The sequence below is a fragment of the Phyllobates terribilis genome, unplaced genomic scaffold (assembly GCF_046119375.1).
Source record: "Phyllobates terribilis strain yellow unplaced genomic scaffold, ASM4611937v1 Scaffold_117__1_contigs__length_5270597, whole genome shotgun sequence".
Lineage (NCBI taxonomy): Eukaryota > Metazoa > Chordata > Amphibia > Anura > Dendrobatidae > Phyllobates > Phyllobates terribilis.
The window spans coordinates 3067985-3212163 of record NW_027362877.1 but is presented as its reverse complement, the minus strand read 5'-3'; the positions used below and the strand labels follow the sequence as shown (position 1 = coordinate 3212163).

General features: G+C 48.4%; 1 pseudogene; it reads left to right on the top strand.

Moving 5' to 3' along the window:
• The first annotated feature begins 41729 nt into the window (after positions 1-41729).
• LOC141201509 (uncharacterized) lies at positions 41730-110595 on the top strand (annotated as a pseudogene).
• The last annotated feature ends 33584 nt before the right edge of the window (positions 110596-144179 follow it).

The window sequence follows — 144179 nt, the reverse complement described above, 5'->3', positions numbered from 1 at the left end:
TAGATTTATAGGAAGGACTGTAGCATCAGGTGAGAGGGATTGTGGCAGCTGCTTGTGACTAAATTGGCAGCTGCTCAGCTCACCAGGGAGTGGATAGCTGATCAAAGACACAGACCTAACACACTATGCCTGACACAGTATAACACCTTTCACCATCAGATAAAGTCTACAATGATGGAAGGACAGACAGAGACTAATGAATACAATGCATCAAATAACAGAGCACAGATCCAGCAAGCAGACACATTAAACCATAGAAATGGTTTCAAGATGAGAGTTCAGCAGATAACAAAGATCTAGCAAGCAGAGATGTTATACCATAGAAATGGCTTCAAGATGAGAGTTCAGCAGGTGCCATAGATTCAGCAAACAGAGTAGTTATACCATAGAAATGGTTTCAAGATGAGAGTTCAGCTGATGACATAGATCCAGCAAGCAGAGATGTTATACCATAGAAATGGTTTCAAGATGAGAGTTCAGCTGATGACATAGATCCAGCAAGCAGAGATGTTATACCATAGAAATGGTTTCAAGATGAGAGTTCAGCAGATGACATAGATCCAGCAAGCAGAGATGTTATACCATAGAAATGGATTCAAGATGAGAGTTCAGCAGATGACATAGATCCAGCAAGCAGAGATGTTATACCATAGAAATGGATTCAAGAGGAGAGTTCAGCAGATGACATAGATCCAGCAAGCAGAGATGTTATACCATAGAAATGGTTTCAAGATGAGAGTTCAGCTGATGACATAGATCCAGCAAGCAGAGATGTTATACCATAGAAATGGTTTCAAGATGAGAGTTCAGCAGATGACATAGATTCAGCAAGCAGAGATGTTATACCATAGAAATGGTTTCAAGATGAGAGTTCAGCAGATGACACAGATCCAGCAATCAGAGATGTTATACCATAGAAATGGTTTCAAGATGAGAGTTCAGCAGATGACATAGATCCAGCAAGCAGAGATGTTATACCATAGAAATGGTTTAAAGAGGCGAGTTCAGCAGAAGACATAGATCCAGCAAGCAGAGATGCTGAACCATAGAAATGGTTTCAAGATGAGAGTTCAGCAGATGACATAGATCCAGCAATCAGAGATGTTATACCATAGAAATGGTTTCAAGATGAGAGTTCAGCAGATGACATAGATCCAGCAAGCAGAGATGTTATACCATAGAAATGGTTTCAAGATGAGAGTTCAGCCGATGACATAGATTCAGAAAGCAGAGATGTTATACCATAGAAATGGTTTCACGATGAGAGTTCAGCAGATGACATAGATACAGCAAGCAGAGATGTAATACCATAGAAATGGTTTCAAGATGAGAGCTCAGCAGATGACATAGATCCAGCAAGCAGAGATGTTATACCATAGAAATGGTTTCAAGATGAGAGTTCAGCAGATGCCATAGATCCAGCAAGCAGAGATGTTATACCATAGAAATGGTTTCAAGATGAGAGTTCAGCAGATGACATAGATCCAGCAAGCAGAGATGCTATACCATAGAAATGGTTTCAAGATGAGAGTTCAGCACGAGACATAGATCCAGCAAGCAGAGATAACCATAGAAATGGTTTCAAGATGAGAGTTCAGCAGATGACATAGATCCAGCAAGCAGAGATGTTATACCATAGAAATGGTTTCAAGATGAGAGTTCAGCAGATGACATAGATCCAGCAAGCAGAGGTGTTTTACCATAGAAATGGTTTCAAGATGAGAGTTCAGCACGTGACATAGATCCAGCAAGCAGATATGTTATACCATAGAAATGGTTTCAAGATGAGAGTTCAGCAGATGACACAGATCCAGCAAGCAGAGATGTTATACCATAGAAATGGTTTCAAGATGAGAGTTCAGCAGATGACGCAGATCCAGCAAGCAGAGATGTTATACCATAGAATTGGATTCAAGATGAGAGTTCAGCAGATGACATAGATCCAGCAAGCAGAGATGTTATACCATAGAAATGGTTTCAAGAGGAGAGTTCAGCAGATGACATAGAACCAGCAAGCAGAGATGCTATACCATAGAAATGGTTTCAAGATGAGAGTTCAGCAGATGACATAGATCTAGCAAGCAGAGATGTTATACCATAGAAATGGTTTCAAGAGGAGAGTTCAGCAGATGACATACATCCAGCAAGCAGAGATGCTATACCATAGAAATGGTTTCAAGATGAGAGTTCAGCAGATGACATAGATCCAGCAAGCAGAGATGTTATACCATAGAAATGGTTTGAAGATGAGAGTTCAGCTGATGACATAGATCCAGCAAGCAGAGATGTTATATCATAGAAATGGTTTCAAGAGGAGAGTTCAGCAGATGACATAGATTCAGCAAGCAGAGATGTTATACCATAGAAATGGTTTCAAGATGAGAGTTCAGCAGATGACACGGATCCAGCAATCAGAGATGTTATACCATAGAAATGGTTTCAAGATGAGAGTTCAGCAGATGACATAGATCCAGCAAGCAGAGATGTTATACCATAGAAATGGTTTAAAGAGGAGAGTTCAGCAGATGACATAGATCCAGCAAGCAGAGATGCTGAACCATAGAAATGGTTTCAAGATGAGAGTTCAGCAGATGACATAGATCCAGCAAGCAGAGATGTTAAACCATAGAAATGGTTTCAAGATGAGAGTTCAGCAGATGACATAGATCCAGCAAGCAGAGATGTTATACCATAGAAATGGTTTCAAGATGAGAGTTCAGCAGATGACATAGATCCAGCAAGCAGAGATGTTATACCATAGAAATGGTTTCAAGATGAGAGTTCAGCACGTGACATAGATCCAGCAAGCAGATATGTTATACCATAGAAATGGTTTCAAGATGAGAATTCAGCAGATGACACAGATCCAGCAAGCAGAGATGTTATACCATAGAAATGGTTTCAAGATGAGAGTTCAGCAGATGACGCAGATCCAGCAAGCAGAGATGTTATACCATAGAATTGGTTTCAAGAGGAGAGTTCAGCAGATGACATAGATCCAGCAAGCAGAGATGTTATACCATAGAAATGGTTTCAAAAGGAGAGTTCAGCAGATGACATAGATCCAGCAAGCAGAGATGCTATACCATAGAAATGGTTTCAAGATGAGAGTTCAGCAGATGACATAGATCCAGCAAGCAGAGATGTTATACCATAGAAATGGTTTCAAGATGAGAGTTCAGCTGATGACATAGATCCAGCAAGCAGAGATGTTATACCATAGAAATGGTTACAAGATGAGAGTTCAGCAGATGACACAGATTCAGCAAGCAGAGATGTTATACAATAGAAATGGTTTCAAGATGAGAGTTCAGCAGATGACACACTTCCAAAAATCAGAGATGTTATACCATAGAAATCGTTTCAAGATGAGAGTTCAGCAGATGACATAGATCCAGCAAGCAGAAATGTTATACCATAGAAATGGTTTAAAGAGGAGAGTTCAGCAGATGACATAGATCCAGCAAGCAGAGATGCTGAACCATAGAAATGGTTTCAAGATGAGAGTTCAGCAGATGACATAGATCCAGCAAGCAGAGATGTTATACCATAGAAATGGTTTCAAGATGAGAGTACAGCAGATGACATAGATCCAGCAAGCAGAGATGTTATACCATAGAAATGGTTTCAAGATGAGAGTTCAGCTGATGACATAGATCCAGCAAGCAGAGATGTTATACCATAGAAATGGTTTCACGATGAGAGTTCAGCAGATGACATAGATACAGCAAGCAGAGATGTAATACCATAGAAATGGTTTCAAGATGAGAGCTCAGCAGATGACATAGATCCAGCAAGCAGAGATGTTATACCATAGAAATGGTTTCAAGATGAGAGTTCAGCTGATGACATAGATCCAGCAAGCAGAGATGCTATACCATAGAAATGGATTCAAAATGAGAGTTCAGCACGAGACATAGATCCAGCAAGCAGAGATGTTAAACCATAGAAATGGTTTCAAGATGAGAGTACAGCAGATGACATAGATCCAGCAAGCAGAGATGTTATACCATAGAAATGGTTTCAAGATGAGAGTTCAGCAGATGACACAGATCCAGCAAGCAGAGATGTTATGCCATAGAAATGGTTTCAAGATGAGAGTTAAGCAGATGACGCAGATCCAGCAAGCAGAGATGTTATACCATAGAATTCGTTTCAAGATGAGAGTTCAGCAGATGACATAGATCCAGCAAGCAGAGATGTTATACCATAGAAATGGTTTCAAGAGGAGAGTTCAGCAGATGACATAGATCCAGCAAGCAGAGATGCTATACCATTGAAATGGTTTCAAGATGAGAGTTCAGCAGATGACATACATCCAGCAAGCAGAGATGTTATACCATAGAAATGGTTTCAAGATGAGCGATCAGCTGATGACATAGATCCAGCAAGCAGAGATGTTATACCATAGAAATGGTTTCAAGATGAGATTTCAGCTGATGACATAGATCCAGCAAGCAGAGATTCTATACCATAGAAATGGATTCAAGATGAGATTTCAGCTGATGACATAGATCCAGCAAGCAGAGATGTTATACCATAGAATTGGTTTCAAGATGAGAGTTCAGCAGATGACATACATCCAGCAAGCAGAGATGTTATACCATAGAAATGGTTTCAAAATGAGATTTCAGCAGATGACATAGATCGAGCAAGCAGAGATGTTATACCATAAAAATGGTTTCAAGATGAGAGTTCAGCAGATGACATAGATCCAGCAAGCAGAGATGTTATACCAATGAAATGGTTTCAAGATGAGATTTCAGCTGATGACATAGATCCAGCAAGCAGAGATGTTATACCATAGAACTGGTTTCAAGATGAGCGTTCAGCTGATGACATAGATCCAGCAAGCAGAGATGTTATACCATAGAAATGGTTTCAAGATGAGAGATCAACAGATGACATAGATCCAGCAAGCAGAGATGTTATACCATAGAAATGGTTTCAAGATGAGAGTTCAGCTGATGACATAGATCTAGCAAGCAGAGATGTTATACCATAGAAATGGTTTCAAGATGAGAGATCAGCAGATGACATAGTTCCAGCAAGCAGAGATGTTATACCATAGAAATGGTTTCACGATGAGAGATCAGCAGATGACATAGATCCAGCAAGCAAAGATGTTAAACCATAGAAATGGTTTCAAGAGGAGAGTTCCGCAGATGACATAGATCCAGCAAGTAGAGATGCTATACCATAGAAATGGTTTCAAGATGAGAGTTCAGCTGATGACATAGATCCAGCAAGCAGAGATGTTATACCATAGAAATGGTTTCAAGATGAGAGTACAGCAGATTACAAAGATCCAGCAAGCAGAGATGTTATACCATAGAAATGGTTTCAAGATCAGAGTTCAGCTGATGACATAGATCCTGCAAGCAGAGATGTTATACCATAGAAATGGTTTCAAGATGAGAATTCAGCAGATGACATAGATCCAGCAAGCAGAGATGTTATACCATAGAAATCGTTTCAAGAGGAGAGTTCAGCAGATGACATAGATCCAGCAAGCTGAGATGCTATACCATAGAAATGGATTCAAGATGAGATTTTAGCTGATGACATAGATCCAGCAAGCAGAGATGTTATACCATAGAAATGGTTTCAAGATGAGCATTCAGCTGATGACATAGATACAGCAAGCAGAGATGTTATACCATAGAAATGGTTTCAAGATGAGAGTTCAGCAGATTACAAAGATCCAGCAAGCAGAGATGTTATACCATAGAAATGGTTTCAAGATGAGAGTACAGCAGATGACAAAGATCCAGCAAGCAGAGATGTTATACCATAGAAATGGTATCAAGATGAGAGTTCAGCTGATGACATAGATCCAGCAAGCAGAGATGTTATACCATAGAAATGGTTTCACGATGAGAGTTCAGCAGATGACATAGATACAGCAAGCAGAGATGTAATACCATAGAAATGGTTTCAAGATGAGAGCTCAGCAGATGACATAGATCCAGCAAGCAGAGATGTTATACCATAGAAATGGTTTCAAGATGAGAGTTCAGCTGATGACATAGATCCAGCAAGCAGAGATGTTATACCATAGAAATGGTTTCAAGATGAGAGTTCAGCAGATGACATAGATCCAGCAAGCAGAGATGCTATACCATAGAAATGGATTCAAGATGAGAGTTCAGCACGAGACATAGATCCAGCAAGCAGAGATGTTAAACCATAGAAATGGTTTCAAGATGAGAGTTCAGCAGATGACATAGATCCAGCAATCAGAGATGTTATACCATAGAAATGGTTTCAAGATGAGAGTTCAGCAGATGACACAGATCCAGCAAGCAGAGATGTTATGCCATAGAAATGGTTTCAAGATGAGAGTTCAGCAGATGACGCAGATCCAGCAAGCAGAGATGTTATACCATAGAATTCGTTTCAAGATGAGAGTTCAGCAGATGACATAGATCCAGCAAGCAGAGATGTTATACCATAGAAATGGTTTCAAGAGGAGAGTTCAGCAGATGACATAGATCCAGCAAGCAGAGATGCTATACCATTGAAATGGTTTTAAGATGAGAGTTCAGCAGATGACATAGATCCAGCAAGCAGATATGTTATACCATAGAAATGGTTTCAAGATGAGCATTCAGCTGATGACATAGATCCAGCAAGCAGAGATGTTATACCATAGAAATGGTTTCAAGATGAGATTTCAGCTGATGACATAGATCCAGCAAGCAGAGATGCTATACCATAGAAATGGATTCAAGATGAGATTTCAGCTGATGACATAGATCCAGCAAGCAGAGATGTTATACCATAGAAATGGTTTCAAAATGAGATTTCAGCAGATGACATAGATCCAGCAAGCAGAGATGTTATACCATAGAAATGGTTTCAAGATGAGAGTTCAGCAGATGACATAGATCCAGCAAGCAGAGTTGTTATACCAATGAAATGGTTTCAAGATGAGATTTCAGCTGATGACATAGATCCAGCAAGCAGAGATGTTATACCATAGAACTGGTTTCAAGATGAGCGTTCAGCTGATGACATAGATCCAGCAAGCAGAGATGTTATACCATAGAAATGGTTTCAAGATGAGAGATCAGCAGATGACATAGATCCAGCAAGCAGAGATGTTACACAATAGAAATGGTTTCACGATGAGAGCTCAGCAGATGACATAGATCCAGCAAGCAAAGATGTTAAACCATAGAAATGGTTTCAAGAGGAGAGTTCAGCTGAAGACATAGTTCCAGCAAGCAGATATGTTATACCATAGAAATGGTTTCAAGATTAGATTTCAGCTGATGACATAGATCCAGCAAGCAGAGATGTTATACCATAGAAATCGTTTCAAGAGGAGATTTCAGCAGATGACATAGATCCAGCAAGCTGAGATGCTATACCATAGAAATGGATTCAAGATGAGATTTTAGCTGATGACATAGATCCAGCAAGCAGAGATGTTATACCATAGAAATGGTTTCAAGATGAGCATTCAGCTGATGACATAGATACAGCAAGCAGAGATGTTATACCATAGAATTGGTTTCAAGATGAGAGTTCAGCAGATGACATAGATCCAGCAAGCAGAGATGTTATACCATAGAAATGGTTTCAAGTGGAGAGTTCAGCAGATGACACAGCTCCAGCAAGCAGAGATGCTATACCATAGAAATGGTTTCAAGATGAGAGTTCAGCAGATGACATAGATCCAGCAAGCAGAGATGTTATACCATAGAAATGGTTTCAAGATGAGCGTTCAGCTGATGACATAGATCCAGCAAGCAGAGATGTTATACCATAGAAATGGTTTCAAGAGGAGAGTTCAGCTGATGACATAGATACAGCAAGCAGAGATGTTATACCATAGAAATGGTTTCAAGATGAGCGTTCAGCTGATGACATAGATACAGCAAGCAGAGATGTTATACCATAGAAATGGTTTCAAGATGAGAGTTCAGCAGATTACAAAGATCCAGCAAGCAGAGATGTTATACCATAGAAATGGTTTCAAGAGGAGAGTTCAGCAGATGACATAGATCCAGCAAGCAGATGTTATACCATAGAAATGGTTTCAAGATGAGAGTTCAGCAGATGACATAGATCCAGCAAGCAGAGATGTTATACCATAGAAATGGTTTCAAGATGAGAGTTCAGCAGATGATGCAGATCCAGCAAGCAGAGATGTTATACCATAGAATTGGTTTCAAGATAAGAGTTCAGCAGATGACATAGATGCAGCAAGCAGAGATGTTATACCATAGAAATGGTTTCAAGAGGAGAGTTCAGCAGATGACACAGATCCAGCAAGTAGAGATGCTATACCATAGAAATGGTTTCAAGATGAGAGTTCAGCAGATGACATAGATCCAGCAAGCAGAGATGCTATGCCATAGAAATGGATTCAAGATGAGATTTCAGCTGATGACATAGATCCAGCAAGCAGAGATGTTATACCATACAATTGGTTTCAAGATGAGAGTTCAGCAGATGACATACATCCAGCAAGCAGAGATGTTATACCATAGAAATGGTTTCAAGAGGAGAGTTCAGCAGATGACATAGATCCAGCAAGCAGAGATGTTATACCATAGAAATGGTTTCAAGATGAGAGTTCAGCTGATGACATAGATCCAGCAAGCAGAGATGTTATACCATAGAAATGGTTTCAAGAGGAGAGTTCAGCAGATGACATAGATCCAGCAAGCTGAGATGCTATACCATAGAAATGGATTCAAGATGAGATTTCAGCTGATGACACAGATCCAGCAAGCAGAGATGTTATACCATAGAATTGGTTTGAAGATGAGAGTTCAGCAGATGACATAGATACAGCAAGCAGAGATGTTATACCATAGAAATGGTTTCAATAGGAGAGTTCAGCAGATGACATAGATCCAGCAAGCAGAGATGTTATACCATAGAAATGGTTTCAAGATGAGAGTTCAGCAGATTACAAAGATCCAGCAAGCAGAGATGTTATACCATAGAAATGGTTTCAAGATGAGAGTTCAGCAGATGACATAGATCCAGCAAGCAGAGATGTTATACCATAGAAATGGTTTCTAGATGAGAGTTCAGCAGATGACGTAGATCCAGCAAGCAGAGATGTTATACCATAGAAATGGTTTCAAGATGAGAGTTCAGCAGATGACATAGCTCCAGCAAGTAGAGATATTATACCATAGAAATGGTTTCAAGATGAGAGTTCAGCAGATGACGCAGATCCAGCAAGCAGAGATGTTATACCATAGAATTGGTTTCAAGATGAGAGTTCAGCAGATGACATAGATCCAGCAAGCAGAGATGTTATACCATAGAAATGGTTTCTAGATGAGAGTTCAGCAGATGACGTAGATCCAGCAAGCAGAGATGTTATACCATAGAAATGGTTTAAAGATGAGAGTTCAGCAGATGAAATAGATCCAGCAAGCAGAGATGTTATACCATAGAAATGGTTTCAAGATGAGAGTTCAGCAGATGACGCAGATCCAGCAAGCAGAGATGTTATACCATAGAATTGGTTTCAAGATGAGAGTTCAGCAGATGACATAGATCCAGCAAGCAGAGATGTTATACCATAGAAATGGTTTCAAGTGGAGAGTTCAGCAGATGACACAGCTCCAGCAAGCAGAGATGCTATACCATAGAAATGGTTTCAAGATGAGAGTTCAGCAGATGACATAGATCCAGCATGCAGAGATGTTATACCATAGAAATGGTTTCAAGATGAGCGTTCAGCTGATGACATAGATCCAGCAAGCAGAGATGTTATACCATAGAAATGGTTTCAAGAGGAGAGTTCAGCTGATGACATAGATACAGCAAGCAGAGATGTTATACCATAGAAATGGTTTCAAGATGAGCGTTCAGCTGATGACATAGATACAGCAAGCAGAGATGTTATACCATAGAAATGGTTTCAAGATGAGAGTTCAGCAGATTACAAAGATCCAGCAAGCAGAGATGTTATACCATAGAAATGGTTTCAAGAGGAGAGTTCAGCAGATGACAAAGATCCAGCAAGCAGAGATGTTATACCATAGAAATGGTTTCAAGATGAGAGTTCAGCAGATGACATAGATCCAGCAAGCAGAGATGTTATACCATAGAAATGGTTTCAAGATGAGAGTTCAGCAGATGACGCAGATCCAGCAAGCAGAGATGTTATACCATAGAATTGGTTTCAAGATGAGAGTTCAGCAGATGACATAGATGCAGCAAGCAGAGATGTTATACCATAGAAATGGTTTCAAGAGGAGAGTTCAGCAGATGACACAGATCCAGCAAGTAGAGATGCTATACCATAGAAATGGTTTCAAGATGAGAGTTCAGCAGATGACATAGATCCAGCAAGCAGAGATGCTATGCCATAGAAATGGATTCAAGATGAGATTTCAGCTGATGACATAGATCCAGCAAGCAGAGATGTTATACCATACAATTGGTTTCAAGATGAGAGTTCAGCAGATGACATACATCCAGCAAGCAGAGATGTTATACCATAGAAATGGTTTCAAGAGGAGAGTTCAGCAGATGACATAGATCCAGCAAGCAGAGATGTTATACCATAGAAATGGTTTCAAGATGAGAGTTCAGCTGATGACATAGATCCAGCAAGCAGAGATGTTATACCATAGAAATGGTTTCAAGATGAGATTTCAGCTGATGACATAGATCCAGCAAGCAGAGATGTTATACCATAGAAATGGTTTCAAGAGGAGAGTTCAGCAGATGACATAGATCCAGCAAGCTGAGATGCTATACCATAGAAATGGATTCAAGATGAGATTTCAGCTGATGACACAGATCCAGCAAGCAGAGATGTTATACCATAGAATTGGTTTGAAGATGAGAGTTCAGCAGATGACATAGATACAGCAATCAGAGATGTTATACCATAGAAATGGTTTCAAGAGGAGAGTTCAGCAGATGACATAGATCCAGCAAGCAGAGATGCTATACCATAGAAATGGTTTCAAGATGAGAGTTCAGCAGATGACATAGATCCAGCAGGCAGAGATGTTATACCATAGAAATGGTTTCAAGATGAGAGTTCAGCAGATGACATAGATCCAGCAAGCAGAGATGTTATACCATAGAAATGGTTTAAAGATGCGATTTCAGCTGATGACATAGATCCAGCAAGCAGAGTTGTTATACCATAGAAATGGTTTCAAGATGAGCGTTCAGCTGATGACATAGATACAGCAAGCAGAGATGTTATACCATAGAAATGGTTTCAAGATGAGAGTTCAGCAGATTACAAAGATCCAGCAAGCAGAGATGTTATACCATAGAAATGGTTTCAAGATGAGAGTTCAGCAGATGACATAGATCCAGCAAGCAGAGATGTTATACCATAGAAATGGTTTCTAGATGAGAGTTCAGCAGATGACGTAGATCCAGCAAGCAGAGATGTTATACCATAGAAATGGTTTCAAGATGAGAGTTCAGCAGATGACATAGCTCCAGCAAGTAGAGATATTATACCATAGAAATGGTTTCAAGATGAGAGTTCAGCAGATGACATAGATCCAGCAAGCAGAGATGTTATACCATAGACATGGTTTCAAGATGAGAGTTCAGCAGATGACATAGATCCAGCAAGCAGAGATGGTTAACCATAGAAATGGCTTCAAGATGAGAGTTCAGCCGATGACATAGATCCAGCAAGCAGAGGTGTTAAACCATAGAAATGGTTTCAAGATGAGAGATCAGCAGATGACATAGATCCAGCAAGCAGAGATGTTATACCATAGAAATGGTTTCAAGATGAGAGTTCAGCATATGACATAGATCCAGCAAGCAGAGATGTTATACCATAGAAATGGTTTCAAGATGAGAGTTCAGATGATGACATAGATCCAGCAAGCAGAGATGTTATACCATAGAAATAGTTTCAAAATGAGAGTTCAGCAGATGACATAGATCCAGCAAGCAGAGATGTTATACCAGTGTGAAGATAGAAGAGATGGATGGACATTAGTTGGTTGCCATTGAAATGACTGTCAGACACTTGTCGAACAGGACACTTTGTTGAAGAGGACACATGTGTGCACCCCACACTGTATTAGATTGTAAGCTCCTAGGACAGGGTGTACATTATTCTACATGCCCTCAGGAGCAGTCTGTATATTGTATATTAGATGGTAAGCTCTTAGGACAGGGTGTGCATTATTCTGCATGCCCTCAGGAGCAGTCTGTATATTGTATATTAGGCTGTAAGCTCCTAGGACAGGGTGTGCATTATTCTGCATGCCCTCAGGAGCAGCCTGTATACTGTATATAAGGCTTTAAGCTCCTAGGACAGAGTGTGCATTATTCTGCATGCCCTCAGGAGCAGTCTGTATATTGTATATTAGGCTTTAAGCTCCTAGGACAGGGTGTGCATTATTCTGCATGCCCTCAGGAGCAGTCTGTACACTGTATATTAGATTGTAAGCTCCTTGGACAGGGTGTACATTATTCTGCATGCCCTCAGGAGCAGCCTGTATATTAGATTGTAAACTCCTCTTGAGCAGGGTGTATTTGTCTTTTCCTTTGCCTGAGCTTATAATACATGTAGATATACAGCAATATGCAGCAGGACAGACGTGATCCAGGGAAATATCCGATCGCCACCACTGGGGTCAGGAAGGAATTTTTTTCCCCCCTGAGGCAGAGCTCTCCGGGGGGTTTCTTCGCCTTCCTCTGGATCTCTGGCTTCAATGGCTCTCAGCCAGTCCTCAATGACCACAGCCAGTTCTGTGGTCTTTATGGAGCCTGATCTGAGAGTCATTGTGATCAGAGTTTAATTTCTTAAGGGGCCAGTAATATTTTTATTACAATGTTGCTTATTGCTATACCAATAAAAAAATAAAAAGAAAGAAAATAAAAGTGTCATGTGAGTTTTTTTGTCTTGACTTTTTTTTTTTTACACAGTTACAATGATGGAAGTGGCCATTACTACCCTCAATATTCCTGAAGTAGAACCAGGAATTATGGGGGCGCCATTTACAGACGGCAGACCACGTCAATCTCCACCCATTGTGGTATCATAATGTCAGCTCCTGTCCCAAGTTACATTACAAGTGTTACGGGGGTCAATCTCTGTGATGGGGGCAGGGCACTAAAATAGTATATGTCCTGCACAACAAACTACCTGATCGAAGACTGAAGACCGGACACAGAGCCCCCGAATACAAGAGACACAAGCAGAGTCTGACTGTGGTGCCAAGTGGCCCCCCACTATCCAACTCCAGGGCCCCACGTTTCAGCTTCATGCAAATATGACGTTATTCTCAATTACTAATATATATAACAATGAACGGGGTAGATTGGTAAATGAATAAGATTCTGCCTTTGTCTGTAGATAGTCAATTATATTGTGCCAAGTGCTGCTCATATAAGAGGGTGGTGGACACTCTTGCAGGGCCGGCTCCAGGTTTTTCTGGGCCCCGGGCAAAAGTGTCTCAGTGGCCCCTTTAACACATACTACGATTCATGATGCACAGATACCGCAGAGAAATATATATATATATATATATATATATATATATATATATATATATATAGTACAATGCCAAAGATTTCACTTCTTACATTACATGAGTGATATCTATTGTAAATTCAACAATAGCTCAGAAACCGGCGAAACACTCCACACAGAATACTGGCCCCCATATAAGGCCCCATACAGGATACTGGCCCCATATATAGCTCCATACAGAATACTGACCCCCATATAACGCTCCATGCAGGCTGTTCCCACCACATAATGCCTCATGCAGGCTGTTCCCCCCACATAATGCCCCACACAGGCTGTTCCCCCCTTATAATGCCCCATGCAGGCTGTTCCCCCTTTATAATGCCCCATGCAGGATGTCACCCACCCTTATAATGCCCCATGCAGGATGTCACCCCCCTTGTAATGCCCCATGAAGGATGTTGCCCCCCTTATAATGCCCCATGCAGGATGTCACCCCCCTTATAATGCCCCATGAAGGATGTCGCCCCCTTATAAAGCCCCATGCATTATGTCACCCCCCGCCCCTTATAATGCCCCATGCAGGATGTCACTCCCCCCCCATATAATGCCCCATGCAGGATGTCACACCCCCGCCCCTTATAATGCCCCATGCAGGATGTCACTCCCCCCCCATATAATGCCCCATGCAGGATGTCACACACACCCTCCCTTATAATGCCCCATGCAGGATGTCACTCCCCCCCTTATAATGCCCCATGCAGGATGTCACTCCCCCCCTTTAATGCCCCATGCAGGATGTCACCCCCCCTCCCTTATAATGCCCCATGCAGTATTTAATTTCCTCCCTTTTAATGCCCCTTGCAGTATGTCACACCCCCATCCCTTATAATGCCCCATGCCTCCATACATTAAAAAAAATGAAATACTCACCACACTTCTCACCTGCTGCCGCTGCTCCAGACCCCTCACCCGCGTCGCCAGCCTCTTCCTGCTCTGCGCTGTGACGGCTCAGGATAGAGCGCGGTGGAAAGCGGTCACCACGCCCTCTGACCTGAGACATCACAGTCAGAGGACGCAGAAGAGACAGGAGCTGCTGCAGAGGCCTGGGAAGAGGCAAGTATTGTGCCGCCGGCTGCCGGGGCCCTGAGCGAGCGAGGGGGAGTGGGCACTGACACTCCTCTCCTCCGCTCACGGGTCCCATAGCGCAGCGGGGTGCCCGACAGTGAGTGGCCCCCCCGCCTGCTCAGGGCCCCGGCACTTGTGACGCCGACCGTGCACTCTTGCACAAGGGCCTACCGGAAGATTCTCCTGTTCTCCTGTGGGCCAGTCCAAGCCTGACTGTGCTATACATAATAAGGCTACATTCCTGCATTGAGCATGTCCTATTCTGATCCTCAAAATCAGATCACAACTGGACATTCTCTGACCCTCACAGATCTTATTCTCAGATCCATGATTTTCATGGATTTGTGAATGGACCTATAAAACTCTACGAGTCTGTGGACCATCCAATAAAAAAATCTTTCAGCACATGGACATTTCACACAAATGTGAGAATGCAGCCTAAGGGATTTTACAGATAACATTACCACTCCAAGTCACACAGTGCAGATATAGAATAATATTTACATCCAGGCCCTTACCGCTGTCGTCTCATCTGATCAGAGCCGGTTTCTGCTGTTTCTTCTCCATCTGGTCGGACCTTCATGTCGACATCTCCCAGCCACGACTCATCTTGTCATGATGATCTCCAGTCTAGAAAATAACAAGGTCACATATATTGTATATATACACGTGTTTCCCCCACACTGCGCCCCTGAATACAGATATGTAGACCCCCCCCCCCATTAATATACTATTAGCCACTTAGTAATCAAAATATAAAGTGATAAGCAGCACTGTGTCCCCCATTAACTATAATCTCCACCGGCCAATAGTATAAATTATTCAGTCTCTGTGACTCTCCCCAATTAACTGTAAGGCTATGTGCACACGGAAAATATACCAGGTTTTACAGTACAAGCAAAGTGAAACCCCCATCGCTGCTCTCTCCCAGCACCCTCATCATTGCTCTCCCCCAGCACACCCATCACTGCTCTCTCCCAGTACCCCCGTCATTGCTCTTTCCAGGCACCTCCATCATTGCTCTCTCCCAGCATCCCAATCACTACTCTCCCCAAGTACCCCCGTCATTGCTCTTTCCGAGCACCTCCATCATTGCTCTCTCCCAGCATCCCAATCACTACTCTCCCCAAGTACCCCCGTCATTGCTCTTTCCGAGCACCTCCATCATTGCTCCCTCCCAGCACCCCCATCATTGCTCTCTCCCAGCACCCCCATCACTGCTCTCCCCAAGTACCCCAGTCATTACTCTTTACAAGCACCCCCATCATTGCTCTTTCCGAGCACCCCATCATTGCTTTTTCCCAACACCCCCATCATTGCTCTCTCTCAGCACCCCTGTCATTGCTCTCTCCCAGCACCCCCATCATTGCTCTTTCCCAGCACCCCATCATTGTTCTCTCCCAGCACCCCCATCATTGCTCTCCCGGCACCCCCATCATTGCTCTCTCCCAGTACCCCATCATTGCTCTCTCCCAGCACTGCACCCCCATCATTGCTCTCTCCCAGCAACCCCCATCATTGCTCTCCCCAGCACCATCATTGCTCTCCCAATCCCCACCATTCTCACATCCCCATTATTGCTCTACCCATCCCCACCATCCCCATCATTGCTCTCCCCTTCTCCACCATCCTCATCATTGCTCTCCCATCCCCACCATCCTCATCATTGCTCTCCCCATCCCCACCATCCCCATCATTGCTCTCCCCATCCCCACCATCCTTATCTTTGCTTTCCCCATCATTGCTCTGCTCATCCCCACTGTCCCCATCATAGCTTTGCCCATCATTTCTCTCCCCATCATTGCTTTGCCAATCACTGCTATGCCCATCATTGCTCTCCCATCATTGCTCTCCCATCATTGCTCTCCCATCATTGCTGTCCCCATCATTGTTGTCCCCATCATTGCTGTCCCCATCATTGCTCTCCCATCATTGCTCTCCCATCATTGCTCTCCCATCATTGCTGTCCCCATCATTGCTCTGCCCATCACTGCTCTGCTCATCACTGCTCTTCCCATCACTGATCAGCCCATCATTGCTCTGCCCATCATTGCTCTCCCCCCACCTCCCCTCATTCTCCTGTTCCTCTCCCCAGTGTATCAGTACAAAAAAAAACAAAACAAAAAACACAACTTACCTCTCAGCACGCTCCTGCAGCATCCTCCTTCTTGCCGGTAACTTCCTCCCTTACACAGGCCCGAGCTGCTTGATGACGTCATCAAGCTGTACGAGCCTGTGTCAGGGAGGAAGCGCCGGGCAGGAAGCAGAGAACGGATTCCTCAGCTCCACTGCCATTTTCCTTCTGTCAGCAGCGGAGCTGGAGGGATCGCTCGCTGCTCGCCGCACATGAGAGGGCAATCTGGCCATGGGCCCCCCAGAACCTGGGGCTCCGAGAAGCAGGCCAGATTGCCCTCAATATTAACCGCCCGGTAAGGGCCCCCCTGCACCCTTGCACGGCCAGGCTCCGGTGCAGCTGCACCAGCGGTAGGTCCGCCCCTGTCTCTGAACTAATCTGCTGATATCTCCCACCACGTAATCTCTGGTCCTCCCAAGACCTCCTTCTCTCCTCCACAATCGTACGTTCCTCATCCAATCGCCTGCAAGACTTCTCCCGAGTATTCCCCATCCTGTAGAATTCTGTGGCCCAACACATCCGATTATCCCCTCATTTGGAACTTTCAAGCGGAACTTTAAAACCCATGTCTTCAGAACAGCTTACAGCCTGCAATGACCTCACTGCCACCTTACCAACAGCAGAGCTGTTGCACCCCCCAAGACTACTATCCTTCCCCATTATCCTGTAGAACGTAAGGCCGCAATGGTAGGGTCCTCTCCCCTTTGTACTTGTCCGTCACTATTAGTTTGTTCATTGCAATTTCTATTTGTGTTTGTATGTAACTCCTCCTCATGTACAGCACCATAGAATCAATGGTGCTCTAAAAATAAATAATAACAATAATCCCCCACATGATGTTCCCCCCAGTCTTCACCCCTGCCCTCCATGCCGGTGTGCACACTGCAGGAAGCTGCAGCAGTAGTTGGCACAGTGTTTCATCGTCAGCATCATCAGAGATGGGCTGCAGCGGTCTGCTGACCGTTTACACCACCCATCCCACGTACTCATCCTCCAATAAAACAAGTGGTTGGGCATCAGTGCACTCAATCTCTTCCAATTGTTGGCCAGGGCCAGATGGATGGCCCACGGAACCACAGCCAGCAGTCATCAAAAAGCGGAAGATACCGCTGCATGACTTGGGGCTCAGACTGCTTGCCAGGGGGTGAGGTGGAAGACAGATGCCCATGAGCCGCAGGTGCCAAATCTGCGCTTTCAGCAGGGGATTAGGTGGAAGACAAAGCAATGGGACTGAAGGCACTCTCAGCCAACCAACCTAAAACCACTTCTACTTGTTCTGGCCTCACCATTCATCCAACGATACTCGGGCCTACGAAATTACACAGAGCATCCTGTCGCCTACTTGCAGCAAAGGAAGGTGTTTCATTTGGGCACGTAGCCGACACAGATCGACCACGGCCTTTCTCTCCCCGCATCAGCTACATTCACCACCACCAGCAAAACTGACACATCTATTTGATGCTCTCCGCTTTGTTTTCAACCCAAAAAACTGCAGAGTATTACACTGCCTGTATTCAGAGAGAGAGTGGCTCGCAGATTATTACACTGCCTGTATTCAGAGAGAGAGTGGATCGCAGATTATTACACTGCCTGTTTTCAGAGTACCCCCTAAAAAAAACAAAAAAAAATACAGTTTTGGCTACCTACTCCTCCTCCACTTTTCCCACCTACACCGCCACCTCCACCTCCTCCTCCTCCTCAACCTCCTGCTTCACTTGGACCTCTGCCTCCTGGTTCAAGATTATAATTGTTTCTTTTTTTTTATTATGTTATTTTAAGTCATTTTCCTATCAACATTTGTTTTCAGGGCAATTGTCCTGCACTTACCCCCATTTGGCTTCCTTTTGCAGCCCCTTAGCCCTTACTATGAACATTTTACAGCCCCTTTTTAAGCACTGAAGTTAGGGTCCCTATTGACTTCTATTGGGTTCGGGGTCAAGTTCGGTCCAAAACCAAACTTTTAACTGTAGCTTGGTAGAATCTGCTGAACCTGAACATCCATGGATCCACACATCCCTATCAGTAACACATCATTGTGTGCACATAGACGGTCATTTTTCTTGACATCTCTTGTTTACAGGACGATAAAATTCTGAGAATGATTATTTTTAAGCTTAAAGAGGTGGTCCGCTACGTTCTATAATGCCCCCTTCCATCCAGTATCGCTCCAAAATCAAGCGCGCGCTTTCCCTCTCCCCTCTGCTTTCATCGGCCGCAAGCGCTCTCTGGATTTTGGGATGTTCACGATTATTAGAGCTGCGTCACTTACACGGCAGACAGGACGTGCGAGATTCCAATAAACATTTAAAGCTGCTTAGATTAAAAAGGTTATTCCAAAAATCGTCATTTATTCCCTATGGCAGTGGTCCCCAACCTTTTTTGCACCAGGGACCGGCTTGAAGCAAGATCATTTTTCCATGGCCCAGCAAGGAGGGGGTGGGGTGGGCGGGGCTTTGGTCATATGGGGGCGGGGTAATGGAGGGATTTGGAGTTTAGTGCATACTTATCATATAGTGTAGACCAGGTCCCCGCCAGGAGCTATGCCAGGAGCCCCACATAATGTGCTGTGCCAGGAGCCGCATCACTGAGGCCCCATCACGCCCTGCAGCAGGACAGGGCAGCTGTCCTGACAGCTGCTGTTCAGCTGCATTTACTTCATCCCAGGGGCGGACACAGACTGTAGTGGGCCCCTGTGCAAGAAATTTTTGGGGGCCCCCCCCGCCCTTCATAAGGCAACAAAGTTATGTAAACATAACCCCCCATGTGCATCTCTCACCCCCCCATGTGCAGCTCACCCCCGTGCATCTCTCATCCCCTCCGTGCATCTCTCATCCCCCCCGTGCATCTCTCATCCACCCCCCGTGCATCTCTCATCCACCCCCCGTGCATCTCTCATCCCCCTCCGTGCATCTCTCATCCCCCCCGTGCATCTCTCATCCACCCCCCGTGCATCTCTCATCCCCCCCGTGCATCTCTCATCCCCCCCGTGCATCTCTCACCCCCCCGTGCATCTCTCATCCACCCCCCGTGCATCTCTCATCCCCCCGTGCATCTCTCACCCCCCCGTGCATCTCTCATCTCTCCCCTCCCTCCCATGTGCATCTCTCATCTCTCCCCTCCCCATGTGCATCTCTCATCTCTCCCCTCCCCCCATGTGCATCTCTCATCTCTCCCCTCCCCCCATGTGCATCTCTCATCTCTCCCCTCCCCCCATGTGCATCTCTCATCTCTCCCCTCCCCCCATGTGGATCTCTCACCTCTCCCCTCCCCCATGTGCATCTCTCATCTCTCCCCTCCCCCCCATGTGGATCTCTCATCTCTCCCCTCCCCCATGTGCATCTCTCATCTCTCCCCTCCCCCCCATGTGGATCTCTCATCTCTCCCCTCCCCCATGTGCATCTCTCATCTCTCCCCTCCCCCCATGTGCATCTCCCATTCCCCCCACTCCTAGTTAATTGTATTTAAAAAAAAATAAAACTTGTTATACTTACCCCCATGCGATCCCTGCAGAATCCTGGCGCTCGTCCAAATCGCTGACACCAGGTTCTCCTGACTTCCGGCCATGTGACGGCGCCGTCACATGACCGGAAGTCAGGGGAATCATGAAGGTGCTGCCGCAGCAGCGCAGCGCTAAGATGTCCCGGACCCGGCGCTTAGCATGCGGCCGGGGGCCCCATGAGGAGAGAGACGCACAAGAGGGGGGCTCCGAGGGGGCTCCTACCGGCCGGGCCCCATACTGGAGTCAGGGCAGTCATGCCCTGATGGCGGCCCTGCTGGAGGCTGGAGGGGCCCCCTCTCCCCGCGGACCGGCTGAAAAACCCCAACGGCCCGGTCCTGGTCCGCGGACCGGCGGTTGGGGACCTCTGCCCTATGGGACTGTAGGGAATAGTCGGGGCTGTAATCTGACAGTCTTATAGACAATGAATAAAGTTGTGGTCTAGCATGTACACCTCCACTCCATTCACTACAGGGCTATGCAGAGCCTGGTTCCTGGGATCTAGGGACCCATTGTCTGGATTGCTAAGGGGGCCAGTGGTTGGACCCCAAACGATTAGTAAGTTTTATTATTGATATGGGACAACTTAGAATTTTGGGAAAAACCCTTTAGTTTTGTAAGAGTCAAGGCTGTGTGTATATATATATATATATATATGGATTAGAATGTATATAAGTGGATTACATGAAGTGATAACATTCTATAATATATATATATACAGTATAGACACATATATATATATAATTAAATCCTCTTATATTTAGTGAAATACTTTTCCACAATTAGACGTCAGAAGCAGAAGCCGTTGTATCATTTCAGTTTCTATTGTTCTTCTCTTTATGACTCTTTACATTCTTATCGGCATATATGTATCAGTACATTACAGCTGGAGATGATTTATTGCCATTCATGTGATACAAATTAGGCAATGTCTGGAATCCCACTAATGGTTGGACTAGGACGGCCATTATATTAGTGGTCTGCAGGTTCTGAGCCTATAACTCAGATACAACCAGGGGGGAGTACGGGATTTCCAGGAGGGCCGCAGGCAGAACACTTGTATTTCTTATAATATATGATAAACTGTTCTCCACTGTTTCAGCGCAGTAATAGCCGGGTATTATAGAAAGCCGACTGCTGACTAGTACAGGTCCCAGGGGGGTAGGGGGTGGGGCTTGGGGGCGTGGCCATCAGGACCAGGGGCCCACTGGGGGTTTTCCCGATCCTCCGGTGAGCCAGTCCGCCCCTGCTTCTGTCTCACCTACCACAAAATGATATAGCAGGAAGACATGTCCTCCCAATAGTGAAGCTCTGTGGAAAGCTTCTCTTATACTTACAGAATAAAGCCTTTTTTACCTAGCCTACTAGAACTCCTGTTTTGCAATGAGGGTCAAATACCCTAAGATATGTGTTATTTCATCAAATCATGGAGTGTAAGTATAAAATTATGTCATATTAAGATTCAATTGATTCTTTAATAAGTTATTTCTAGAGTACCTCTGTTTAATATATTCATGAATTTATTTAATTTCTATTTATACTTCTTAATTCTATTAGTTTTATTACAATTTTTGAATGAGATTCCTATGACTGAAATAGTGGCGGAATTTTTTTTTTGTTAAATAATATTATTTATTGATTTTAACATATAACATAAGTATGTAAATGTACATTCCAATGCATTATTCTTAGCTTAAGTATTCATCATTTCAGTTTTGATTATCACCTTACTAATTGTATGGTCTAAGTACAAAGTAAACATTGAAGAAAAAAAAAAACAAAAAAAAACCCTCCCCATTGCCGTCCCTCTTCCCCAACATGCAGGAAACACTTGTATATTTCTTGTGTGCACCTCTCCTTTCTTTTCGTCTTCTTCTTAGTCCCTTAAACATTATTGAATATTTAGTCTGTATCCATATTTTATACTACGTCTTAACCTGTTTCCCTTCCACCTTTTCCATCAACATTCAGATCAACTATTTTCCACTTCCCCAATGTTCCACCCAAGTCTTCCAGTATGGACCAACTGGTCTGTTCAAAGGGTTTCATAATTCCCTGAAGTTCTTTGTTGGTGTAATGTCTAAGTAAGAAGCTTTTCCATTTCATTATGAGCGATTTTATACTCTTTTCCTTGTTACGCTCGGCTTCCAACCATTCTAAGTGAAACAAAGTTTTCATTTGTCCCATTATAACTTTCCGATTTGGAAGGGAATCGCTCAACCAATCCTTTAATAGGCTTCTTTTGGCTATCGTACAAATTAAGTGGAACATTGGAGTTAATGTGTCCTTTCCTTTTTGTTGTGGGGCTTCTTCTCCTTTCCAGTAATGGAAGAGGAACGGTAATGGGTGCAATGATATGTTCCCAATACCTATATTTTCCATCATATGTTTTATATGTGAAGCCCAGCTGTGCTTGGCATCACAGACCCAGAAGGGTGTATTTAAGGATTCCTCCACAAGAGGCCCCCATAACCATTCACACATCTCCACCTTCCACCTCAGACCACCAGAGGGAGCTCCTTAGGGAGATATATAAGGGAAGGTGGGGCCAGGCAGCCGTTAGTCTAGTCTAGACTGGAACTGACAGAGAGCAAACCTGTTGAGAGAGTTCCTGCAGTAAAGAAGCCTGAGAGAGGTCAGTCTGCAGTGGAGCTTATCCAGATCAAGACTCGGTGTAGCTCAGTGAGGTGAGCTGTAGGTGTGCCGGCGCCAAAAGATCGGTGAAACGCGGCACGCTGCCGTTTGTGTGAGTAGCCTATTGAGGGCTCGAGTAGGCCGAAGGCGAAGGAGTAGAGAGTTAGTACATAGGGGGCAGAGGAGCTTAACTAGCTCACCCCAGAAGGAGAATCAGTTACCGGACACCGGGTCCGAAGCTTGCTGGGATCTCCACGACCCAGCAAGAGAAACCGGAATCCCTGGAGAACTACAGGTCCCAGGATCGCTAAAGTGCTGATACGTACCAGAGCCAGGAGACACATAGGCCCCGTAAGTCGGGAGCGTGCAATCCAAGAGAAGGCTCTACCACAAGGTCAGCCAGCGCAGGACAGAGACAAAGTTAGGCCTAGCTCCAGGCAGGTCAGAAACTTACTACGCAGAAGCCAGAACCAGGAGGCCCAAAACCTGCTCATTGGGGAGGATCCAGACATACACCCTTCACCCTACAGTGCTCCGGGGAGTGCCTGAAATTCCACCAGTAAAAGGTACTGAAGTGACTATTGTGTCCGTCCCTGTACTTGCTCTGGCCCGGCGGAGTCTCTTTGTCCTTCATCCCCGTACCTATACTGCCCTGAGGCCCAGCTCTACCTGTGGAGAGCAATACCATCAAGCTGCCCTATCATCAGCCTCAGTGGACTGCGCAGCGCTGGTGATCCTCACCAGAAGCCACAGGTGGCGTCACAAACTATTTCTTTTACTAAATCAACCCCTATTTTAGGAGAGACCCCAGGGTACGGGCCCGGGAGCCGACCACTGCGACATCCCTGAAGGTCAGGCTAAAGGCCCGGGTACCGAGTTATCCCCCATCTTCCTCTGGGTGCTACATATATCTTCCCAGAATTCCTGTACTTTAGGGCATCCCCAGAGTCCATGTAACAGATCAGATTTTCCGAGTTTGCATTTTGGACAATGTACCAGACGATCCCTCATTGTTCTAGATACTGGTATGTTGAAGGCCAGTACAGCTCTGTGCAAAATCCTAAATTGTGTGTCTCTCCAAACCTCACTTAAGATGTTTTTCCGTACTGCCTGCCAACCCGCCAGCATTTTTTTCCCGATTTCCTCACCCTCTATTTGTTTGGCCCAGGATCTGAATGTTTTCTCTATGTCTATTTTTCCAAGGATGCCTTTCAGATTTCTGTATATTGCGTATATATTGTGTGGCACCCCAGGGGTCTGGTTGCCACAGTGATAGAGATATTACGTCTGAGAGCAGGTGGGAGGTCTCTTGGTCAGGGATCCTATGCATGCCAGAAGTAGAGACAGAGAAGAGAAGCAGCTATGGGAAGAAACAACAGGAGCTCTGTGGGAGCAGTGTTACAAGGAGTCAGGGGCTGGCAGCTACAGAGCTCGCCCTGACTGAGAAGATTTCTTACCGGACCCGGAGTCCGAGGCTGTGGGGACTAACTCCTACCCAGCAGCAGAATCCGTCAGGCAGGGGATTTCAGGTCCTCTGGCCAAGAAACCCGAAGGCACGGTCACACGCATGGGACCAGCACCGCCGTCATGGAGCGGAAGCTACTAGAAGGCCCCGAGTCACCGGCCATACGGGTGAGCACCACACGGTACACTCAGGGACGTGGGCTACTTATACCCGCCTCTAGCAAGGTAGCCAGAAGAGTACAGTCAGTTTGGGAGGCCTACAACTCCGCCTGGCCAGGGGAGATCCCATCTGCTCAAGGACTGACCAGGCCCCGATCGCTAGCCAGTACTCCGGGAGGGTCTATCTTTGTCACCAGTAAAGACCCTGAATCACACCGCATCATCTCTGAGTGATTCCTGCTACCCCCATCATCCACGTCGGCTGCCCTGAGGCCATACCCCTCCCGTTGGGGGTTATACCATCTACGCTGCACTATCCTACCACCGGCCTCAGCGGTCTGCCCTGCAGCGGCAGCTCCATAGCTGCATTCAACGGGTGGCGTAGTCGTCCTACATCTACCGCTGATACAGCGCCGCTTAGTCTGACTCCCTGGGCACGGACCGGGTCACCGCCACGAGACTACAACCCTCAACAGATCCGGCTCCGGGTAAGCTCCCGCGTGCGCAACGCAGCGCAACACCGGCCCAGGGGCGCGTCAACTTTTGGCGTAGTCGGCAGGATGACGTGCCCGCAACCACCGGGTACTGCGTGCCTGAAAAAGACTGTTCAAACTTACCAGTGGTGAAGATTCCCGCCATCCGGCGCCATCTTCAGCCTTCTTCCCGCCATCGGTGAAGATTCCCGCCATCCGGCGCCATCTTCAGCCTTCTTCCCGCCATCGGTGGAGTTTTCCCGCCATCCGGCGCCATCTTCAGCCTTCTTCCCGCCATACGTGGAGTTTTCCCGCCATTGGACGCCATCTTGAGGACGCCGCGCGGGAAGAAGAGGGGCGTGGACTCCGAAAGCGCGCGAGAACTGAAGCCCCGCCTCACGTCCGGAAGTTGCGTAAGGTCCTGGAAGGAGCCCAGCAGACGCCGACGTCACAGGAGCGCGACGGAAGGTCCTCAACCCTGACGATCCACTGCGGAGCCGCGGCCTACGGAAGAGGATCATCGCAAGGTAGGCCACGGTCCACTAGGGGGGAGAAGGATGTCGGATACGGAGGAGAGCTTCACTGCCTCAACCCCCGCCAGCGCCAGCGCTGCTGCAGTCATGCCTTTCACCATGCCCTATATCCCGGGGGCAGCCTGGCTACCCCAGTACTCAGGGGAGTCACATACCCTGCATGACTTTAGAGAAAAGCTGGATAGCCTCTTCCAGGTGTACCCCCTCACAGAGGAGCAAAAAGTGAGCATCCTGGTGGCCCAATTAACCGGGGCAGCCCAAAGGGAGGTAAAGTCCTGGCCACCTGGGAGGAGGACTGTCGCAGAGATACTAACCCAGCTAACCGAGGAGGAGCTGCAGTACTACCAATACGAGGAAGGCCAAGAGGACCCGGACGGGTCTGAGGACTACCCTCAGGAGGGAGCACAAAGAGGACATAGCTACTGAAGGGAAGTAGCGTGAATAAAGAGCTGTAAATAGTTACCCGTAAGGGTACAAGGACTGCTGCTAATTAAAATATGGTCCCCGTTGGGATTAGTGAATTGTTCCCCATGTGCCCCTATCTTAAACCAGGCTGAGGACTGTGAGCAGCCATTCCTTATCCCCACTGACCGAGGACTGAGAGCGGCCATATCCTGTAAATAATTATGTGTTTCTAGTTATTTATAGGAGTCCTTGGTGGATTTACCGGGAATCCTTGTACATGGTTGGAGCGTAACCTAGGAATGGACTAAAGACTGTTAAGGACTCGGGGCAGGACAGACCCCTACCTGGTTACGACTCCCTGTTTTGGTGAAATGGACACCTTGCTTTTCTTCAAAACTGCACCCGGTTGCAGACACGCCGTAACCATCTTTATGTGTTTTTCTTATTGTATTATTATTGTTTATACCTTGTTATGTTTTTTCTAAAAAATATGTTTAGTCCCGGAGTACTAAATTTCACTAGGGGGGAATGTGGCACCCCAGGGGTCTGGTTGCCACAGTGATAGAGATATTACGTCTGAGAGCAGGTGGGAGGTCTCTTGGTCAGGGATCCTATGCATGCCAGAAGTAGAGACAGAGAAGAGAAGCAGCAATGGGAAGAAACAACAGGAGCTCTGTGGGAGCAGTGTTACAAGGAGTCAGGGGCTGGCAGCTGCAGAGCTCGCCCTGACTGAGAAGATTTCTTACCGGACCCGGAGTCCGAGGCTGTGGGGACTAACTCCTACCCAGCAGCAGAATCCGTCAGGCAGGGGATTTCAGGTCCTCTGGCCAAGAAACCCGAAGGCACGGTCACACGCATGGGACCAGCACCGCCGTCATGGAGCGGAAGCTACTAGAAGGCCCCGAGTCACCGGCCATACGGGTGAGCACCACACGGTACACTCAGGGACGTGGGCTACTTATACCCGCCTCTAGCAAGGTAGCCAGAAGAGTACTGTCAGTTTGGGAGGCCTACAACTCCGCCTGGCCAGGGGAGATCCCATCTGCTCAAGGACTGACCAGGCCCCGATCGCTAGCCAGTACTCTGGGAGGGTCTATCTTTGTCACCAGTAAAGACCCTGAATCACACCGCATCGTCTCTGAGTGATTCCTGCTACCCCCATCATCCACGTCGGCTGCCCTGAGGCCATACCCCTCCCGTTGGGGGTTATACCATCTACGCTGCACTATCCTACCACCGGCCTCAGCGGTCTGCCCTGCAGCGGCAGCTCCATAGCTGCATTCAACGGGTGGCGTAGTCGTCCTACATCTACCGCTGATACAGCGCCGCTTAGTCTGACTCCCTGGGCACGGACCGGGTCACCGCCACGAGACTACAACCCTCAACAGATCCGGCTCCGGGTAAGCTCACGCGTGCGCAACGCAGCGCAACACCGGCCCAGGGGCGTGTCAATTGCATGTACCTGTTCGGTCAAATAATAGATTATCCATTGCATTCCTTCTCGTCTCTTCACTCACATTTATCAAATGCGTCATAATTGTCCCTTTTATTTGTCCGAATTGTTGGAATTGTTGTTCACTTAGCTTGAATTTTAATATTACCTCTTCCCTACTCAGCCACCTATTTTCTTCTTCATGTAGTAGATTAGCTATTTTATGGATCCTCCTCACCCTCCATTCCTGAAATAGTTTGTTCTCTGCTATTTGTTGGAACACAGGATTTCCCCATATGGGTAAATCTCTGGATATTCTCCATGATAATTTAAGTTTTCTCCTAAATTCCTTCCATGTAGCTATTGTATCCCGATACACTATTGAGTTTTTTATTTTTTTAGGCATTAGGCTTTGTGGCGTGTGTAATAAGGCGACTAAGTTCCACGGGTACGCATACGATTTTTCCAGGACCGTATCAGAGAACCCACTAGTGTCTTTAAACCAATCTACTATGTGACGGGAAATACACGCTAGATTATATCCTCTTATGTCTGGCAAGTTTACCCCTCCCTCTTCCCTGGAAGTCATCAGTGTATTCAGTTTTATACGAGGTCTTCGACCTCTCCATATAAATTTCCTAATAGCCGAGTATACTTTCTGCACATCTACATGTTTTAGGAGAACAGGAATGGTCTGCAGTGGATACATGAGTTTCGGAAAACTCATCATTTTTAAAAGGTGAATCCTGCCCAATAGACTCAAAGGCAAATTTTGCCACCGTTCTAATTCCTGTTGAATTTTGGAGATGACTGGAGGAAAGTTTGATATCGTCTGCGAAATACGAGGCCTTAAGCTTCATGCCCCCTATTGGTATCCCTTCATAAACTTCATGTTGTTCTAGGTATCGCGCAAGGGGTTCTAATGCCAGATCAAACATTAGCAGGGACAAAGGACATCCCTGACGTGTTCCCTTTTCAAGAGGGAAATTTGCCGATAAATGACCTGGGGTTTGAATTCTTGCTGCGGGGTTAGCATATAGGGCTTTTATAACATTTCTGAAGTTTCCCACAAGCCCAATTTTGTCCAAAACTTGACCTACCCAGCTCCACTTCACCTTATCAAAGGCCTTCTCTGCGTCTAGTGTAACCAGAGCCGGCTTACCTCGACTGTTTTCTTCTTTATTTATTGCATCTATGGCTAACAATGTACGTCTTACATTAGTAACTGCACTCCTACCTTTCACAAAGCCCACCTGTGCGGGTGTTACTAATGTTGGGAGTATCTCTGCTAATCTGTTTGCCATGAGTTTGGATATTATTTTAACATCTTGATTTATCAAGGATATAGGTCTATAAGATGCTGGGTCCTCCACACTTTTCCCTTCTTTTGGTATTAAGCTAATATGAGCCACATTAGTGCCCACCAACAGATCCCCCCCCCTGTAACAATTCGTTATACCATGCAGTCAAAGTAGGGGTTATTTGTTGGGACATGACCTTATAAAAATCGCCCGTGAACCCATCCGGCCCATGTGCTTTTCCAGCTGGCAATCCCCCAATGGTACTCTTCACTCCCCCCTCTGTAATGGGAGCATTTAGCATATTTAACTGTGGCTCTGAGACACAAGGTATGTTAATTTTTTTTAGAAAGTCCTCACCCTACTTGTGCCCTTGGCCTCTTCTAAATATAAGTTATCATAATACTCCCGCAGGGTTGAGTTTATTTCCCTAGGGTTATCCACCATTAAACCATCTCTTGTCTTAAGCTTTAAGATATTACTCTTTCCCTTCTTGCCCTTTGCCAAGTTTGCTAATAGCTTTCCTGCTTTATCTCCAAATCTCCTCAACTCTATTTCCATTTGCGTCTTTCTAAATAATTCTTTTTTTTCCGCCCATATGTCAAAATCCCTTTTGGCCTCCCTCCATTCATCCCTATTTTTAGCTGTTTTTTGTTGTTGAAAGTGCAAGCATTTCTCCCTTAATTTCCTACTAAATTCCTCATATTTAGTGTTTGTTGGTTTTTGTAATGTATGCACATACGCTATTAGTTGCCCTCTCAGGACCGCCTTTCCTGCTTCCCAGTATGTTTGTGGTTTCAGACCATCCACCGAATTGTGGTAAGAATACTCCTCCCACCATTGCTGTAATATCACTTTAAACCGCTCGTCTCCAAGAAGAAACGATGGGAATCTCCATATGTAGTCCGTTCCCCTTGGATATTGCTCAATTAAATTTAGAGAGATTGGCGCATGATCCGAAATCACCATTTCCTCAATTTTTGACTTTTTGCATCTGTCTAGTAGCCCTCTACTCACCAATATATAGTCAATTCTAGACCAAGTTTGATGTGGGTGGGAAAAGTGTGTAAATTCTCGTTCATTGGGTGATTCCAACCTCCAAATATCCGACAAATCTGTGTCCTCTATGAACTCTGCCAATAGAGTTGATTTCCCACTAGCTTTCCCCCTCTTGTCCTCACGTGACTCAGTCGATCTTCCTCTATAGACTGTGTGTTGTTGTAATCTCCTCCTACTATCATGTTCTTTGTAATATCTTAAAACGTAGTTGTTCAAAAAAAGGTTTTTGCTCTGTGTTGGGCGCATATATATTGATTCCACCAATTTCTTCCTCATTTCTTTCTAGCTTTAGCATTATGTACCTTCCATCTGTATCCCGTTCTACCTGCGTTACTTTGTACGGTAGATTTTTGTGCAGCCATATTAGAACACCTGCCTTTCTTCCCACCCCCTCTGAACCATACACCTCTCCCACCCACAATTTTTTCATCCTAAACATATCTTCATTTCTCAAATGCGTTTCTGCAATAATGCAATATCTGCTTCTAGTTTCTTTACATGTCGCAGAACCATCATTCTTTTAGTCGGGGCTCTAAGCCCCTTTACACCCCATGATACAATAGGCATACTATGATATTTTCATTTTTGATTATATGTTGGCTGCTCACACCAAATAATCACAATTTTGCTCTGACTTACATTGTGTTCCTGCATGTCTCCCCTTTGAACAAAAAACAAGTTAACAACCAACAACAAACAATCACTCAATAGCATTTTTCTGTGACTTCCTTTTTCTGGCTTATTCCCCCACAAGCTCCTCCCCGGCAATATTTCTTTGGTTAAACCACCTCTAAGTTCTTTAAGTGGTCACCCCCTCAAGTGACTACAAATAGGAGAGTCCTTGGGTCGCCAGTCTTATTAAAGTGTCCTTCTCCCTGCTTTATCCCCTCCATAGTGTATTACTTATCTGCTTCAATATCCACTTCCTGGATTATCTTGTGATGTCTGGCTGTTCTTTGCCTTTGGGTCTGTGGGCTCATCCTCCAATTTTCGGATTCCTCTTCTCTCTCTGTACTTTGTTCTGCTTTTCTCCCCTGCTTCGGCGATGTTCCGACCTCTGTTTCATCTTGTCCGTTTTTCCTCAGCAGCTTCGATATGTACTCTTCTGCATCCTTCGGATTTTGAAGGCTTTTTGTTGAGCCATCTGTGAGCCTTACTTTCAATATGGCCGGGTACAGTAATTGGAACTGTATATGATTTTTAAATAGTCTGGAACAACAGTCACTGAACATTCTGCGCCGTTTATTAACCTCCACAGAATAGTCATTGAAAATGATAATTTTGTGTCCTTGAAAAGTTAACGGCTCTCTTCGACGTCTAAACGCTCGCAGAATGTTTTCCTTATCGTTAAAGTCCAAGTACTTGGCTATTGCTTGCCTTGGTCTCTGGTTTGTCTCTGGCGTACTGTTCGGTCTTTGAGGGCCTATTCGGTGCGCCCTTTCTACCCTCCTGTGAGAGGTTATTCCCAGAGCCTCTGGTAAATCTTCTTCAAATACTCTCTGAAGTTGTCTGGGCTTGATAGTCTCCGGGAGTCCAACGACCCTTAAATTATTCCTACGTGATCTGTTTTCAAGATCTTCAATGCGATCTACCAAAATATGAACTTGCTTCTGCAGTAAACTGATGTCTTTATCAGCCTGTTCATTTATATCCTCCAGGCGCCCAATTCTGCCTTCTGCCTCCTCTATTCTCACTTCATGTTGTGAGATGTCTTCTTTAAGACCCATCAGCGTCTGTTTCATTGCATTCTCAAGGGAAACTCTTATCTGTGGGGTGAGGTGTTCGATTACTGATTCAGTAAGTTCTTTGTAGTTTATACTGCTGAAGTCTGCCTGCATCTCTCCCATTAGCTGGCCAGACTCTCTCTGTCCTCTCCCATCTTCTCTCACCCCCATCTCCTGCTGGGAGTCTGTACACAATTCCTCCCCTCTTGGCTTCTGTGCTGGCGTCTGTGATAACGGCAAGGCACACTGAGAATCTTCATTGGTGTCCATTTTGGATATCTCCTGAATCTCCCGTCATACCACTCACCGGGGTTTTACTGCTGCGGAGGAGATAACGTTCCATCGGCTGGTTAATCTGCTTCTCACTGTTCTGTGCTTTTGATCCTATGTTTTCTTAACAGTTTTTACTGCTTTGAGGGGGTGAAATCTGCCGGGGCTGCGGAGCTATTTCTTCTTATCGCCTCTCAGCCAGGGCCTGACCCGGAAGTCAAAGTCGAGTTATATTTTATCGTCCACCGGTTTTCGCATGGATCCGGCAAAAATTCAGGAGGTACTGGATTGGAAGCGTCCTGAGGATTTAAAGGCGTTACAAAGGTTTTTGGGTTTCGCCAACTACTACCGCAAGTTCATCAAAAACTTTTCTGTAGTAGCCAAACTTCTGACGGATAGGACCAGGAAAGGGACAGACTATTCTAAATGGTCCAGTCCAGCCAGGGAGGCATTTAATACCCTAAAGGAGTGTTTTGCATCTGCGCCGATTCGCATATGGCCTGACGTCACTCAGCCATTCATTGTAGAAGTTGACGCGTCTGAAGTGGTGGTGGGGGCTGTTTTGTCGCAGGGTGCGTGTCCTGGTAAATGACGTCGCCCGCTGAGAGAAATTATGACATTGGTAACAGAGAACTGTTGGCAATCAAGTGGGCTTCTGAGGAGTGGCGTCATTTTTTGGAGGGGACATTTCATCCGGTTATGCTAATCACGGATCATAAGAATCTGGTATATCTAGTGTCTGCAAAACGTCTAACGCCCAGACAAGCAAGATGGGCGTTATTCTTTACCAGGTTTAACTTTTTTGTCACTGTCACGTAAAGGCTGGGGAACAAGGGCATTAAGGCGGATGCCTTATCTCGCTGTTTTCCTGGAGGTGGAGATAATTGTGAACCGGTTCCTATACTTCAAAAAGGGGTTGTGGTTGCATCTACAGGTGCTTCTCACAAAATTAGAATATCATCAAAAAGTAAATTTATTTCAGTTCTTCAATACAAAAAGTAAAACTCATATATTATATAGAGTCATTACAAACAGAGGGATCTATTTCAAGCGTTTATTTCTATTAATGTTGATGATTATGGCTTACAGCCAATGAAAACACAAAAGTCATTATCTCAATAAATTAAAATAATTAACAAAAAACACCTGCAAAGGTTTTCTAAGCGTATAAAATGTCCCTTAGTCTGTTTCAGTAGGCTCCACGATCATGGGGAAGACTGCTGACTTGACAGATGTCCAGAAGGCAGTCATTGACACACTCAAGGAGGGCAAGCCACAAAAAGTCATTGCTAAAGAAGCTGGCTGTTCAATGTTCATAGAGAGCTGTATCCAAGCATATTAATGGAAAGTTGAGTGGAAGGAAAAAGTGTGGTAGGAAAAGGTGCACAAGCAACCGGGATAACCGCAGCCTTGAAATGACTGTTAAGAAAAGGCCATTCAAAAATGTGGGGGAGATTCACAAGGAGTGGACTGCTGCTGGAGTCATTGCTTCAAGAGCCACCACACACAGAGGTATCCAGGACATGGGCTACAAGTGCCGCATTCCTTGTGTCATGCCACTCATGACCAATAGACTACGCCAGAAGCGTCTTACCTGGGCCAAGGAGAAAAAGACCTGGACTCATGCTCAGTGGTCCAACGTGTTGTTTTCAGATGAAAGTAAATTTTGCATTTTATTTGGAAATCAATGTCCCAGAGTCTGGAGGAAGAGTGGAGAGGCCAAAATCCAAGCTGCTGGAGGTCTAGTGTGAAGTCTCCACAATCAGTGATGGTTTGGGGAGCCATGTCATCTGTCGGTGTAGGTCCACTGTGTTTTATCAAGACCAAAGTCAGCGCCGCCGTCTACCAGGACATTTTACAGCCCTTCATGCTTCCCTCTGCCAACAAGCTTTTTGGAGATGGAAATTTCATTCTCCAGCAGGACTTGGCCCCTGTCCACACGGCCAAAAGTACCAATACCTGGTTTACACACAACAGTATCACTGTGCTTGATTGGCAGCAAACTCGCCTGACCTTAACTCCATAAAGAATCTATGGGGTATTATCAAGAGGAAGATGAGAGACACCAGAGCCAACAATACAGACGAGCTGAAGGCTGCTATCAAAGCCACCTGGGCTTCCATAACACCTCAGCAGGGCCATAGGCTGATCCCTCCATGCCACAGGATGATCGCCTCCATGCCACATTGCCGCATTGATGCACAAGGAGCCCCGACCAAGTATTGAGGGCATTTGCTGAACAGACATTTCAGTAGGACAACATTTCGGATTTTAAAATCATTTTTCAAGCTGTTGTTATAAAGTATTCTAATTTACTGAGATAATGACTTTTGTGTTTTTATTGGCTGTAAGCCATAACCATCAACATTAACAGAAATAAACACGTGAAATTGATCACTCTGTGTGTAATGACTCTATATAATAGATCCCTCTGTGTGTAATGACTATATATAATAGATCCCTCTGTGTAATGACTCTATATAATAGATCCCTCTGTGTGTAATGACTCTATATAATAGATCACTCTGCGTGTAATGACTCTATATAATAGATCCCTCTGTGTGTAATGACTCTATATAATAGATCCCTCTGTGTGTAATGACTCTATATAATAGATCACTCTGTGTGTAATGACTATATAATAGATCCCTCTGTGTGTAATGACTCTATATAATAGATCACTCTGTGTGTAATGACTCTATATAATAGATCCCTCTGTGTGTAATGACTCTATATAATATATGAGTTTCACTTTTGTATTGAAGAACTGAAATAAATTACCAGATTTTTCGGACTATAAGACGCACTTTTTTCCACCAGAATTTTGGAGGAAAGTGGGGGGGGTGCGTCTTATAGTCCGATATACATAAATACTGTTGCTGTGGGTGGTGGGGTATGTAGGGGAAGCGACAGCGGCGGAGTAGTGAGGCACAGGAGGCAGCAGCCTGCAGCAGCCTACACTGTGCCCGCTACTAAAGAAAATGAATATTCAGGAGCAGTGAACATTCATTTTCCTTAATAGCCGGAACACTGTGCCTGTAGTGCGACTCCTGGTATGTATGGCCACCCTCATCCTGGTATGCTTGGCACCCCGTGATCCTCGCAGCACTTCACAGAAAAAAAATAAACAATTACACTCACCTCCTCTCTCCTCCAGCGCTGTGTCCCACTCTGTGCCGGAATAGTCACTGCTCCCCATGAGAGAATATTTTGTGTGCCTGGAGTTTTCTGTTTATCCCTGTCTGTGCTGCCCTGTTTGTCGGGTGGGTGCACAGTAGCGCCCCTCTTCCCTGAGTGGGGGAGAACAAGCGGAGGGCTAACTCAGGAGTTAGAGCGAGGGTGGAGGCCTCGGCATCCTCACCTTCAGAGGTATCCCGGGGAATAGGGTGAGCTAGGGCGCCCCCTAGTGTTAGGGTCAGGATAGGAGCCCCTGATCCCTAGTCACCTGACAGCTGTGTCGTGACATGGATCCTTTAACTAAGGCTCACATCGACAAAATGACACCAACCACGACTGATGGATCCTGTAACTAAGGCTCTGATCACATCTACAAGACGTCACCGGCCACGACCGATGGATCCTGTAACTAAGGCTCCGATCACATCTACAAGACGTCACCGACCACGACCGATGGATCCTGTAACTAAGGCTCCGATCACATCTACAAGACGTCACCAACCACGACCGATGGATCCTGTAACTAAAACTCCGATCACATCTACAAGACGTCACCAACCACGAGCGATGGATCCTGTAACTAAGGCTCCGATCACATCTACAAGACATCACCGACCACGAGCGATGGATCCTGTAACTAAGGCTCCGATCACATCTACAAGACGTCACCGACCACGACCGATGGATCCTGTAACTAAGGCTCCGATCACATCTACAAGACGTCACCGACCACGACCGATGGATCCTGTAACTAAGGCTCCGATCACATCTACAAGACGTCACCAACCACGACCGATGGATCCTGTAACTAAGGCTCCGATCACATCTACAAGACGTCACCGAACACGACCGATGGATCCTGTAACTAAGGCTCCGATCACATCTACAAGACGTCACCGACCACGAGCGATGGATCCTGTAACTAAGGCTCCGATCACATCTACAAGACGTCATCGATCACGACCGATGGATCCTGTAACTAAGGCTCCGATCACATCTACAAGACGTCACCGATCACGACCGATGGGCCTGTAACTAAGGCTCCGATCACATCTACAAGACGTCACCGATCACGACCGATGGATCCTGTAACGAAGACTCTGATCACATCTACTAGACATCATAAAATCACTAGTTTATAAAGGATTACACCTCGGAAGTGACATCATATGTAAAACAAAAAAACGACCTACCCAATAAAATTCTTTATGCATAAATCTCGTATAACATAATTAAAAAAATACATAAAACAAAACTATATATATTTTTTAGATTATTCACAGCTACATAGACATTATTGCATTAAATACAATTAATCAAAGCTATATTGATGAATCATATACTACTATACAGAAAGTTTTTTTCCTTAGAATATAATAGTGCATCAAATCTATTCTATTAGTTCTTTTTAAATTAATCCTCCTCTATTAGATAAAATTTCATATAATGCCATAAGTCCCCACAGTCCCTCTTCATATCTACTCAACTCTCCTCCTCCAAAACCAGCTTCTCCGCCATCACAGAAGATCAACTTTCCTCTCCAAGTAACATCTCACCACCTGTGAACTTGACCCAATCCCGTTCCACCTCATCCCAAACCTGCAGTCTTCATCCCAACCCTAACCCACCTCTTCAACCTGTCACTAGCAACTGGTGTCTTCCCCTCATGCTCCAAACATGCCTCGATCACACCCATCCTCAAAAATCCATCCCTTGACCCATCCTCTCTGTCTAGCTATCGCCCCATATCACTTCTCCACTATGCCTCAAAACTACTGGAACAACACGTCCATCTTGAGGTGTCCTCCCACCTCTCCTCCTGCTCCCTCTTTCACCGCCTCCAATCTGGCTTCCGACCGCACCATTCTTCTGAAACTGCCCTGACTAAAGTCACCAACGACCTACTGACCGCCAAATCCAAGCGACACTACTCTGCCCTTCTCTTTCTGGACCTGTCATCTGCCTTTGACACAGTAGACCATTCCCTCCTACCAGGGGTGGATTAAGAGTAGTCAGGGCCCCGGGCAGTTTAGAAGGCGTGGGCCCCCCCCTGGGCACCTGATGTATCACGTGACATGTCACATGATCCCTTTTGATAGATCATGTGATAGGTCATGTGAGTAACACACAGATGCTTTGATCACATCTGTAGACGGAAAATTACGGAATTTTTTCCATTATGTACAGCACTATACATAACATAGCGCTATACAGAATAGAGCAGCGGTGGTTGATTATTTTTCCCAAGGGGCCACAAGAGAGACCATGACTGTTGTGGAAGCCGAACCAATAGGCTGAAATTAATTCTGCTCCATATTAATAATATTAATAAAATAATAAAAAATAATATTAATTGTATGACATAATATTGAGCAGTTTTAAGTATGCTGACATCCCCCTATATACTGTATGAGCCCCCATATAGCTTCCTAGATACAGTATGAGCCCCTACACAGCCGTATACATACATTTTGAGCCAACACACAGCCCCCTACACACAGTATGAGCCCCCGCACTGCCACCTACATACAGTATGAGCCCCCACATAGCCTCCTAGATACAGTATGAGCCCCCACATAGCCCTCTATATACAGTAAGAGCCCGCACATAGCTCCCTATATACAGTAAGAGCCCGCACATAGCTCCCTTTATACAGTATGAGCCTCCACATACATAGCTCCCTATATACAGTAAGAGCCCGCACATAGCTCCCTATATACAATAGGAACCTGCACATAGTTCCCTATATACAATAGGAGCCCGCACATAGCTCCCTATATACAATAAGTGCCCGCACATAGCTCCCTTTATACAGCATGAGCTCCCACATAGCTCCCTATATACAGTAAGAGCCCGTACATAGCTCCCTATATACAGTAAGAGCCCGCACATAGCTCCCTATATACAGTAAGTGCCCGCACATAGCTCCCTTTATACAGTATGAGCCCCCACATAGCTCCCTATATACAGTAAGAGCCCATACATAGCTCCCTATATACAGTAAGAGCCCGCACATAGCTCCCTATATACAATAAGTGCCCGCACATAGCTCCCTATATACAATAAGAGCCTGCACATAGCTCCCTATATACAATAAGTGCCCCCACATAGCTCCCTATATACAGTAAGAGCCCGCACATAGCTCCCTATATACAATAAGTGCCCGCACATAGCTCCCTATATACAGTAAGAGCCCGTACATAGCTCCCTATATAGAGTAAGAGCCCGCACATAGCTCCCTATATACAGTAAGTGCCTGCACATAGCTCCCTATATACAGTAAGAGCCCATACATAGCTCCCTATATACAGTAAGAGCCCGCACATAGCTCCCTATATACAATAAGTGCCCGCACATAGCTCCCTATATACAATAAGTGTCCGCACATAGCTCCCTTTATACAGTATGAGCCCCCACATAGCTCCCTATATACAGTATGAGCCCGTACATAGCTCCCTACTCTGATCGACTGTCAGTTCCACAGCCAGCTCAGAGAATGGTCGAATGCAAAATGCAGCTGCCTGGGAGACACCTCTGACCATCGCATGAGGTGGCCCGAAGGCGCCCCCCTGACGAATGTACCCAGGTCACGTGCCCCCCCCGATTCCCCTACGTATGGCCCTGTACAGTCTATATGACAATACATGACTGGTATCTATAGTACAATCAGGGAAGTTTCCTTCTGTCAGAAGCCTCTATAGACTGCGCCAGTGCAATATCTGCACAGTCCGGCCGCAGACAGAAAGACGCATCCACATCCCAGACAGGGAAGAGGAGTGTGGAGCCAGAGATCGCGGTGTGCATAAGCACTGAGCGCATACCGCGATCTCCAGCACCTTAAACACATACTTGTTCAGTCCGGTCATCTCTGGAGAGGTCGGGGGAAGAGTGTGGCACCAAAATCGGCGCCTGCACATAGCGCGATTTTTGGCGGCATTTTAGTGAAGACAAATATGCAGTGTCTTCAACAAAATGGACAGCGTGGCATGCGCATGCGCGTATTCTGGCGGCATTTTGTTGAATACACTCTGCACAATCGTATTCATTATAATTAAAATGGATATCGCGCTATGCGTGGGTGCCGATTCCGGCGCAATTGTTAGTGAAATAACGCAGGCGATGCGCTGCAGTGGAGAGGTGGAAAAGCACCTTTTTTTTTAAAATTTATTTATGGATGGGGGAGTACATATCAGGATGGGTGACTAGGATGGGGGAGCATATACCAGGATGGAGGGGGGGGAAGCATGGACCAGAATGGGGGAGCATATACCAGGATGAGGAAGCATACACTAGAATGGAGGAGTATATACCAGGATGGGGGAGCAGGCTTGGGGAGCATATACCAGGATGGGGGACCAGGATAAGGGGGGGGCCATGGACCAGGATGGGGTAGTATATACCAGGATGGGGTAGTATATACCAGGATGGGGAGGGGGGGCATGGACCAGGATGGGGTAGTATATACCAGGATGGGGGAGTATATACCAGGATGGGGAACCAGGATGGAGGAGCATATACTAATAAAAAAGCTTGCCACCCGGGAGTAGAACGGGTTCAATAGCTAGTATGATATACTGTGATACAGGCATCAGATATTATATACTATGCACATTGTTATATCCCATCTGATGTCTGTACCACAGTATACCATACACTAATCTGTATACTGGATGACATTTTTTGTACAGGGATATACACTGTACTGATCACACCTGGACCTGCACACAGGACCTCACATATTATATATGGAGCAGTATAGTATGTGATGTCCTGTAGGTTCAGGGTTGATCAGTCAGTGCAAGATCCTGTATGGATGTCTGTGGATGCTCAAATGGGGCTCAGTGTGATTTATTGCAGGATTGGTGACGCTTGAGCCAATGACTCAGAGTGACCTGATCTGCAGCAAAGGTCAGACTCCAGCAATAAGTCACACAGAGCCCCAGCAGAGCGTCTGCAGACCTGACACTAAGGGATCTGTGTGAACTCATCAGGAGGAGAGCAGCGTCCTGCAGCCCCCTCCTCAATCCTCATATTTACCGTCATCCACTGAGGTCTGCTGCAGGAGCTCCTCTCCAGCAGGCTGATGCTCCTCTCCGGCAGGCTGATGCTGCTCTCCGGCAGGCTGATGAGCTCCAGGCGCCGCTGTGTGACGTCAGCTCTGGAGACGCAGCACACAGCGTGCAGGGGGCGTGTCTGTCTCCCTGATGCCAGCGTCTAAGGCACAGTGCGGTCCCCCTCTGCCGAAAACATTATAATGAGGGGAAATTGGCCATGGGCCCCCTGGAGGCCCGGGCCCCAGGCGGTAGCCCAGATTGCCCTTATTATAATCCAACTATGCCTCCTACTACAGACTCTCTCATCTCTTGGCATCACAAACTTGGCCCTATCTTGTATCTCCTTATACCTAACAGACTGGACATTCAACGTCTCCCACTCCCACACCACCTCCTCACCTCTCCCCCTATCTGTCAGTGTTCCCCAAGGCTCAGTTCTAAGACCCCTGCTCTTCTCCATCTACACCTTCGGCCTGGGACAGCTCATAGAGTCTCACGGCTTTCAGTATCACCTCTATGCTGATGACACACAGATTTACCTCTCTGGACCTGATATCACCTACTTACTAACCAGAATCCCCCAATGTGTGTCTGCTATTTCATCTTTCTTCTCTAGATTTCTAAAACTTAATGTGGATAAAACTGAATTCATCATCTTTCCACCATCTCGCTCAACCCCCCATCTATCAAAGTCAATGGCTGCCCACTCTCCCCAGTCCCGCAAGCTCGTTGCCTTGGGGTAACCCTTGACTCTGATCTCTCCTTCAAACCTCATATCCAAGCCCTTTCCACTTCCTGCCGACTCCAGCTCAAAAATATCTCCCGGATCCGCACATTCCTGAACCACGAATCTTCAAAAACACTAGTGCATACCCTCTTCATCTCCCGCCTCGACTACTGCAACCTCCTGCTCTGTAGCCTCCCTTCTGCCACTCTAATCTATCCTAAACTCTGCTGCTAATCCACCTGTCCCCCCACTATTCCCGGGCCTCTCCTCTCTGTCAATCCCTTCACTGGCTCCCCATAGCTCAGAGACTCCAGTTCAAAACTCTAACCATGGCATAAAAAGCCATCCACAACCTGTCTCCTCCATACATCTGTGACCTAGTCTCCCGGTACTTACCTGCACGCAACCTCCGATCCTCACAAGATCTCCTTCTCTACTCCTCTACTCCCCTCTTATCTCCTCTTCCCACAATCGCATACAAGTTTTCTCCCGTGCATCCCGTCTACTCTGGAACTCTCTACCCCAACACATCAGACTCTCTTCGACCGTGGAAACCTTCAAAAGGAGCCTGAAGACCTACCTGTTCCGACAAGACTACAACCTGCAGTAACCCTTGCTCCACCACACTGCTGCACGATCAGCCTACTGTATCCTCACCCATCCCTTGTAGATTGTGAGCCCTCGCGGGCAGGGTCCTCTCTCCTCCTGTACCAGTCGCTGACTTGTTTTTGTTCCAATTATTGTACTTGTTGTTTGCTATGTATATCCCTTTTAAACATGTAAAGCACCATGGAATTAATGGTGCTATAATAATAAATAATAATAATGTGATTTATCTAATCTAATCTAATTTAATATAAACTAGTGATTGTATGATGACTGCATTGTTGAAAAAAGCCTGGGACAGGCTGAAACATCCTTTGGAATTGGCAATGAAATAAAAGAGCAATTATTCACTGAACACGTGAGTGCCGGGAATTACTTCCTTTCTGCATATTCTACTCCACGTGCACCACCACCACCGATCCACCATCCCTGTATTCATATTGGGATACGAGCACACATTTTTCACCATCGCTGCAACAAGTCGGATTTTCAATTAGGAAGAAGCCGCTAGAATTATGGCGCAATCCACAATATCAACAGATTTCCTGAAAATCCCAACAAGTGAGTTCAAAAGACGGGACTTTGAGAGGGGAAACTAAGAGGTTGATTTCATACGAGTTGCATGCTGAAACACTTGTAGAATATTATCGAGAAAAGAAAATACAGCAGGACTTAAGGGTTTAACCTACGTTCGACGCTGTTTTCAGAAGATAATATATTCTGCGATGATTTTGAGCAAGTGCTTAATAAATGCTCTATGGATTTGATGTTACTAACAATTGACAGATTGCATAAAGCCATCGCTGACCTTAAAGTTCAGAGTGCTAATATTGAAGAGCAATTAACCTCCTGTTTGAAATCTGATAAACTTTCCATTATGAAGGAATCTTTGTAATTCTGTTCTGGATATTCATTGAAAGGATTTACAAGAGAGAAAAAGAAGGAAATTTACTCGTGACACTGAAGACTATCTTTCTAATAAAGTTTATAGATGGCGAGAGCAAACTTTCAATAGGATTAGAAATCCCAGACAATGTTTTAGGAATGATTTTTATTCATCTGAATCTAGCAGGGAGTTCTCAGGATCCTGGAGGAATCCACGTCCTTTTTCCGTGAGAACAAAGAAGCAGAACATCACAAGAAGAGGAGGAGAGCAGGTCGCCATCACCGACACAGCTACACCTGCGATGCAAACAAGATCTCAGGTCCCTTGTTATAAACATTTCATCAAAAACTTTTTTGCAATTCAGATGCAGGTATTGCAGAAAGGACTTTCATTTGTTGTTATGTCCAAACTTAATACATTTCAAATTGATTTGGACATTAAGTTTCTCCGTAATGTCAGATTAAAACGTATTTTTCAAATGTGATTACACCTGCGCGCACTTTACCTGTATTACAGGTGAAATGCTTTACTGCATCTGAACTGGGATTAAGACAAAGAAGCTTTTTCTCTCCACCCAAAATTCACGTATGCAGATAGACAAAGTGGTCCTTATCCAAGAATGAATTTGGGTTTTAGAGAGAGACAAGCATTGACTTCTTTAAGGCATGACGATTCGATCGAAATTAAACCGGCAGCCAAGGGTGGTTCAGTGGTGGTAATGGATCGTTACAAATATAAAAAAAAGAAATCTTGCGACAATTGTCAGATCAGACGACCTATGTACCACTGAACCATGATCCCTTGCCCAAAATTCAGAGGAAAATTTCCAACATGATTGATAAATATAAAAACCTGGGTATTATTGATGATAAATTAGCGCAGTTTTTGTGAAGACAGATCCCCTTACACCTGTATTTTATATACTGCCAAAGGTGCATACAACCTTAATTGATCCTCAGGCCAATTGTGGCATCAACTAACTCGGTATTATCCCTGTTATCAATCATGTTGGAAAGGATCCTCCTCACACTTTTAATATAAAAAAAACAAAAGCATTTCTTCTGGATACTAAAGATTTTTTTGAAAAAAATTAAAATGATTGATGATAGTGGAGATGATACTATATTAGTTACCATTGATGGAGCTAATTTATACACTTCTAGAGAACATCACAAGGGACTTCAGGCGATCCATTGGATTTTGAATTGAAATGAATTTACACACTTCCAAATTGATTGCATTATCGTTTTTTTTTGGACTCTAGTCCTCAATGAGAACTATTTCCTCTTTCAGGACACTTTCTATTGTCACCGGAGGGGTTTGGCGATGGGTGCTAATGTGGCCCCCCCATATGCAAATGCATATATGGCATTCTTTGAAGAACGATTTATATACAAACATACTTTATTTTCAAACACACGTGAAAACGTGGGAGATATATTGACGATGTCATTTGCATATGGGAGGGGCCACACTAGAGGCAATGCAAGATTTTGAAAAATATCTGAATAATATTTGGGATGAATTAAAATTTACCACGACAAACGATTTGGGAAGAATAATTTTTTTTTTGATACATCAATTATTAAAAATGATAATAGTCTGGATACAGATTTATATATATAAAAAAAAAATACAGACAAAAATAGTGTTTTATACTTTGAAAGTGCGCACTCTTATTCTCTTAAGAGGGCTATCCCTAAATCACAGTTACAAAGGATACGCAGAATTGTGTCCAAACCATCTCTTTGTGAACAGAGACGTACTGAAATGCGACATGATTTTATGGCGAGAGGTTATCCACGCCACCTGTTAGAGAAAGTTAAAGAGGATTCTCTGTCTAATAAAAGATCTAGAAGTGCATTATCACACAGGATACCTTTTGTCAGGGATTATCATCCAATCAATTTAAAAGTTGATCATATTGTTAAAAAACATCGGCATATCTGACATCATGCGTATCCTCAGATATCACAGCTTGAGAATCTCCCATTGATTTGTAACAAAAAGTTGACTAATATTAAAGATAAATTAATGCGTGCGGACCTAGGTAGTGAAAAGAGAGAATCTAAACAAACTTTTATTTCTAGTAGGAAAAAACGGTACATATCCATGTTTGGGATGTTTCCAATGTAATAATGTTGCTAAAGGAGAATTTTTTTTTTTTATGACTCTCAAACTGGACAACCACGAAAAAGAAAAGGTTTTTTTTACTTACCTCTCCAATAACGTGATTTATATGATAAAATGTCCCTGTGGTTTAGCTTATAGTGGAGAAACCACGCAATCAGTTGGTGCAAAGATTAATAAGCACAAATCCACAATAAGGTGCGGAGATATTACCTTTATTGGTATTGCCATTACCTCTTCCAGCACATTTTCAGAAAAAAAAACCACATACTATCGCACAATTAAAATACCAAGAGCTGGAACAGGTGATAATTCCTATAATTCCTAGGAGGGGTGGTAATATAAAGACAATGCTCCTCCGAAGTGAGGCGTATTGGATACATAATGTAAAAACGTTATCCCTGAATGTATTAATAAAGGTTATGAAATGAGTCGCAATATATGAAATTTTATCTTTTATTTTTACCTTAAATTTGTTTGTGATTAAAAAATATACCGTATTTTTTCGGACTATAAGACGCACTTTTTTCCTCCAAAATTTTGGAGGAAAGTGGGGGTGTCTTATAGTCCGAACTGTGCCCCGTACTATATACCTATGGCTGTGGGTGGTGAGGGGTGTGGGGGGAGCGGCGGCGGGGCACAGGAGGCAGCAGCTGCCTGCTGCAGCCTACACTGTGCCCGCTGCTAAAGAAAATGAATAGTCACTGCTCCACACGCCCATGGGCGTTGAGAACAATGAATATTAATTTTCCTCAAAAACGCGCACGCTGTAGCCGCAGTGCGGCTCCTGCTGCCGCTGTCCGGTTTGTGTTCCCGCTATTAAAGACCATGAATATTCACCAAAATCCACTCCCATGGGTTGTAGTGAATATTCATGGTCTTTAATAGTGGGCACAAAGACTGCCGTCCGCAGCAGGAGCTGTGCTGCAGGTACCGTGTGAGTTAATGGTCACTGCTCCACACACACAGTTCTGGCGCAGGGAGCAGTAACTATTCCAGAACAGCATCTCACACTGTGAGGGCACATGGCAGGGACGCAATGCGCGCCTTTCATAGTGAGAGTGTCAACAGCAGAGTGGGACGTAGCGCGGGAGGAGAGAGGAGGTGATTATAATTGTTTATTTTTGTGTGTGCAGCGTGATGGGGATCAGGGGGTGGCCTTGTATACTAGGATGAGGGGTGCCATACATACTGTTAAGGATCCGGATGGTGGAACCTCTGTGCTGCGGTACAAGGAGGGACCCAGAGGGGCGTAACTAAGTATCAACTCGGACCGACCAAGGTCGTACGACGGCTAACGACTCCGTGACCAGGGAGGGACCGAGCAGAGGGACCAGGTGCTACTCTGGGAACGACCTTGTAAGAGAGCAGGTGACTCCCACGTGTCAGATGGCTGAGACTGACCGATACTGCAGATGGGCACAGCAGGCAGGCTGACGAGAGATCCGGGTAGATGAACTGGCAGAGACAGCAGGCGACAGGCGGGAGCCTCCAGGTAGGCTGTCAGGTGGTCACGGCAGGTGACAGGCAGAAGCCTCTAGGTAGGCTGTCAGGTGGTCAAGGCAAGAGACAGGCGGAAGCCTCTAGGTAGGCTGTCAGGTGGTCACGGCAAGTGACGGGCAGGAGCCTCCAGGTAGGCAGACAGGTGGTCACGGCAAGTGACGAGCAGGAGCCTCCAGGTAGGCTGAAAGGTAACAGGCAGGTGCTTCCAGGTAAGCAGGTGGGCAAAGCCCATATACAGACTGGTGGACTGGACGGAAGACAGACTGTCGGGCTGGAGAGTAGTCAGGCTGGCGGACTGGACTGATAGTCGGGCTGGCGGGCAGGACTAGTAGTTAGGCTAGCAGCGGGACCTGAGGGCTGAAGCAGAGGTAAGTACACTGTGCATCAACTATTGCTCGGGCACCTCCATATTGGAGGAGGTGCTTTATATATGGGAGGACCTCCGGCAATTGGCCGGGGACTCCTTAGGGCGGCGCGCACGGCCCCTTTAAGAGGGAGGGAGCGCGTGCGCCCTAAGCACAGTGCCCGGGAAGCTGCGCGTGCCGGCAGAAGCAGGAAGAGGAGCGCTGGAGGACGCCGGGCAGGGAGCGCGGCGGTGAGAGGGACGGCGTCTCTGCCTGGCAGGGAGCAGAGACGCTGATGCTACACATACCAGGATGAGGGGTGTCATGCATACCAGAAAGAGGGATGAGGGATGCCATGCATACCAAGATGAGGGGGACCATGCATAACAGGATGAGGGGTGCCATGCCTACCAGGATGAGGGGTGCCTACAGGGCCGGCTCCAGGTTTTTCTGGGCCCCGGGTGAAAGATTCTCAGTGGGCCCTTTTAACACATACACGATTCATGATGCACAGATACGGCGGAGAAATATATATATAGTACACAGGGCCCAGCCTGCCACCTCATCCTTCACATATGCAGACATGCGCACACACACACGGTACGCAGACATGCGCACACACACACGGTACGCAGACACGAGCATGCACGCACACATGGTACACAGATATGTACACATACAGACATACACACATTTTTACACAAATTCTTAAAAACATATATAAAACAGACAAATATATATACACAGTCATACACACTGACATTCACATACATGCACTCACACAGACCCATTACAAATATTTTTAATATGGGGATTGGGGAAGCCTCACTCACCTGTCCCCGGTCCAGTGTCCTGTCCAGCAGCTCCTCAGGTATGGGGCAGTGCAGGGCCCCCGGCGTGTCACAGACATCATGGCCCTGGACCATCAGAGGGGCCCACTTGGGGTCGGATCCGGGCCGCTCCCCCCCATCTGTGCAGGACCTCCGACAGTGTTTGATTTCCGGCAGTCCCCCAGACATGGCCACGCGCTGTGCGGCTGTGTCTGCTAGTAATGACGCGGCAGGGGCGACACACAAGCACAATTAAAGGTGCAGTGCCGTCGACCCTGCCGTGTCATTACTAGCAGACACAGCCGCACAGCGCGCGGCCATGTCTGGGGGAGTGCCGGCAATCAAGCAGCGCCTGCGTCACTGAACAGGTGCCGAAGATGCGGCCAGGGCCCCGACAGTGAGTGGGCGGTGGGCCCCGTCAGTGAGTGGGCAGATTAGGGTGCCATGCAGACCAGGATGGGGATGAGGGGTGCCATGCATATCCGGATGGTGATGAGGGCCACGTATAACAGGAAGGAGGGGGCCATACAGACCAGGATGGGGAATATTAACAGAATTGGGGGACATTACCCCTATAACAGGGTTAGCAGCAGACCCCCTCCCCCTTAACAGGGCATCATGACCACATTTTTTGCTTACATTTTTTTTCTATTTTCTTCCTCTAAAACCTAGGTGCGTCTTATAGTCCGAAAAATACGGTATTTCTTTGTTTTAGACAACATTGTTGCGCTGCTTTAATATTGATGAATCCCTACTTGATGTAATCTCAATGATGATACTCGACACAGTCCAAGTGGAAGTTATTTTCATAAGATAATTTACGTATGATATAATAATAATAATAATATAATGAGATAATCATGTTTCAGCTTCATATTAGTAAATTGAATAGAAATAAATCTAATAGAGGATTAATTTAAAAATAACTAATAGAATAGATTTGATACACTATAATATTCTAAGGAATAAACTTTCTGTATAGTAGTATATGATTCATCAATATAGCTTTGATTAATTATATTCAATGTAATAACATCTACGTAGCCGTGAATAATATAATAATTCAAAAAATACATAAAATAAAAAATAAATTATGTTATACGGGATTCATGCATGAAGAATTATATCGGGTAGGCGGTTTTTTGTTTTACATCTGATGTCACTTCTGAGGTGTAATCCTTTATAAACTAGTGATTGTATGATGACTGCATTGCAGAAAAAAGCCTGGGACGGGCTGAAATGTCCACTGGAATTGGCAATGAAATAAAAGATGTGACAAAGTCACTGGTAAAGTGCTGGAGGGGAGATATGTTTTCCTGAGGCCATTAGCTTTAGTGAAATAAAGCCGTTAAGTTTCCTTCAGCATATTATTTGCTGAGAAGGGTTAAGTCACCACTTGTAAAATGTATGTTTTTATAAGAACAACCATAGAGCGGGCGGGAGGTTGTTCTCCATATCTCCACCTGAAGGTGCGGTCTGGGGTCTAAATACAAGGTCTGCTGAGGCATTACTTGTTCAGTAAGTCTGGGGAGGCAAACTCCAGACATGTTTGTGTTGAGCTGACCTGAACCTTGTGGAGTTGCTAGACTCTGAGCAGGTGGACCCCTGCTAACACAAGGACTGTGTTTTGCGTGACCAATTTATTTTTTTGTTTTCCCGTTTTGCCCAAAGGGCTGTTTTATTTTCATTGACTCAATGTTGGTTTATGCCACATTCTAATAAACCAACAAGAGATATAAAGAAAGCGTACCTGTGTCTACCTCCGTGTGCAGCTGAGTGAGCGATCTAGTGAGCAATTATTCACTGAATACGTGAGTGCCGGGAATTACTTCCTTTCTGCATATTCTACTCCACGTGCACCACGCTAACGGAGTGCCGATCCACCATCCCTGTATGCAGGGTTCTAGTGATCTGCCTACCGTCAGGAAATAGTCTAAGTATGGAATTATTAGGGTGTTCTGTTCACAAAGATTCGCTGTCATCTCCACTATGATCTTTGTAAATACTCTCGGAGCCATGGACAGACCAAAAGGCCGGGGCCCTGAACTGAAAATGTCTGATTCTCTAGTTTATGGATAGGGCCACTCTCAGGAATTTTTCAGCTTCTGCATGGATTGAAACATGGTAGTATGCATCTTTTCTCATTAAGACATACCACAGAAGAGTCTGCATAATCACGCAGCTAATACACCACCACAACGGGGAGACTCATGGACGAGGAGATAATTTGCATATTCCCACTGCATTTTGGGGTAAGTGAAGAGTCTCCGCGAGCTCAAAGAACACTGGATTTTGGCTGTTGGAGCTGAAAAGAGGACATCGGTAAACCAGGGGAGGAGTCCTGAGGAGATAATTTGCATATTCCCACTGCATTTTGGGGTAAGTGAAGAGTCTCCGCGAGCTCAAAGAACACTGGATTTTGGCTGTTGGAGCTGAAAAGCTTTTTTCACTGTTTTCAGAGCATTAACAATAAGAACATGGAAGAGTCCAGGAGCCATTTGGTGAGCTGCATATCCTGCTACATGTTCACAGACTTGCCAGTGGAAAAGCCAGACTTCACATGCCAGAAATGCAAGCTTGTGTCCCTGTTGGAGGAAAAGTTGCGAAATCTAGAAGAGAGGTTAACTACCTTGAAAATCATTAAGGAAGGTGAAGAGTTCTTAGACAGAGCAGAATTATCTCTTCATGATTCAGAAAGAGAAGAAATTCGAACTGCACCTGAGGAAACAGAGGAATGGAAGCATGTGACCCACAGAAGCAGGAGGATCGAGAGGCAGTCAGCACCCATACTGCTCAGGAACCAGTACCAGGCTCTCACACAGGAGAACCATGAAGAAATACAGCAAGATAAGACTTTGCCAGCAATGAATAACCTTGTAAGCCCTCAGAATCCTCCTGGATGGAGAAAGAAGAATGTTGTGAAGAAAAAACGGAGAGTGGTGGTCATGGGGGATTCCCTGTTAAGAGGAACAGAGGCCGCTATCTGCAGACCAGACATAACCTCAAGAGAAATGTGCTGTCTTCCAGGAGCAAAAATTAAAGATGTGTCTGACAGGATATCAAGACTCTTCAGACCTACAGATCACTACCCATTCCTGCTAATACATGTGGGGACAAATGACACCGCAAGAAAGGACCTGGAAACCATCTGCAGTGACTTTGAAGACTTAGGCAAGAAAGTGAAAGAATTGGGAGCGCAGGTGGTCTTCTCATCCATCCTCCCAGTGGATGGCCATGAAACAATGAGGTGGAATAAGATTCTACAGGTGAACAACTGGCTACGTCGATGGTGCCGTCAACAAGGATTTGGATTTCTGGATCACGGAATGAATTACCTATACGATGGACTACTTGCTAGAGATGGGGTGCACCTTACGAAGACTGGAAAACATGTATTTGGAAGTCGCCTTGCTACACTCATCAGAAGAGCTTTAAACTAGAACAATGTGGGAAGGGAAGCAAAAGGCCAGAAAAAGCCATACAGCTGACAAATACTATTGAGATCTCTGCTACTGGAAGTGGAAAAGAAGAACAAAGACAAAAAAATTTAAATAATAAAAATATGGGAGGAAGAGAAACCAATCACAAACTAAAATGTTTTTATACAAATGCACAAAGCATGGGCAACAAACAAGGAGAATTGGAACTACTAATGCAGGAAAAGGAATATGATGTCATTGGAATCACTGAAACTTGGTGGGACGATACACATGATTGGAATAAAAGGCTAAAAGGATACAACTTATTTGCAAGAAACAGACTTGATAAACGAGGAGGAGGTGTCACATTGTATGTTAGAAAAGCGAATATCTGCACAGAGATTGAAGCTTCAGAGACTGGGAGTTCTGTGGAAACTGTTTGGGTAAGAATACAAGGAGAGAACAACGGAAAGGACACCATTGTAGGCATTTACTACAGGCCACCTGGGCAAGCTGAAGATATGGATGAACTCTTTATGTATCAAATGACCAAGTTCTCCAAAAAATATGACGTAGTGGTCATGGGAGATTTCAACTATCCAGACATTTGTTGGGAATCTCTCTCAAGTAAAACTAACAGGTCAAGCAAATTGTTATCCTCTCTTGCTGACAACTTTATCTTCCAAAAGGTAGGGGAGAAAACAAGGGGATCTGCTACTTTGGATCTAATCCTTATAAACAGGGAGGAAATGGTTGAGGAGGTAAAGGTGGCTGGGACCCTAGGAGGCAGCGATCATGCTATTACAGAATTTTGGATAACTAGAGGAGGAAGACATGTGAAGACTCAAACTTCAAGGTTAGATTTTAGAAAGGCAGATTTTAAGAGACTCAGAAAGAGAATAGGAGGGATCCAATGGCTGGATGTCCTTAAGGACAAAAATGTCCAGGAAGGATGGGAAATTTTTAAAAATGAGATTCTCAAAGCACAATCGTTAACAATCCCGAAAAGTAGGAAGAATGGGAAGCATTTAAGGAAACCAGGATGGATGAACACAGAACTTAAACACATGCTAAAAAGAAAGAAAGAAATGTTTATTAAATGGAAAGAGGGAGGCATATCTAAAGAAGATTATAATGCAGTCTGCAGATCCTGTAGGGCACGTATCAGGTTAGCTAAAGCTGACAATGAATTAAGGCTTGCAAGAGATGTCAAAAGCAATAAAAAAGGATTTTGGGGGTATGTCAAAAGTAAAAGAAAAGTCAAAGATGCTATAGGATTTTTACAGGATGAAAATGGAGAAATGGTAAGAGAGGATGTTGAGAAGGCCGAACTTTTTAATTCCTATTTTGCATCTGTTTTCTCTCAGAAAGAAAATGTAACATCAACTGATCTTCACTGTCCTTTAAAAGGAATAGAAGAATCCAAGTTATCTGTAAACCGAAAGATTGTGAGGGAATATTTAGCTAACATAAATGAGTTCAAGTCTCCAGGTCCAGATGAATTACACCCCAGAGTACTGAAGGAGATCGTAGAAGAAATTTTAGAACCACTCTCCATAATCTTTGAAAATTCTTGGAGAACAGGAGAAGTCCCAGAAGACTGGAGAAGAGCAAATGTTGTTCCTATCTTCAAAAAGGGGAAGAAGGTGGACCCAGGGAACTATAGGCCGGTGAGTCTGACTTCTATACCAGGAAAGATCTTTGAACAAATTATTAAACAACATGTATGTAAGTACATGGATAAGAATGAAGTGATTAACCAGAGTCAGCATGGGTTTGTAACTAACAAGTCATGTCAGACTAACTTAATTTCCTTCTATGACAGAATCACTGACTGGGTGGATCAGGGAAATGCTGTAGATATAGTATATCTTGACTTCAGCAAAGCATTTGACAAAGTATCTCACACCATCCTTATTGAAAAAATGACCAAGTATGCAATGGACCAGGCAACTGTTAGGTGGATTCATAACTGGCTTAGTGATCGGACTCAAAGGGTGGTTGTAAATGGCTTCACATCCAGCTGGATGAATGTCTCAAGTGGGGTACCACAGGGCTCCATCCTGGGACCTGTATTGTTCAACATCTTTATCAATGATTTAGATGAAGGAATTGAGGGTAAACTGATTAAATTTGCTGATGACACAAAGCTAGGAGGGATAGCTAATACTAGAGAAGAGAGAGAGAGGATTCAAAAAGACCTAAATAAACTGGAGCAGTGGGCAGCAACCAACAGAATGGTTTTTAACAGGGAAAAATGCAAAGTACTACATCTGGGCAATAAAAATGAAAAAAGCATATACAGAATGGGAGGAATAGAGCTAAGTAACAGTACATGTGAAAAAGACTTAGGTATACTAATAGATCATAGACTGAACATGAGTCAACAGTGTGATGCAGCAGCAAAAAAGGCAAATACAATTCTGGGATGTATTAACAGAAGCATACAGTCTAGATCACGTGAAGTCATTATCGGTCTTTACTCCTCTTTGGTCAGACCTCATCTGGAATACTGTGTACAGTTTTGGGCACCACATTTTAAAAAAGACATAGACAAACTGGAGCAAGTTCAGAGAAGAGCGACCAGAATGGTGACTGGTCTGCAAACCATGTCCTATGAGGAACGGTTGCAGGATTTGGGAATGTTTAGCTTGCAAAAAAGAAGACTGAGAGGAGACTTAATAGCTGTCTACAAATATGTCAAGGGCTGTCACATTGTAGAAGGATCATCTTTATTCTCATTTGCACAAGGAAAGACTAGAAGCAATGGGATGAAACTAAATGGGAGGAGACACAGATTAGATATTAGAAAAAACTTTTTGACAGTTAGGGTGATTAATGAGTGGGACAGGCTGCCACGAGAGGTGGTGAGTTCCCCTTCAATGGACGTCTTCAAACAGAGGCTGGACAGACATCTGTCTGAGATGATCTAGTGAATCCTGCTTTGAGCAGGGGGTTGGACCAGATGACCCAGGAGGTCCCTTCCAACTCTACCATTCTATGATTCTATGAAATACAGCCAGCACCCCGTGTACCTCCCAAATACAGCCAGCACCCCATGTACCTCCCAAATACAGCCAGCACCCCATGTACCTCCCAAATACAGCCAGCACCCCGTGTACCTCCCAAATACAGCCAGCACCCCATGTACCTCCCAAATACAGCCAGCACCCCATGTACCTCCCAAATACAGCCAGCACCCCATGTACCCCCCAAATACAGCCAGCACCCCATGTACCCCCCAAATACAGCCAGCACCCCATGTACCTCCCATATACAGCCAACACCCCATGTACCCCCCAAATACAGCCAGCACCCCATGTACCTCCCAAATACAGCCAGCACCCCGTGTACCCCCCCATATACAGCCAACACCCCATGTACCCCCCAAATACAGCCAGCACCCCATGTACCTCCCATATACAGCCAACACCCCATGTACCCCCCAAATACAGCCAGCACCCCATGTACCTCCCATATACAGCCAACACCCCATGTACCCCCCAAATACAGCCAGCACCTCATGTACCTCCCAAATACAGCCAGCACCCCATGTACCTCCCAAATACAGCCAGCACCCCATGTACCTCCCAAATACAGCCAGCACCCTATGTACCTCCCAAATACAGCCAGCACCCCATGTACCTCCAAAATACAGCCAGCACCCCATGTACCCCGCATACAGCCAGCACCCCATGTACCTCCCAAATACAGCCAGCACCCCATGTACCTCCCAAATACAGCCAGCACCCCATGTACCTCCCAAATACAGCCAGCACCTCATGTACCTCCCAAATACAGCCAGCACCCCATGTACCTCCCAAATACAGCCAGCACCCCATGTACCTCCCAAATACAGCCAGCACCCCATGTACCTCCCAAATACAGCCAGCACCCCATGTACCTCCCAAATACAGCCAGCACCCCATGTACCTCCCAAATACAGCCAGCACCCCATGTACCCCCCAAATACAGCCAACACCCCATGTACCTCCCAAATACAGCCAGCACCCCATGTACCTCCCAAATACAGCCAGCACCCCATGTACCCCCCAAATACAGCCAGCACCCCATGTACCTCCCAAATACAGCCAGCACCCCGTGTACCCCCCCATATACAGCCAACACCCCATGTACCCCCCAAATACAGCCAGCACCCCATGTACCTCCCATATACAGCCAACACCCCATGTACCCCCCAAATACAGCCAGCACCCCATGTACCTCCCATATACAGCCAACACCCCATGTACCCCCCAAATACAGCCAGCACCTCATGTACCTCCCAAATACAGCCAGCACCCCATGTACCTCCCAAATACAGCCAGCACCCCATGTACCTCCCAAATACAGCCAGCACCCCGTGTACCTCCAAATACAGCCAGCACCCCATGTACCTCCCAAATACAGCCAGCACCCCGTGTACCCCCCAAATACAGCCAGCACCCCATGTACCTCCAAAATACAGCCAGCACCCCATGTACCCCGCATACAGCCAGCACCCCATGTACCTCCAAATACAGCCAACACCCCATGTACCTCCAAATACAGCCAGCACCCCATGTACCTCCAAATACAGCCAGCACCCCATGTACCTCCCAAATACAGCCAACACCCCATGTACCTCCCAAATACAGCCAGCACCCCATGTACCTCCCAAATACAGCCAGCACCCCATGTACCTCCAAATACAGCCAACACCCCATGTACCCCCCCAAATACAGCCAGCACCCCATGTACCTCCCATATACAGCCAACACCCCATGTACCCCCCAAATACAGCCAGCACCTCATGTACCTCCCAAATACAGCCAGCACCCCATGTACCTCCCAAATACAGCCAGCACCCCATGTACCTCCCAAATACAGCCAGCACCCCGTGTACCTCCCAAATACAGCCAGCACCCCATGTACCTCCCAAATACAGCCAGCACCCCGTGTACCCCCCAAATACAGCCAGCACCCCATGTACCTCCAAAATACAGCCAGTGTAGCACCCTGAGGATTCGGCTGCTACAGGGGTATTGCACCTCAACCCAGAGGTGTGATATTCCACTCCCGGGTAAGGATGGAGTGTGGAACTGAGCTCAGAAGGCTGCATGCACTACACACATCCCATTTCCGGAGGGCAGACCAACGGTACTCCCACTTAGAAATGTGCAGGTACGACCGAGTCTGTCCTTGGCTGGAGTGGGAGGGGGGTGGACCATCCCAGTAGTGTAGGGGCAGATAGGGGGAGCAGTCTGGGTAATGCTAGGAGCTCATTGGGTGCTGGTCACCTGAGCTCACACATAGAGGGAGTATATAAGGTGGGCACCATCTTAGATCAGGGTCTTTTGCAGAGTGAGGTCAGTCAGTAAGTCTTTGCAGAGCAGTGGAAGAAAGCAGAGGAGCAGAGCAGCCCCAGGCCCAGAGTGAGAGAGGAGAGAACGAAAGACCCAGAGGGGGAGAAAGAAGGAACTCTGAGAGCCCAAATACAACCACAGGGTGAAGAGTTGGCAGAGAAGGGTACCGGATCCCAAGCTGGTGGAGGCAAATCATCCTTAGCCAGGAACCGGAGGTCGTGGTCAAGCTTTGGCACGACCCCTCGCCATATCCACCAGGAAGGCAGACCACGCGAAGGGTCAGGGAACCCAGAGTCAGGGTTTTACCAACAGAAGGCCCGAGGGAGCCGGACTTAGGTGGATCCCTGGTGGGGAAGGCCAGAGACGAGGACAGGACAGAACGGGAGCTCAGAACCACGCTCCAGAACTACTTGGGGGTTGGCCGAGTCCAGGACCTGGTGGACGCAGCACGGCTCGGGTGGTCACTCAAGGCCGGAGTGACCGGAACATCTGCAGTAAGTAAAAACCCTGAACTGCGCAACCCGACTGTCTCTGATTACCATCCTCCCTGCACCTCCACAACCACCATCCTCTGCACCTGACCCCCTGAGGCTATACCCCTCCCGTTGGGGGTTATACTACCTAAGCTGCACCAACACCATCAGCCTCAGCGGACCCTGCTGCAGCGGCGGCCGTAGTGACCGCAATTCAACGGGTGGCGTAGTCGACATAAAGAACTTTAGTAACATCAGTAAGGACTGCCACACACTGAGCTTGACACCCTGGGCACGGACCGGGTCACAGCCACTCGGAGACTACAACCCCCATCTGATCCGGCTCCGGGTATCCCCAACAGCACTGGCCCAGGGGGCGCGTCAACTTTGGCGTAGTCGGCAGGATTACGTGCCCGCAACAACCGGGTACTGCGTGCCTGAAGAAAAGTACACCGTTACCTCAAAAAGAAGTCTCCTGCCGGTTCCGGAGGGTCCCCGCTAACGGACCCCATCACAGGTCGTTTCCCGCCGGTTGTCCGCCATTTGCAGCTTTTTCCCGCCATCCATGGAGTTTCCCGCCACTGGGAGACGATTCCCGCCATTTCCAAAGATTTCCCGCCTTGGAAGAGCGGACGCCATTATGGGCGTGCCAGAGGGTGGCAAGAGGCCACCTCCCATCGTGGGCCAGGTCGAAGAATGGCGCCAAAAGCGGAAACCGCGCCCACCAACAGAGACTGTGATGCTGGAAGTGTCCATCAGCGTAAGAGAACTGCCCCTGGAACTGACAATCACAAAGTTGCCCCGGGACCACCCTCGATGTGGGCGGGGACAGAACAAGAGAACAAAGATGGGTGTCGCCTGGAGCAGTCTGGAGAGAGCGCACCCGGAGACAAGAAGCCTGGAGCAGAGTCCAGAAAGAGCCTACCCGGAGATGGAGGGAGAGCCAGGCAGCACCGACCCAGTGGTCAGGAGCCTGATGCGGGCCGCCACTCCAGGCAGCACCGACCCAGTGGTCAGGAGCCTGTTGCCGGTCGCCACTCCAGAAGGCCTGCTGGAGACAACGGGAGGAGAGCAGAGCAGCACCGACCCGTTGGTCAGGAGCCTGCTAGAAGCAACGACCCCACTAGGCTTAGTGGAGGTCTTGGCACAGCTCCCCCGAGATCGGGAGTGTGCACAGACTGCGCTGGAGGGCCTCGCACGGAGGATGGCCCGGGTGCAGCGAGAGACGTTAGCAGAATGGAGCCGTGAGATGGCCCAGCAGACAAGAACCCGTCAGCGGAGCACGCCACCCGAGACGAGGAGACAGACCGCCTCTGAGGATGGCGCAGGAGGACTGAAGGCCGGAGACGGCGCCGAGAAGGGAGCCGAACGAAAGGAGGCAGGTAAAGGGGACGTCTCTACCCCAAACCGGGAAACCGCGTACCTGCCCCAGCTCCCCGTCGCAGAGCTCGAAGTAACCCCTGCCGTGCCCGTCGCTGCAACGTCACCGCCGCAGACTAGGCCTCAAACGGGAGCCGCGACCCCTGTGACGTCACACGCCTCGACCCCGAGCGTGACCAAGCAGGAAGTACCATCGGCCTGGTCGCAAGGCCTAGTACCCCCGGGCGCCGCAATACCAACAGCGCCCCCTACCTCCGCGGAGCCACCGGCCTGGTCGCAGGGCCAAGTAACACAGGGCGCCGCCGTCCTTACGGTGCCCTTTACTTTCAAAGTGCCCCAAGCCTGGTCGCAAGGCCTGGGCAACCCAGGCGCCGCTACCACCACTGCGCCCATAAAAACAAGAGTGCCGCACCTGGGTGAAGACCTGTTCGCCCAACATACGTGCCCGGATGGGCAGCCCTTCGTATGGCCCCAGGAATACATCCAGCTGGAGCTGCAAAAACCAAGGGCCATGTGCGAACCCCTGATCCCGGCTCCAAAGCCCATAAAGAGGATCTCGCCCCCGCTAGAAGAGACCCAGTTTGAGTGGGACCCCACCGGAGAAGACCTCATGGGGTTCACTCAGGAGACTCGGGCAGCTGCAGCGGAGCGTGCAGAGTGCTGCCGGCAGCAGCTTGAGGTCTTTGAGAGGGAGCGGAGAGAGAGGCGGGTCCGGGAACAGCAAGCCCAAGTCAGGAGCGCGGAGCAGAAGAGCCGGACCAGGAGAGACCCCCGTGCGGCGCATAGTCCCCGAACCATCGGGACTGTAATAAAATTTAATCTGCAGCATGGGTGGGGTTTCATCAGGGATCACCGCACCCCAGGCGACGTCTTCGTGACAAGAAGAGACGTTGAGTCCCACCTACCGGAGGGACACAGAGGTCGTGACCTGTATTTAGGGGACGAGGTCACCTTCACCCGGCACAAGTGTGCCAAAGGACCCTACGCCCTCCATGTGCATCGCCTGACGGAGGAGGAGCAAGAGGACCCGGACGGGTCTGAAACTGAAACTGTCCATAAAGAAAGAGCAGGAGGACGCCGTCGCTGAAGTACGGTAGAGAGAGACTGTATATAGTTGCCCGTCGGGGCACAGTGAACCGTTGCTGCTAATATAGTCCCCGTTGGGACCAGAGAACTGAACTGTTAACCCCGTGTGTCCCTATTCCCACTGACCGAGGACTGAGAGCGGTCAATCCTCCCTAATACCTGGCCGAGGACTGAGAGCGGCCACCTTCCCTTTTGTATATAGTTGCGCTTCCTAAAGCGCCCCCTACCGGTTTTATAGGAAACCGTGTTTCTTCAAGAGACTGTCGCACTTTACCCGGTCACAAGTTGCACCGTGACCGGAGGTACCAGAAGACAAGAATGTTTCTAATGAAAAGTTTTTATGAAAAGTTTTATATGATGTTTTATTATGTTGTTTATGCAAAAATTGTATGTTTGGTGTTGTTTATATCTTACAGCCCGAGGACGTGCTGTGATTTACCAGGGGGGAATGTAGCACCCTGAGGATTCGGCTGCTACAGGGGTATTGCACCTCAACCCAGAGGTGTGATATTCCACTCCCGGGTAAGGATGGAGTGTGGAACTGAGCTCAGAAGGCTGCATGCACTACACACATCCCATTTCCGGAGGGCAGACCAACGGTACTCCCACTTAGAAATGTGCAGGTACGACCGAGTCTGTCCTTGGCTGGAGTGGGAGGGGGGTGGACCATCCCAGTAGTGTAGGGGCAGATAGGGGGAGCAGTCTGGGTAATGCTAGGAGCTCATTGGGTGCTGGTCACCTGAGCTCACACATAGAGGGAGTATATAAGGTGGGCACCATCTTAGATCAGGGTCTTTTGCAGAGTGAGGTCAGTCAGTAAGTCTTTGCAGAGCAGTGGAAGAAAGCACAGGAGCAGAGCAGCCCCAGGCCCAGAGTGAGAGAGGAGAGAACGAAAGACCCAGAGGGGGAGAAAGAAGGAACTCTGAGAGCCCAAATACAACCACAGGGTGAAGAGTTGGCAGAGAAGGGTACCGGATCCCAAGCTGGTGGAGGCAAATCATCCTTAGCCAGGAACCGGAGGTCGTGGTCAAGCTTTGGCACGACCCCTCGCCATATCCACCAGGAAGGCAGACCACGCGAAGGGTCAGGGAACCCAGAGTCAGGGTTTTACCAACAGAAGGCCCGAGGGAGCCGGACTTAGGTGGATCCCTGGTGGGGAAGGCCAGAGACGAGGACAGGACAGAACGGGAGCTCAGAACCACGCTCCAGAACTACTTGGGGGTTGGCCGAGTCCAGGACCTGGTGGACGCAGCACGGCTCGGGTGGTCACTCAAGGCCGGAGTGACCGGAACATCTGCAGTAAGTAAAAACCCTGAACTGCGCAACCCGACTCTGTCTCTGATTACCATCCTCCCTGCACCTCCACAACCACCATCCTCTGCACCTGACCCCCTGAGGCTATACCCCTCCCGTTGGGGGTTATACTACCTAAGCTGCACCAACACCATCAGCCTCAGCGGACCCTGCTGCAGCGGCGGCCGTAGTGACCGCAATTCAACGGGTGGCGTAGTCGACATAAAGAACTTTAGTAACATCAGTAAGGACTGCCACACACTGAGCTTGACACCCTGGGCACGGACCGGGTCACAGCCACTCGGAGACTACAACCCCCATCTGATCCGGCTCCGGGTATCCCCAACAGCACTGGCCCAGGGGGCGCGTCACCAGCACCCCATGTACCCCGCATACAGCCAGCACCCCATGTACCTCCAAATACAGCCAACACCCCATGTACCTCCAAATACAGCCAGCACCCCATGTACCTCCAAATACAGCCAACACCCCATGTACCTCCAAATACAGCCAGCACCCCATGTACCTCCCAAATACAGCCAGCACCCCATGTACCTCCCATATACAGCCAGCACCCCATGTACCTCCAAATACAGCCAACACCCCATGTACCTCCCATATACACCCAGCACCCCATGTACCTCCCAAATACAGCCAGCACCCCATGTACCTCCCAAATACAGCCAGCACCCCATGTACCTCCCAAATACAGCCAGCACCCCATGTACCTCCAAATACAGCCAGCACCCCATGTACCTCCAAATACAGCCAGCACCCCATGTACCTCCCAAATACAGCCAGCACCCCATGTACCTCCCATATACAGCCAGCACCCCATGTACCTCCAAATACAGCCAGCACCCCATGTACCTCCCATATACACCCAGCACCCCATGTACCTCCCAAATACAGCCAGCACCCTATGTACCTCCCAAATACAGCCAGCACCCCATGTACCTCCAAATACAGCCAACACCCCATGTACCTCCCATATACAGCCAGCACCCCATGTACCTCCCAAATACAGCCTGCATCCCATGTACCCCCCAAATACAGCCAGCACCCCATGTACCTCCAAATACAGCCAACACCCCATGTACCTCCCATATACAGCCAGCATCCCATGTACCCCCCAAATACAGCCAGCACCCCATGTACCTCCAAATATAGCCAGCACCCCATGTACCCCCCAAATACAGCCTGCATCCCATGTACCCCCCAAATACAGCCAGCACCCCATGTACCTCCCAAATACAGCCAGCACCCCATGTACCTCCAAATACAGCCAACACCCCATGTACCTCCAAATACAGCCAGCACCCCATGTACCTCCAAATACAGCCAACACCCCATGTACCTCCCATATACAGCCAACACCCCATGTACCTCCCATATACAGCCAACACCCCATGTACCTCCCAAATACAGCCAACACCCCATGTACCTCCAAATACAGCCAACACCCCATGTACCTCCAAATACAGCCAACACCCCATGTACCTCCCATATACAGCCAGCACCCCATGTACCCCCGCATACAGCCAGCACCCCATGTACCTCCAAATACAGCCAGCACCCCATGTACCCCCGCATACAGCCAGCACCCCATGTACCTCCCAAATACAGCCAGCACCCCATGTACCTCCCATATACAGCCAGCACCCCATGTACCCCCGCATACAGCCAGCACCCCATGTACCCCCGCATACAGCCAGCACCCCATGTACCTCCCATATACAGCCTGCATCCCATGTACCCCCCAAATACAGCCAGCACCCCATGTACCTCCCAAATACAGCCAGCACCCCATGTACCTCCAAATACAGCCAGCACCCCATGTACCTCCAAATACAGCCAGCACCCCATGTACCCCCCCAAATACAGCCAGCACCCCATGTACCTCCCAAATACAGCCAGCACCCCATGTACCTCCCAAATACAGCCAGCACCCCATGTACCTCCCAAATACAGCCAGCACCTCATGTACCTCCCAAATACAGCCAGCACCCCATGTACCTCCAAATACAGCCAGCACCCCGTGTACCTCCCAAATACAGCCAGCACCCCATGTACCTCCAAATACAGCCAGCACCCCATGTACCCCCCCAAATACAGCCAGCACCCCATGTACCTCCCACATGCCGCCATTACTGCCCGTGTGCACAGCCCCTTATACAGCCGCACAGTATGTCCTCCAGAGAGATAGATAGAGTGAGCAATCGCCTTAGAAGCCCCCTGATTAGTGCTGGCCCCCTGTGTGACGCCCCCTCAGTATAACCAGTATGGAGCGGCTGTAGGACTCGTCCTTATAGACCGCGCTGTGTGCACAGGAGCCTCAGTGCAGGAACTCCATCTCCTCACCTCTGCAGGGACACCGAGGAGGGGGCGGAGCTCTGAGGAGGGGGCGGAGCTCTGAGGAGGGGCGGAGCTCTGAGGAGAAGGCGGAGTTCCGAGGAGGGGGCGGAGCTCTGAGGAGGGGGCGTGGGCGGAGCTCTGAGGAGGAGCTCTGAGGAGGGGGGCGTGGGCGGAGCTCTGAGGAGGGGGCGTGGGCGGAGTTCTGAGGAGGGGGCGTAGGCGGAGCTCTTAAAAGGGGCGTGGGCGGAGCTCTGAGGAGGGGGCGTGGGCGGAACTCTTAAAAGGGGCGTGGGCGGAGCCCTGAGGAGGGGGCGTAGGCGGAGCTCTGATGAGGGGCGTGGTCTGAGCGCTGAGGAGGGGCGTCTTGTTCGTGGCCCGGGGCCCCACATGCTGAGGGCTCAGTGCTGGAGTCCCCGCCCTGTACACAGACAGCAGCCTCCGCTGTGACTCCATCCATCACCACTGGGGCTGACACAGCGGAAAGCTCCGACTACAGGTCCAGGGCGCCTCCAGCCCATGGCTGACACCTGAGAGCACCACAGACCTATACCGAGCGGCAGGCGCTGCGGTGACGTCATCACATCACAGGTCCTTCACTTCTCTCCTGAGCTCCGCCCCCTGATCACATGGCGGTGACGTCACCACAGGGCCATCACCACCTCTCTCCTGAGCCCCGCCCCCTGATCACATGGCGGTGACGTCACAGCAGGTCCTTCACCACGTCTCTCCTGAGCCCCGCCCCCTTATCACATGGCGGTGACGTTCACACAGGTCCTCCCGCTCTCAGTGCAGCAGCTCCGTCCTGGTTGTGCGCAGCTCTTGCTCTCTGGTATCAGCCAGCAGCAGGTTTCCGCTTCCCGCCATTCTGGTGAGATTACAGGGAGGGTTTGTGGTGAATCTGTGAGAGGAGAGTGTGGGGTGAGATCAGGGCCGGCTCCAGGTTTTTCTGGGCCCCGGGTGAAAGAGTCTCAGTGGCCCCTTTAACACATACCACGATTCATGATGCAGAGATACCGCAGAGAAATATATATATATATATATATAGTACAATGCCGAAGATTTCACTTCTTACATTACATGAGTGATATCTATTGTAAATTCAACAATAGCTCAGAAACCGGCGAAACACTCCACACAGGATACTGGCCCCCATATAAGGCTCCACACAGGATACTGGCCCCCATATAAGGCCCCATACAGGATACTGGCCCCCATATAAGGCTCCATACGGAATACTGGCCCCCATATAAGGCCCCATACAGGATACTGGCCCCCATATAACGCCCATACGGAATACTGGCCCCCATATAAGGCTCCATACGGAATACTGGCCCCCATATAAGGCCCCATACAGGATACTGGCCCCCATATAAGGCCCCATACGGAATACTGGCCCCCATATAAGGCCCCATACGGAATACTGGCCCCCATATAACGCCCATACGGAATACTGGCCCCCATATAAGGCTCCATACGGAATACTGGCCCCCATATAAGGCTCCATAAGGAATACTGGCCCCCATATAAGGCTCCATAAGGAATACTGGCCCCCATATAAGGCCCCATACAGGATACTGGCCCCATATAACGCTCCATACAGAATACTGGCCCCCATATAAGGCTCCATACGGAATACTGGCCCACATATAACGCTTCATACGAAATACTGGCCCCATATAACGCTTTATACAGAATACTGGCCCCCATATAAGGCTCCATAAGGAATACTGGCCCCCATATAACGCTCCATACAGAATACTGGCCCCCATATAAGGCTCCATACGGAATACTAGCCTCCATATAAGGCCCCATACGGAATACTGGCCCCCATATAAGGCTCCATAAGGAATACTGGCCCCCATATAAGGCTCCATAAGGAATACTGGCCCCCATATAACGCTCCATACAGAATACTGGCCCCCATATAAGGCTCCATACGGAATACTAGCCCCCATATAAGGCTCCATAAGGAATACTGGCCCCCATATAAGGCCCCATACAGGATACTGGCCCCATATAACGCTCCATACAGAATACTGGCCCCCATATAAGGCTCCATACAGAATACTGGCCCCCATATAAGGCTCCATACGGAATACTGGCCCCCATATAAGGCTCCATACGGAATACTGGCCCCCATATAAGGCTCCATAAGGAATACTGGCCCCCATATAAGGCCCCATACAGGATACTGGCCCCATATAACGCTCCATACAGAATACTGACCCCCATATAAGGCCCCATACGGAATACTGGCACCCATATAATGCTCCATACGGAATACTGGCCCCCATATAAGGCCCCATACAGGATACTGGCCCCATATAACGCTCCATACAGAATACTGGCCCCCATATAAGGCTCCATACGGAATACTGGCCCCCATATAACGCTTCATACGGAATACTGGCCCCCATATAAGACCCCATACGGAATACTGGCCCCCATATAAGGCCCATACGGAATACTGGCCCCCATATAAGGCTCCATACGGAATACTGGCCCCCATATAAGGCTCCATAAGGAATACTGGCCCCCATATAAGGCCCCATACAGGATACTGGCCCCATATAACGCTCCATACAGAATACTGACCCCCATATAAGGCCCCATACGGAATACTGGCACCCATATAAGGCTCCATACGGAATACTGGCCCCCATATAACGCTTCATACGGAATACTGGCCCCCATATAAGACCCCATACGGAATACTGGCCCCCATATAAGGCCCCATACGGAATACTGGCCCCCATATAAGGCCCCATACAGAATACTGGCCCCCATATAAGGCTCCATGCGGAATACTGACCCCCATATAAGGCTCCATACGGAATACTGGCCCCCAGATAAGGCTCCATACGGAATTCTGGCCCCCAGATAAGGCCCCATACGGAATACTGGCCCCCATATAAGGCTCCATGCGGAATACTGGCCCCCATATAAGGCCCCATATGGAATACTGGCCCCCATATAAGGCCCCATACGGAATACTGGCCCCCATATAAGGCCCCATACAGAATACTGGCCCCCATATAAGGCCCCATATGGAATACTGGCCCCCATATAAGGCCCCATATGGAATACTGGCCCCCATATAAGGCTCCATACGGAATACTGGCCCCCATATAAGGCTCCATACGGAATACTGGCCCCCATATAAGGCTCCATACGGATACTGGCCCCATATAACGCTCCATACAGAATACTGGCCCCCATATAAGGCTCCATACAGAATACTGGCCCCCATATAAGGCTCCATACGGAATACTGGCCCCCATATAAGGCTCCATAAGGAATACTGGCCCCCATATAAGGCCCCATACAGGATACTGGCCCCATATAACGCTCCATACAGAATACTGACCCCCATATAAGGCCCCATACGGAATACTGGCACCCATATAATGCTCCATACGGAATACTGGCCCCCATATAAGACCCCATACGGAATACTGGCCCCCATATAAGGCCCATACGGAATACTGGCCCCCATATAAGGCTCCATACGGAATACTGGCCCCCATATAAGGCTCCATAAGGAATACTGGCCCCCATATAAGGCCCCATACAGGATACTGGCCCCATATAACGCTCCATACAGAATACTGACCCCCATATAAGGCCCCATACGGAATACTGGCACCCATATAAGGCTCCATACGGAATACTGGCCCCCATATAAGGCTCCATACGGAATACTGGCCCCCATATAACGCTTCATACGGAATACTGGCCCCCATATAAGACCCCATACGGAATACTGGCCCCCATATAAGGCCCCATACGGAATACTGGCCCCCATATAAGGCCCCATACGGAATACTGGCCCCCATATAAGGCCCCATACGGAATACTGGCCCCCATATAAGGCCCCATACAAAATACTGGCCCCCATATAAGGCTCCATGCGGAATACTGACCCCCATATAAGGCTCCATACGGAATACTGGCCCCCATATAAGGCTCCATACGGAATACTGGCCCCCAGATAAGGCCCCATACGGAATACTGGCCCCCATATAAGGCCCCATATGGAATACTGGCCCCCATATAAGGCCCCATACGGAATACTGGCCCCCATATAAGGCCCCATACGGAATACTGGCCCCCATATAAGGCCCCATACGGAATACTGGCCCCCATATAAGGCCCCATATGGAATACTGGCCCCCATATAAGGCCCCATATGGAATACTGGCCCCCATATAAGGCTCCATACGGAATACTGGCCCCCATATAAGGCTCCATACGGAATACTGGCCCCCATATAAGGCTCCATACGGAATACTGGCCCCCATATAAGGCTCCATACGGAATACTGGCCCCCATATAAGGCTCCATAAGGAATACTGGCCCCCATATAAGGCCCCATACAGGATACTGGCCCCATATAACGCTCCATACAGAATACTGACCCCCATATAAGGCTCCATACGGAATACTGGCCCCCATATAAGGCTCCATACGGAATACTGGCCCCCATATAAGGCTCCATACGGAATACTGGCCCCCATATAAGGCTCCATACGGAATACTGGCCCCCATATAAGACCCCATACGGAATACTGGCCCCCATATAAGGCCCCATACAGAATACTGGCCCCCATATAAGGCCCCATACGGAATACTGGCCCCCATATAAGGCCCCATACGGAATACTGGCCCCCATATAAGGCCCCATACAGAATACTGGCCCCCATATAAGGCTCCATGCGGAATACTGACCCCCATATAAGGCTCCATACGGAATACTGGCCCCCATATAAGGCTCCATACGGAATACTGGCCCCCAGATAAGGCCCCATACGGAATACTGGCCCCCATATAAGGCTCCATGCGGAATACTGGCCCCCATATAAGGCCCCATATGGAATACTGGCCCCCATATAAGGCCCCATACGGAATACTGGCCCCCATATAAGGCCCCATACGGAATACTGGCCCCCATATAAGGCCCCATACGGAATACTGGCCCCCATATAAGGCCCCATATGGAATACTGGCCCCCATATAAGGCCCCATATGGAATACTGGCCCCCATATAAGGCCCCATACGGAATACTGGCCCCCATATAAGGCTCCATACGGAATACTGGCCCCCATATAAGGCTCCATACGGAATACTGGCCTCCATATAAGGCTCCATAAGGAATACTGGCCTCCATATAAGGCTCCATACGGAATACTGGCCCCCATATAAGGCTCCATACGGAATACTGGCCCCCATATAACGCTCCATACAGGATACTGGTCCCCTTATAAAGCTCCATACAGGATACTGGCCCCCATATAATGCTCCATACAGGATACTGGTCCCCTTATAAAACTCCATACAGGATACTGGCCCCCATATAACGCTCCATACAGGATACCGGTCCCCTTATAACGCTCCATACAGGATACCGGTCCCCTTATAACGCTCCATACAGGATACTGGCCCCCATATAATGCTGCATGCAGGCTGTTACCCCCCACATAATGCCCCATACAGGCTGTCCCCCCCCTTATAATGCTCCATGCAGGCTGTTACCCCCCACATAAAGCCCCATACAGGCCCCCTCCCTTTTAATGCTCCTGCAGGCTGTTCCCCCCCACATAATGCACTATGCAGGCTGCCCCCCCCTTTATAATGCCCCATGCAGGCTGTTCCCCACCTTATAATGCCCCATGCAGGATGTCACCCCACCCTCTTTATAATGCCCCATGCAGGATGTCCCCCCCTCTCTTTATAATGCCCCATTCAGGATGCCACCCCCTCTTTATAATGCCCCATGCAGGATGTCCCCCCCTCTCTTTATAATGCCCCATGCAGGATGTCCCCCCTCTCTTTATAATGCCCCATGCAGGATGTCCCCCCCTCTCTTTATAATGCCCCATGCAGGATGTCCCCCCCTCTCTTTATAATGCCCCATGCAGGATGTCACCCCCCCTCTTTATAATGCCCCATGCAGGATGTCACCCCCCCTCTTTATAATGCCCCATGCAGGATGCCCCCCCCCCCTTTATAATGCCCCATGCAGGATGCCACCCCCTCTCTTTATAATGCCCCATGCAGGATGCCCCCCCTCTCTTTATAATGCCCCATGCAGGATGCCCCCCCCTCTTTATAATGCCCCATGCAGGATGCCCCCCCTCTCTTTATAATGCCTCATGCAGGATGTCCCCCCCTCTCTTTATAATGCCCCATGCAGGATGTCCCCCCCTCTCTTTATAATGCCCCATGCAGGATGTCCCCCCCTCTCTTTATAATGCCCCATGCAGGATGTCACCCCCCCCCTCTTTATAATGCCCCATGCAGGATGTCACCCCCCCCTCTCTTTATAATGCCCCATGCAGGATGCCCCCCCCCTCTTTATAATGCCCCATGCAGGATGTCACCCCCCCCTCTCTTTATAATGCCCCATGCAGGATGCCCCCCCCCCCTCTTTATAATACCCCATGCAGGATGTCACCCCCCCTCTTTATAATGCCCCATGCCTCCATACATTAAAAAAAAAATCAAATACTCACCTCCCTCCTCCTCACCTGCTGCCCGCTGCTCGGGTCCGAACTCCGGCGTTGTCCCGCTCAGCGCTCCCTGTGACGGCTCAGGGGAGGGCGCGGTGTAAAGACGTCACCGCGCCCTCTGACCTAAGACGTCACAGGGAGCGCAGAGCAGGAAGACAGTGGATCTGCGGAGGCACGGGGAGAGGTAAGTATCCAGCTGCCGGGGCCCTGAGCAAGCGGCGGAGAAGGGCGGGCGCTGACACCGCTCTCCTCCGCCCATAGCCCAGCGGGGTGCGCGACCGCCAGTGGGCCCCTCTGCCTGCTCAGGGCCCCGGCATTTGCCCGGGTGCGCCGGGTGCTGACGCCGGCCCTGGGTGAGATCAGAGCTGTTCCTGTGGAGGCTCCTGCTCCATGTGACTGCGGCTCCTCAGTGTTGTATGGGGGAGTGCAGCGGCTCCTCCTCACCTCACCGCCCCCGCTGGAGGTGTAGTTACCACGGTGACCATCCCCCGCTGGAGGTGTAGTTACCGTGGTGACCGTCCTCCGCTGGCGGTGTAGTTACCGTGGTGACCGTCCTCCGCTGGCGGTGTAGTTACCGTGGTGACCGTCCTCCGCTGGAGGTGGAGTTACCACGGTGACCGTCCTCCGCTGGAGGTGGAGTTACCACGGTGACCGTCCTCCGCTGGAGGTGGAGTTACCACGGTGACCGTCCTCCGCTGGAGGTGGAGTTACCACGGTGACCGTCCTCCGCTGGAGGTGGAGTTACCACGGTGACCGTCCTCCGCTGGAGGTGGAGTTACCACGGTGACCGTCCTCCGCTGGAGGTGGAGTTACCACGGTGACCGTCCTCCGCTGGAGGTGGAGTTACCACGGTGACCGTCCTCCGCTGGAGGTGGAGTTACCACGGTGACCGTCCTCCGCTGGAGGTGGAGTTACCACGGTGACCGTCCTCCGCTGGAGGTGGAGTTACCACGGTGACCGTCCTCCGCTGGAGGTGGAGTTACCACGGTGACCGTCCTCCGCTGGAGGTGGAGTTACCACGGTGACCGTCCTCCGCTGGAGGTGGAGTTACCACGGTGACCGTCCTCCGCTGGAGGTGGAGTTACCACGGTGACCGTCCTCCGCTGGAGGTGGAGTTACCACGGTGACCGTCCTCCGCTGGAGGTGGAGTTACCACGGTGACCGTCCTCCGCTGGAGGTGGAGTTACCACGGTGACCGCCCCCGCTGGAGGTGGAGTTACCACGGTGACCGCCCCCCGCTGGAGGTGGAGTTACCACGGTGACCGCCCCCCGCTGGAGGTGGAGTTACCACGGTGACCGTCCTCCGCTGGAGGTGGAGTTACCACGGTGACCGTCCTCCGCTGGAGGTGGAGTTACCACGGTGACCGTCCTCCGCTGGAGGTGGAGTTATCACGGTGACCGTCCTCCGCTGGAGGTGGAGTTACCACGGTGACCGTCCCCCGCTGGAGCTGGAGTTATCACGGTGACCGTCCCCCGCTGGCGGTGCAGTTACCACGGTGACCGTCCCCCGCTGGCGGTGCAGTTACCACGGTGACCGTCTCCCGCTGGCGGTGCAGTTACCACGGTGACCGTCCTCCGCTGGAGGTGTAGTTACCACGGTGACCGTCCCCCGCTGGCGGTGCAGTTACCACGGTGACCGTCTCCCGCTGGCGGTGCAGTTACCACGGTGACCGTCCTCCGCTGGCGCTGTAGTTACCACGGTGACCGTCCACCACTGCAGGTGGAGTTACCACGGTGACCGACCTCCGCTGGCGCTGTAGTTACCATGGTGACCAACCTCCGCTGGAGCTGTAGTTACCACGATGAGGCGGAGGAGGCCGCGGTGGAGTTTGTGGCTTTTCCTCCAGATTCTTCCTGATAAATGTCGGATATTTGGGGCAGAATTCAGTGATTGTCGTTATATCGTCCCCTGTGATCTCCATCTTCTCCTTTATCATGAAGACGCCGGCAGGACGAGATCCCTCCAGCTGATCCAGTGTTCATCCCTCCTTCTGAATGACCCCGAGGATGGACGAGGACGAGACCACCAGAAGATTATTACACTTCACCCTGGAGATCATCTCCCTGCTGAGCGGAGAGGTAACTCCTCTACATTTCTATCAGCTTTATTGTGTTATGTAACAAGTCCGACATCGGGAAGAGGAAATCCAGAAGAGGAAGAGAAGGATTCTTTACTGTAAGAGCAGTGATTGTGTGCAGCTCTCTGCCAGGAGGAGTTGTCATGGGGATTCCCTATAAGAGCTGTAGAGGGGCCTGGATGTCTGTCCTGAGTGTAATAATATTCCAGGTTATGGCCCCAGATTACTGGAGACGGTTATTGATCCCGGGATTTCTACGGATTGTCAGATCTGGAGTCGGGAAGGAATTCTTCTCCCTAAGTGTCTCTCTCCATACACAGGATTACACAATAGTGAGGAAGACACCGGGGGAGGGTGTGACTCCCATCATCCATCTCCAGGAGTCAGGAGGGCGGAGCCCGGGCCCCATCACAGAGCCTCCCCCGCACCCCCCGATACATGAGAGGAAGAAGAAGAAGATCCTAGAGCTCAGCAACAAGATGATTGAGCTGCTGAGCGGAGAGGTGACTGCTGGGACATTATACAGGACAGCACTGGAGGATTCTGGGCGAAGACCGGAGAGGTGACTGCTGGGACATTATACAGGACAGCACTGGAGGATTCTGGGTGATGACCGGAGAGGTGACTGCTGGGACATTATACAGGACAGCACTGGAGGATTCTGGGTGATGAGCGGAGAGGTGACTGCTGGGACATTATACAGGACAGCACTGGAGGATTCTGGGTGATGACCCGAGAGGTGACTGCTGGGACATTATACAGGACAGCACTGGAGGTTTCTGGGTGATGACCAGAGAGGTGACTGCTGGGACATTATACAGGACAGCACTGGAGGATTCTGGGTGATGACTGGAGAGGTGACTGCTGGGACATTATACGGGACCACACTGGAGGATTCTGGGTGATGACTGGAGAGGTGTCTGCTGGGACATTATACAGGACAGCACTGGAGGATTCTGGGTGATGACCGGAGAGGTGACTGCTGGGACATTATACAGGACAGCACTGGAGGATTCTGGGGGATGACCGGAGAGGTGACTGCTGGGACATTATACAGGACAGCACTGTAGGATTCTGGGTGATGACCCGAGAGGTGACTGCTGGGACATTATACAGGACAGCACTGGAGGTTTCTGGGTGATGACCAGAGAGGTGACTGCTGGGACATTATACAGGACAGCACTGGAGGATTCTGGGTGATGACTGGAGAGGTGACTGCTGGGACATTATACGGGACCGCACTGGAGGATTCTGGGTGATGACTGGAGAGGTGTCTGCTGGGACATTATACAGGACAGCACTGGAGGATTCTGGGTGATGACCGGAGAGGTGACTGCTGGGACATTATACAGGACAGCACTGGAGGATTCTGGGGGATGACCGGAGAGGTGACTGCTGGGACATTATACAGGACAGCACTGGAGGATTCTGGGTGATGAGCGGAGAGGTGACTGCTGGGACATTATACAGGACAGCACTGGAGGATTCTGGGTGATGAGCGGAGAGGTGACTGCTGGGACATTATACAGGATGGCACTGGAGGATTCTGGGTGATGAGCGGAGAGGTGACTGCTGGGACATTATACAGGACAGCACTGGAGGATTCTGGGTGATGACCGGAGAGGTGACTGCTGGGACATTATACAGGACAGCACTGTAGGATTCTGGGTGATGACGGTGTCGTTGTTGTCAGGTTCCTATAAGGTGTCAGGACGTCGCTGTCTATCTCTCCATGGAGGAGTGGGAGTATCTAGAAGGACACCAGGATCGGTACCAGGAGGTGATGATGGAGGAGCTCCGGCCTCTGACATCACCAGGTGAGAGGAGACTCTTGTTGGCTCCGGTGGATGTGATGACATCTCTCGGCCTCGTCCTATAATAGATGATTTTTCTCCAGACTTGCTCTGGTTTTCTCTACATTTTCTCACAGCTTTCATTCCCTGATTATTCTCTTCTGATCTGTGAGTCGCGGTTTCTCCGCTGTCGTCTTCATCAGTCTTGAGGCTTCGTCCTCGGCGGCTTCTTTCAGAATCTTTCACCTTCCTTAGAGCATCGGTCACATTTTGTCTGCAGATGTCCCAGCGCTTCTGTCCGTTCTCTCCTGTGAGATCTTTCGGTTCCTGAGTCTGTCGTGGATTGTTACTCAGCAGAGTCGGGGTTAATTTACTGATGATTTTCCACCTAATCCGCTGTCGCTCGTCCGTCCCTCATAATCGGTACCGGCTCAATGTCGTCATCAGTCGTGGTCGGGCGTCCGGCTCCTCCCTCTTGGCTGACACTTGTGTGATCTTCCTTGGTCTCCTCCGTTCATTCTTCTTCTTTGTGACAAATCACTTTCTTCGTACTGAGCACAAAGTCCTGGATAAATATCGGCACCGGACCGTCCCTCAGACCCCGAAACACGAGTCCTGACATGAAGATGGAGCGTGGTGGAGCCGATCACCCCCCAGAGCCGGACATGGAGGCTCCAGCCGTTCTCGGCCCCCGCGTATATTCACCACTCGCTCTGCAGGCGGAGAAGCACAGAACTTTCCTTACTGGAGGAGAAGGTCGGATCACCGCGCACTCCTCTCTATAGGGGAGAATGTTTCTCCTGGAGGAGAAGGTCGGATCACCGCGCACTCCTCTCTATAGGGGGAATGTGTCTCCTGGAGGAGAGCGGCCATTCTGAGTACACAGAGTTATAGGCCATGCAATGCCCCATGGGAAATAACATATGCAAATTTCCTTTTGCCAGATGCAGAGAACAGGGTCTCTAGCGCCACCTACAGGAGGCGGAAATCCTAGGAGTCAATATCAACTTTTCAACCCTGTCCCGATGGGGCAAATTTCCATTTTTTTCATTTTTTCCCCTCCCCTTCTTCTATAGGCCATAATATTTATATTTTTACATCCACAGATGTTTGAGCTCTTCTGTTTTTTACATGACAAATTGTGCATTTTACCATATAGTGTGCCGAAAAACAAGGAAAATTCCAGATGAGGCCAAACAGTTAATAAAAAAACCCCTCTATTCCACATTTGTGTTTTGGGTTTTGTAACCTCGCTGTGAATTTCCAGGTCATTACAGTTACGGCGATTCCAAACTTCCATTTTTTTTTTTTAGAATATATTTTATGGGTTAAATATTCAGAACTGTTCCAGACACCCATCACTTTATCTTCCGTTATCGGAGCTGTGTGAGGGCTTCTCTTCTTGAATGGCACACTGACCTTTTTATTGGTACCATTTTAGGGGTGTCTGTGACTTTTTGATCTTTGTATTTTCATTGCAGTTTTGGGGAGGTGTTTTTCATGTTTTGATGTTTTTTTCCTTATGGCGTTTACCGTGTGGGATAAATCCTGAAGTGAAAATGCCAAATATGTTTGTTTTTTTAAAAAAAAAATAAAATTCTTCTCATTTTGGGAGACAAAGCAAAAATAATAACGACTTCAACCTAAGATCCTTGTTACGGATCCAGGTGGTGGAACCTCTGTGCTGCGGTGCAAGGAGGGACCAGAGGGGCGTGACTAAGGTCGCACGGCGGCTCAGTCGACTCCGTGAACCAGGGAGGGATCGAGCAGAGGGATCAGGTGCCACTCTGGGACCGACCTTGTATGAGAGCAGGTGACTCCCACGGGTCAGATGGCAGGAACTGACCGGTACAGCGGATGAGTACGGCAGGCAGTCTGACGGGTGGTCCGGGTAGACAAGCAGGCTGATAGCCAGACGAGTGCTCCGGGTAGGCAAGCTGGTGGGCACAACAGGTAACTGTCAGGTGCTTCCAGGTAATCAAGCTGGCGGGCACGGCAGGTACAGGCAGGAGCTTCCAGGTAAGCAGGCTGGCGGGCTCCGCAGGTAACAGGCAGGTGCTTCCAGGTAAGCGGGCGGGCAGAGCCCATAGACAGACTGGCGGACTGGACTGTAGGCAGGCTGTGGGGCTGGATAATAGTCATACTGGCGGACTGGATGGACGAACAGACTGGCGGACAGGACTGACTTGCAGAGGACTTGAGGGCTGAAGCAAAGTAAGTATAACAGAGCAACAACCTTGCACGGGCACCGTTCCCGACCGCCCACTGTAGATAAACGTCCGTGCTGCCTGGGCTCTGTGCAGCGCGGACATTTAAAAACGGTGGGTGGTCTCGCAGTGCTCAGGACCCCCTGGGTCCTGCAAGCGCTGTGAGAGCGGTGCAGAGCGTTAGCTCTGACAGGGAACATCATCGGGACCTGATTAGATCAGGTCCCATTGATGTTAACCCTTAGCTGTCTTCTATATGCCGCGATCTATAGTGATCGCGGCATATAGAAGACAGCAGGAGGAGAGGGGGTCGTCCACTTACCTCTCCGACGACCCCTTGATTGCTTTCAGGACCTGGCGTTGCTATGGCAGCTGGAGGTCACATGACCGCCTCCAGCTCTGCCATATATGGTGTCCTTCCTGTCTGGCTTCAGCCTGTAGCTGATGCCAGACAGGAGACTGTGAAACAGTCAGTGAAGATCTCATATAATGTAATACATGTCTATTACATTACATGAGATCAGGGATCAGAAAAATAAAAATTAATGTCCCATACAGGGACTAAGTAAAAATGTAAAAAAAAGTAAAAAAAAATGTTTTGAAACTGTTAAAAAAAAAATACAAAATAAATAAAAATAAATAAATAAAATATTAAACCGATAAATCCATATATTTATGCAAAAATAAAAAAAGTACACATATTTGGTATTGCCGCGTCCGAAACAACCCGAGCTATAAAACTGTCACACTAATTAACTCCTTATGTGCACACCGTAATAAAAATAAATAAAAAACGGAGCAAAAAACTATGCTTTTTCCTCATATCGCCAAACAAAAAGTGGAAAAAAATGCGATCAAAAAGCAAAATGGAAATAGAAATGGTACCGCTGAAAACGTCATCTTGTTCCGCAAAAATCAAGCCGCCATACAGCTCCATCAGCCAAAAAATAAAAAAGTTATACCTCTCAGAATAAAGCGATGCAAAAAAAATATTTTTTCTATAAAATTGTTTTATTGTGTAAAAGCGCCAAAACATAAAAAAATATACAGTAAGTGTAGTATCGCTGTAAACGTACTGACCCGAAGAATAACGCTGCCTTATCACTTTTACCACACGCAGAACGGCATAAAAAAAAACCTCAAAAACAATTCCTGAATTGTTGGTTTTTGTTAATTTTACCTCCCAAAAAAACGGAATAGAAAGCGATCAAAAAATGTCACGTACCCACAAATGGTACCAATAAAAATGTCAACTCGTCCCGCAAAAAACAAGCCGTCACTTGACTCTGTCGGCCGAAATATGGAAAAATTATAGCTCTCAAAATATGGCGATGCAAAAACTAGATTTTGCAAAAAAAAAGCGTCTCTTAGTGTGTGACAGCTGTCAATCATAAAAACCCGATATAAATCTGGTATCTCTGTAATCGCACCGACCCGAAGAATAAAGTAATCTAATCAGTTATATCACACTAGGAACGGCGTAAAAAATAAAACCAATTCTTCACCTGCTACTGATTTGTTTATTATGTCTCCCAAAGATCGCAGTAAGGCTCTGCTCACATTTATCCTGCGCTCTACGCTGAGCGCTTACACCAGAGTTTCCGTGTAAATCTCTGAAATATGTGATTCAGCCGGAACCCATGACGGAAGATTCCCTGTAATGAGGCAGATATAGGCCACTGTGGATGCCGTCTGGCCTGTGATCCAATGGTGTCATTTGTTTTAGGCGTGCATAAAAGTACGGTTGGCCACAGTTTTGTGCACTTCTGAAAAAAAGGACACCGCTAAACAGAGGCCAGACGGAGTCCAGAGTAACTCTGCTGCCTCATTACAGTGAATGGATCCCGCAGGGGTTTCATCTGAATTACATCACTTGGAAATTTAGATGGAAACCCCGATGTAAGTGCTCAGCCTCGAGCGCCGGATAAATGTTACGTAAAATGTTCCCAATAAAAGCTTCAACTCAGTCCTCAAAAAAAGCTAGTCCCCACTCAGGTCCGTCATCTGTTAAAAATATAAGGGACTTCCAAGTTACTGGTAGCAGAAAGGCTCTGGAAAAGCGAAATGGCCCTTGCCCCCCAAAAGAAATTCAAAAAATTTTGTGCTCCCAAATCCAAATGCCTAATCTACAATAATTTGTTCTCCAATTGTCAAATAGCACTCCGTCCCCCCCAGATCTCGCCATATGGCTGAGCGGTACGATACAGCCACATATAGGGTATTGCCACTTTTAGAAGAAATTGTGTGACACATTTCGGCACCATTTTTACCCATTGCCCTGTGTGAAAATGTAAAATCTGAGGGCAAAACATTTTTTTGTGGTAAAAATATAATTATGCTTTTTTCACTGCACAATGGTATAAATTTAAAAATTAAAAAATACTCACTACTTCCCTAGATGAATTCCTTGAGAGGTGTAGTTTACAAAATGGGGTCACTTGTGTGGGGTTTCTGCTGTTTCGGCATGTCAGCGACTCTTCAAATATGACACGGTGTCTGCTGCCTATCCCAGCCAACATAGCGCTCCTTTCTCTTCCGAACCCTGCCGTACACCAAAGCAGTGGTTTTCCCCCACATATGGTGTATCGGCGTGTTCAGGAGAAATTGAACAACAAATTTCATGGTGCAATTTATCCTGTTACCCTTATGATAGTACAAAATTAGGGAAAGGAAAACATTTTTTGTGGGAAAAATGTGAAAATTTTATTTTTATGGCTCAATATTATAAACTTCTGTGAAGCAGCTGGGGGTGCAAGGTGCTCACCACATATCTAGATAAGTTCCCTAAGGGGTCTAGTTTCCAAAATGGTGTCACTTGTGGGGGGTTTCCACTGTTTAGGCACATCAGGGGCTCCCCAAATGCAACATGGCGTCCGCTAATTATTCAAACAAATTTTACATTCAAAAAGTCAAATGGCGCTCCTTCCCTTCCGAGCCCTGCCGTGCGCCCAAACAGTGGTTTGCCTCCACATATGGGGTATCGGCGTGTTCAGGAGAAATTGCACAACAAATTTCATGGTGCAATTTATCCTATTACCCTTATGATAATGGAAAATTAAGGGATGAAAAACGTTTTTGCGGGAAAAATGTGAAAATTTTATTTTTACAGCTGATTATTTTAAACTTCTGTGAAGCACGTTGGGGTTCAAGGTGCTCACCACACATCTAGATAAGTTCCCTAAGGGGTCTAATTTCCAAAATGGTGTCACTTGTGGGGGGTTTCCACTGTTTAGGAACATCAGGGGCTCTCCAAATGCAACATGGCGTCTGCTAATTATTCAGACAAATTTTACATTCAAAAAGTCAAATGGCGCTCCTTCCCTTCCAAACCCTGCTGTGCGCCCAAACAGTGGTTTTCCCCCACATATGGGGTATCGGCGTGTTCAGGAGAAATTGCACAACAAATTTCATGGTGCAATTTATCCTATTACCATTATGATAATGGAAAATTAAGGGATGAAAAACGTTTTTGTGGGAAAAATGTGAAAATTTTATTTTTACAGCTCAATATTATAAACTTCTGTGAAGCACGTTGGGGTTCAAGGTGCTCACCACACATCTAGATAAGTTCCCTAAGGGGTCTAGTTTCCAAAATGGTGTCACTTGTGGGGGGTTTCCACTGTTTAGGCACATCAGGGCTCCCCAAATGCAACATGGCGTCCGCTAATTATTCAAACAAATTTTACATTCAAAATGTCAATTGACGCTCCTTCCCTTCCGAGCCCTGCCGTGCGCCCAAACAGTGGTTTGCCTCCACATATGGGGTATCGGCGTGTTCAGGAGAAATTGCACAACAAATTTCATAGTGCAATTTATCCTATTACCCTTATGATAATGCAAAATTAAGGGATGAAAAACTTTTTTGCGGGAAAAATGTGAAAATTTTATTTTTACTGCTGATTATTTTAAACTTCTGTGAAGCACGTTGGGGTTCAAGGTGCTCACCACACATCTAGATAAGTTCCCTAAGGGGTCTAGTTTCCAAAATGGTGTCACTTGTGGGGGGTTTCCACTGTTTAGGAACATCAGGGGCTCTCCAAACGCAACATGGCATCTGCTAATTATTCAGACAAATTTTACATTCAAAAAGTCAAATGGCGCTCCTTCCCTTCCAAACCCTGCCGTGCGCCCAAACAGTGGTTTTCCCCCACATATGGGGTATCGGCGTGTTCAGGAGAAATTGCACAACAAATTTCATGGTGCAATTTATCCTATTACCATTATGATAATGGAAAATTAAGGGATTAAAAACCTTTTTGTGGGAAAAATGTGAAAATTTTATTTTTACAGCTCAATATTATAAACTTCTGTGAAGCACGTTGGCGTTCAAGGTGCTCACCACACATCTAGATATGTTCCCTAAGGGGTCTAGTTTCCAAAATGGTGTCACTTGTGGGGGGTTTCCACTGTTTAGTCACATCAGGAGCTCTCCAAACGCAACATGGTGTCTGCTAATTATTCAGACAAATTTTACATTCAAAAAGTCTAATGGCGCTCCTTCCTTTCCGAGCCCTGCCGTGCGCCCAAACAGTGGTTTTCCCTCACATATGGGGTATCAGCACGCTCAAGAGAAATTGCACAAAAAATTTTGGGGTCCATTTTTTCCTGTTACCCCTGTGAAAATAAAAAAAATTGGGTCTAAAGTAACATTTTTGTGAAAAAAGTTAAATGTTAATTTTTTTCTTCCACATTCCAAAAATTCCTGTGAAGCACCTGAAGGGTTAATAAAGTTCTTCAATGTGGTTTTGAGCACCTTGAGGGGTGCAGTTCTTAGAACGGTGTCACTTTTGGGTATTTTCTGTCATAAAGACTCCTCAAAGTGACTTCAAATATGATGTGGTCCCTAAAAAAATGTTTTTGTAAATTTTGTTGGAAAAATGAGAAATCGCTGGTCAACTTTTAACCCTTATAGCTCCCTAACAAAAAAAAAATTTTGGTTCCAAAATTGTGCTGATGTAAAGTAGACATGTGGGAAATGTTATTTATTAAGTATTTTGTGTGACATATCTCTCTAATTTAAGGGCATGAAAATTCAAAGTTTGAAAATTGCAAAATTTTCGCCAAATTTCCGATTTTTTCACAAATAAACGCATGTGATATCAAAGAAATTTTCACTATCATGAAGTACAATATGTCACGAAAAAACTATCTCAGAATCAGGGGGATCCGTTGAAGCGTTCCAGAGTAATTACCTCATAAAGTGACAGTGGTCAGAATTGAAAAAATTGGCCCGGTCACGAAGGCAAAAACACGCTCTGGTGCGAAGTGGTTAAGGAGAAGAGGGGCATGGATGTTCTCCCTGGGTTCCCAAGACCTCTCCTCCGGGCCAAACTCCTTCCAATCCACCAGAAAAAAGTTTTTTCCTCTTACCCTTTTGGTGGCCAAACTGTTCTCTACTTCATAGACGTCTTTAGCGGAGACTTGAGCTGGATTGGTACCTGGATCGTCAGAAAAAGAATTAAGAACAACTGGTTTGAGGAGAGATATGTGGAAGGAGTTGGGAATCCTTAAGGTGGCCGGGAGTTTTAGCTTGTAAGCCACGGGATTGATTTGCTTGAGAACCTGAAACGGACCGATGAACCACGGACCCAACTTATACATTGGTATTTTGAGCTGAACATGTTTGGAGGAGAGGCAGATCCAGACGCTCTTATCGGCATGTTTCTTCATCTGCTCAGAGGACTGAAGGAGTGTGGATCTAGTGTCCTCCCAAATAGTAGAAAATTCGCTGACCAGAGTCTCCGCGGCAGGATTGTCCACAGAAGCGGAGACAGGAAACGGAATCCGGGGGTGTTGACCGTAGACCACAAAGAACGGAGATTTGGAAGAAGACGCACTCTCATGGTTGTGTAATGCAGCGCCTTGCTGCATTGCTAAAATGTCCAGGGGGTGTGTTCTGGCTGACCATGTACCTCCCCTCAGGTGACTGATCACATGACTGTGACATCATCACAGGTCCTGTGTGCACAGACTGATATATAAACCCTGGTAGTTTTGAAACAGGTGTAAAAAGGTATGAGGCCTGATCCCTGTGTGTGGGACACCATTAGCCTGGAGAGGCTGGAAAAGAGAGGCCTGGTGAGGCAAGAGGCTAGATCCCTGTGTTTGGGACGCAGTAGCCCTGGAAGGCACGTGGCTTGGAGACCACGGCTGGGGAGCCTTAAAGCCACAGCTGTGGCAGAACAGAGCTGGGAGAAGCAGCTAAGACCCGGCAAAGGTAAAAATGGTTCTTTATATGGACATTGATGTTGTACCTTGCTGAAGTCTTTATCTAAAGCCAAGCGGGCATAGCTGCCCCTGAAAAGGCTCTAGGACATTACATGTGTAACATTCCTGCGAGCCACTGAGATGGACTATGTTATAAGCAGTTTATGACGTGTAATAAACTGCTGGACTTTAGTTTACTGGAAAACGTGGCTTGTGTGCTTTAATTGACCCGGTGAAGTGATTGCCCCCCCAACATGATCAATACCGCTACCTTACAGTTGTTATAGGAGAACTCAGCCCATGGTAGGAGCTCAACCCAATCTTTATGGTGAGCATTGACAAAATGCCGGAGAAAGCTGGTAAGGACCTGGTTGATACATTCCACTTGACCATTGGACTGAGGATGATAAGCAGAGGAGAAATCCAGGGTGACATCCAGCACTTACACGTAGCTCTCCAGAAGCGCGAACTGAACTTAACCCCGCGATCAGACACAATGTGGGGGGGTAAGCCGCGGAGATGAAAGATGTGGTGGATGAAGTCCTTAGCCAGCACAGATGCGGACGGGAGACCAGGCAGAGGGTCTCCCAAATGACAGTACAACCGGCAGAAACAGGGAGATCCGTAATAAAGTCCACAGCAATGTGTTGCCACGGAGAGGAAGGTACGAGTAGAGGCTGGAGACGGCCGGCGGGAATATGCCAGGAGGAACAAGCCTTGACGAAATCCGCAACATCCTTGCGTAGAGAAGGCCACCAGTAATACCGGGCGATGAGCAGGAAGGTCTTCCGCTGGCCTGCATGGCCGGCTAGTTTGGACGAATGACCCCAGAGAAGAACCTTCTTACGATCTGGAAAAGCTTCAAAAGTCTTACCGGGTGGAAGACGAGACAGGTCAAATGGGGCTACAGTCATTACTCTGGAGGGGTTGATGATATGCAAAGGCTCCTCCTCTTGGTCGTAGAACAGTAATGAGCGGGATAGAGCGTTGGCTTTAATGTTCTTGTCCGCAGGGCGGTAATGTAGAGTAAAGCAGAATCGGGCAGAGAATAGAGACCCCCGGGCCTGACGCTGATTGAGTCTCTGGGCGATTTGTAAATAGGCCAGGTTTTTGTGGTCTGTGTAGATGATCACCGGGTGCAGAGGCCCTTCCAGCAGGTAGCGCCACTCCTCCAGCGCCAATTTGATGGCAAGCAGCTCACGATCTCCTATGGAGTAGTTGCGCTCAGATGAGGAGAAGAGCTTGGAGAAGAAGGCGCCGGTTACCATTTTCCCGAACGGGGATTTCTGGGTGAGCACCGCTCCGGAAGAGGAAGCATCAACCTCCAGGCAGAACTGCTTGTTGCAATCCGGACGGTGCAGCATAGGGGCGGAGGAGAAAGCTTGTTTTAGGGAGACTAAGGCCTCCTCCGCATTCCTTGGGATTTGCTCCCTTACAGGTGAGCGCGGAGATGGGGACGGTCCAGGAGGAGAAATGAGGGATGAAGAAGCGGTAATAATTTGCAAAGCCCAGGAATCGCGAATCGCCTTCAACCCCTCCGGTCGGGGCCATTTTAAGACGGCAGAAACCTTCTCGGGGTCCATCCGAAGACCAGTCTCGGAGATAATATATCCCTGGAACGGATAGGAAGTCTGCTCGAAGAGACATTTCTCAAATTTTGCGTACAGACTATTCTGCCGGAGCCTAAGCAGAACCTGACGAACATCCCTCCGGTGTGTGAGCAGATCCGGAGAGAAGACCAAGATATCTTTCAGGTACACCACTACGCAAGAATACAAGAGATCACGGAAGATGTCGTTAACCAGCTCCTGGAAGATGGCTGGGGCATTACAGAGACGAAAGGGCATAACGCGGTATTCAAAGTGACCGTCTCAAGTGTTGATTGCCGTCTTCTACTCGTCTCCCTGTCGGATCTGGACCAAACTGTACACCCTACGAAGATCAAGCTTAGTGAAGATCTTCGTGCCTTTAAGGTGGTCGAACAGCTCCGAGATGAGAGGCAGGGGGTACTTATTCTTGATGGTAATCTGGTTAAGACCCCTGTAGTCGATACACGGCCGTAGCGAGCTGTCTTTTTTTTTAACTAAGAAGAATCCTGCTCCAGCTGGGGAAGTAGATTTCTGAATAAATCCCCTAGCAAGATTCTCCTCAATGTACTCAGACATGGCCCGGTCTCAGCCAGCGACAAGGGGTAGATACGCCCGCAGGGAGGATAAGTACCTGGTACCAGGTCGATTGGGCAATCATACGGCCTATGAGGTGGTAGAGGCTCAGCTTCCTTCTTGTCGAAGACGTCCGCATCGGACCAGTAGGGTGCCGGCAGACCGGGTAGATTAGCCGGAGTAGACGGAGGTCGAGCCGGACGAACCGGAGCCTGGCAGGTCTCATGGCAATCCTGCCCCCAACGGAGCACCTCACCAGATCGCCAACTCAGGACGGGTTCATGTCTTTGTAGCCAGGGTAGACCTAGCAAAAGGGAGTGAGAGAGTCCGGATAGCACATGAAAGGAGATCTTCTCCAAGTGCAGCATTCCCACCTGAAGGGTTACAGGCTTTGTGACGAGCAAGATGGTCTCCAGAAGGAGTCTCCTATCCACGGAAGCGACTGCCAATGGTTCGGCCAGACGTTTGGTAGGAAACTGATACCGCTCCACAAGGGCCTGAGAAATGAGATTCGCAGTGGCTCCGGAATCCAGGTGGACGGTCTCACAGAAGCGGGTCTCACCACTGGTAATAGAAACGGATAGCGTCAAGGACGGAGAGGATTTACTCTTGCCTAGGACGACCTCTCCAAGCGGTCCTAGACACTGGAGTTTCCCGGCTTCACCGGACAGGAGCAGATCAAATGTTCCTTACTGCCACAGTAGAAGCAGCTCCCTTCGGCTCGGCGTGTCTCTTGGCGAGACTTGACCATCTTAGTCTGGTCAATTTGCATGGGTTCGGGCGAGCGTGCCCGGGGAATTGCGGGTTGGGAGACAGGTTTCTGGAATACAGGAGCGAGACGAGGAAATCTTCTCTCCCGGTTAGTTTCCTTAACTCGTTCCAAGAAACGGATGTCAATCCAGGTAGCTAATGACACCAGGTCGTCCAGGGTGGAAGGAATGTCCCGACTGGCTAGCTCATCCTTGATCCATCCGGAAAGACCCTCCCAGAAGGTTGACACCAGCTCCTCATTGTTCCAGGCAAGCTCAGATGCGAGAGTGCGGAAATGTATGGCATACTGGCCCACGGTGAGACTCCCTTGGCGGAGATGGAGAAGAGGCAGTAGAAGTCTTTCATCCGGGCTCATCCGGAAGGCAGTGAGGAAAGCCGGAAGATCGGACACCAGGGGATCCCCTCTCTCACATAGAGGGTTTAGCCATGCCAATGTTTCCCCGGTGAGGTGAGACATGATGAACGCCACGTTGGCCCGATCGGAGGGAAACTGATGTGCCAGGAGTTCAAAGTGCAGCGTGCACTGGTTTAGAAAACCCCAACGGGGTCACCACCAAAACATGGAGGCGCAGAGAGCCGGGGACCAGGGCCGGATGCCATGGCACTGGTAGGCATAGGCGCCGTTGGAGCGGGTGCCACTCGGCTCGAGACGGATACAGGTGGGATGGACAGCGTGTCCAGGCGGGAGTTGACAGACCGCAGGTAGGTCAGGATAGTTTCCTGTTGGGATCTCTGTCGAGAAACCTCCTGGTACAGGTCAGAAAGCGAAGGAGCCTGGGGGCCACCGGGTTCCATGGACCGTGCTAACTGTTACGGATCCGGGTGGTGGAACCTCTGTGCTGCGGTGCAAGGAGGGACCAGAGGGGCGTGACTAAGGATCTACTCTGCCTGACCAAGGTCGCACGGCGGCTCAGTCGACTCGGTGAACCAGGGAGGGACCGAGCAGAGGTACCAGGTGCCACTCTGGGACCGACCTTGTATGAGAGCAGGTGACTCCCACGGGTCAGATGGCAGGAACTGACCGGTACAGCGGATGAGCACGGCAGGCAAGCTGACGGGTGGTCCGGGTAGACAAGCAGGCTGATTTGGCTGATAGCCAGATGGGTGCTCCGGGTAGGCAAGCTGGCGGGCACAACAGGTAACTGGTAGAGACGCCGATGCTACAATCCTATTCATACCGGGCTTCATAGGAAAACCGTGGAGGCAGAGATGGGGGTCTTCTGCAGGCCGCTGGTAGTCATGGCAAACCGTTGTTGGGATCCTCCGATTTATTGACTGATTGGCAGGAGAATGGGACACTCAACCACATAAAGAGAACCTGTCATGTAAAATAACACTATTAACCTGCAGATGTTCCCTAGCAGTGTTCGGTTTCCAGTCATAGAGTTTCTGCCGGCACAGCTACAGTCACTGTTCAGTGTATAGAGAGCAGCGACTGTTACCGCGCCCCCGGCACTGACTGACAGCCGGGTCAACATTTGAGCTGGCTATCAGTCAGTACCTGAAAGCGCGGCTTCAGTCTTTCCTCAGTATACAGTGAGCAGCGGCTGAATCCTCACCCCCGGCACTGACTGACTGCCAGCTCTAATGCTGAGCCGGCTGTCAGTCAGTGCCAGGGTGCGGTAAGTGCTGCCGCTCTCTTTACACTGAGCAGTGACTGTAGCTGCTCCGGCCCAATTGGAGCTCGCTCCACATACGTGCACCTGGCATGCTCCATGCATGAACACCAGATATCAGGAAGGTGTTAAAGAGCGTTATCACATGACATCAGAATGCGCGGGATGGGGTGTTCTCGCCTCAAGGGCTCAACGATAGCAAAATGTCAGGTAGTCCGCTCTTCCTTTTCATGGGGTCTGATCAGAATGATATAAGTGGGATGATGACGCAGGTGTTGGCCCTGCAGGAACATCGGGCTGCCCAAGGGTGGTAATAATAAGTGTAAGTCTCCCTTACAGGGATGTTTGTTCAGAAGAATATGTATTATGGAGCTTTTCTGTGGAGTTTGACCAGACAATCTCTCCTTGGCTCCCCGTGTGCATCAGTAAGCGCCCATGACCCCGGTGCCTGCTCTCTAGTTGTCCTTTCTACACATTGATGGGTACTAACCGCTGTGTACCGGGTGCTCCCCACAACACCGTCCTTCCGGGTTCTGTGACTTCATCCGTCAGCCGTACATGTGCCCTTTTTTTCTCCTTCAGAGACAAATTCAGACTTTTACGCACACTTGCTGCCTATTTTAGTGTTTATATCGAGGCGGATATTGAGATTTCTCTCTATTCAAAGAAGAATAAAAACGCAGTAACTCGTCTTTTAATAGGAGGACGGCAGGTTCTCTCCTCTTAGTGATCCCAGAGGATCCTGTCCAGGAGGGAGGCCACATCCACATAGTGACATTGTGAGCTCTCAAAAAACAATCACTGGTAAATGGTCACCATCCGTCCCCCAATCTCCATAATGGCGAATTAGGAAAGGAACCGATGGATGGAAATGTGGAGCTTTCTCCAGCTCCTCTGTGGTTCCATCCCTGGTGGAGATGAATCTTGGAGAAGTTATGTTTCTTAGTACGGCTCCTTCATCTGACTGATGAGGGTCTTCTCCAGGGCTGTGGAGTCGGTAAGCCAAACCTCCGACTCCTCAATTTCCATGACACCGACTCCGACTCCCTCATACATGGCTCATGTTTAAGTGATAAATTTACTGTAGCACAGATTAATCTCAGCTAAAAGTCTAGACCCTTAGATCAGGAATAGGACAGACATTTGTAGGACATTTCATAACTTTCCCAAATTCTTATGAAAAAATATTCCCCACAAACTGCATTGAATTACTGTACCTAATTTATTATATATTTTAGGAGTTGGTCCGTTTTATACCAACTCCACCAAAATGGGCTTCGACTCCACGACTCCGAATCCACAGCCTTGGTCTTCTCTGTCCCTCTCCTCAGGGTCCTCATCCTCCGAGTGCAGAGCTGAGAGCATTAGGCTTTGGTCTCGCTGATTATCACTTCATACTTGAGGCCACAATGTGCTAGGACCTCGGTACCAGTGGTGAGGACCACAAAATGTAATTTAGTCCTTAATACATAAACATAGAATTACCGGTTCTGAGAGACGTGTCTCATATATAGACAGATACACGGCAGGTCATGTATTCAGTCTCTGTGTCTCCACAGATGCATCCAGGAGGAGAAATCCACCAGAGAGATGTCCCCGTCCTCTGTATCCCCAGGACTGTCCAGAGGAGAATCACAACATCCCGGAGGATCATCAGGTAGATGACACTGAAGTCCCCACAACATCTGACCATGAAGTGATGGGACCTGAGCTCATCTTACATTGTTCTTTTTAGGGTGAAGATCTGATTGATATTAAGGTTGAGGTTATACATGGAGCACGAGAGGCGACCGCAATATGGGCCGATCAGCAAGGTGAGGAGGGGAGACTGTCATGTCTGTTCTGTGGTCACCTACTACTACTCCCATCATCACATGACACAATCTGCAGTGTCATGTAAAAGTTCGGTCACCCCTGGTAAAAATTCCTGTTATTGTGAACAGTTAAGCAAGTTGAAGATGAAATGATCTCTAAAAGACCTAAAGTTAAAGATGACACATTTCCTTTGTATTTTAGGAAAAAAATAAGAAATATTGACATTTTTTACATTTTAAAAACTAAACTGGGCTGATGTAAAAGTTAGGGCGCCCTTGGAGATTTGTGTGCTCAGATAACTTCGACCAAGGTCTCAGACCTTACTTAGCCTGTTAGGGTTATGGCTCGTTCACGATCATCAATAGTAAAGACCAAGTGATGCAAATTTCTTAGCTTTATAAAAACCCAGCCCCCTCTAACCTTGTGCCAAAACCAGCAGCCATGGGTTCTTCTAAGCAGCTGCCGAGCACTCTGAAAATGGTGGAGGCCACAAAGCAGGAGAAGGCTATAAGAAGATAGCAAAGCGTTTTCAAGTTTCCCTTTCCTTAGAAATGTAATTTAGAAATGGCAGTTACCAGGCACAGTGGAGGTCAATATAAGGTCTGGAAGACCAAGCAAAATTTCAGTGATAGCTGCTCGTAGGATTGCTAGAGAGGCAAATCAGAACACCCAGCTGACTGCAAAAGACTTTCACAAAGATTTAGCAGACTCCGGAGTTGAGGTACATTGTTGTACTGTTCAGAGACACCTGCCCAAATATGGCCGTCATGGAAGAGTCATCAGAAGAAAACCTCTCCTGCATTCTCACCATAAAATTCAGTGTCAGAAGTACAAAAGAACATAAAAACAAGCCTGATGCATTATGGAAACAAGTTCTGTGGACTGATGAGGGTAAAATAGAAAATGTTCAAAGGTATGTGTGGAGAAAAAAGGGCACAGAATTTTAGGAAAAGAAAATCTCGCCAATTATTAAGCATGGGGGTGGATCAATCATGCTTTGGGGATCTGTTGCAGTCAGTGGCACAGGGAACATTTCACGGGTAGAGGGAAGAATGGATTCAATGAAATTTCAACAAATTCTTGATGCAATCATAACACCATCTGTAAAAAAAGCTGAAGGTGAAAAGAGGATGGCAAATGATAATGATACTAAATACACGTCACAATCCACAATAGAAGACCTGAAAAGGCGCAAGCTGAAGGTTTTACAATGGCCCTCACAGTCCCCTGATCTGAACATCTTGAAAATCTGTGGCTAGACTGCAAAATAGCAGAGGAGGCAAGATGACCCAGGAATCTCACAGAACTGGAAAAATTCTCCAAGGAAGAAATCCCTCATAAGAATTTGGCCAAAAAGGGTTTACAAGCTGTGATACTTGCAAAAGGGGGTGCTACTAGGTACTAACCATCCAGGGTGTCTAAACTTTTGCATTATTTATTTATTATTTGCCTAAAATACAAAGGAAATGTCATCTTTAACTTTAGGTCTTTTAGAGATCATTTCATCTTCAGCTTGCTTCACTGTGCACAATAACAGTAATTTTGACCATTGGGGCCCAAACTTTTACATGTCACTGTATTCCTTCACTGTGTTTCTTACAGATGGACTCATGGAAAGAAATCCACCAGACCAATGTCCCCGTCCTCTGTATTCCCAGGACTGTCCAGAGGAGAATCACAACATCCCGGAGGGTCATCAGGTAGACGGTGCTGAGCCCTGTACCGGATCTGTATATGGGGGACATTTCTGATCGAGGTCATAGATGTCACAGATTTTGGTGGTTTCTTGTATTGTGCTGATTGTTACATCTGATATATCAGGAGGAAGATCCGACTAAGAATAAAGTGAAGGACGAGACAGAAGAAGAAGCGATGACGAGGAGGGATCAGCCGTGTGTGAGTGACGGGAAGGAGGAGATTCCGGTAGATGTTTCCACAGGTGTGTAATAATGTCCAGTGTATAATAATTACTGGCTTTAATATTACTTCCATCCTTTACTTCCATATTGTTCTTACACAAGTCCCGTGCTGCCATGTAAATGATTGAGCTTGTGATTCAGACAGAACTTCCGAGACAGATTCCCTATAATGAGGCAGATGGAGACATTGTGAACGCCGTCTGACCTGTGATTCGTCGGTGTCCGTCTTTTTAATCGTGCATAAAAGCACGGACCGCCACAGCTTTGTGCACTTTTGAAACACAGAGTCCAGAGCAACTCTGCTCCCTCATTATAATGAATGTATCCCTCGGGGGTGTCATCTGAAACACGTATTTTGTAAAAATAGATTTAGGATAGAGCACAGGATAAATGTGATCCAAAATGCCACCAAAAAAAGCTTCTACTCAACCCACAGAAAACAAGTCCCTACTCAGGTTCATCATCTGTAAACAGAAGTATAGGTTGTGTTCACATTAGTGGTAGAACAAAGGCTCTGGAAAAGTGACGTGGCTCCCACTAAAAGAAATCCAGCAAAATTTGCGCTCCCAAATCCAAATACCCCCCTCCTCCTGAGCCCCACAGTGTGCTGAAACCACAGTTAGCGTCCACATGTTTGTCATTACTGTAGATAGAAGAGCTCACTTAATTTCCAGGGTGCGTGACTCCAGAAGCACGAGCCGGGCATAATGTACTGGGCGCTACAAAGTACTGGGCGCTACAAAGTACCGGGCACTACAATGTACCAGGCACTACAATGTACCAGGCACTACAATGTACCAGTCACTACAATGTACCCTGCACTACAATGTACCAGTCACTACAATGTACCAGTCACTACAATGTACCAGTCACTACAATGTACCAGTCACTACAATGTACCAGTCACTACAATGTACCAGTCACTACAATGTATCAGTCACTACAATGTATCAGTCACTACAATGTACCAGGCACTACAATGTACCAGGCACTACAATGTACCAGGCACTACAATGTACCAGGCACTACAATGTACCAGGCACTACAATGTACCAGGCACTACAATGTACCAGTCACTACAATGTACCCTGCACTACAATGTACCAGGCACTACAATGTACCAGGCACTACAATGTACCAGTCACTACAATGTACCCTGCACTACAATGTACCAGACACTACAATGTACCAGTCACTACAATGTACCAGTCACTACAATGTACCAGTCACTACAATGTACCAGTCACTACAATGTATCAGTCACTACAATGGCATATTTGCTTTTTAACTCAGCAACATTCATTGCTGATAGTTTCTGGAAAACATTCATGGAGTCAAATTTATCTCTACACTAGATAAATTCTTAAAGGGTTATAATTTCCAAAATAGGGTCACTTGAGGGGGGATTCTGCTCTTCTGCCACTTAGAGGCTCTGTATATGGAGTCTGCAAATTATTCTATGAAAATTTGTTCTCCAGGAGTCAAATATTGCTCCTTCCCTCCCGAGTCTCGCCATGTGGCTAAGCAGTACAGTACAGCCACATATGGGGTATTGCCCCGTTTAGCAGAAATTGTGTAACAAATTATGTGGTCATGTTTGCCCATTTCCCCTTGTGAAAATGTAAAATCTGGGGCTAAAACAACATTTTAGTGGTAATTATGTCATTTTTGTTCTTCACCGTTCAATGGTATAACATTTTGTGAAACACATATGGAGTCAATATGATCACTGCACCCCTGGATGATTTCTTTGTGAAAATGAAAAATTCGTGGCTAAAACAACATTTTTGGAGAAAAAACATAATTTTTAATTTTCACAGTCCAATTTCTTAAAAGTCTGTGAAGCACCTGTGGTTTCAAAATGTTCACCATACCTTTAGATAAATTCCTTGAGCGTTGTAGTTTCCAAAATGGGGTCAGTTGTGGGGGGTTTCCACTGTTTAGGCACATCAGGGGCTCTGCAAACGTGACATGGCGTCCGCTATCTATTTAGACGATTTTGTACTCCAAAAGTCAAATGGCGCTCCTTCCCTTCTGAGCCCTGCCATGCACCCAAACAGTAGGTTTCCCCCCACATATGGGGTATCGGTGTACTCAGGAGAAAGTGCACATCAAATTGTATGATGCATTTTCTCCTTTCATCCTTTTAAAAATGCAAAATTTGGGGCTAAAGCAACATTTTTGTGGGAAAAAAATAATTTTTCATTTTTCTCTTCCACATTGCTTTCATCCCTGTAAAGCACCTAAAGGGTTAATAAACTTCTTGAATGTGGTTTTGAGCAATTTTGATTGGTGCAGTTTCTCAAATCGTGTCACTTTGGGGTATTTTCTGTCACATAGGCCCCTCAAAGTCAAACATGATGTGGTCCCTAAAAAATAGGTTTTGTAAATATTCTTGTAAAAATTAGAAACTTCTGATAAATTTCTAACCCTCTAATTCCGTAACAAAAAAAAAAAAAGATTTAAAAATGACTCTGATGTAAAGTAGACATGTAGTAAATGTTAGTTTTACCACCAAAAATAGTTAATAAATATCTGGTTTAAGGGCATAAAAATTCAATGTTGGAAAATTGTAAAATTCTCAATTTTTTTTTGTACAATTTTTGATATTTTCATAAATAAATGCAAATAATAACGACCAAAATTTACCACTAACATGAAGTGCAATGTGTCACGAAAAACATTCTCAGAATCGCTGGGATGTGCGGAAGCTCCAGAGTTATTACCACATAAAGTGACGCCGGTCAGAATTGTAAAATGAGGCCGGGTCATTAGCATACAAAGTGGCTCGGTCCTTAAGTGGTTAATGTGTCTTCAGTGCTATTCCAGTCTTCTAAGGTTTCCTATCTATCATGCTGGTAGACATACTGTGGACATGATTACTGATAAGAGATAAAATAAATCCAGCTCACCTGTGTGGTTCATGATTGGAGCTCGGGAGAAGGTTCTGATCAAAACGTGATGAATAGCCAAAGAAGATGCGGTATCCAGCTCCAAGTAAAAACATGCGTTTAATTAGTCCATGTTTAAAAATTACATCCATGGGGCGTAGCGTGGCCGGACATGTGAGTGGAAGTGTGCTAGGAGAGCCCCTGGGATAACTAGCCTGCCGGAGGATCCATTGGTCCCCTAACTTAATAAAAAGCGGTATTGCCCCTTCTATACACGTCCCAGCACTTACCGGTGTGCATAGGAGGAGCGATCATGGCCACAGGAGCAGCAGCGAGACGACGGGGAGCAGGAGGGAATGGAGGCACCCAAGATGGCGCAGGCTCCTCTGCAGCAGGTAGCAGAACAGGGAAGTCAGTGGCTGCAGGCACAGCACTGAGGCTGGCTGGATGTGTTAGAGCTTCAGACACAGGAGCCTGCACTGACAATGAGGCACAGACACAAATCATTGAGGTGTCTAATCCTTTCTCTGTGCTCTCAGAGGAATTCAATAACACTGCTGATAAGCTCCTGCAAGTTCCCGTGCCCACAGCCTCAGCCAGAAATCACTGCTTCCCACCATAATACTGATCAGAACATTAATGAGCCCACGATAAAGGATGTGTTTGTGGCTGTAAAACAGTATGAAGCTGCTTTAGCCTCACTTAACAGTCAGATGGGAGAGATTAAAGAGGAGCTTTGTTTTATGAGGCAAGGGCTACAAAAGGTTAACGACCACACTACAGCAGCAGAGGGCAGAACCAGTGATCTGGAGGATAAACAGTCTCAGATATCACAGGACAGCCACAGACATGGACAGCAGATCATGACCCTATTACCTAAAACTGATGATTTGGAGAACAGACTCCTGCAAAATAATATAAGAGTGATGGGTTTCCCTGAAAAAATTGTGAGCAATAATCCGAATGAGTACTTTGAGACATGTTTATGTTCTTTGTTTGGGGCTGATTGCCTGTCTGCTTTCTTTGCTGTGGAAAGGGCGCATAGGGTGCCAACCCGGCCACTGTCACCAGGGTCCCCTCCACGTCCAGTATTAATAAAGCTGCTGAACTACAAAGACAGAGATGCCATCCTTAAGGCCGCCCGTGATAAAGGGGGCATCTCTATTAACGGCCAAAGAATTTCTTTTTTTCCGGATTACTCCGGAAAAAAGTTTCAAAACATAGGGCGCAGTTTCTTGATATAAACTGAAGGCTGCGTAGTCTGCAAACTGTTACGGATCCGGGTGGTGGAACCTCTGTGCCGCGGTGCAAGGAGGGACCCAGAGGGGCGTGACTAAGTATCAACTCAGACCGACCCTGGTCGTATGGCGGCTAACGACTCTGTGACCCGGAAGGGACCGAGCAGAGGGACCAGGTGCTACTCTGGGGACGACCTTGTAAGAGAGCAGGTCGCTCCCACGGGTCAGCGGACTGGGACTGACCGGTATAGCGGATGGACACAACAGGCAGGCAGGAGTCTCTGGATAGTTGACAGGTGGTCACGGCACGTGACGGCAGAGCAGGTTGAAGTCTCTAGGTAACAGACAGGTGGTCACGACAAGTGACAGCAGGAGCCTCCAGGTAGGCTTTCAGGTAACAGGCAGGTAACAGGCGAATGCTCCCAGGTGAGCGGGCTAGCAGGCACGGCAGGTAGCAGGCAGGTAACTGGCAGGTGCTTCCTGGTAAGCAGGCGGACTTGCCCATAGACAGACTGGCGGGTAGAACGGAAGGCAGACTGTCGGGCTGGAGAGTAGTCAGGCTGGTGGACTGGAACAGTAGTCAGGCTGGCAACTAGACCTGAGGGCTGAAGCAGAGGTAAGTATGCTGTGCATCAACTTTTGCTCAGGCACCTCCATTTTGGAGGAGGTGCCTTATATATGGGAGGACCCTCGGCTATTGGCCGGGGACTCCTTAGGACGGCGCGCGCGGCCCCTTTAAGAGAGAGGGAGCGCGCGTGCCCTAAGCACAGTGTCCGGGAAGCTGCGCGCGCCGGCAGCAGCAGGAAGAGGAGCGTGCGCAGAAGGACACAACGCTTGGAGGTGAGAGGGACGGCGTCTCTGCCTGGCAGGGGGCAGAGACGTCGATGCTACACAAACCTCATACTCCATGATTTACCCTGCGAAACTTAGAGCGGCGGCTCTGGGAGAGACTTTCTTTTTTGAACATCTGAAAGACGCACTCCGCTGGATTGATCTGAATGAGCAGAGGATCCATCAAAATCAGTAACTTTGAACCTGGATAATTAAAGATATATACGATCAGAGTTTCCCGATTGACTGTTGGGGTCATATCCTTTACTGCCTAGCCCACCACCCAGTGGACACAACTATCATGAGCTATATCTGAATATTGCAGGCCCCCAGGAAGTGTTTAACCCTTTTCGTTTTAGGTTGATTGTTTGATTGCCTTGTATACAGCTACAGGATGGACTGGTGGCTTTCTTCATTCGCTTGCCTTGTATACGGCTACAGGATGGACTGGTGACTTTCTTCATTCGCTTGCCTTGTATACGGCTACAGGATGGACTGGTGGCTTTCTTCATTCGCTTGCCTTTTATACTTCTACAGGATGAACTGGTGGCTTTCTTCATTCGCTTGCCTTGTATACGGCTACAGGATGGACTGGTGGCTTTCTTCATTCGCTTGCCTTGTATACGGCTACAGGATGGACTGGTGGCTTTCTTCATTCGCTTGCCTTGTATACGGCTACAGGATGGACTGGTGGCTTTCTTCATTCGCTTGCCTTGTATACGGCTACAGGATGGACTGGTGCTTTTCTTCATTCGCTTGCCTTGTATACGGCTACAGGATGGACTGGTGCCTTTCTTCATTCGCTTGCCTTGTATACGGCTATAGGATTGACTGGTGACTTTCTTCATTCACTTGCCTTTTATACGGCTACAGGATGGACTGGTGCCTTTCTTCATTCGCTTGCCTTGTATACGGCTACAGGATGGACTGGTGCCTTTCTTCATTCGCTTGCCTTGTATACGGCTACAGGATGGACTGGTGGCTTTCTTCATTCGCTTGCCTTGTATACGGCTACAGGATGGACTGGTGACTTTCTTCATTCGCTTGCCTTGTATACAGCTACAGGATGGACTGGTGGCTTTCTTCATTCGCTTGCCTTGTATACGGCTACAGGATGGACTGGTGGCTTTCTTCATTCGCTTGCCTTGTATACGGCTACAGGATGGACTGGTGACTTTCTTCATTCGCTTGCCTTGTATACGGCTACAGGATGGACTGGTGACTTTCTTCATTCGTTTGCCTTGTATATGGCTACAGGATGGACTGGTGCCTTTCTTCATTCACTTGCCTTGTATACGGCTACAGGATGGACTGGTGACTTTCTTCATTCGTTTGCCTTGTATATGGCTACAGGATGGACTGGTGCCTTTCTTCATTCACTTGCCTTGTATACGGCTACAGGATGGACTGGTGCCTTTCTTCATTCGCTTGCCTTGTATACGGCTACAGGATGGACTGGTGACTTTCTTCATTCGCTTGCCTTGTATACGGCTACAGGATGGACTGGTGCCTTTCTTCATTCGCTTGCCTTGTATACGGCTACAGGATGGACTGGTGGCTTTCTTCATTCGCTTGCCTTGTATACGGCTACAGGATGGACTGGTGCTTTTCTTCATTCGCTTGCCTTGTATACGGCTACAGGATGGACTGGTGGCTTTCTTAATTCGCTTGCCTTTTATACGGCTACAGGATGGACTGGTGCCTTTCTTCATTCGCTTGCCTTGTATACGGCTACAGGATGGACTGGTGCCTTTCTTCATTCGCTTGCCTTGTATACGGCTATAGGATGGACTGGTGACTTTCTTCATTCACTTGCCTTTTATACGGCTACAGGATGGACTGGTGCCTTTCTTCATTCGCTTGCCTTGTATACGGCTACAGGATGGACTGGTGCCTTTCTTCATTCGCTTGCCTTGTATACGGCTACAGGATGGACTGGTGGCTTTCTTCATTCGCTTGCCTTGTATACGGCTACAGGATGGACTGGTGACTTTCTTCATTCGCTTGCCTTGTATACAGCTACAGGATGGACTGGTGGCTTTCTTCATTCGCTTGCCTTGTATACGGCTACAGGATGGACTGGTGGCTTTCTTCATTCGCTTGCCTTGTATACGGCTACAGGATGGACTGGTGACTTTCTTCATTCGCTTGCCTTGTATACGGCTACAGGATGGACTGGTGACTTTCTTCATTCGTTTGCCTTGTATATGGCTACAGGATGGACTGGTGCCTTTCTTCATTCACTTGCCTTGTATACGGCTACAGGATGGACTGGTGACTTTCTTCATTCGTTTGCCTTGTATATGGCTACAGGATGGACTGGTGACTTTCTTCATTCGCTTGCCTTGTATACGGCTACAGGATGGACTGGTGCCTTTCTTCATTCGCTTGCCTTGTATACGGCTACAGGATGGACTGGTGGCTTTCTTCATTCGCTTGCCTTGTATTCGGCTACAGGATGGACTGGTGACTTTCTTCATTCGCTTGCCTTGTATACGGCTACAGGATGGACTGGTGCCTTTCTTCATTCACTTGCCTTGTATACGGCTACAGGATGGACTGGTGCCTTTCTTCATTCGCTTGCCTTGTATACGGCTACAGGATGGACTGGTGCCTTTCTTCATTCGCTTGCCTTGTATACGGCTACAGGATGGACTGGTGCCTTTCTTCATTCGCTTGCCTTGTATACGGCTACAGGATGGACTGGTGGCTTTCTTCATTCGCTTGCCTTGTATACGGCTACAGGATAGACTGGTGACTTTCTTCATTCGCTTGCCTTGTATACGGCTACAGGATGGACTGGTGCCTTTCTTCATTCGCTTGCCTTGTATACGGCTACAGGACGGACTGGTGACTTTCTTCATCCAGATTGAATGGATGGATTAATGTTTACTTGTTTAAATGTGTTTGGGGGGTTTTTGTTTCTATAACTTGTTGTCTGGTTCTGCAAATACTAGCGGTCAAGCCGACTAAGTGGAAATACTGTAAAGAGGGTTATAAAAGGGAGGAGAAAGGCGAGATACCTTACAAGTCACCTGTATTCTTCAATCCCTTATAGCTATATATAATGGCTGATAAAGTAAAATTCCTTTCATGGAATGTCAGAGGTCTGGGGGACTCCTTAAAGAGAGCGGCAATCATGGAGTATATCCGGGATCACCTGCCTGCAGTGATGTCATCCTTAAGGCTGCCCGGGTCAGGGGTCTGGGGGACTCCTTAAAGAGAGCGGCTGTCATGGAGTATATCCGGGATCACCTGCCTGCAGTGATGTCATCCTTAAGGCTGCCCGGGTCAGAGGTCTGGGGGACTCCTTAAAGAGAGCGGCAATCATGGAGTATATCCGGGATCACCTGCCTGCAGTGGTGCCATCCTTAAGGCTGCCCGGGTCAGGGGTCTGGGGGACTCCTTAAAGAGAGCGGCTGTCATGGAGCATATCCGGGATCACCTGCCTGCAGTGGTGCCATCCTTAAGGCTGCCCGGGTCTGGGGTCTGGGGGACTCCTTAAAGAGAGCGGCGGTCATGGAGCATATCCGGGATCACCTGTCTGCAGTGGTGCCATCCTTAAGGCTGCCCGGGTCAGAGGTCTGGGGGACTCCTTAAAGAGAGCGGTGGTCATGGAGTATATCCGGGATCACCTGCCTGCAGTGGTGCCATCCTTAAGGCTGCCCGGGTCAGAGGTCTGGGGGACTCCTTAAAGAGAGCGGCAATCATGGAGTATATCCGGGATCACCTGCCTGCAGTGGTGCCATCCTTAAGGCTGCCCGGGTCAGAGGTCTGGGGGACTCCTTAAAGAGAGCGACGGTCATGGAGCATATCCGGGATCACCTGCCTGCAGTGGTGCCATCCTTAAGGCTGCCCGGGTCAGAGGTCTGGGGGACTCCTTAAAGAGAGCGGCGGTCATGGAGCATATCCGGGATCACCTGTCTGCAGTGGTGCCATCCTTATGGCTGCCCGGGTCAGAGATCTGGGGGACTCCTTAAAGAGAGCGGTGGTCATGGAGTATATCCGGGATCACCTGCCTGCAGTGGTGCCATCCTTAAGGCTGCCCGGGTCAGAGGTCTGGGGGACTCCTTAAAGAGAGCGGCAATCATGGAGTATATCCGGGATCACCTGCCTGCAGTGGTGCCATCCTTAAGGCTGCCCGGGTCAGAGGTCTGGGGGACTCCTTAAAGAGAGCGACGGTCATGGAGCATATCCGGGATCACCTGCCTGCAGTGGTGCCATCCTTAAGGCTGCCCGGGTCAGAGGTCTGGGGGACTCCTTAAAGAGAGCGGCGGTCATGGAGTATATCCGGGATCATCTGCCTGCAGTGGTGCCATCCTTAAGGCTGCTCGGGTCAGAGGTCTGGGGGACTCCTTAAAGAGAGCGGCTGTCATGGAGCATATCCGAGATCACCTGCCTGCAGTGGTGCCATCCTTAAGGCTGCCCGGGTCAGAGGTCTGGGGGACTCCTTAAAGAGAGCGGCTGTCATGGAGTATATCTGGGATCACCTGCCTGCAGTGGTGCCATCCTTATGGCTGCCCGGGTCAGAGGTCTGGGGGACTCCTTAAAGAGAGCGGCGGTCATGAAGCATATCCGGGATCACCTGCCTGCAGTGGTGCCATCCTTAAGGCTGCCCGGGTCAGAGGTCTGGCGGACTCCTTAAAGAGAGCGGCGGTCATGGAGGATATCCGGGATCATCTGCCTGCAGTGGTGCCATCCTTAAGGCTGCCCGGGTCAGAGGTCTGGGGGACTCCTTAAAGAGAGCTGCGGTCATGGAGCATATCTGGGATCATCTGCCTGCAGTGGTGCCATCCTTAAGGCTGCCCGGGTCAGAGGTCTGGGGGACTCCTTAAAGAGAGCGGCGGTCATGGAGCATATCCGGGATCATCTGCCTGCAGTGGTGTCTGCAGCAAACGCACTTTGAGAAAAACAGTGTTGTGGGCATGAAATACTCATGGATCGGCCACAGCTTCCACTCTACCTTCTCCACATACTCTAGGGGGGTCAGCATCCTAGTACATAGGACGATCCCTTTTGAATTAATTGATTCCAAGATAGATGGAGAAGGCAGATTTCGGGGATCCACTGTAAAAATATTTACAAAAGAAATTCTACTTGCGGCCGTCTATGTTCCTCCTCCATATAACAACATTAGTCTGAAAAATATTGCTTCACTAATGAATAAGAGACCGGGAGTTCCAGTCCTTTGCATGGGAGATTTCAATAATGGTGTTCATCCATATTGGGATAGACATAAATCAGATACGGCTACAAAAACTGCCCCATAACTAAGTTAGGAGAAATACTATCAGAACTATCATTAGTGGACAAATGGCGTCTCACATATCCGAACACTAGACAGTTTTCTTGCTATTCTAAGACACATAAAACATTATGGCGTATTGATCTGGTATTGGGCACAGAACATATTTCCCCCTTGGTAAGAACAGTGGAATATCTGCCCAGACGCTATCAGGTCATTCACCCTCGCTGACTACTCTCTGTTTGTTACCCAGGCCGCTGGATTCTCTGACTATATCGGCCATGAATCCCTTCTGGCTTCAAATTATAGATATTACACGGATCACATCGACCTTAGAACATTATTATAAGGAAAACGACAAACGAGTGTCGCAAACACATCATGGGATGCCATGAAAGCGGCTTACGAGGAGTCTTAATACAGGCCATTAACAGATCCAAAACTAAGACAAAACAGTTTGGGGAGTTTTTACGGGATAGAGTTAGATCTACAGAAGAGAAATTTGTACTAACCGTGTAAAAGAGGACCTGATGGAGTGGGGAGAGGCACAAGAAGCATATACCACACATATTAGGAAAAAAGCTAAAAACAAACGCATGTTTCACCCAGACACACTTCATCGAGGAGGGGGAGAAGGCAGGAGACTTATTGGCCGTGATGGCAAGAGCCCAGACGGGGAGGGCTTTTATTGGTGCTGAAGGACTGGGAAGGAGCGGTAGTAAACCAGACTGACCAGATCTCAAACACTCTGCTAGAATTTTATAAAGATCTATATACACCCAAACTGCAATTTAATAGAGAACAAATCTTATCTTACTTGAGGTAAATCAAACTACCGACATTCAGCGGTAAAGATGAAGAATTATTAAACAGATCACTACAGCTGGAGGAGGTACAAATGGCAGTAGCCTCTATGGCTAATAACAAATCGCCAGGACTAGACGGGCTTCCCACAGAAATATATAAGAAATTTTGAGATATTCTACTTCCCCACTTACTGGCTACCTGCGGAGACGGTGAGGGGGTAAAACCCTACCCCATTCAATGCTAGAGGCGGTGATAGTAGTCATACCTAAGCCAGGTAAAGACCCTTTAATCCCTGACTCATACAGACCCATATCTTTATTGTCAGCTGACGTTAAAATCATTGCGAAGGTTCTGGCGTCTAGATTGAATATAATAATTTCTAGAGTAATTCATACCAACCAGTCAGGCTTCATGCCGGCTAGATCCACAGCTGTTAATATCCAGAGATTGTTTCTTAATCTTCAATTGCCGGAGGATGGTGATGGGGACAGGGCTGTATGTTCTCTGGACGCCACTAAAGCCCCCGTCTCACATAGCGAGATTGCTGCAGTGTCACGGTTTTGGTGACGCAACAGCGACCTCACCAGCGATGTCGCTATATGTGAGACTTTGCAGCGATCAGGCCCCTGCTGTGAGGTCGCTGATCGCTGCAAAGTGTCCTGGACCATTTTTTGGTCGTTATCCTCCCGCTGGTCAGCACACATCACTGTGTGTGACCAGCGGGAGCAGCGATCAGGCTGGTAACCATGATAAACATCGGGTTACTAGGGGCACACGCGCACCTAGTAACCCGTTGTTTATCATGGTTACGAGCCTGCTAAAGTGAGCGGTAACCTCCCGCTCACCGTAGCACAGTGGTAACCATGATAAACAATGGGTTACTAGGTGCGCGTGTGCCCCTAGTAACCCAATGTTTATCATGGTTACCAGCCTGCCTCTACCTCAGCAGGCTCTAACTATTTTCCACGATGTCGCTGCTCCCCTGATCGTTGGTGAGCCTGCCTGTTTGACAGCTCACCAGCGACCACATAGCGACGCAGCAACGATCCCTGACAGGTTGTATCGTTGTCGGGATCGTTGCAGCGTCGCTAAGTGTGACGGGGCCTTAAGGCTTTCGATTCTGTTGAGTGGGAATATTTATGGGCGATGTTGGAGAAGTTTGGTATAGCACATAGTTTTATTTCATGGGTTAGATTGCTGTATGGTAAGCCGGTGGCTAGAATACAGGTAAATGGACACCTCTCCCCGGCTTTTGGACTGAGTAGAGGTACGAGGCCGGGGTGCCCATTGTCCCCCCTGCTCTTTGCACTGGCCATTGAACCCCTGGCATCTGATATCAGGGAACTTCCAGGAATAGTTGGGTTTCGTAGAGGGATCAGTGAAGAGAAGGTCGCTTTATACGCTGATGACACCTTATTATTTCTGGCTAAAACTTCTGAGTCCCTTCCTATAGCAATGGAAACGATAGAAACATTTGGAAAATACTCTGGTCTGAAGATCAACTGGAGCAAATCAGTCATACTTCCATTGGACAATACAGATGAGAATGCTTCCCACTACATTAACTCGGGTTCACAATTGGTGTCGGAGTTTAAATATTTAGGCATCAATATATCGGCAAAAATAAATGATTATGAGAAGTTGAACCTTGACCCAGTCTTGATTAAATTTAGAGGTAAACGAGGCGCCTGGTCTAAGTTACCGTTGTCGGTGGTGGGCCGTGCTAACCTGGTCACACTGATCCAGATGCCACAACTGCTGTATGTTCTACACAACTCCCCAATATGGATAAATCAGAGGCTTTTCTTTAAAGTCGGTCAGGAGTTTAGAAAATTAATATGGGGCAAACAGACTCCGAGAATTAAACTGAAAACATTGCAAAGAAACTAAACAATGGGAGGGCTTGCAGTTCCTAACCCATGGGTGTATTATCCGGCATCTCAGCTTCAACCTATCCGGGGATGGGACGACCCTGGGGGAGGGGGGGCTCAGCGTATGTGGAGATGGGACGACCCTGGGGGAGGGGGGGGCTCAGCGTATGTGGAGATGGGACGACCCTGGGGGAGGGTAGCTCAGCGTATGTGGAGATGGGACGACCCTGGGGGAGGGGGGGCTCAGCATATGTGGGGATGGGACGACCCTGGGGGAGGGGGGGCTCAGCATATGTGGGGATGGGATAACCCTGGGGGATGGGGAGCTCAGCGTATGTGGGGATGGGATGACCCTGGGGGAGGGGAGCTCAGCGTATGTGGAGATGGGATGACCCTGGGGGAGGGGAGCTCAGCATATGTGGGGATGGGATAACCCTGTGGGAGGGGGGAGCTCAGCGCATGTGGAGATGGGACGACCCTGGGGGAGGGGGAGCTCAGCGTATGTGGGGATGGGACGACCCTGGCGGAGGGGAGCTCAGCATATGTGGAGATGGGACGACCCTGGGGGAGGGGGAGCTCAGTTTATGTGGGGATGGGATGACCCTGGGGGAGGGGGGGGCTCAGCGTATGTGGGGATGGGACGACCCTGGGGGAGGGGGAGCTCAGCGTATGTGGGAATGGGATGACCCTGGGGGAGGGGGAGCTCAGCGTATGTGGGGATGGGACGACCCTGGGGGAGGGGAGCTCAGCGTATGTGGGGATGGGACGACCCTGGGGGAGGGGGGGGCTCAGCGTATGTGGGGATGGGATGACCCTGGGGGAGGGGGAGCTCAGTGTATGTGGAGATGGACGACCGTGGGGGAGGGGGGGCTCAGCGTATGTGGGGATGGGATGACCCTGGGGGAGGGGGAGCTCAGTGTATGTGGAGATGGGACGACCGTGGGGGAGGGGGGGCTCAGCGTATGTGGGGATGGGATGACCCTGGGGGAGGGGGAGCTCAGTGTATGTGGAGATGGGACGACCGTGGGGGAGGGGGAGCTCAGTCTATGTGGAGATGGGACGACCGTGGGGGAGGAGGGGCTCAGCGTATGTGGAGATGGGATGACCGTGTGGGAGGGGGAGCTCAGTGTATGTGGAGATGGGACGACCCTGGGGGAGGGGGGGGCTCAGCTTATGTGGGGATGGGATGACCCTGGGGGAGGGGGGGCTCAGCTTATGTGGGGATGGGACGACCCTGGGGGAGGGGGAGGGGGAGCTCAGCGTATGTGGAGATGGGACGACCCTGTGGGAGGGGGAGCTCAGCGCATGTGGAGATGGGACGACCCTGGGGGAGGGGGAGCTCAGCGTATGTGGGGACGGGACGACCCTGGGGGAGGGGGGGCTCAGCGTATGTGGGGACGGGACGACCCTGGGGGAGGGGGGGCTCAGCGTATGTGGGGACGGGACGACCCTAGGGGAGGGCGACCTCAGCGTATGTGGGGATTGGACGACCCTGGGGGAGGGGGAGCTCAGCGTATGTGGAGATGGGACGACCGTGGGGGAGGGGGAGCTCAGTGTATGTGGGGATGGGACGACTCTGGGGGAGGGGAGCTCAGTGTATGTGGGGATGGGATGACCCTGGGGGAGGGAGAGCTCAGCGTATGTGGGGATGGGATGACCCTGGGGGAGGGGGAGCTCAGCGTATGTGGAGATGGGACGACCCTGGGGGAGAGGAGCTCAGCGTACGTGGGGATGGGACGACCCTGGGGGAGAGGAGCTCAGCATATGTGGGGATGGGACGACCCTGGGGGAGGGGGGGCTCAGCGTATGTGGGGATGGGATGACCCTGGGGGGGGGGGCTCAGCGTATGTGGGGATGGGACGACCCTGGGGGAGGGGGGCTCAGCGTATGTTGCTACAGCATTATTTCCAATCAGACAAACTCTATGAGGTATTGGAGGCGCATAAGTTTGGGACACTTGGAGGCAAAATACCGACTATGCTGTTATGTCACAAACTTTGGGGGACGGTGAAAGAATTACAAGGAACAGAAGGTGTTTCACAATTTTCTTCATTATGGAACACTCCATGGCTTCCAAATCTACAGCAAGTGGTGGGATTTAACTCCTGGAGCTCCGAGGGTTTAAACAGACTTAATCAATCAAGTGCTGATAGGTGATGTGATTAAGGAATTCTCACAGCTACACAATGAATATGAGTTATCTCACTCTGAATTCTATAGATACTTACAATTTAGGCGCGCATATCGGGGGGAAGGCATTGTTCTGGAAGGAGGGGTACCCCGAAACTCAATAATACAGAGAATAGCTAATCTACACAGTTCTCGTGGACTGATCTCATTACTTTATAACATTATATTGACAAACCAGCCGACGCGATCAAAAGAGAAATGGGAGAGTGTAATGGGACCATAGAGGAAAATCACTGGTCAGATCTACTGGAAAGAGTTCCACAATTGTCTGTAAGAGAATCCCATAGACTGTCCCATATATATGTGATACACCGGGTATACAGGACACCTCAATTCTTATTTAACATCGGATTTCGTTCAAGTCCCCACTGTCCTAGATGCAAAACTACCATAGCAGAGCTGCTTCATATGATGTGGAACGGTCCTAACCTGGTGTCCTTCTGGAAGAGTGTTGTAGCAATGATTAACAGGGTTTATTCAGTTGACGTAGAGCTTTCACCATTACTATGTATACTGGGATATGTTGAAGATCTGACTATTGAGGAGTTCGGCAAAATTGCGGCGGCACGTATGTTATATATGGCAAGAAAATTGATAGCAGATGAGGAGCTCATGATATCAGAATGATAAAGGTAACTGGCTGGTAAATTTGGAAAAGGCATATACCTAAAAGGAGATGCTGTCTGTAAATGTGACAAGATCTGGGGTCTATGGATTGACGGCTCTGGTCTGACATCTAGAGACCTGAGGGGCTTTCGCTTGCTTTGAGTTACGATTATTCGATGCCTCAAATGAAACTTCTTTGAAAATTAATATAAATGTTATTATCACTTCCACCGGTTATATGTAATTGGACGGAGTATTGTTACTATCTTCAGATGTTTCTTCATCTAATTCTGCTGGTTTTGCGGAGCCGATGTCGGTGCATCTTACATTCCATTGATAATGACAAACCGGTGCTGATGTATCAGACGGTTAGGCGCGTCCACAGACGTCATCACCGAGAAGAAACCCGCATGGATTCCGGAACAGTGTGTCAGCGCAGCCTGAATGCTCTCAACGAGCTGCAGACTGGCATCTAAACATTTAATGTCTCCACATAATAGACAGATCTCATCTTTACGTGTTATGGGTATAGAAGGAGTTATTACATCTACCCGGGGCGGCGATCGTATGAGACGACTGTGCACCACAGAAGCCTTCTGGAGTTACAGTTTGGGCTCGTGTGTTCCCCGGTCTGAACCTGCGCAGAGAGGTAATGCTTCACTACTCAATAATCCAGAGAGGTAATGCTTCACTGCTCAATAATCCAGAGAGGTAATGCTTCACTGCTCAATAACCCAGAGAGGTAATGCTTCACTACTCAATAATCCAGAGAGGTAATGCTTCACTGCTCAATAACCCAGAGAGGTAATGCTTCACTACTCAATAATCCAGAGAGGTAATGCTTCACTACTCAATAATCCAGAGAGGTAATGCTTCACTACTCAATAATCCAGAGAGGTAATGCCTCACTACTCAATAATCCAGAGAGGTAATGCTTCACTGCTCAATAATCCAGAGAGGTAATGCTTCACTGCTCAATAATCCAGAGAGGTAATGCTTCACTGCTCAATAATCCAGAGAGGTAATGCTTCACTGCTCAATAATCCAGAGAGGTAATGCTTCACTGCTCAATAATCCAGAGAGGTAATGCTTCACTACTCAATAATCCAGAGAGGTAATGCTTCACTACTCAATAATCCAGAGAGGTAATGCTTCACTACTCAATAATCCAGAGAGGTAATGCTTCACTACTCAATAATCCAGAGAGGTCATGCTTCACCACTAAATAATCCAGAGAGGTAATGCTTCACTACTCAATAATCCAGAGAGGTAATGCTTCACTACTCAATAATCCAGAGAGGTAATGCTTCACTACTCAATAATCCAGAGAGGTAATGCTTCACTACTCAATAATCCAGAGAGGTAATGCTTCACTGCTCAATAATCCAGAGAGGTAATGCTTCACTACTCAATAATCCAGAGAGGTAATGCTTCACTACTCAATAATCCAGAGAGGTAATGCTTCACTACTCAATAATCCAGAGAGGTAATGCTTCACTACTCAATAATCCAGAGAGGTAATGCTTCACTGCTCAATAATCCAGAGAGGTAATGCTTCACTGCTCAATAATCCAGAGAGGTAATGCTTCACTACTCAATAATCCAGAGAGGTAATGCTTCACTACTCAATAATCCAGAGAGGTAATACTTCACTGCTCAATAATCCAGAGAGGTAATGCTTCACTACTCAATAATCCAGAGAGGTATGCATCTCTCCTCTTTATGTTTCTCCTTAGATGGGGTTTTGGATGTTTTTTTATACTCATTCCCATTTTTCATTGTATATTTGTATTTGCACTTATTCTCTATGTGCCGCTGCATAATTGTGTTTTCTTCTGGCAGCGATGTTGGTTCATAATTTGATAATGGCAAGCACGGTGGCTCAGTGGTTAGCACTGCACGATGGCTCAGTGGTTAGCACTGCACGGTGGCTCACTGGTTAGCGCTGCCCGGTGGCTCAGTGGTTAGCGCTACCCGGTGGCTCAGTGGTTAGCACTGCCCGGTGGCTCAGTGGTTAGCACTGCACGGTGGCTCAGTGGTTAGCACTGCACAGTGGTTAGCACTGCACGGTGGCTCAGTGGTTTGGGCTCGTGTGTTCAATTGTGTGTACAATTTGGGCTCGTGTGTTCCACGGTCTGAACCTGCACAGAGAGGTAATGCTTCAATACTCAATAATCCAGAGAGGTAATGCTTCACTGCTCAATAATCCAGAGAGGTAATGCTTCACTGCTCAATAATCCAGAGAGGTAATGCTTCACTGCTCAATAATCCAGAGAGGTAATGCTTCACTGCTCAATAATCCAGAGAGGTAATGCTTCACTACTCAATAATCCAGAGAGGTAATGCTTCACTACTCAATAATCCAGAGAGGTAATGCTTCACTGCTCAATAATCCAGAGAGGTATGCATCTCTCCTCTTTATGTTTCTCCTTAGATGGGGTTTTTGGATGTTTTTTTATACTAATTCCCATTTTTAATTGTATATTTGTTTTTCACTTTTTGTATTTACACTTATTCTCAGTGGCTAGCACTGTATGGTGGCTCAGTGGTTAGCACTGCATGGTGGCTCAGTGGATAGCACTGTACAGTGGCTCAGTGGTTAGCACTGCACGGTGGCTCAGTGGTTAGCACTATATGGTGGCTCAGTGGTTAGCACTGCACGGTGGCTCAGTGGTTAGCACTATATGGTGGCTCAGTGGTTAGCACTGCACGGTGCCTCAGTGGTTAGCACTGCAGCCCTACAGCACTGGGGTCCTGGGTTCAAATCCCACCAAGGACAACATCTGCAAGGAGTTTGTATGTTCTCCCCGTGTTTGTGTGGGTTGCCTCCGGGTTCTCCGGTTTCCTCCCACACTCCAAAGACACACTGATAGGGAATTTAGATTGTGCGCCCCAATGGGGACAGTGCCCATAATGTCTGGAAAGCGCTGTGGAATTAGTAGTGCTATATAAGTGAGTAAAATAAATAAAAAATGTGACCTAATTATTTCACTTGTCTGCAATTTTTTTAGATCCTTCAGGATGTGCTGACACACTGTTCCCGAATCCATGCTGATTTCTTTTCAGTGATGAGGTCTGTGGACGCGCCTAACCGTCTGATTAAATCACACACTGTTCCAGAAGCTGTGACAAAGAACGCCAGATCGTTAAAAACGCGTAGCACTGTCCACCTACCCCCCATACCCTTTCCTCATGGGTGTAATTTTTAACATGGACTAATTTAAAGCATCTTTTTCCTTGGATCTGGATACCACATCTTCTGTGACGTCATTACTGAGGCCGGAGCTCCACTGCTCCTGGATGTACGGCCGCCTTTGTAATTAGTCAATCTCATTTGTATATGATACTGAAATATTAAAAAGTAATTGTTAATTGTGTGGACACTTTTCTACACTGAGGGCAGGATAGGAAGCTTGAGAGAGTGAAATGACACTGGTGGTACATTAAGGGGGTAAATCCTGATGACAGGTTCCCTTTAAGAACTGTCTAATCTCTGCCACCCCTGATTTGTGCCAATGTCCCCAATTTATAAGTGTTATTCACTTTACCTGTCATTGTGTTAATGTTATGGCATGTAGTTGCCCTCCTTATTACCGGTACTTTCACTGACGAGGGTTTTGTTTGTGAGATCCATAAAATACATTGAGAAATCCATTTTGTGTTGAAGAAAAAAAATCACATCTAATCTATCTTTCATCCTATAGGAAATCCTGAGAATAACGGTTTATCACTAAATTGTAAAAAAGAAGATATCAGGAAGCACTCTAATGGAGAAAACCTCTTAACCCTTCCTGCACCTCCTGGACTTCACAGCACTTCACCTTCTTATAATCCTCCTAATCATGAGGAACCCTCTCCTGAGCAATCTCACATTGTTACCGAAAGTTCAGGTGACACAGTGGATATAAGACTTCAGTGTGACAAGCAATTTACTAAAAGCTCAGATTCTTTAACACAGAGAAGGCACAAAAGAGAGAAGCCATACTCCTGTTCAGAATGTGGTAAATGCTTTACATATAAATCAAAATATGTTATACATGAGAGAATTCACACAGGAGAGAAGCCATTTTCATGTTCAGAATGTGATAAATCCTACACAGATAAAGGGAATCTTATTACACATCAGAGAATTCATACAGGAGAGAAGTCGTATTCATGTTTAGAATGTGGGAATGCTTTACATATAAAAGGAGTCTTATTAGACATCAGAAAACTCACACAGTTGAGAATCCATATTCATGTTCAGAATGTGGGAAATGCTTTACAGATGAAGGGAATCTTATTAGACATCAGAGAATTCACACAGGAGAGAAGCCGTATTCATGTTCACTATGTGGGAAGTCCTTCACAGGTAAAGGGCATCTTAGTAGACATCAGAGCATTCATACTGGAAAGAAGCCATATTCATGTTCAGAATGTGAGAAATGCTTTAGAGATAAATCAGATCTTGTTAAACATCAGAGAATTCACACCGGGGAGAAACCGTATTCATGTTCATTTTGTGAGAAATGCTTTGCAAAAAAATCAAGTCTTTTGGAACATGAGAGAAGTCACACAGGAGAAACCCCATTTTCATGTTCAGAATGTGGGAAATCTTTTTTATATAAATCAAATCTAGCCACACATGAGAGAATTCATACAGGAGAGAAGCCATTTGCATGTTCAGAATGTGAGAAATGTTTTGGAAGTAAATCAGAGCTTGTTAAACATCAAAAAATTCACACAGGAGAAAAACCTTTTTCATGTTTACAATGTGGAAGATGCTTTGCTGATAAATCACAACTTGTTACACATCAGAGAACTCACACAGGAGAGAAGCCGTATTCATGTTCATTCTGTGAAAAATGCTTTACAAAAAAATCAACTCTTGTGCAACATGAGAGAAGTCACACAGGAGAGAAGCCATATTCATGTTCAGAATGTGGGAAATCTTTTATATATAAATCACACATTGTTGCACATGAGAAAATTCATACAGGAGAAAAATCATTTTCCTGTTCAGAATGTGGTAAATGTTGTAGAAGTAAATCAGACCTTGTTAAACATCAAAGAATTCACACAGGGGAAAAACCTTTTTCATGTTTACAATGTGGAAGGTGCTTTACAGATAAATCTCAACTTGTTACACATCAGAGAACTCACACAGGAGAGAAGTCATATTCATGTTCACTATGTGAGAAGTCCTTTGCAGTTAAAGGAAGTCTTATTAGACATCAGAGAATTCACACAGGAGAGAAGCCGTATTCATGTTCAGAATGTGGGAAATGTTTTAGAAAAAAATCAAATCTTGTTGAACATCAAAGAATTCACACCGGGGAGAAACTGTTTTCTTGTTTGCAATGTGGGAAAAGCTTTAGAAATAAATCAAAACTTCTTATACATCAGAGACTTCACACAGGAGAGAAGCCGTATTCATGTTCACTGTGAGAAATGCTTTACAAAAAAATCAAGTCTTGTGAGCCACGAGAGAAGTCACACAGGAGAGAAGCCGTATTCATGTCCACAATGTGGGAAATCTTTTATACATAAATCATATCTTTTAAAACATGAGAGAAGTCATACAATTGTAATTATGTTCACTGTTTCATAAATTTAATAAACATTGCTCAGCATAAATAAGTACACCCCCTTTGATAAGTAAGATTTTATTTAATATCTTACTGAATAAATTTCTAAAATTTTGCCAGCACTGAATTTCATAGAACATTTTTTTGTAATCAAAACATGAAAGTAAGGGTAATAATATAACTCTCATTACAAAATCTTCAGTTTTACTCAATATAGTTGATGCAAAAATGAGTACACCCCACATCAAAAGCTACTACATCTAGAATTTTGTATGGCCTCCATGATTTTTAAGCACAGCACCAAGTCTTCTAGGCCTTGGTGACATAATACAACATCTATCTTTTTTCTCTCTTTCAATAACGAGCTCTTAGAGCCTGGATGCTGGATGGAGTGATGACAACTTGTCTCTTCAGAATTCCCCATAGGTGCTTGGTTGGGTTCAGATCAGGAGACACTTGGCCACTGAATCACTGTCACCCTGTTCTTCAGAAATGCAACAGTTGCCTTAGATGTGTGTTTTGGATCATTGTCATGTTGGAGAAGTGCAGGTCTACCAAGGGCACGGAGTGATGGCAGCATCTTTTCTTCCACTATAGAGTAACGCTGCTGCCGACGCCTTTGCATGGTGTCTTCTTCTCCCTCCATGCAAAGACGCTTCTTGACCGCTGCGGCTGTGGGTGTGGTTCCTGGCGCTCTCCTTGTCCTCTGTTCTTGTGAATGCGTTGCAACTCCTGGCGCTGTCTAGTATGCGCGTGTTTCCCTGTTCTTAAGGGGCAGTGCGCGCCTTTTGCTAAATGCATTTAGCATAAATAGTACACCTGAAAGATGGGTCCCAACCAATAGCTGGGAGGCATCTTGTATAAAAGACTCACTCTCCCCTTAGCAAGGTGTACAGCTAGTGACTTGTGAGGTCCCCTGGTCTTGGGGTGACCAGGGTCCTGAGTCCGTAAACCACTGGTCCCACTGTGGCCAGAGTCCTGTACCCGAATCCCTGGTCCTAGAGTGGCCCGGGCCTAAAACCTCGTCCCCTGGTCCTGGAGCAGCCAGTGCCTGAACCCTCATCCCCTGGTTCTGGAGTGGCCGGTGCTTGTACCATCGTTCCTTGGTCCTGGAGAGATCAATGCCTGTACCCTTGTCCCCTGATCCTGGAGTGACCAGTGCCCGAACCCTCATCCCCTGGTTCTGGAGAGGCCAGTGCCAGTACAGTCATCCCCTGGTCCTGGAGAGGCCAGTGTCTGTACCCTTGTCCCCTGGTCCTGTAGCGGCCAGTGCCTGAACCCTTATCGCCTGGTTCCAGAGCGGCCAGTGCCTGTACCCTCGTCGCTTGGTCCCGGAGCAGCCAGTGCCTGAACCCTTGTCAAATGGTCCTGGTTCGGCCAGAGCCCTGAACATTTTCCCCTGGTCTTAGTGTGGCCATTCCTGTTCCTGAAGTCACCTGGTCACAGTGCGTCCAGTGTCTGAACATTCCCCTAAGTCTCTGTGTCAGTGATCCTGGACTGTATTTACTGAGTCTGAATGGAGCCGTAATCAGTGTCAGCTAACCTGACCTCTGGGCTCAGCAGCTACTGCCGGACACCACCCTGGAGTTGTACTTGGCAGCTACCTGCCGCACAAGCCTGACCTCACCACTAGAGGCTCCAGTGAACACCAAAGTAGCTGCTTAGTTATGCCCCTCCAGGGTTGGCCCGGTGGATCCAGAAATCCACTTGCGCCACAAGTGGGCGTAACAAAGCAGAACATCTGTGTATTCATGACGTCATCAATGACCTGTAGCTCCCCGACACCAGCAGCGCTCATGCAGCCGCACATGAGGACACGGCCACCACCAGGTCTCTCTGTAGACACCATGCATTCTCATTGTATTCCTCACCTTTGAGACAGTTTTGAAGCCATCAGTTCCAAACACATTTATTTTGGTCTCATCACTCCAGAGTATAAAGTCCCAGGAGTCTTCATATGTTTCCGCATGTGTCCTGGCAGATTGTAGGGCGGCTTTTTTGTGCATGGGATTTAGGAGAGGCTTTCTATGTGGACAACACCCATGTCTGCCATTCCTCTATAGAAAAATATGTCTGCTTTCAGCTCACCTCTCAGTGATTGGTGAGATCCGTGGGAAGTGCTCGGAGGGAAAATCACGGTTGGGAAGGAATGGACGGGATTTATTAAGTTACTGATAATCCAGCACCTGTTTTCCAGTGTGAATAAAAACAAAAACTTATATTGAAACATACAAATTAAAATCATAGAAACATTAAAAAGCAATGTGCACACTGTGCGTTTTTGATGTGTTTTCGCTGCGTTTTTTCCGCTCGGAAATGCACCAAAAACGCTAGGTAATCCGTGTGCCAGCTAATGCAATGACAATCCTGAAGTGCTGTGCACATGAGCAGGAATTATCTTGACAGGATTGTCATTGCGTTTAAATCTGGAGCATGTCAATTCTTTGTGCGTTTCTGCAGCGTTTTTCACCCATAGACTTGAATTGAGTCAATCAAATCTGCAACAAAAAATTCAGGTATAAATATATCTGCGGATTTGCTGCGGATGTTTGCTGCATATTGGACTGACTCAATTCAAGTCAATGAGTCAAAAACGCTGCAAAACCGCACAAAGAATGGACCACTCCTCCTATCATCCGATGGCCGATCCCGCTGATAACAGTGGGAGCAGGCGCAGCTGAGGGGAGACCGGGACTGTGCGTGGGGAGCAGCGACCATTCACTCTCCTTAATATTGCGCACACTGTACCCGCAGCACGGCTCCTGCTGCCGCTTTGTGGTCTGTGTGCCGCTATTAAAGACCATGAATATTCACTACAACCCATGGGAATATTTTTTTACTGTGCATACAGCTGAATTTCACCCACCAAAAAAATGACAAAGTGGGCTACTATAGCTTGCACTGTCACATTAGCAAATGAAAAAAAAAAGTTTTGTGCTCTGCTGAGTCTGCATATAGCTGAATTTCAACCCCACAAAATCAATAGGTGGGCTGCAAGGGCTTGCTAGCTTTATCACATTAGCTAGTGAAAAAATAGATTGAAGGGATACTGGTGCATACAGCACAATACAAGCCGTGCACAACGCTGTTCTGTGGCACGGGCCCTGCTGATTCTGTCTGAATCTCAGTAATTGCACAATAAAAATAAAAATGTGCTGCAAGGTCGATTTCACAGGTACACAGCAGAGGACTTATCCACACTATCTGACTTCCAAACAAGCGCCCATCTATCTAGCTAATATCTCTCATTTGGAGCGTCTATCACCGGCAGTGTGACATGCATAAAATGGCGCTGAGGGAACATGACCGCTCATTATATAGAGAGGACATGTGATTTCAGCAGCCAATGGCAGAAGCCCTTGTGTCTAGACAGTGTGGATGCTTCCTGCGTTCTGATTGGCTAGCCGCGCTTTCCTCTTAAAAGTTACAGGAAAAAAAAAATTACAAGTGTGCCGCTGATCTGACCTGTTCTGAGCTCTCCCCAGCCCCTCCACTCATGTACCACGTCCCCCTGCTCATCATACACAGGCACTATGCTAGCCAAACTGTTAAAAACGCTGTAGTTGCCCCGCAATCACGTTCCCGAACTATGCCGATTTTCCAGAATTTAAGTAAAAATGCTCGCCTTTACGATCACGAATCCGAATGTGCCACATTCGTGCCAAATTTAACTTTTGAGATCGGATTTCGAACATATTCAGTCATCACTACCCACTATCCAGAATTGAAATCGAACCCCCTTTAGCTGCAGCTCTAATTACTTTATTAGGGTTGAGCTCAGAGCCGTATTTGGCATTCATGCTGCCCTAGGCACTTTAAGTGGTCACGCCCCCTACTGGTAACTCATACTAAAAGTGCCCATACCCTCTAGGTCCCCTCCACCGGATACACTTAAACACGTACACCCATTATAATCTATGGGCTGAGCACATGTCCGTGTGTTCACATGGAGCGGACGTCCGTGTGACCCACCCGTGGACATGTCTGTTTTTTTCCGGCAGAACAGACGTCAATACGTCCTGCACACAGATGACAAAGTGTGACATCCATGTGCCGTCCGTGTGACACATACCAGAATAGAATGCAGAATAGAAATGACAGATATTTAGGTGTTAGATGTGCAAAGATCGAGATAGATGAAAAATATCAGTGAGATATATAATTAGTGCCGTGTGTGTCGTTTACTGTACTTGTATTTAGCTAAAAAATAAATGAAAAAAGCAACGTGGGGTCCCGCTTATTTTTGATAACCAGCCTAGGTAAAGCGGACAGCTGCTGGCTGATATTATCAGGCTGGGAAGGTCCTCAGTTGTTGAGCCTTTTCGAGCCTAAAAATACCAGCCAGCAGCCACCCCAGAATTTGTGCATCTAATGTGATTAATTAAGACTTCCTTACTATAGTTCACCAATTTATTGAACAAAAAAAAATCCCCTGCAGGTCCGCAGGAATCCATCGAATCCGATATAGTCCAGAAATGGAAACCTGAAAAACATAAAACTAGAGAAATAAAAACAAGAAACAGTCCCTCGTTCACCAATTTATTACCAAACATTTTCCCACAGAGCTCGGATGTTGTCCATGCTCCCTGAAACTGGCTCTGGCGTCTGTGAATAGACGTAAAGTGACCGCTATCCACAGGCGCCAGGTACAGACTACAACTCTCATCAGAGCAGGTGGGTCTCGCTGAGCACAGTGTGAGCCAGCAACTCTTTAAGGTGCATCTACACTGGCCAATAATCGGCCGATCTAAACAGGCTGACAGTCACCCGATGTACAAGCAAAAAACGTAGTTACTTACCGGTAACGGGATTTCTGAGAGCCCATGAAGGCACCACGGAGAGTGGGGATCCGCCCGTCAAGGACAGGAAACCTACAGATAAAATGGCGGTACCTCTCTCCCGCATCAGTTGTTTACAGAGCATGAGAGGACCACCAGGTTAGTAACACGAAATTTTACAATTTAAGACCTCGTCAGACACACCACATGGCTACAACAAGTAACCACTAAGTGTGAGCACCCACACGTGAAGGGAGGGAATGTACGGGTGCCGTCATGGGCTCTGAGAAATCCCGTTACCGGTAAGTAACTGCGTCTTTCTCCTTCCCCCATGACGGCACCACGGAGAGAATTACAGAGAAGTGACTCATTAGGGTGGGACCACAGCTTCCAGAACCCTTCTCCAGAAAGTAAGATCCGAAGAAGAGGTTAAGTCAAGCCGGTAGTGATTAAAGAAGGTAGAGGGGGAAAACCAGGTTGCTGCTCTACTTATCTGCTCTATCGTAGCACCGGCCTTCTCCGCCCAGGAGGCTGCCACCGCTCTCGTTGAGTGGGCCTTCAGTTTCTCCGGGCCAGCTTCTCCCCGTGAGGAGTAAGATAGTGTGATGGCCTCCCTTACCCATCAGGCCAGCGTGCCCTTAGAAGCTTTCTTCCCCTTACGAGGGCCCTGGAAGCAAACAAAGAGAACTATCCTGCCTACACTCGTGTCGCCTCTAGATATTGGATTAGGCATCTTCTGACGTCTAGTGTATGCAAGACCTTCTCTTTCGTGTTCCTAGGGTTAGGGCAGAAAGAAGGAAGGGTGATTTCCTGGGACCTGTGAAATCTTGACGCCACTTTTGGTAGATAGGCAGGGTCGGTTTTCAGAATAACCCTATCCTCCAAGATTTGTGTGAAGGGGGAGCCTGCCGATAAAGCCTGAATATCACTAACCCTACGTGCGGATGTGAGAACTACCAAGAGTGCTGTCTTTAGGGACAGAATTTTTAGGGATGCTTCCGACGGGTTCAAAGGGGGCATACGTTAAAGCTGAAAGGACCAAGTTTAAATCCCAGGGTGTAGTATTTCGGGATGGGATGGGATCTAGCTGATGCCTTAATAAACCTAGATACCCATCTATCCCTAGCCAGGTCAAAATTATAGAGCGCTCCCAGGGCCGCAACTTGAACTTTTAAGGTACTTGTGGCCAGACCCTGCTCCAACCCCCTCTGTAAAAATTCCAGGATGGCTGTGAATGGAACCTCCCTACCCAACCTGGAACCTGAGACTGAAAGGAATTTCTTCCAGGTTTTCCCCGTACAGCTTGGTGGTGACTGGTTTTCTACTTTGAAGTAGTGTGGTGATAAGATTTGGGGAGAAACCTTTGTCTTTCAGAAGAGCCCTCTCAAATTCCAGGCTGTCAAGTATAAGCTTGACGCCCGAGGATGGAGGACTGGACCCTGAGAAAGAAGGTCCGGGAGCTCCCGAAGAACCCATGGGTCGGAGATTGATATCCTCCTCTTCCATGAAAACCATGCCCTCTTTGGCCAAAAGGGGGCTATCAAGATTACCCTTGCTTCCTCTTCTCTGATTTTCCTCATTACAGCTGGAATCAGAGCGGTCGGAGGAAAAGCGTAAGCTAGAGGGTAATTCCATGGGATCATGAAGGCATCCATGGCTACGGGGTTCCCTTTGGGATCTAGGGCGTAAAAAGAGCGTGTGTTTTTGTTCTGATTGTTGGCGAACAGATCTATGGAGGGCCGGCCCCACCTTTGTACAATCTGCCGAAAAACAGCTTGACTTAATTCCCACTCGCCCTGCTTCAGCTGTGTCCAACTCAGAAAGTCTGTGGTGCGATTTTCTATCCCTTTTATGTGTAGAGCGGATAGGGATTGTAAGTTCCCCTCGGCTAAGTGAAAGATGACCTCTGTCGTCTGCATTAGGGAATGGGACCGTGCACCCCCCTGGTGGTTCAGGTATGCCACTACTACTTGGTTGTCTGAAAAGACCCTCACGTGATGACCCTGTAGCGTATGCATGAATTCCCGGAGTGCCTGCTCTACTGCTAGGAGCTCCTTCATGTTTGAGGACATTAGTTTTAGGCATTCTGTCCAGACCCCCTGAGCTACGAGATTGTTGAGGTGAGCCCCCCAGCCTTGCATCTGTGGTCAAGATTTGCGGTGTTGGGATTGTCCAAGGAATCCCCCGGGCTAGATTGTCTATGTTCCCCCACCACTCTAGGGGAAGTATGGTTTTTGCAGATAGCGTTAAAAGCCCTTCTAAACGCCCTTTTAGGGCTTTTTCTGCCTCTAGGATTTCCCACTGAAGGGTTCTGGTATGTATTTATGCCCATTGGATGGCCGGAAAGCATGCTGTCAGGGAACCTAGTAGGGACATGGCTTTCCAAAGGGACATAGACGGGTGGTACTTTGCCCGAGATATCTGGCTTAGGATTTATTGAATTTTCCCTGAGGGGAGACGACACTCCTGACCTTTTGAATCCAGCACGATGCCTAGATATTCCTGTATTTGGCATGGTTCTGTTTTGGAACTTTCCAGATTCAAAAGCCATCCTAAGCGAGTCAAGGAATCCATGACCTTTTTCAGATGGGATTTGCAGTCTAGGAAGGAGCTGCCTATTATCAGGAAGTCGTCTAGGTATGGGACGAGCAGGGTGTTCTGTTCCCTTAGATGAGCCATCACCTCTGCAACAACTTTGGTGAAGATCCTTGGGGCTATGGCAATGCCGAATGGGAGGGCTGTATATTGGTAGTGTTCGACCACTCCACCCATAGGAATTGCTACCCTGAGGAACTTCCGGTAGTCTTAGTGTATCGGGACGTGATAATAAGCGTCCTTTAAGTCAAGGACGGCCATGAAACAACCGGGAAACAGCATTCTTACTGAAGATTTTATTGTTTCTATTTTGAAGGCTTCCACCTTCAACAGTTTGTTCAGTCTTTTTAGATTCACAATCGTCCTATATGGCCCACCTGTTTTTTTTTCTCAGGAATAATGGAGAATAGAAGCCCATGCCACCCCCCCCCCCCCCCGGGACCTCCTGAAGGACTGCCTTCCTTACCAGTCCCTGGATTTCCTGCTCCAAGGCCAGTTGCTCCTCATTTGAAGACCTTTTGGGGGTTATAACAAAGTTTTGCTGAGGGAATTTGAGGAACTGCAGTTTCAGGCCCGATTGTATTATGCTCAGAATCCATGAGCTGTTGGATATTAGCTCCCAGGCTGGGAGAAAACTTGATAGCCTTCCCCCCACCCGGGGCAAATCTTCATTGGGGGGCCTTTCTGTTATCACTGGAGGGCTTGTTAAATAGGAATCCCTTGGTCTTCCTTCTCCTGTCTTCCCATCTATCCTGTTCTTTAGGGGGCTTCCTACGTATAAACCTTCTACTCCGAAAAGGTTTCCTGTAAGTAGTGTTAGGATAGGAAACCGCTTCTTATTGTCCCCTGCCTTATATCTAAGATATCATGAAGGGCGGACCCAAATAGAAACTCGCCCTCACAGGGGATGGAGCACAACCTAGACTTAGTTTACAGATCCCCGGGCCAACATTTGAGCCAGAGGGCTCGTCTAGCCACGTTAGCAAGCCCTGCTGCTCTAGCACCTAACCTGACGGAGTCCGCCGAGGTGTCAGCCAGGAAGGCCGCTGCCCATTTCATTATCGGGATAGATTCAAGGATTGTGTCTCTCGATGTTTTTTGCCTCAGTTGTGATTCAAGCTGATCCAGCCAGACCATTAGTGACCTGGCCATACACGTGGCAGCTACCGCAGGTTTTAACCCCCCTCCAGCGGCTTCCCAGGAACCCTTTAGGAAGGTGTCTGCCTTTTTATCCATGGGGTCTTTTAAGACGCCCATGTCCTCAAATGGAAGGGAGTATTTCTTTGAGGCCTTGGCTATGGCGACATCTAGTTTTGGTGCTTTCTCCCAAAAGGAACATACTGGGTCCTCAAACGGGTACTTTCATTTGGGGGAAAGGAAGTCCTTCCTCTCCGGTCTTTTCCACTCTTTCTTAATCAGCGAGTGAACATGTTCGTTGAGTGGAAAAGATCTCCTCTTTTTTTGTTCTAGACTGCCGAACATCACGTCTTGTATGGATTTTTTAGGCCGGGTATCTGTTAATCCCATAGTAGATCTGACAGCCTTGAGGAGGCTGTTTCCTCGATAGGGAAACAGCTCCGTCCTCCTCTATCTGAAGATGAGGAAGAGATGGAAGTGTCCGAATCTCCGCCATCCTCAGAACTGCTAGACCTGGACTTGGGGGATATGTTTTTAGTTTTCCTTAACCTTTTGCCCCCCTGAAAAGATTTAATGGTGTTTTCGACATGCGATTTAATCAGGTCTCTAAGTTCAGAGGCAAATCTCAGGGTTCCCTCGCATATAGTCTGCTCAATGCAGGAGCTGCAGAGTCTCTTATCCCAAGTAGTGGGCAAGGTTTCAGTGCATAGTGCACAAGTTCTATTTTTTGTTTTCCCTGTACTCTTTTTTCCCTATAGGAGACAAAAGAGAGAGAGAGAGCAAGGGCCCCTAGTTACAAAGTGGACTTTCACAAAGCTCACTTATAAACCAGACGGAAGAGCGGGTACCGATTCAGGAGGTGGAGCCATCTTTGCAGACGGAATCCTCCTGGAAGATGCCGAGGTGGAGTCCTAGCTGCGCTGCGACGATCTGCCAGAGCGCCCGCTTCCACTGTTCCGGTCCTGGTGTCCCGTCTCTTCTTTCGTTGGGTTGGCGGTGGTGGTGGCGACTGAGGAGGTAGCTCTTGCTCCTCAGGTAGCTCCTGGTCACTCATTATTATATATGTATAAATATATCCTTCTTTTTTTACCTCTACACAGCGTGCCAGGGCTCTGATGAGCAACTACTGGCGTCCTTCGCTGTCTTTTTAAGGCACTGGGAGTCCCTCCCATAGTGCCTGTGGTGACCCGACGCCCCCTGCACCTGCAGGAGGATGCCCGCGCCTGCGCAGACTGGCTACCCAGTCATGCATTGCGGCATTCAGGGGCGCCCGGGGCACGTGCAGGAGAGAGGGACGCCCGCACCTGTGCAGACTGGCTATCCAGTCATGCATTGCAGCGCCGCGTCATCCAAGGGCGCCCCGCGCGCACACCCGGAAGTTGAAATGCATGCCGCCGCGCCGCACTCTCACCTCCGCAACCAGGGGGGTCCAGCACAGTCCTCGATGGCCCCGACAGGCCCTGCCTCTTCGTCCAGACCCCCCTCCGCACACCCCAAGGGCCCACTGACCGCAGCGGTGGCGCATCAGGACACCGCACCAGCCGAGGCAGGGGAATCCCGCTGCCTGGATCGGACTGGCCGGGCCTGGCATCCCACGACATTCATCTTCTGGCACCCCACAGGTATGCCTCCTCCGGACTGTAGGGTCCCGTCAAGGACAGGAAACCAACTGATGTGGGAGAGAGGTACCGCCCTTTTATCTGTAGGTTTCCTGTCCTTGAAGGGCAGATCACCTCTCTCCGTAGTGCCATCATGGGGGAAGGAGAAACATTAGTTTGTCAGGGGAAATCATTAAGCTTAAATATCACTGTTCTGGGCAGCAGGTCATCCTGTGTAAACGTGCTGCCGAGAACAATGCTATACTCTACGCACAGAACCATATTAAGGTTCACAGGTGATTAAACGACTGCTTATCGGCTACATATAACCAGTCGGGAGGCATTTTGGCTGCGTTTGTCCAGTGTAAATGCAGCCTTAGGTCCCGGTACCTTATAGGAGATGTCTTCTCTGGTTGCTCACATCCTTTTTCCCCTTCACGCATGACGGCACACCCGCTGCAGTTGGTTTCCTGTCCTTGATGGGAGACCTCATGAAGTATCAGGCGGCTCACCAGGATAAAGATCCACTTACCCAGGCCTGTCCCAGCGGTGGAAGAGCGGGCTGGTGTTCCGTGGCGCCGGCCTTTAGGGCCTGGTAGCGCCGTCCACAGGTTCCCTGGGGACCTGCTGCATGTGGGGGCAGAGGTCCTGGGCTTCTGTGCACCGCGGCGCCACGCTCCCCCTGCAGCGTACATGACCAGGAGTGAGCGGTCACGTGCCTCTGAAGTCGCGGGGCATGCTGGGCAGGGCGTGCCCCGGTGTTGTTGGCGGCGGCGCCGGAAGTAAGATGGCGGCGCCCTGTGAATTGCCGGCCGTATAGCCCAGTGGCTGACGTTGGCAGGAGGAGACCGCAGGGATTTGGTGGCTGACCCCGCCCTCCTCCCTATATAAAGGTGCACCTATGGTCAGAACACTGCTCAAGGAGTCCGCCATAATGTTAGACATGGAGCAGCAGCAGCTGTCGCCACAGCCACAGTCGTTACCAACCTCATCACCACCTCCATCTGCTCGCCGTTCCAGAGGGTCCAGCGGTAAAAGCAGCAGCTGTCCCAGTCAGAGGAGTAAAGCTTCTCAGGACTCCACGGTCTCCAGGAAGGATGGGTCGCGTATCCTGAAACAGTCTTCAATTCCGGTATCCGCAATGGCGGGGTGAGTGATCTTCGTGAATGTCACTATATATATTTGCTACTGGGCCTCCTGTTGTGTGTTTAATCACCAGGAGCCCAAGAAAGTTACCGACGAGAAGCGGAACAAGGAATGTGCAATATGCAAAGGTCAGTCATCAGATCAGAGGTAGAGGGTTCCCTTAAAAAAATTTTAAGGAACAGAAGGAAGGTCATATCCGATTCTTCTTCTGCTTCTGATTCTTCGGTGTTGTCAGGGGGACAGTGTTGCAGTGAAGCTTCATACTCATCCTCCTCGGACAGTGATGGGGGGGGCATGCTTCCCCATAGAAGACACCGAGAAATTGATAAAAGTCATCAGAACCACTATGGGGTTAAAGGAGGATAAATCCGTAAAATCCCTAGAAGACATTATGTTTTGAGGGTTAGAAGAGAAGAAAAAACGCACCTTTCCGGTAAATGCAAAGGTCCAGGCACTTATTAATGGAGAATGGAGGAAGCCGGAGAAAGTAGGGGCCTTGCCTTCATCCTCAAAAAGGAAATATCCCTTTGAGCTTAAGGACTCTGAAAATTGGGACAAGGTGCCAAAAATTGACGGTGCTGGATCTAGGTCATCTAAGAGATCAGCACTCCCCTTTGAGGACTCAGGGGTGCTTAGAGACCCCTTGGATAAGAAGGCAGATACTTTCCTAAAACATACTTGGGAATCAGCAGCAAGTGGCCTAAAACCAGCTATTGCAGGAACATGTACTGCCTGTTCCCTGAGGGTCTGGTTGCAGCAGTTGGAAAATCAACTAAAAGACAAAATACCTCAAGAGACAAAATGCCTTCCTGGCAGATACTTCTGCCGATTCTGTTAAGCTCGCAGCTAGGTCAGCCAGTCTGTCAAACGAGGCAAGACGAGCTCTGTCGCTCAAGGGATGTCCTGGAGATTTACAATCAAAGTCTAGGCTGTCTTCCATACCTTGTGGCGGTCAATTTCTCTTTGGAAAGAAGTTGGAAGACGTTCTTGAAAAGGAGAGCGACAAAAAATGAAGATTCCCTGGGTTTTCAGCAGACACCAGGAGAACCTATTTTCGGAGGGGGAAATTTAATAGAGGTCGCCCCTCGGGGGATAAAAGGAAATTGGATTTCAAGAACAGAAAAGAGGATATATGTTCGGTGGTCCCTCCTCCACCTCCAAAAAGCCTCCACAATGACGCCAGGCCACAAGTAGGAGGGAGGCTCTCTCATTTTGTCCAGGCCTGGGAAAACATCTCGAGTTCCTGGGTCCTCAACATATTAAAGGGATGGACTGAAGATTCAATTCCTTCAGCAACCACGGCAAATATTTGCGATGACCCCGGTAAGGAAGTTCCCGGACGAACAGCTGGCTCTGGAATCAGAGATCCTTACCCTTTTGGAGAAGCGAATGCTATGCGAAGCTCTGGTCAGTCAGAAAGGAAGGGGATTTTATTCCCCTCTCTTTCTAATAAAAAAAAAGGACGGTTCTTTCAGGACTATTATAAATTTAAAAGGCCTCAACCGTTTCATAAACAACCATACAATCAAGATTGAATTCAGCAATAAAGCTTCTGTTTCAAAATTGTTTTATGGCAGTGACAGATCTGAAAGACGCGTATAATCACGTCCCCATTCACCCAGATGACCAACAGTATCTAAGGTTGCGCTTTACATCCAAGGAAGGTGCAGGCACTTCCAGTTCTGAGCTCTCCCCTTCAGGTTGTCGATTGCCCCAAGGGTGTTCACCAGACTAATAGCCGAAGTAACGGCCTTTCTTCGCATTCAAAACACGGTCATAATACCGTATCTGGACGACTTCCTTATTGTAGGGAATTCAGAGAGCCATTGTGTTTCTCAGCTGAAAGAAGTCATGATGGCCTTGCAGAACCCTGGGCTGGATAGTGAACACACAAAAATCAAGACTAGAACCCACTGGACCCCTAAAGTTAAATTTGACCTGTCCATCCACCACAAGAGGGAGTTTCTGGTATGTAAGGAGAGATGTAACTTTCCTTCTAAATACCCTTTTAAAATTTTTGTGCTGACAAGATTTCCCACTGAAGGACTCTTATGTGAAATTGAGCCCACTTGACTGCCGGAATGCACAATGTTAGAGTACCTAGCAGGGACAGTGCTTTCCTCAAGGACATATCTGAGGTCCGTATAGCTGCAGAGACCATCTTTGTGACTTTGTCTATCTTGCTGTCAGATAGAATACAAGTCTGACACTCGGAGTTTAGAGAAAACCCTAGAAAGGTCTGGACCCTTGTGGGACACAACAGTGCACAACATCATCATGACCGATGCGAGCAACTCAGGGTGGGGGGCACACCTGGGAAACCACATAATTCAGGGCTCTTGGTCAGTCCTAGAGGAAAAAGGGTAGTCAAACTTAAAATAGCTATAGGCAGTGTGGAACGCTTTAGAGGGCTTCCTCCCTTTACTCCGGGGCAGTCATGTTTGGGTTATGTCGGACAACAGAAGCACCGTGGCTTACATAAACCACCAGGGGAGAACAAGATCTCATTCCCTTCTGGAAGCAGTAAGCAGACTTTTTCAAGTAGCGGAGCAAAATCTCCTATCTCTTTCAGCACTACACATATGTGGCATAGAAAATACAAGAGCAGACTTCCTAAGCCACAACAATTTAAGACAGGGGGAATGGGCCCTGAACCCCAGAGTATTCCGGCAGCTAGTACAGCTATGGGTCTGCCAGAAACAGATTTGTTCGCCGACAAAAACAACAGAAAGGTGGAGAAGTTCTGCTCACTAGATCCAAGGGGAAACCCATTGGTGATAGATGGCCTCCAGATTCCCTGGGGTTTCAAGTTGGCCTACGCCTTCCCTCCAATAGCTATGATACCTCTTGTAGTGAGGAAGCTCAGAAACGATCGAGCAAGAGTGATCCTCATTGCCCCCTTTTGGCCGAAGAGACCATGGTTCTCCCTCCTGAGAATGATGTCCCCATCAGACCCATGGATCCTTCTGGAAATCCCAGACCTTCTGGCACAGGGACCAATATTCCACTCTCAAGTAAAGGGTTTCCACCTTGCAGCTTGGAATTTGAGAGGGCAATATTGAGGGGGTAGAGGTTTGTCGTCAGGATTAGTTTCTACTCTGTTGAGGAGTAGGAAGCCCATAACCACCAAAATCTATGGTAGAACATGGAGGAAGTTTTTAGATTTCCTAGGGGAGCCGTTAAGCCAAAAACCTCCAATTAATTCAATCCTGGAGTTTTTAAAAAAGGGGTTTGAGTTGGGTCTAGCTAACAGTACGCTCAAAGTCCAGGTTTCAGCCCTAGGAGCGTTGTATAACTGCAAACTCGCAGCCAATAAATGGGTTGCAAGGTTCATTAAATCTTGTGATAGATCTAGGCCGGTCTCAATACCCAAAGTTCCCCCATTGGACCTGAATTTGGTGCTTGAGGCTCTAACTGAGGAACCTTTTGAACCAATCCAGGAGATGTCTGCAAAATACATTACTCTCAAAACAATTCTTTTGGTGGCTTTGATATCTGCCCGTAGAGTAAGCGATTTACAAGCCCGATCCATAAATCCTCCATATACAAAAGTATTTGACGATAGAGTAGTATTGAGGCCTGACCCAGCTTACCTCTGTGAGAGAAAAGAATCCATCTTGTTTGTCTGTGGTATCCATATTGTCTTCACTCTTATGTAATGGTCATCAGGTAACACTGAGGGGCAGTGAGGTTTCACATTACTGTTCACTCCCCTATGGTTACTATTGGTTCATAGGTCAGAGAGAACTATTCCTTTGTCTCTGACCCTATTTAAAGTGTCACATGTGTTAATAAAGCAGAAGTCTTTTTCTAGTGCACCATTCCTGGCTGTGCTGTACTGATTTCCCGAGCGCTCATAAAACAAAACTTATTAATTTGGAGTTCGGAAGGCATAGAAGAGAGGGTATTTCGCTCACACCTCCCTAAGGTAGTGCTCAAATTTCATAGATCTCAGTAAATTGTTCTGCCCTCCTTTTGTGATAACCCAAAGACCCTAGGGGAACAAAAGTTTCATAACCTTTATGTTAAAAGGGCCTTATTACAATATATACATGTAACTAGTCAGTGGAGGCGAGGCCAATCACTGTTTGTAGCTTTCCAGGGGAGTAGGAAGGGTTATGGAGTGACCAAATGGACTATAGCCAGATGGATTAGGGAGGTCATTTCCTTAGCCTATTCGGCAAGTGACACCCCGATCCTTGAAAGCATCATAGCTCACTCCACCAGAGCCATCGCTACCTCTTGGGCGGAAAAGGCAGAGGTATCGATAGATCAAATCTATAAGGCCGCTACCTGATCGTCACCATCTACCTTCTTCAAACACTATCGGTTGGATCTATCCTACCTTACTGACTTAACCTTTGGTAGAAGGGTGCTGCAAGAGGTGGTCCCTCCCTTCATAATAATAATAATTTTTATAGAGCCAGCATATTCCGCAGCACTTTACAATTTTAGGGGGGGCTTGAATAGACAAAAAGACATTACCAAATAAGCATAACTCAGATATTAAAAGGAGTGAGGGACCTGCTCGCAAGCTTACAGTCTATGAGGAATTAGGGGGGAGGAGGGGGTGGGACACAATGTAAAACATACAAATATTGTATAATACAACCATAATATGCTAAATAGGGTAAGTACAAAGCACTACATGAACTGGTCGCCTGCCAGTGTGTGTACAGTACAGACTGAGGCTATTCAGTGCATGGATGGTATGAACATGATTTTGAAGAAAATTTTGATATGGGCCAAACTGGGACAGTTAGACAAGTGTGTTAAGGCGATAGGCCAGTCTAAAGAAATGGGTTTTTAGGGCATGCTTAAAGCTGTGGGTATTGGGAATTAATTGAATTGTCCTGGGTAGTGCATTCCAAAGAATTGGTGCAGCACGTGAGAAATCTTGGAGACGGGAGTGGGAGGTTCGGATTAAGGAGGATTTTAGTTTGAAGTCATTAGCAGAACGGTGGGCACGTGTAGGGTGGTAGACTGAGATGAGGGAGGAGATGTAGAGTGATGCTGAATCGTGGAGAGCTTTGTGGGTAAGAGTGATAAGTTTATATTGAACTCTGTATTGGATGGGCAACCAGTGCAATGACTGGCACAGGGAAGAGGCATCGGTGTAGCGGCTGGCGAGGAATATGATCCTGGCTGCTGCATTCAGGACAGATTGGAGAGGGGAAAGTTTAGAAAGTGGGAGACCGATTAGTAAAGAGTTGCAATAGTCCAGACGAGAGTGAATAAGAGCTACAGTAAGACTTTTTGCTGAGTCAAAGGGAAGAAAAGTTCTGATTATAGAGATGTGTTTGAGGTGTAGATGACACGAGAGAGCAAGTGATTTTATGTGAGGAGTGAAGGAAAGATCTGAATAGAGTATGACCCCAAGACAGCGGGCTTGCTGCTGGGGAGTAATTGTGGAGCCACATACGGGAATGGCGTTTTTTTCACCAAAAGTCTCTCAGGTGTGCCATCATGGGTGAAGGGAAAACACCAAGATTACTTACCGGTAGCCGGTTTTTCCAGAACCCATGACGGCACCCGTATATTCCCCTCCTTCCTTCTTTCTCACCATATGGGTGTGCACGTTTGTTGGGTGTTATATAATGTGGTGTTGGATTTTGTGTATAACTCTTTCTATGAAGGTCCTCTCAATGCTCTGTAACCAACTGAAGCGGAGGAGAGGAGCCGCCCCTTTTATTTCAGATGGTTTCCTGTCCTTGGTCGGCGGATCCTCTCTCTCAGGTGTGCAGTCATGGGTTCTGGAAAAACTGACTACCGGTAAGTAACCTTGTTGTTTCTTCTTCAGCTGCCCCTGATTCCAGGGTAAGTTTTCACATCCGCAGCTCGTCTCCACACACGTCCCTTTTCTTCGGTCTTCTGCAGCACATGCCGACACTGCCCGTAAAAATAAGGGTCATTATAATGCCGCCTGAATAAAAATAGCTGCCCCTGCTGTGCCCTAAATAATCCTGTGCTGTGCCCCTGAATAAATAATAAATCCATACACAAAAGATAATATCCACACTGTCCCTCTTATGATACATGACCTCCTCTTCTATATAATATTGCCTCCACACCGTCGCTCCCCCTGAACAATAATTGTCAAACCATCGCCCCTTAAAAACTATGACCTATACACTGTCCATCCTACACACTACACCTACATTATGTCCTATAGCCACCACACTGTCCCCATCTGCAGTGCCCCTCCCCACAATGCCCCCTCTTCATACTGCACTCCCTCCATACTGTACCTACACAATGTCCCTCCGTATACACTACCTCCCATACTGTGCCCCATCTCCACATTGTACTCACTCCATACTGTGCCTACACAATGTCCCTCCGTATACACTGCCTCCCATACTGTGCCCCCTGTCCACACTGTACTCCCTCCATACTGGGTCTACACAATGTCCCTCCATATACACTGCCTCCCATACTGTGCCCCATCTCCACACTGTACTCCCTCCATACTGTGCCTACACAATGTCCCTCCGTATACACTGCCTCCCATACTGTGCCCCATCTCCATACTGTGCCTACACAATGTCACTCCGTATACACTGCCTCCCATACTGTGCCCCATCTCCACACTGTACTCCCTCCATACTGTGCCTACACAATGTCCCTCCGTATACACTGCCTCCCATACTGTGCTCCCTCTCCACACTGTACTCCCTCCATACTGTGCCTACACAATGTCCCTCCATATACACTGCCTCAAATATTGTGCCCCATCTCCACACTGTACTCCCTCCATACTGTGCCTACACAATGTCCCTCCGTATACACTGCCTCCCATACTGTGCCCCCTCTCCACACTGTACTCCCTCCATACTGTGCCTACACAATGTCCCTCCGTATACACTGCCTCCCATACTGTGCCCCATCTCCACACTGTACTCCCTCCATATTGTACCTACACAATGTCCCTCCGTATACACTGCCTCCCATACTGTGCCCCATCTCCACACTGTACTCCCTCCATACTGTGCCTACACAATGTCCCTCCGTATACACTGCCTCAAATACTGTGCCCCATCTCCACACTGTACTCCCTCCATACTGTGCCTACACAATGTCCCTCCGTATACACTGCCTCCCATACTGTGCCCCCTCTCCACACTGTACTCCCTCCATACTGTGCCTACACAATGTCCCTCCGTATACACTGCCTCCCATACTGTGCCCCATCTCCACACTGTACTCCCTCCATACTCTGCCTACACAATGTCCCTCCGTATACACTGCCTCCCAAACTGTGCCCCCTCTCCACACTGTACTCCCTCCATACTGTGCCTACACAATGTCCCTCCGTATACACTGCCTCCCATACTGTGCCCCCTCTCCACACTGTACTCCCTCCATACGGTGCCTACACAATGTCCCTCCATATACACTGCCTCCCATACTGTGCCCCATCTCCACACTGTACTCCCTCCATACTGTGCCTACACAATGTACCTCCGTAAACACTGCCTCCCATACTGTGCACCCTCTCCACACTGTACTCCCTCCATACCGTGCCTACACAATGTCCCTCCGTATACACTGCCTCCCATACTGTGCCCCATCTCCACACTGTACTCCCTCCATACTGTGCCTACACAATGTCCCTCCGTATACACTGCCTCCCATACTGTGCCCCATCTCCACACTGTACTCCCTCCATATTGTACCTACACAATGTCCCTCCGTATACACTGCCTCCCATACTGTGCCCCATCTCCACACTGTACTCCCTCCATACTGTGCCTACACAATGTCCCTCCGTATACACTGCCTCAAATACTGTGCCCCATCTCCACACTGTACTCCCTCCATACTGTACCTACACAATGTCCCTCCGTATACACTGCCTCCCATACTGTGCTCCATCTCCACACTGTACTCCCTCCATACTGTGCCTACACAATGTCCCTCCGTATACACTGCCTCCCATACTGTGCCCCCTCTCCACACTGTACTCCCTCCATACTGTGCCTACACAATGTCCCTCCGTATACACTGCCTCCCATACTGTGCCCCATCTCCACACTGTACTCCCTCCATACTGTACCTACACAATGTCCCTCCGTATACACTGCCTCCCATACTGTGCCCCATCTCCACACTGTACTCCCTCCATACTGTGCCTACACAATGTCCCTCCGTATACACTGCCTCCCATACTGTGCCCCCTCTCCACACTGTACTCCCTCCATACTGTGCCTACACAATGTCCCTCCGTATACACTGCCTCCCATACTGTGCCCCATCTCCACACTGTACTCCCTCCATACTGTGCCTACACAATGTCCCTCTGCATACACTGCCTCCCATACTGTGCCCCCTCTCCACACTGTACTCCCTCCATACTGTGCCTACACAATGTCCCTCCATATACACTGCCTCCCATACTGTGCCCCATCTCCACACTGTACTCCCTCCATACTGTGCCTACACAATGTCCCTCCGTATACACTGCCTCCCATACTGTGCCCCCTCTCCACACTGTACTCCCTCCATACTGTGCCTACACAATGTCCCTCCGTATACACTGCCTCCCATACTGTGCACCATCTCCACACTGTACTCCCTCCATACTGTGCCTACACAATGTCCCTCCATATACACTGCCTCCCATACTGTGCTCCATCTCCACACTGTACTCCCTCCATTCTGTGCCTACACAATGTCCCTCCATATACACTGCCTCCCATACTGTGCCCCCTCTCCACACTGTACTCCCTCCATACTGTGCCTACACAATGTCCCTCCGTATACACTGCCTCCCATACTGTGCCCCATCTCTGCACTGTACTCCCTCCATACTGTGCCTACACAATGTCCCTCCGTATACACTGCCTCCCATACTGTGCCCCATCTCCACACTGTACTCCCTCCATACTGTGCCTACACAATGTCCCTCCATATACACTGCCTCCCATACTGTGCCCCATCTCCACACTGTACTCCCTCCATACTGTGCCTACACAATGTCCCTCCATATACACTGCCTCCCATACTGTGCCCCATCTCCACACTGTACCCCCTCCATACTGTGCCTACACAATGTCCCTCCGTATACACTGCCTCCCATACTGTGCCCCATCTCTGCACTGTACTCCCTCCATACTGTGCCTACACAATGTCCCTCCATATACACTGCCTCCCATACTGTGCCCCATCTCTGCACTGTACTCCCTCCATACTGTGCCTACACAATGTCCCTCCGTATACACTGCCTCCCATACTGTGCCCCCTCTCCACACTGTACTCCCTCCATACTGTGCCTACACAATGTCCCTCCGTATACACTGCCTCCCATACTGTGCCCCCTCTCCACACTGTACTCCCTCCATACTGTGCCTACACAATGTCCCTCCGTATACACTGCCTCCCATACTGTGCCCCATCTCTGCACTGTACTCCCTCCATACTGTGCCTACACAATGTCCCTCCATATACACTGCCTCCCATACTGTGCCCCATCTCTGCACTGTACTCCCTCCATACTGTGCCTACACAATGTCCCTCCGTATACACTGCCTCCCATACTGTGCCCCCTCTCCACACTGTACTCCCTCCATACTGTGCCTACACAATGTCCCTCCGTATACACTGCCTCCCATACTGTGCCCCCTCTCCACACTGTACTCCCTCCATACTGTGCCTACACAATGTCCCTCCATATACACTGCCTCCCATACTGTGCCCCATCTCCACACTGTACTCCCTCCATACTGTGCCTACACAATGTCCCTCCATATACACTGCCTCCCATACTGTGCCCCATCTCCACACTGTACTCCCTCCATACTGTGCCTACACAATGTCCCTCCGTATACACTGCCTCCCATACTGTGCACCCTCTCCACACTGTACTCCCTCCATACTGTGCCTACACAATGTCCCTCCGTATACACTGCCTCCCATACTGTGCCCCCTCTCCACACTGTACTCCCTCCATACTCTGCCTATACAATGTCCCTCCGTATACACTGCCTCCCATACTGTGCCCCATCTCCACACTGTACTCCCTCCATACTGAGCCTACACAATGTCCCTCCGTATACACTGCCTCCCATACTGTGCCCCATCTCCACACTGTACTCCCTCCATACTGAGCCTACACAATGTCCCTCCGTATACACTGCCTCCCATACTGTGCCCCATCTCCACACTGTACTCCCTCCATACTGTGCCTACACAATGTCCCTCCGTAAACACTGCCTCCCATACTGTGCACCCTCTCCACACTGTACTCCCTCCATACTGTGCCTACACAATGTCCCTCCATATACACTGCCTCCCATACTGTGCCCCATCTCCACACTGTACTCCCTCCATACTGTGCCTACACAATGTCCCTCCGTATACACTGCCTCCCATACTGTGCCCTTACTGAACCTTCAGCTCCACTAAGGAGCACTTACTTTCCCCTACTTTGTGGCGCTCTATCACACAGCCAGCACCCCATGTACCTCCCAAATACAGCCAGCACCCCATGTACCTCCCAAATACAGCCAACACCCCATGTACCTTCCAAATACAGCCAGCACCCCATGTACCTCCCAAATACAGCCAGCACCCCGTGCACCTCCCAAATACAGCCAGCACCCCATGTACCCCCCAAATACAGCCAGCACCCCATGTACCTCCCAAATACAGCCAGCACCCCATGTACCTCCCAAATACAGCCAACACCCCATGTACTTCCCAAATACAGCCAGCACCCCATGTACCCCCCCAAATACAGCCAGCACCCCATGTACCTCCCAAATACAGCAAGCACCCCATGAACCCCCCAAATACAGCCAGCACCCCATGTACCTCCCAAATACAGCCAGCACCCCCATGTACCTCCCAAATACAGCCAGCATCCCATGTACCTCCCAAATACAGCCAGCACCCCATGTACCTCCCATATACAGCCAGCACCCCGTGTACCTCCCAAATACAGCCAGCACCCCGTGTACCTCCCAAATACAGCCAGCACCACGTGTACCTCCCAAATACAGCCAGCACCACGTGTACCTCCCAAATACAGCCAGCACCCCATGTACCTCCCAAATACAGCCAGCACCCCATGTACCTCCCAAATACAGCCAGCACCCCATGTACCCCCCCCCCAAATACAGCCAGCATCCCATGTACCTCCCAAATACAACCAGCACCCCATGTACCCCCCAAATACAGCCAGCACCCCATGTACCTCCCAAATACAGCCAGCACCCCCATGTACCTCCCAAATACAGCCAGCACCCCATGTACCTCCCAAATACAGCCAGCACCCCGTGTACCTCCCAAATACAGCCAGCACCCCGTGTACCTCCCAAATACAGCCAGCACCCCGTGTACCTCCCAAATACAGCCAGCACCCCATGTACCCCCAAATACAGCCAGCACCCAGTGTACCACCCAAATACAGCCAGCACTCCATATACCCCCAAATACAGCCAGCACCCCGTGTACCTCCCAAATACAGCCAGCACCCCATGTACCTCCCAAATACAGCCAGCACCCCATGTACCTCCCAAATACAGACAGCACCCCGTGTACCCCCAAATACAGCCAGCATCCCATGTACCCATCCTACTGCACCCCGCATACAGCCTGCACCCCATGTACCTCCCAAATACAGCCAGCATCCCATGTACCTCCCAAATACAGCCTGCACCCCATGTACCTCCCAAATATAGCCAACACCCCATGTACCTCCCAAATACGGCCAGCACCCCATGTACCCCTCAAATACAGCCAGCACCCCATGTACCTCCCAAATACAGCCAGCACCCCGTGTACCCCCAAATACAGCCAGCATCCCATGTACCCATCCTACTGCACCCCGCATACAGCCAGCACCCCATGTACCTCCCAAATACAGCCAGCACCCCGTGTACCCCCAAATACAGCCAGCATCCCATGTACCCATCCTACTGCACCATGCATACAGCCAGCACCCCATGTACCTCCCAAATACAGCCAGCACCCCGTGTACCCCCAAATACAGCCAGCATCCCATGTACCCATCCTACTGCACCCCACATACAGCCAGCACCCCATGTACCCCCAAATACAGCCAGCACCCCATGTACCTCCCAAATACAGCCAGCACCCCATGTACCTCCCAAATACAGCCAGCACCCCATGTACCTCCCAAATACAGCCAGCACCCCATGTACCCCCCATATACAGCCAGCAACCCATGTACCTCCCAAATACAGACAGCACCCCGTGTACCCCCAAATACAGCCAGCATCCCATGTACCCATCCTACTGCACCCCGCATACAGCCTGCACCCCATGTACCTCCCAAATACAGCCAGCATCCCATGTACCTCCCAAATACAGCCTGCACCCCATGTACCTCCCAAATACAGCCAACACCCCATGTACCTCCCAAATACAGCCAGCACCCCATGTACCCCCCAAATACAGCCAGCACCCCATGTACCTCCCAAATACAGCCAGCACCCCGTGTTCCCCCAAATACAGCCAGCATCCCATGTACCCATCCTACTGCACCCCGCATACAGCCAGCACACCATGTACCTCCCAAATACAGCCAGCACCCCGTGTACCCCCAAATACAGCCAGCATCCCATGTACCCATCCTACTGCACCCCGCATACAGCCAGCACCCCATGTACCCCCAAATACAGCCAGCACCCCATGTACCTCCCAAATACAGCCAGCACCCCATGTACCTCCCAAATACAGCCAGCACCCCATGTACCTCCCAAATACAGCCAGCACCCCATATGTACCTCCCAAATACAGCCAGCATCCCATGTACCTCTCAAATACAGCCAGCACCCCATGTACCTCCTATGCAGCCAGCACCCCATATGTACCTCCCAAATACAGCCAGCACCCCATGTACCTCCCATATACAGCCAGCACCCCATGTACCCCCCATATACAGCCAGCACCCCATGTACCTCCCAGATACAGCCAGCACCCGATGTACCTCCCAAATACAGCCAGCACCCGATGTACCTCCCAAATACAACCAGCACCCCATGTACCTCCCAAATACAGCCAGCACCCCATGTACCTCCCAAATACAGCCAGCACCCCATGTACCTCCCAAATACAGCAAGCACCCCATGTACCCCCCATATACAGCCAGCACCCCATGTACCTCCCAAATACAGCCAGTACCCCATGTACCTCCCAAATACAGCCAGCACCCCATGTACCTCCCAAATACAGCCAGCACCCCATGTACCTCCCAAATACAGCCAGCACCCCATGTACCTCCCAAATACAGCCAGCACCCCATGTACCTCCCAAATACAGCCAGCACCCCATGTACCTCCGAAATACAGCCAGCACCCCATGTACCCCCCAAATACAGCCAGCACCCCACGTACCCCCCAAATACAGCCAGCACCCCATGTACCTCCCAAATACAGCCAGCACCCCATGTACCTCCCAAATACAGCCAGCACCCCATGTACCCCCCAAATACAGCCAGCACCCCATGTACCTCCCAAATACAGCCAGCACCCCCATGTACCTCCCAAATACAGCCAGCATCCCATGTACCTCCCAAATACAGCCAGCACCCCATGTACCTCCCAAATACAGCCAACACCCCATGTACCTCCCAAATACAGCCAGCACCCTGTGTACCTCCCATATACAGCCAGCATCCCATGTACCTCCCAAATACAGCCAGCACCCCATGTACCTCCCAAATACAGCCAGCACCCCATGTACCTCCCAAATACAGCCAGCACCCCGTGTACCCCCCCCAAATACAGCCAGCACCCCATGTACCTCCCAAATACAGCCAGCACCCCATGTACCCCCCAAATACAGCCAGCACCCCATGTACCTCCCAAATACAGCCAGAACCCCGTGTACCTCCCATATACAGCCAGCATCCCATGTACCTCCCAAATACAGCCAGCACCCCATGTACCATGTACCTCCCAAATACAGCCAGCACCCCATGTACCTCCCAAATACAGCCAGCACCCCATGTACCTCCCAAATACAGCCAGCACCCCATGTACCTCCCAAATACAGCCAGCACCCCATGTACCTCCCAAATACAGCCAGCACCCCGTGTACCCCCAAATACAGCCAGCATCCCATGTACCCATCCTACTGCACCCCGCATACAGCCTGCACCCCATGTACCTCCCAAATACAGCCAGCATCCCATGTACCCATCCTACTGCACCCCGCATACAGCCAGCACCCCATGTACCTCCCAAATACAGCCAGCACCCCGTGTACCCCCAAATACAGCCAGCATCCCATGTAGCCATCCTACTGCACCCCGCATACAGCTAGCACCCCATGTACCTCCAAATACAGCCAGCACCCCATGTACCTCCCAAATACAGCCAGCACCCCATGTACCTCCTATGCAGCCAGCACTCCATGTACCTCCCAAATACAGCCAGCATCCCATTTACCTCCCAAATACAGCCAGCACCCCATGTACCTCCTATGCAGCCAGCACCCCATGTACCTCCCAAATACAGCCAGCACCCCGTGTACCTCCCAAATACAGCCAGCACCCCGTGTACCTCCCAAATACAGCCAGCACCCTATGTACCTCCCAAATACAGCCTGCACCCCATGTACCTCCCAAATACAGCCTGCAACCCATGTACCTCCCAAATACAGCCAGCATCCCATGTACCTCCTATGCAGCCAGCACCCCATGTACCTCCCAAATACAGCCAGCATCCCATGTACCTCCCAAATACAGCCTGCACCCCATGTACCTCCCAAATACAGCCAGCACCCCGTGTACCTCCCAAATACAGCCAGCACCCCATGTACCTCCCAAATACAGCCAGCACCCCATGTACCTCCCAAATACACCCAGCACCCCATGTACCACCCAAATACAGCCAGCACCCCATGTACCTCCCAAATACAGCCAGCACCCCGTGTACCTCCCAAATACAGCCAGCACCCCATGTACCTCCCAAATACAGCCAGCACCCCGTGTACCTCCCAAATACAGCCAGCACCCCATGTACCTCCAAAATACAGCCAGCATCCCATGTACCTCCTATGCAGCCAGCACCCCATGTACCTCCCAAATACAGCCAGCACCCCATGTACCTCCCAAATACAGCCAGCACCCCATGTACCTCCCAAATACAGCCAGCACCCCATGTACCCCCTATGCAGCCAGCACCCCATGTACCTCCCAAATACAGCCAGCACCCCATGTACCTCCCAAATACAGCCAGCACCCCATGTACCTACCAAATACAGCCAGCATCCCATGTACCTCCCAAATACAGCCAGCACCCCGTGTACCTCCAAAATACAGCCAGAACCCCATGTACCTCCCAAATACAGCCAGCACCCCGTGTACCTCCCAAATACAGTCAGCACCCCGTGTACCTCCCAAATATAGCCAGCACCCCGTGTACCTCCCAAATACAGCCAGCATCCCATGTACCTCCCAAATACAGCCAGCACCCCATGTACCTCCCAAATACAGCCAGCACCCCATGTACCTCCCAAATACAGCCAGCACCCCATGTACCCCCAAATACAGCCAGCACCCCATGTACCTCCCAAATACAGCCTGCACACCGTGTACCTCCCAAATACAGCCAGCACCCCATGTACCTCCCAAATACAGCCAGCACCCCGTGTACCTCCCAAATACAGCCAGCACCCCATGTACTTCCCAAATACAGCCAACACCCCATGTACCTCCAAACACAGCCAGCACCCCATGTACCTCCGAATACAGCCAGCACCCCATGAACCCCCCATATACAGCCAGCACCCCATGTACCTCCCAAATACAGCCAGCACCCCATGTACCTCCAAATACAGCCAACACCCCATGTACTTCCCAAATACAGCCAACACCCCATGTACCTCCAAACACAGCCAGCACCCCATGTACCTCCGAATACAGCCAGCACCCCATGAACCCCCCATATACAGCCAGCACCCCATGTACCTCCCAAATACAGCCAGCACCCCATGTACCTCCCAAATACAGCCAGCACCCCGTGTACCTCCCAAATACAGCCAGCACCCCGTGTACCTCCAAAATACAGCCAGCATCCCATGTACCTCCTATGCAGCCAGCACCCCATGTATCTCCCAAATACAGCCAGCACCCCATGTACCTCCCAAATACAGCCAGCACCCCGTGTACCCCCTATGCAGCCAGCACCCCATGTACCTCCCAAATACAGCCAGCACCCCATGTACCTCCCAAATACAGTCAGCACCCCATGTACCTCCCAAATACAGCCAGCATCCCATGTACCTCCCAAATACAGCCAGCACCCCGTGTACCTCCCAAATACAGCCAGCACCCCGTGTACCTCCAAAATACAGCCAGCACCCCGTGCACCTCCAAAATACAGCCAGCACCCCGTGTACCTCCCAAATACAGCCAGCACCCCATGTACCTCCCAAATACAGCCAGCATCCCATGTACCTTCCAAATACAGCCAGCACCCCATGTACCTCCCAAATACAGCCAGCACCCCATGTACCCCCAAATACAGCCAACACCCCATGTACTTCCCAAATACAGCCAACACCCCATGTACCTCCAAATACAGCCAGCACCCCATGTACCTCCGAATACAGCCAGCACCCCATGAACCCCCCATATACAGCCAGCACCCCATGTACCTCCCAAATACAGCCAGCACCCCATGTACCTCCCAAATACAGCCAGCACCCCGTGTACCTCCCAAATACAGCGAGCACCCCGTGTACCTCCAAAATACAGCCAGCATCCCATGTACCTCCTATGCAGCCAGCACCCCATGTATCTCCCAAATACAGCCAGCACCCCATGTACCTCCCAAATACAGCCAGCACCCCATGTACCCCCTATGCAGCCAGCACCCCATGTACCTCCCAAATACAGCCAGCACCCCATGTACCTCCCAAATACAGTCAGCACCCCATGTACCTCCCAAATACAGCCAGCATCCCATGTACCTCCCAAATACAGCCAGCACCCCGTGTACCTCCCAAATACAGCCAGCACCCCGTGTACCTCCAAAATACAGCCAGCACCCCGTGCACCTCCAAAATACAGCCAGCACCCCATGTACCTCCCAAATACAGCCAGCACCCCATGTACCTCCCAAATACAGCCAGCATCCCATGTACCTCCCAAATACAGCCAACACCCCATGTACCTCCAAATACAGCCAGCACCCCATGTACTTCCCAAATACAGGCAGCACCCCCATGTACCTCCCAAATACAGCCAGCACCCCATGTATCTCCCAAATACAGCCAGCACCCCATGTACCTCCAAATACAGCCAGCACCCATGTACCCCCCATATACAGCCAGCACCCCATGTACCTCCCAAATACAGCCAACACCCCATGTACCTCCAAATACAGCCAGCACCCCATGTACCCCCCATATACAGCCAGCACCCCATGTACCTCCCAAATACAGCCAGCACCCCATGTACCTCCCAAATACAGCCAACACCCCATGTACCTCCAAATACAGCCAGCACCCCATGTACCCCCCATATACAGCCAGCACCCCATGTACCTCCCAAATACAGCCAGCACCCCATGTACCTCCCAAATACAGCCAACACCCCATGTACCTCCCAAATACAGCCAACACCCCATGTACCCCCCATATACAGCCAGCACCCCATGTACCTCCCAAATACAGCCAACACCCCATGTACTTCCCAAATACAGCCAACAACCCATGTACCTCCAAATACAGCCAGCACCCCATGTACCTCCCAAATACAGCCAGCACCCCGTGTACCTCCAAATACAGCCAACACCCCATGTACTTCCCAAATACAGCCAGCACCCCATGTACCTCCAAATACAGCCAGCACCCCATGTACCTCCAAATACAGCCAGCACCCCATGTACCTCCAAATACAGCCAGCACCCCATGTACCTCCCAAATACAGCCAGCACCCCGTGTACCTCCAAATACAGCCAACACCCCATGTACTTCCCAAATACAGCCAACACCCCATGTACCTCCAAATACAGCCAGCACCCCATGTACCTCCAAATACTGCCAGCACCACATGTACCCCCCATATACAGCCAGCACCCCATGTACCTCCCAAATACAGCCAGCACCCCATGTACCTCCCAAATACAGCCAACACCCCATGTACCTCCCAAATACAGCCAACACCCCATGTACCCCCCCTATATACAGCCAGCACCCCGTGTACCTCCCAAATACAGCCAACACCCCATGTACTTCCCAAATACAGCCAGCACTCCATGTACCTCCCAAATACAGCCAGCACCCCATGTACCCACCACTGAGCCAGCACTCCATGTACCTCCAAATACAGTCAGCACCCCATGTACCTCCCAAATACAGCCAGCACCCCGTGTATCTCCAAATACAGCCAACACCCCATGTACTTCCCAAATACAGCCAACACCTCGTGTACCTCCAAATACAGCCAGTACCCCATGTACCTCCCAAATACAGCCAGCACCCCGCGTACCTCCAAATACAGCCAGCACCCCATGTACCTCCCAAATACAGCCAGCACCCCATGTACCTCCAAATACAGCCAGCACCCCATGTACCTCCCAAATACAGCCAACACCCCGTGTACCTCCAAATACAGCCAGCACCCCATGTACCTCCCAAATACAGCCAGCATCCCGTGTACCTCCAAATACAGCCAACACCCCATGTACTTTCCAAATACAGCCAACACCCCATGTACCTCCAAATACAGCCAGCACCCCATGTACCTCCAAATACAGCCAGCACCCCATGTACCTCCAAATACAGCCAGCACCCCGTGTACCTCCAAATACAGCCAGCACCCCATGTACATCCCAAATACAGCCAGCACCCCGTGTACCTCCAAATACAGCCAACACCCCATGTACTTCCCAAATACAGCCAACACCCCGTGTACCTCCAAATACAGCCAGCACCCCGTGTACCTCCAAATACAGCCAGCACCCCATGTACCTCCAAATACAGCCAGCACCCCATGTACCCCCCTTATACAGCCAGCACCCCATGTACCTCCCAAATACAGCCAACACCCCATGTACCTCCCAAATACAGCCAACACCCCATGTACCTCCCAAATACAGCCAACACCCCATGTACCCCCCATATACAGCCAGCACCCCGTGTACCTCCCAAATACAGCCAACACCCCATGTACTTCCCAAATACAGCCAACACCCCATGTACTTCCCAAATACAGCCAGCACTCCATGTACCTCCCAAATACAGCCAGCACCCCATGTACCCACCACTGAGCCAGCACTCCATGTACCTCCAAATACAGCCAGCACCCCATGTACCTCCCAAATACAGCCAGCACCCCGTGTATCTCCAAATACAGCCAACACCCCATGTACTTCCCAAATACAGCCAACACCCCATGTACCTCCAAATACAGCCAGCACCCCATGTACCTCCAAATACAGCCAGCACCCCATGTACCTCCCAAATACAGCCAGCACCCCGTGTACCTCCAAATACAGCCAACACCCCATGTACCTCCCAAATACAGCCAGCACCCCGTGTACCTCCAAATACAGCCAGCACCCCATGTACCTCCCCAAATACAGCCAGCACCCCATGTACCTCCCAAATACAGCCAGCATCCCATGTACCTCCCAAATACAGCCAACACCCCATGTACCTCCAAATACAGCCAGCACCCCATGTACTTCCCAAATACAGCCAGCACCCCCATGTACCTCCCAAATACAGCCAGCACCCCATGTACCTCCCAAATACAGCCAGCACCCCATGTACCTCCAAATACAGCCAGCACCCCATGTACCCCCCATATACAGCCAGCACCCCATGTACCCCCCATATACAGCCAGCACCCCATGTACCTCCCAAATACAGCCAGCATCCCATGTACCTCCCAAATACAGCCAACACCCCATGTACCTCCAAATACAGCCAGCACCCCATGTACCCCCCATATACAGCCAGCACCCCATGTACCTCCCAAATACAGCCAGCACCCCATGTACCTCCCAAATACAGCCAACACCCCATGTACCTCCAAATACAGCCAGCACCCCATGTACCCCCCATATAAAGCCAGCACCCCATGTACCTCCCAAATACAGCCAGCACCCCATGTACCTCCCAAATACAGCCAACACCCCATGTACCTCCCAAATACAGCCAACACCCCATGTACCCCCCATATACAGCCAGCACCCCGTGTACCTCCCAAATACAGCCAACACCCCATGTACTTCCCAAATACAGCCAACACCCCATGTACTTCCCAAATACAGCCAGCACTCCATGTACCTCCCAAATACAGCCAGCACCCCATGTACCCACCACTGAGCCAGCACTCCATGTACCTCCAAATACAGCCAGCACCCCATGTACCTCCCAAATACAGCCAGCACCCCGTGTATCTCCAAATACAGCCAACACCCCATGTACTTCCCAAATACAGCCAACACCCCATGTACCTCCAAATACAGCCAGCACCCCATGTACCTCCAAATACAGCCAGCACCCCATGTACCTCCCAAATACAGCCAGCACCCCGTGTACCTCCAAATACAGCCAACACCCCATGTACCTCCCAAATACAGCCAGCACCCCGTGTACCTCCAAATACAGCCAGCACCCCATGTACCTCCCCAAATACAGCCAGCACCCCATGTACCTCCCAAATACAGCCAGCATCCCATGTACCTCCCAAATACAGCCAACACCCCATGTACCTCCAAATACAGCCAGCACCCCATGTACTTCCCAAATACAGCCAGCACCCCCATGTACCTCCCAAATACAGCCAGCACCCCATGTACCTCCCAAATACAGCCAGCACCCCATGTACCTCCAAATACAGCCAGCACCCCATGTACCCCCCATATACAGCCAGCACCCCATGTACCCCCCATATACAGCCAGCACCCCATGTACCTCCCAAATACAGCCAGCATCCCATGTACCTCCCAAATACAGCCAACACCCCATGTACCTCCAAATACAGCCAGCACCCCATGTACCCCCCATATATAGCCAGCACCCCATGTACCTCCCAAATACAGCCAGCACCTCATGTACCTCCCAAATACAGCCAACACCCCATGTACCTCCAAATACAGCCAGCACCCCATGTACCCCCCATATAAAGCCAGCACCCCATGTACCTCCCAAATACAGCCAGCACCCCATGTACCTCCGAAATACAGCCAACACCCCATGTACCTCCCAAATACAGCCAGCACCCCATGTACCTCCCAAATACAGCCAACACCCCATGTACTTCCCAAATACAGCCAACACCCCATGTACCTCCAAATACAGCCAGCACCCCATGTACTTCCCAAATACAGCCAGCACCCCATGTACCTCCAAATACAGCCAGCACCCCATGTACCTCCAAATACAGCCAGCACCCCATGTACCTCCAAATACAGCCAGTACCCCATGTACCTCCCAAATACAGCCAGCACCCCGTGTACCTCCAAATACAGCCAACACCCCATGTACTTCCCAAATACAGCCAACACCCCATGTACCTCCAAACACAGCCAGCACCCCATGTACCTCCGAATACAGCCAGCACCCCATGTACCTCCCAAATACAGCCAGCACCCCGTGTACCTCCCAAATACAGCCAGCACCCCATGTACTTCCCAAATACAGCCAACACCCCATGTACCTCCAAACACAGCCAGCACCCCATGTACCTCCGAATACAGCCAGCACCCCATGAACCCCCCATATACAGCCAGCACCCCATGTACCTCCCAAATACAGCCAGCACCCCATGTACCTCCAAATACAGCCAACACCCCATGTACTTCCCAAATACAGCCAACACCCCATGTACCTCCAAACACAGCCAGCACCCCATGTACCTCCGAATACAGCCAGCACCCCATGAACCCCCCATATACAGCCAGCACCCCATGTACCTCCCAAATACAGCCAGCACCCCATGTACCTCCCAAATACAGCCAGCACCCCGTGTACCTCCCAAATACAGCCAGCACCCCGTGTACCTCCAAAATACAGCCAGCATCCCATGTACCTCCTATGCAGCCAGCACCCCATGTATCTCCCAAATACAGCCAGCACCCCATGTACCTCCCAAATACAGCCAGCACCCCATGTACCCCCTATGCAGCCAGCACCCCATGTACCTCCCAAATACAGCCAGCACCCCATGTACCTCCCAAATACAGTCAGCACCCCATGTACCTCCCAAATACAGCCAGCATCCCATGTACCTCCCAAATACAGCCAGCACCCCGTGTACCTCCCAAATACAGCCAGCACCCCGTGTACCTCCAAAATACAGCCAGCACCCCGTGCACCTCCAAAATACAGCCAGCACCCCATGTACCTCCCAAATACAG